The sequence below is a fragment of the Arvicanthis niloticus genome, chromosome 12, assembly GCF_011762505.2.
Source record: "Arvicanthis niloticus isolate mArvNil1 chromosome 12, mArvNil1.pat.X, whole genome shotgun sequence".
NCBI lineage: Eukaryota > Metazoa > Chordata > Mammalia > Rodentia > Muridae > Arvicanthis > Arvicanthis niloticus.
In genome coordinates, this window is record NC_047669.1 from 109,212 (window position 1) to 253,390 (window position 144,179).

The 144,179-nt window shown below is 37.7% G+C and overlaps 1 protein-coding gene across 1 annotated transcript; it reads left to right on the forward strand.

Moving 5' to 3' along the window:
* The first annotated feature begins 38,144 nt into the window (after positions 1–38,144).
* On the forward strand, positions 38,145–100,596 carry LOC117717516 (protection of telomeres protein 1-like). The gene is made up of 16 exons (XM_034514737.2): positions 38,145–38,620; positions 46,620–46,666; positions 49,727–49,841; positions 51,790–51,920; positions 54,848–55,138; positions 65,578–65,733; positions 72,433–72,602; positions 79,485–79,564; positions 80,725–80,787; positions 83,599–83,755; positions 86,001–86,206; positions 86,861–86,996; positions 88,912–89,000; positions 90,735–90,826; positions 99,115–99,220; positions 100,418–100,596. Exons 2-16 carry the CDS (start codon positions 46,658–46,660, stop codon positions 100,528–100,530), a joined length of 1,914 nt encoding a protein of 637 aa, XP_034370628.1. The 5' UTR covers positions 38,145–38,620; positions 46,620–46,657; the 3' UTR covers positions 100,531–100,596.
* Positions 100,597–144,179: the final 43,583 nt, after the last annotated feature.

Sequence of the window (144,179 nt, forward strand, 5' to 3'; positions counted from 1 at the left end):
TGTGCTGCTAAAATATGAAAAACAGTAAACAACACCTCCAGGCCTACAAATGTCAGCCCTGTCATAGTAATAGAATGCTGTCACTATGGTAATGATTCTTTGATCATAGTTTTTTGTGGTCAGGGTACAGAAAAGCTGAATCCTAAACATTACGCTTTTTCATAGACTTCTCCTCTTATATCAGGAAGAGTGACCAAATCCACCTGGACTAGATGGGCCTAATTCTCTCTCAGTGTTGTCACATTTTCACCAAATTACAGACTCTGTTTCGGTTTTAGTTGTAACTGAAAAATGTGATCAGATCCCACTTATTAATTGTTGTTTCTTGTGCCTGCACCATCAATGTTCTTTTCAGAAAGGTTTTGTTTTCATTTTTGTGCCAACAAGTTCAAGGCTACTTCCTACTCTCTCTTCTATATTGTAGGAAGCCGTGGTCAGTGGTTATACATTTGCCATTCCAAGATGGCACTGGCCTCGTGTCTTTCCAGTAGTAAACAATTATCTGTGCAGCTGCAAAGGCAGAAAGCCCGCCAAGTCACTGGCCAATCCCGAGGTGTAATATTGGGTGATGAGTGAACAGTCAATCAGAAGTGAACACGTCACTCTAGGATGTATCTAAATGGTGCCTCTTCTGGCTCTTTCCGTCTTTCCACTTTACTGTTACAAGAAGTAAATCCTCGTCTGCAGTGATACCCGATTATTGTCTCTCATGTCCTTATTCGCGGGCGAAAAGAGGCTCGGGAGGTGTGCGGAACATCTGGCGCCGAGAACCCGTGAATTTCAAGGCGCTGCGGAAGACCACCTAAGTTTTGGAGCTGGTTAACAAACTGCAGGAGTCGAGGTACATCTCTGAAAGGTATGCTTGGGGTGGAAACCTTCGTTGTGACCGAATTTTCATTCACTGCCGCTGCTGCAGTAGCTGGCCTCTTGCTCGTGTGGTTTTTGCTTTTAGCCTACTTGTGTTGTGAGGATCTAGCCTGAAGCACAGCTAGTAGGGCAAGTCAAGGGGTTTCAAAAAAGGTCTGCTCCAAGCTATCAGAACCAGGGTGTGGGAGCCGGCATCAAGCCATAGAGCTTGGAAAAGAGAAACAGACAAGGAAGTCTGGACAACAGAGGCAAGCCAAAGAGCTTTGTTATAGGAAAGAATATTCAGGAGGAATAGGGGCTGCTGCAGGGCCTATTAAAGCTAAGAAACCTTCACCAGCGGGTGGAGAGAGGTCGGAGGAAAAAAGGATCCTCCATTATGACAGAATCTTTGGGGAAGCGTCTGCGCTCTGCTATGTATGGCGGCTTGCAGCCCGGCAGAGCAAGGGAGCGTGGCGCGAAAGGCAGACAGAGGAGGGAGATAGTCTGCCCTGGAAATCGCGGCGGGCACACAGGGAGTGTCCCGCAAGCTCAGAGCAAACAATGCCAGTGATAGAAGAGATGATTTTTGAAAATGCCACAGCTGAATGCCGTGCAGCCATTGTCCCTCGTAAGAACAAGAGGCTACAAGATTGGCTAAGGGCTTGCTGTGGCCCGGGAAGGGAGGCTGTTTGTGCTTATTCCACAGGTGAAAACAATTCAATTTGGGCCCTACGTGGCTGGTGCAGATTGTGAAGAATGAAGCTAGGTTGCAAGATTACAGCTCTGAGTCTCCTGATACTGAAGTTCCATTTGGCGATAAGTATACCACTGTGGGCCATAGTCAGATCTTGAACTGTTCTCTTGCCAGTATATTCAAATGCTGAAGTACTGCCTTTTGATTAAAGCTATTGAATGTTACTTGGTTGCCCTGGCCTCAGGCGCATCTGCCAAAAGCCTGGGTCATAAATGCTACAAGTTTCCCATTAGATTTTACACTTTGTTTTCTGGCAGCAAAACTTTATAACATAAAGGTAATCCACTCGGTACATCGTTAAAGATTGGTTTTTTAATTTGCCTATTTTTATAGAGAAAAGATACAACACGTGTCTTTTAAGGTTTACAGTTTAAATTTAAGGTGTAAGACCCCCCCGCAAGGGGACCCTCACCCAAGTCCGGACCTGCACGCCCCAAGGACACACGAGAGACCTTCTTGATGCAATTGCAGAGGAGGTTTAATGACGAGGGCCCTCGGGCTGGAACATATCTCACACAGGAGATAGAGGTTCCGGCCCTGGACCCAGGGAACTTGGGATATTTATCGGTAGGGGTTGGGGAGAGCGGGAAAATTTGGCGAGGTTACATATGATTGGATATTTCAAACATCAGCAACTTGCAGAACTGGCAGAACTTGCAGAAACTCGGACCTCCCAGAAAAGGGAGGGAGAGAAAAGTAAACACCAGATAGCCCATTACTCACTTGGGCTTGTTTGGACTTGTCTGGGCATGCCCTTGTATGCCTTTATTTTTTGTCACCCTGCCCCTGCAGGGGCTTAATATTTTTATTATGACTATATTTAACAAATTGTTGGTGGTCTTTGCTGACCATGAATTTTTGTTATTGTTACAATGCTGCTTTCAAATTTTGTTCTCACAAAGGTTTTAAGTTAAAAATCAAAACCACACAATTCGGCATAGCCAAGCCTCAGAGAGCAGGCAGAGGGAGGTTAAGTACATTTACATTTGAATTAAGAAAATACAGACTTAGCTGCAGAAGCCCAGGTGCTAGCATTCCCTTTTGTTCTGAGTCTTTAGACCTGGCCCTAGAAATGTGCTTAAGGGAATTCGTCTTTTGTCCTCATTGTTTCTTGTGAGAGGAGGGGTAAACCTAAGAACCAAAGACTTTACAACAGTCTGTGGGCTAAAAGTTATGTTTATGCTACAGAAATTAAAATTATGCCTGCTTCCCTCCATGAGTATAGCTGTGCCTGCTGATAGAGTATGGTTCAGGTTGTTTTAATTCCTTTGTATTCAGAGTTGTTAAAAATGAGATGCTTTGGATTCCTCTAATATTGTAGCAATTATTAGAGATTAAGGTTGGCTTTTATCTGATATATTCATTGGACAAAAAAGATTGGTTATTAAATTAATCCAAAATAAAGTTCAAATTTAAGATTTATACAGCCTAACTTGCCTACTCCAGCTGCCATTTCAGTAAATGCTTATATAAAAGATGTTTTTATATTATCCCTTTACATTTCTGGTAAAGATAAAAGGTTTACAGGTAGTAAATTTATTCATAATTTTTAAGAGCCCATGATGCGATATTTGTTAAAAATAATTGCTTCAGAAAATGGTTAATTGTTTTACATTATATATATATAAATATTGTTGCTGCTTTAATACAAAAAATTAAGAGGCTAAATCTTTTAGTGTGTATTATTCATTGTGTGATACTTTATTAGCAGATTTCTCTAAAGAAATTTTTTCTGCAAGCCATTGCTCCAATATAACAAGCTTTAAAAATTTTTAGAGTACTTGTTACTCCAAAAAAGGATTCAAAGACAGTGTCTTTCAATATTTGAGACAGGTTGGGGCTAGAGAAATGGCTCAGCCGTTAAAAGCTAGATTTTTAAAATATAAAGGCTGAACTGCCAGCAACCACATGGTGGCTCACAACCATTTGTGGTGGGGATCTAACGCCATCTTCTGGCTTGTGAATGTACATGCAAAAGGAAAATGGTTTACTTTTAATCTTGATTTGCTCTTAGTGATTTTTAAAAGTTGTTAAGAGATATTATTTGGCTAAAACCTCATCTTAAGCTTACCATAGGAGGATTTAAACCTCTGTTTGATATTTTCAAAGGGATGCAAGTCCTAAATTAAATCATATGTGTATTTTCTTGAGTTTATCCTGCTTCAACACAATTAAATTATGTGTTGTAGCCATTGTTTAAAATGTTAAAAAGGGGTATATCTGCCTTTGTCTTGTTGAATGGTGTGCTTCATGAAGTGCAGAATGTTTCGGCTACACGATTTAATATCTCTAGCCATTTGAATAACATTAAAATTAATAAGGTGTTTAGGAATACATCTGCACAACCGGTGTTGGTGTATGTAGACCCTCCATTTTTCTTTATGTTATCCAACTTTCAGAATAATTCTGATATCTTGGATTGTAAGAATGTTACATGCTTTTAGCACAATGCTGGAATGGATCATTAGACCTAGCCTTGGTTGTGCATGTGCCTACCTTTGTGCCCATCCCAGTACATCATTATGGAGACTTAAAAGAGACTTTGGTCAATCAGAGAGTTGATTGGCTCCAAGCCCATGTGGAGCAGCTCACGGATGTGGTTCAAATAAGCTGCGTGTCAGCAACCCCACATCTAGGTATTACACCTCTGAGATTTGTGAATGAAACATTTATTCAAAGCCATAATCTTTCTGCTTATTTAAAGGAGAATTGGACTGGGGAGCTAGACCTGGTGCAGCAGCAATTGCAAATCCGGATTTCGAGCCTTGTTGGAACATGAGTGGAACCTGCTACCCCTGGAGATTTTACCTCTTAAATTTTTTCTGCCTTTTTCTTTCTTTCTTAAATGGGTGGGAATAGGCCTGCTTGGTGCCGCCCTATGTTGTGGATTAGTGTTCATGTATGGTTGGTCTGTAAGCTCAGAGCCCAGCAAAAACATGACAAGGCCGCTTTAGTCCAAGCACTCGCAGCCTTGGAGCAGGCATCTCTCCCTGAAATTTGACTATCTAGGCTAAGAAAGTAGCCGATGACTGAGACCCCGAGTCGATGCACCCCAAGGGTTCAGCCCATTGCACTGGGTCGATGAGAGGTCTAAGTCCAGCCAGCCCTTGCCTAAATAGCTGTGGTACCTGATTAGTAGGTTGACAGCCCTTGCACTCCTGGGAGCTATACTCCATTGCACAGGGATGGGTGTCAATTCCTCTTTATATCTCCTTAGCCCTTGCACCCAGAGGACTTGTTTCCATTGCACCTGGAAGGGTAAGGGAGAATCTTTGGGCTATAAGCTCTTGATCGTTTATTCCCCCAAGATGGAGTTTGCTTGATCGGGCTTGAGTTTGAATCTTGATTGGTACTGTGTTTAATAGACAAAAGGCTGTTTCATATTAATAATTTAAACAGGGAGAGATGTAGGAAGCCGTGGTCAGTGGTTATACGTTTGCCATTCCAAGATGGCGCTGGCCTCGTGTCTTCCCAGTAGTAAACAATTATCTGTGCAGCTGCAAAGGCAGAAAGCCCACCAAGTCACTGGCCAATCCCAAGGCGTAATATTGGGTGATGAGTGAACAGTCAATCAGAAGTGAACATGTCACTCTAGGATGTATCTAAGTGGTGCCTCTTCTGGCTCTTTCCATCTTTCCACTTTACTGTTACAAGAAGTAAATCCTCGTCTGCAGTGATACCCGATTATTGTCTCTCATGTCCTTATTCGCGGGCGAAAAGGGGCTGAGGAGGTGCGCGGAACACTATATGGTTCACTGCATCTGATTTTATGTTGAGGCCATTGATGCCATGTATACTGAATTTTGTGCAGGGTGATAATTATGTGACTATTTCATTCTTCTAAATGTAGATAACAAGTTTGGCTACCCATGTGTACATTTTGTTTCTCATCTTTTACAGGTGTTGTTGCTTGAGGGATAATGGAAAGCCACGAGTGATTATTTTTCAACCTACTTGCATATGAAACTGCTAATGCATCTTGACAGACTGACATCTATCCTTTTCAAAAGAAAGGAGATATTAATGATTGCACCTGCATTAGTGTTGATATTTTACCTTCATATACTGATGTTAGCTCTGGCTGTAACAGTCCAAAAGTAGAAGGTACCTCAATTATATTAAAAATTTGCTGCTACCAATCTCTGAAGAGCTAAAAAGATTTGTTTCTTATTGCTTTTATTATATGTTATTTGTATGATACTCTTCTTTCTGCTGAAAATAATGCAAGATAAGACTTGTATGAAAAAAGAAAAATTGGATTAAGCCTTTAAATTTTATTCCTTATGACTGAAAAATAATAATTTTTGTTAAATTCTTTACATGACATTAAAATGAGAGTTGTTGTATATCTCTTAAAAATTGATGATCATTTTCTTTCTAGTAAACCTGTTGCCTCTTCATTAAAACATGCTATCCTGCCATTTTATCCCTTAACAGTCCAAAGTTTCAGTTGATACCTTCTGCAAAAACAGTATTTGTGAATGCCACAAAAGTTGGAAGGGGTAACCTACTGGCATTTGGAGAAGCTTCACTGATGTTTATTTACTAAATGTGTCTATACATCAAATGTAATTACACATGATTTTCTCTCTTCTTATTCCTTACTGTAGAATAAAGCTCTTTTACAAAAGCAAATATACATAAACACATATTCATACATACATTCATACATGCATATTCATACATGCATATACTTTTGTCAGGCTACCTATCACATTTTCATTAACTTACGTAGTTACACACACACACCCCTATATTTGTATATGTACACACACAGACAGGTATATGTATATGTTTATATTTGTATATATACACATACATATTTGATGGATGTAGCAGAAATCCAAGTTCCAGCACAGAAAGAACTAAATCATTCTTGGTGAAAAATAAGCTCCAACACTCATTGCATAGAGAAGGAAAAAGCTGTTCTGTTCTGTTCTGTTCTGTTCTATTATTAAATGAATGATATCCAAGTGTTTAAGGAAAAAACCCTGTCCTTGTCAGTATGAAGAAGCCCTGCTATTAAGAACAAGTCTTTCCCATAATAGAAGCCTGCCTGCTTTCTTGGTTCTCTCTATTCTGCTCTTTCTTTTCTCTCTTCTCTTCTGTCTGTTATCATTGTTCCTAGTTCTTGTACTTTTTCAAAATACATGATGGCATGGTATTCTAAACATCTTTTTTCAAAACATCACAAGTTCAAACATAAATTCAAATCATAAATTGGATAAGAACTAACAACAGAGATGTTTGCATGTGTTTCCATTAAAACTAATTACCTAACTACATATTGTCATTAGCTCCATAGGTCTACCAAGATCTAAAAACTGTAATTCTTATGACTAAGTTAAGAGGAAAATCATCTACCTATTGTCTCATTAGCATTGAAGTTTTATATAGATAAACACAGTCAATATTTTATCTTCTGCCCTTTTACCTACAATAAATCATTCATTCCCTTTTATTACTTTTAGTTATAAAATAATTATTTTACAGCAAAAAAACAAATGTTTTCCTTAATTGAAAATCTTTTTCATGCCTGCTTTCTACCCTAGTACAAATAGCCCATGACACATAGGGTTTACAGAGCTCTAATTACAGTTTTTCTTATAGAGGGTTTCAAATCACTTGTAGAAATCATCTATATTGCTTCATACCATTGCTACAAAAGACTACATCTTCATTAATCTGCATCAAATCTGCCCAATAGGGTAGGCTAATGCCCAGGAATTATTATATTAATTTAGTAATGACAGGAAAGGCAAATCAATCAACCTTGAGACAAAGTTTCTTGGGGACTTTCCTTCCAGAGCTCACCCATGACACATCATGGAAAAATGTTAGACTAGCTCAGGAAGTTGTTCACTAGCCTTAGCCTTTCCTAGATGGCTTCTGACATTTCATTCTTTGGACCCCTTTGGGTCCCAGGTAGTTGATTCAGTATGGTTTTTTTCTGGCGTTCTTGACCTCCCTGATTTCTTCAGTCCATCGGCCCTCTATAGAATCCCTGAATCTCTGCCCAGTGTTTTGTTGTAAATATCCTCATTTCTTCCTACCAGTTGCTGGGTGAAGCATCTCAGAAAAGAATCATGCCAAGCAGCTTTCTTGGATGTACTGCAGAACATTAGTAGTGTGAGGAGTAGACTCTTTCTCATGGCATGGGTGTCAGGCTGGGCCAGTCAGTGGTTGGCTATCCCTTTCATCTATGCTCCATCTTTATCTCCACATATCTTGTGGTCAGGAGAATCCCGGGTTTACTCTTTTGAGGCTGGGCTGTGTCACAATCCCTCCATTGGAACTTTTTCTGGCCACAAGAGATGGCCATTTCAGGCTTCATTGCCCTTTCTGTTAGGAGTCTCAGTCACTGTCACCCTCAAAGATTCCTACTAGCTTCCATTGTCCTAGGTTTATAGCTTATCCAGGAGATGCCTCCCTCCACATACTCCAGTTCTCTCCCTATTCTCTGTCTCTCCCTGCATCACCCCCCCCCACACTTTAGATCTTTTTCACTCCACAATCTTTCTCTCTTCACTTCCTATATCTATTTTATTTCCTTTTCTCAGTGAGATTCAAACATCAGACCCATGGGTACTCTTTGTTAATTAGCTTCTTTTGGTCTGTAGATTTTAGCATGGTTATCCTGAACTTTATGGCTACTATGCACTTAAGTGAGTATGTACTACATTTGTCTTGCTGAGCTTGGATTAACTCACTCAGGATGATCTACTCTAGGTCTATATCCTCCTAGCATAAGTTCTCACTTATGCCACTGATCTTCAACATTCTGATAGGAGTAAGATAGAATTATAAAGTAGTTTTGATTTGCTTTTCCCTGAAGGTTAAGACTGTTGAAATATTTCTTTAAGTGTTTCTACGTAAGTTTTCTACATTGAGAATTCTCTGTTTAGATCTCTGCCAGCTGTTAAAAAATAGAGTTTCTTAAGTTCTTTATATATTTTAGATCTGAGTCTTCTATCTTATATGAAATTGGCATATATATATATATATATATCCATTTTTTAGGTTACCACATTGTCCAACTGATGCTGTCCTTTGTCTTATAGAAGCATTTAAGTTTTATAAGGTCTCACTTCTTAATTTTTGTCCTGTAGTGTCTCCCCTATCAGTGTTCTGTTTAGGAAGTCTCTTGTGTCAATGATGTCAAGGCTACTTTCTACTTTCTCTTTTACCTGTCTCAGTGTATCTGGTTTTATGTTGAGGTCTTTGCATTATTTGAATTTCAGTTTTGTACAATGTGATAATTGTGTAACTATTTTCATTCATGTACACATACACAATCACTTTGGTCAGCAATATGGATATTTTTGTTTCTTATATTTTGCAGTCTGTTGTGGCCTGATGGTTAATGGAGAGGTAGGAATGTTAATTTCTAAGCTATTTGAGTATGAGAACACCAGCCTGCAATCTATCTATCTCCAAGGGCAGAAGTTGCTTCAATTATCCTAAAATTTCCTGCTATAAATATTAGGGCAGCAAAGAAAATGTTTTCTATTGCTTTTTATTTTCTTATTGTATATTTTATTTATTTACATTTCAAATGTTATCCACTATCCTGCTTTCTCTCTGCAAACCCCCTATCTCATCCCCCCCCTTACTCTAGTTCAATTAGAGTGCTCCTCCAACCACCCACCTACTCCCACCTCACTGCCTAACATTCCTCTATACTGGGGCATCATAGTACCACCGGCTTCCCCTCCCATTGATCCCAGATAAGGCCCCTTCAGCTCCTTCAGTTCTTCCCCCAACTTCTCCATTGGGTTCCCTGTGCTTAGTCTAATGGCTGGCTGCAAGCATCTGCATCTGTATTGCAGATCTGGCAGAGCCTCTCAGGAGACAGCTGTATCAGCTGCACTTCCCACCTGTCAACAAGTACTTCTTGGATTCAGCAATAGTGTCTGGGTTTGGTGTCACCATTTAGGGTGGATCCCCAGGTGGGGCAGTCTCTGGATGGCCTTTCCTTCAGTCTCCATTCTGTCCCTGTATTTCTTTTAGACAGGAGAAATTCTGGGTTAACATTTTAGAGATGGGGTTGTCCCCATCCCTCAACCAGAGGGCATGTCTCACCTCTGGATATGATCTAGACAAGTTCTCCCTCCCCTTTGTGGGGTATTTCAGCTAATGTCATTCCTGCGGGGTCTTGGCAGGCTCTTGGTTTCCTTGCATCCGGGACTTTCTTGTTGCTACCCCAGTTCCCCATTTCCCCAGTTCCCCAATTGTCACACACCTCTGTTCAATTTCCTGAACATCTATTGCTTTTATTATATATTAAATGCATAGTAGGCTTCTTTTTAATTAAAATAATGCAAAGCTAGATATGTTTACAAGTGGAAAAGTTAGATTAACCCTTTACATTTTTATTCCTTATGATTAAAAAATAGATTTAAAATTTGTGCTAAACACTTCAGATGGCTTTAATATTAGATCTGTTGTGTGTCCCTTTCAAATTGATGATCATTTAACTTCCAGTGAACTTGCTGACTCTGCATCAAGATGTGAGATGCTAGTACCTAAAATCCCAGGTTTCAGCACAAGTAGTGTTTATAGATGCCACAAAAGACAGTAGGAGCACCCTGGCTTCTGGACATGCTTCACTGATTTTACTCACCTAGACATGTCTGCATGACAAATGGAATTACACATGATTTACATTGCTTTACAGTGTTATCATCAATCACCTGTAGCATGTAATTTGTCTACCACACTTCCGGCTTGTGTTTCCAGCTGGACACACACACTCACTGGTGCACTCACCCAGGAGCCAACCCGGATTGATGGATGAAACACACACACATACACATACACATACACATACACATACACATATTAACATATTTTAATATGCTTTTAGCTCAATGGCTAGGCACATCTAAGACGCTTGCAGCTATTGTGCTTTTACCTTCACTCCTAGCTCAACACCTCTAAATCTTCCTTCAGCTTAGTTGCATTTCTAATCTCCCACCTGCTACCCCAGGCCCAGTCAGGGAAGTGGCCAATGACTATACCACATAAAATATAACATGGCTGGTAGATCTTTCTTCCTCTGAAGCATGGTGAATCCTCATTTCTCCTCTTGTGTCTCTTACCCAACTTACAGGAACCTGAAAATCTCACCTCTTCCACCCAGCCATTGGCTGCTAGCATCTTTATTGATCAATCAAGAATAAATAAAGGAACAAGACCTTCAGACTTTACATTCAGATTCCAGATCAGAGCTCAGAATCACCCCTATGTCTCACATTTTCTGTCCAATTAAAAAAATCCTCTCTCAGATGTAAGTTGAACAAAACTGTAACAATCATGTCAATTACAAACCATGATATACAATTAATATCCAGTCTATCATATTTGTCAAATAAATAAAGGACTCTAGCATCATTCCTAACTAAAAGACCTAAAATTCTACCCCTGAATTATGTTTATATTTTAGCCTGTAACATCATCTGAAATCCATGCCTTCTACTTTATAATGTCTCTCTCAATGCTAAACAATACGAGTTTGATTATGAGACTATAACTACCATTCAATCCCTTCAGTAACCTGAGAACAAATTAAATATTCCCTGAGATTATAGGAAGCACTAGAGCTTCCAAAACTTAAACAATTATAGAGACAGATGACTAAATGAACAGCCCCTAATTTCTTATAACATAATAGGAGCACCTGTATTCAGACTTCCAGCCCAGAACCATCTGCAAACCTTTTGTGAATCAGAAAATATGAAAGACCAGCTTATTCTGTCTTGGCAGAGCTTTGTTTTTGACTATCCCACCTATGTTTGTCCTTCTTGAACAGTATATTGTCTGTAAATGATACAAGCAATTTCTGCCACTGGCTACATTGCCACTTATTCAACCTCACCTGGAGGTAAAGATGCTCAAGTCTTCTTTGAAGTGAAATGAGGAAACTGTCAGGAGCAGACATGTGTCATGGTCAAATGATTCTTAATAATGAGATGACATTAAATGCGAAATTCTGTGGATTTCTGATGTATTTGAAAACTATCTAAGGAAAGTATCTCTGAACTGTTAAACTTTAACTACTCTTAGACATTTCTATTTGAGTAAACTGAAAACACTTTTTTCACTTTTTTATTGGATATTTTATTTACATTTCAGATGCCATCCCCATTCCCCATTTCCCCTCCCTAGAAAAACCCTATTCCATGCTCCCTTCTCCTTTTTGCTTTTATACATTTTTTTTAATGTTAATCAAAGGCTTTATAAGTTTGGTAATGCTCAATATCAATCAGAAGTGTAACCTAATACCCAACCTAGATATATCAACTATCTTTGACTGGCAGAGACATGTGAACATCTGCCTCCATGTCTGCCTCCCTCTCTCTTTCTCTCTCCTCTCCTTACTCCTCCTCTCCTTCTCCTCCTCCTCTCCTTCTCCTCCTCCTCTCCTTACTCCTCCTCTTCATACTCCTCTCACCTTAGCTCCTCCTACATATCACCCTTCCTGTTAAAATAAAACTTTTCTCTCAAAATACAGTTAGAGCATAACTATACCAATTTATGTCAGTAAGGTGCAAGATAGACCTAATACCCAGGCCATCATTTTGTTGACTAACCAGAACCTCTGTCATCTCTCCTAAATAAAAGACTTAGTTCTTCACCCCTCTCCCGGATCTGAGACCTGGACCAGACCTCTGCCCGGTCTACTGTTGTGTGGTCCTGGAGTCTTCCGGAGACATTCTGGAGGCTCCAAGGATCGGATCCCACAGACATCATTAGGTAGGATGACCCACATACTGCCCTAAGCCCATAGCTGGGTGTTGTGAGCACTCAGATTCCAGCAGATACCCCCCTCCCCACCCCTGCGGGATAACACTCCCCTTCCACCCCTCTCCCGGATCTGAGGCCTGGACCAGACCTCTGCCTGGTCTGCTGTTGTGTGGACCCCAGATTCCACCTGAGACATACTGGAAGGTCCACTCAACCCAGAGCCACAGAGGAACAACTGAACTCAACTCATCAGACAACATATCCTGAGATATCCTAGAGGAGACACTGCACCCAGAACAGCAGACACCTAGCTGGACTACTACCTTGGAGGCACCATATCTTGAGGCATCCTAGAGGTACCACTGTAATCAGTGCAGCTGGAAAAGACCACAGAGACATCTGGACCCCTAGGAGATCAGACACAAGTGAGTTACCGGAAAGGCAGGCTTCAGTCAGAGACAGCAAGTACAGGCAGTACTAGAGTTAACCAGATGGCAAAAGGCAAGAGCAAGAATGTAAGCAACAGAAACCCAAGTTACATGGCATCATCAGAACCCAGTTCCCCCATCATAGCAAGCCCTGAACACCCCATCACATCAGAAAAGCAGGATTCAGAATTAAAATCACTTCTCATGATGATGATAGAGGGCTTTAAGAAAGACATAAATAACACTCTCAAAGAATTTAAGGAGAACACTGGTAGACAGAAAGAAACCCTTAAAGAGGAAACACAAAAATCCCTTAAGGAATTGCAAGAAAATGCAGCCAAATGGGAGAAGGAATTAAACAAAACCATGCAAGATCTAAAAATGGAAGTAGAAACAATAAAGAAATCACAAAGGGAGACTATGCTGGAGAGAGAAAACCTAAAAAAAAAAAAAAAAAAAAAGATCAGGAGTCATAGACACAAGTGTCACCAACAGAATACAAGAGATGGAAGAGAGAATCTCATGTGCAGAAGATACCATAAAAAACATTGACACAACTGTCAAAGAAAATGCAAAATACAAAAAGCTACTAACCCAAAATATACAAGAAATCCAAGACACAATGAGAAGGCCAAACCTAAGGATAATAGGTATAGATGAGGGGGAAGACTCCCAACTTAAAGGACCAGTAAATATCCTCAACAAAATTATAGAGGAAAACTTCCCTAACCTACAGAAAGAGATGTCCATAAATATACAAGAAGCCTACAGAACTCCAAATAGTTTAGACCAGAAAAGAAATACTTCCTGCCACATAATAGTCAAAACATCAAATGTACAAAACAAAGATAAAATACTAAAAGCAGTAAGGGAAAAAGGCAAAGTAACATATAAAGGCAGTCCTATAAGAATTACACCAGACTTCTCACCAGAGACCATAAAAGCCAGAAGATCCTGGTCCGATATCATACAGACCCTAAGAGAACACAAATGCCAGCCCAGACTATTATACCCAGCAAAACTCTCAATCATTATTGATGGAGAAACCAAAATATTTCATGACAAATCCAAATTTACACAGTATCTGAACACAAATCCAGCACTTCGCAGGATAATTGGTGGAAAACTCCAACACAAGGAGGGAAACTACAACCTAGAAAAAGCAAGAAAGTAATCTTCCAAAAGCCTTAAAAGAAGGTAGCTACACAAACATATCTCCACTGCCAATAACAAAAATAACAGGAAACAACATTCATATCTCCTTAATATCTCTTAATATCAATGGACTCAATTCTCCAATAAAAAGACATAGACTATCAGACTGGATACGTAAGCAGGACCCAGCATTTTGCTGCATTCAGGAAATGCACCTTTGTGAAAAAGACAGACACTACCTCAGAGTAAAAGGTTGGAAAACAATCTTCCAAGCAAATGGTCCCAAGAAACAAGCAGGAGTAGCAATTCTAATATCAAATAAAATCAGTTTTCAACCAGAAGTAATCAAAAAAGATAAAGAAGGACACTTCATATTCTTCAAAGGAAAAATATACAAAGAGGAACTCGCAATTCTCAACATCTATGCCCCAAATGCAAGGGCACCCACATACATAAAAGAAACTTTACTAAAGCTTAAAGCATACATTGCACCTCACACAATAATAGTGGGAGATTTCAACACCCCACTCTCAGCTATGGACAGATCATGGAAACAGAAACTAAACCGAGACACAGTGAAACTAACAGAAGATATGAACCAATTGGACTTAACTGACATCTATAGAACATTTCATCCTAAAACAAAAGAATATACCTTCTTCTCAGCACCTCATGGTACCTTCTCCAAAATAGACCATATAATTGGTCACAAAAGAGGCCTCAACAGATACAAAAAGATTGAAATAATCCCTAGTACCTTAGCAGACCACCATGGACTAAGACTCATCTTTGACATGGACAAAAACAACAGAAAGCCCACATACACGTGGAAACTGAACAACGCTCTACTCAATGATAACTTGGTCAAGGAAGAAAAAAAGAAAAAATTAAAGACTTTTTAGATTTAAATGAAAATAAGGACACATCATATCAAAATTTGTGGGACTCCATGAAAGCAGTACTAAGAGGAAAAATCATAGCTCTAAGTGACCACAAAAAGAAAATGGGAAGAACATACGTTAATAAATTGACAGCACACCTGAAAGCGTTAGAACAAAAAGAAGCTAATATACCCAAGAGGAGTAGACGGCAGGAAATAATCAAACTCAGGGCTGAAATCAACCAAGCTGAAACAAAAAAACTATACAAAATATCAACAAAACCAGAAGCTGGTTCTTTGAGAAAATCAACAAGATAGACAAACCCTTAGCCAGACTAACCAAAGGTCGCAGAGACAGTATTCAAGTTAATAAAATCAGGACTGAAAAGGGAGACATAGCAACAGAAACAGAGGAAATTTTAAAAATCATCAGATCCTACTACAAAGGCCTATACTCAACAAAATTGGAAAATCTGGATGAAATGGACAATTTTCTAGATAGATACCAGGTACCAAAGTTAAACGACGAGCAGATAAACCATATAAACAGTTGCATAACTCCTAAAGAAGTAGAAACAGTCATTAAAAATCTTCCCACTAAAAAATGTCCGGGGCCAGATGGTTTCAGTGCAGAATTCTTTCAGAACTTCAAGGAAGACCTAATAGCAACCCTCTTCAAGCTATTCCATTGAATAGAAACAGAAGGAACACTACCCAATTCGTTCTATGAAGCTACCATTACACTCATACCTAAAGCACAGAAAGACCCAACAAAGAAAGAGAACTATAGACCAGTCTCTCTTATGAATATTTAAAACCACATGGTCATCTCACTAAACGCTGAGAAAGCATTTGACAAAATTCAATATCCCTTCATGTTAAAAGTCTTGGAAAGATCAGGAATTCAAAGTGCATACCAAAACATAGTAAAAGCAATATACAGCAAGACAGTAGCCAACATCAAAGTAAATGGAGTGAAACTTGAAGCAATCCCACTAAGATCAGGGAATAGACAAGGCTGCCCACTCTCACCTTACCTATTCAATACAGTATTGGAAATCCTAGCTAGAGCTAGAGAAAAGATTTAAGTGGATGGTTTTCAACTGACATTCATTCTAAAGACAAGGAAAAAGCCAGGTTCAGAAATATGTGTTTTAGTTAGTATAGATGACAGAGGTTCTGGTTAGTATACAAAATGATGGACTGGGTATTAGGACAATCTTGTACCTCACGGGTACAAATTGGCATAATTATACTCTAATTGTATTTTGAGAGAAAAGTTTCATTTTAACAGGAAGGGTGATATGTAGGAGGAGCTAAGGTGGGAGGAGTACTGAGAGGAAAAGAATTAGTAAGAAGAGGAGGAGAAGAAGGAGAGGAGAAGCTAGGTGATGTAAGAGAGAAAGGGGGGGAGACAGGGAGGCATATGTTCATGTATCTCCACCAGTTAAAGATAGTTTATACATCTAGGTTGGGTAGTGGGTTACACCTCTGATTGAGCAATACCAAACTTATAAAGCCTATGATTAACATGTTAAAAAATGTATAGATGCAAAAAGGGAAAGGGAGCATAGGAGAGGGGTTTTCTATGGGGGGAATGGGGAAAGGGGATGGCATCTGAAGTGTAAATAAAATATCTAATAAAAAAATGGAAAAAAAAATACCAAGCCATCACTCATTCAAAAAAAAAAAAAAAAAAAAAAAAAAAAAAAAAAAAAAGGCTTAGTTCTGAACCTGGCTTTTTTTTTCTTGGCTTTAGAATGAATGTCACCTGAAAACCATCATCTCAAAACTTTTCTCTCAAAGTAAATGGCAAGGATTGGCTATGAGACTATAAGTTTTCAACCCCATCAGAAATCCAGAATGACTGAGTTAACTAAAATTATGGGAAGCACAAAGCATAGCTTCTAAAACTTAGCCAATTTATGAAGACTGCTGGACACCTGGACAGTCCCTATACCACATAACTTTGTAGCATCCAATCTTCGGCCTTCTGGCCCAGGATCATCTGACAGACCTACTGATGCAGAATTATTAACTGCCGATTACTCTGTCTTGGCAGATATAATCATTCAACTATTCTGCAATTGTGTCCTTTTCTGGACAGTAATTTGTCTATAGGAGGAAAGAGGCAATTCTTGCCTAGTGGCTGTCTCACCACAATTGGAATAATTCCAAAGATGCTCAATTTCTTTTTAGAATCCAAGACAGGAAGCTGCCAGGAGCTCAGAGGTCTCTAATCAAAATGAACATTTATACAGAAATGTTTGTAATGTCAATTCTGTGGATTTCTGATGTTTTGAAAACCAACTATCTATGTAAGGCAATATGAACTGTTGTCTGTTAACTCCTCTCAGCTATTTCTAAATAAAATATAGAAAACACCCTAACAATAAACTCAAAGCCATGAATTTGCTATAGGCCCTTAACTGACAGTCTAACCATCTCAAATAAGTTTTAAAAAGTTAAAGAAGGACTGGGTCTAAGCCTTGTATTCCTAAATGTGTTATACAGGCACATTGCCTATGATAGTAACAATATTCATCTCACTTTTATATCAATAAGAAGCTCGTACCAATGAAAACCTTAAATTTGAAATCAAAGTAAATTTTGTATCATTTAAGAAATTATAACTTCATCTTGATAACAGTTACACATATTTCTACCAGTAGGTTATGGCTATGCAATAAATCCTAGCTAATCCTCCCTCTTCCACCAAAACCACTATTTTTCCCTAGAAAGACAGCCCAATATTAACCACCTCAGTCCCCAAGCCCAGGGAATAGTAGCTACGACTCTTCATTAACTTCTTCAAGCTGATTATGGGTGTTGAGATATTAGAAGAGGGGGTGTGTGGGGGAGAGTAAATTGATAAGCCTCTGACACTATGTCTTTAGTGCATCTAGCTGGAATTCCAGGACATCAGAGATTCGAGAAGGTCTGTTCAGCTTGCCTGATGAGTAGACACACCAAGGCTATGTATTCTGCAATGTACAACTCTCAAAACAAATTTTAGTATCAAGATATTTGTTTGTTTGAATTCTGGAATCTAGTCTTCTTTTGGCCTGCCTCTGTCATGTCTGGATCCATGAGTCAGTTGGAGCCATGAGTCCCTCCCTTTGTGTTCTCAGGATAGATATTTTAGAATGGCTACTTTAGCTTATTTTTTAGGACCATTTGCTTGAAAAATTGTTTTCCAGCCTTTTACTCTAAGATAGAGTCTGTCTTTGCACTGAGGTGGCTTTCCAGTATGCAGCAAAATGCTGGGTCCTGTTTATGTATCCAGTCCATTAGCCTATGTCTTTTAATTGGGGGAATTGACTCCATTGATGTTAGCAGATGTTAAGGAACATTGATTGTTGTTTCCTGTTATTTTTGTTATTAGAGGCGAAGTTATCTTTGTGTGGCTATCTTCTTTTGGATTTGTTGGAAGAGGGTTACTTTCTTGCTCTTTCTAGGGTATAATTTCCCTCCTTGTATTGGAGCTTTCCTGCTATTATCCCTTGTAATGCTGGGTTTGTGGAAATATATTGTATAAATTTGGTTTTGTCATGGAATATATTGGCTTCTCCATCTATGGTAACTGAGAGTTTTGCTGGTATAGTACCTGGGCTGGCATTTGTGTTCTCTTAGGGTCTGTATGACATCTGTCCAGAATTTTACAGCTTTCATAGTATCTGGTGAGAAGTTTGGTATAATTCTGATAGGTCTGCCTTTATATGTTACTTGATCTTTTTCCCTTACTGCATTTACTATTCTTTCTTTGTTTCGTGCACTTGGTGTTTTTATTATTATGTGATGGGAGGTATTTCTTTTCTGGTCTAGTCTATTTGGCATTCTATAGGCTTCTTGTATGTTTAAGGGCATCTCGTTCTTTAGATTAGGGAAGTTTTCTTCTATAATTTTGTTGAAGATATTTATTGGCCCTTTAAGTTGGGAATTTTCACTCTCATCTACACCTATTATCCTTAGGTTTGGTCTCCTCATTGTGTCCTGGATTTCCTAGATATTTTGTGTTAAGAACTTTTGCATTTTGCATTTCCTTTGACAGTTGTGTGAATATTTTCTATGGTATCTTCTGCACCTGAGGTTCTCTCTTCTATCTTTTGTATTCTGTTGGTGATGCTTGTGTCTATGACTCCTGATTTCTTTCCTAGGTTTCCTGTCTCCATGGTAGTCTCCCTTTGTGACTTCTTGATTGTTTCTACTTCCATTTTTATGCCTTGGATAGTTTTTTCAATTCCCTCTCCTGTTTTGCTGTGTTCTCTTGTAATTCTTTAAAAGATTTTTGTGTTTCTACTTTAAGGGCTTCTACCTGTTTACCTGTGTTCTCCTCAAATTCTTTGAGAGTATTATTTATGTCCTTCTTAAAGTCCTCTATTGTTGTGACCCGAGCTACCCCACATTTGGGGTCAGAAATGTTGAGAACTGCACTACCCCACGTTTGGGGGCCAAAATATCTCGGACCATTCTGTCAATGTTGGAACCCATACTGCCAAAGCCTTGGGGGCTAAGTTGTTAAAGCCTGCACTGCCCCAAGCTGCTCGGGTCTGCGGGTTAGGGTTCAGCAAGAGAGAGAGAGTGAGGATGGACTAGAGGAATGGAGACCAGACAGAGTGTGATTCAATTCCGTTTATTCTTCAGTCTTTCTTCTTCTCTTCAAGTCTCAAGTCTTGAGTTCCTAGTCACTAGTTCTTAGTCCCTAGTGCCTCCAATTTCCAAGTGCTAAGTGCCTAATGTCTAATTCCACATTCTTCCTCCAAGTGCCAAGTGCCTAATACCTTATAAGTCTTCTTCCTCAATGCCTAATTCCTACTCTAATTTGTACTGAACTCTTCCGTCTGCCTCTTGCCTTTTATATGTCTCACTTCTAAGCCACGCCTCTAAGTCACGCCTTTAAGTCATGCCCTTAGGCCTTGTCTCTGAATCTGATCTCTAAGTCACACCCTTAAGTCACACACCTTTAAGTCTCACATACCCAAGGGAAGATCCTGAGTATCTAAAATAAGATGTTATCAGAGTGTGCTCAGCTGTTATAGGCTAATGTAATGAAATCTCTTATCAGGGCATATGGCTCAAGATGGCTGCAAGGATGATAGCTGCCTTCTGTCGGCTCCCACAGGTCCCTCTTTTTTTTTTTTTTCAAAAATTGTGAAAAAATTTTTTTTCAAAAGAGAAGGTTGGGAAAACTTATGGAAACCGTGCCTGTCTTAGGTTGGAACAAATGACCCCAGCCTCCCTTTCCTATCTTTGGATACTCAACAGCCATCGGTTGAGCTCCTGTCTTAGGATAGTGAGGCCTCCCTTTTTAGGGGCAAGGGTCTTGAAGTGTTCTTTTACCCATCATTGACTATCTGGCTTATTGCATAAGTTAGGGGATAATTCTCGTTTGTCTTGATGACAGAGGTTTTACAATCCCCTACTTCTAGCCTGTAATAATGGACCTGTATGGGTTTCATTTGAATAGTGTCTATCTGTTGTCATACAGAAGCCATCAGTTTGTTGAACAGCATGGACCAGAGAGACAAGAGACGTAACAATGCCTGAACAGTTGGTATAACAGCAACACCCTTTTTTAAAGGCAACACAGAACTCCCTCTATCTGAGGAGTAAAAAGTATAAGCCTCTTCTATTGTGTTTACAAATGTGTTATAGCAGAATCTAAATCTATAGAAATACAGAACTGGTCATAGTTTTGATCTTAACAAAACAAATAAGGAAATCCTTGTTTCTGCTCTAGTCTATCTCAAACCCAAAAAACAACTATAGTAACTGTGGTAGTGGGTTTTCTCCTGGATCTAAAAAATGTTCCCACTAAATCATAAGTTGGGGAACTAAGAGTCCAATAGAACCACCATGGAGGTATGTGTGGTGATGTCTCCTTCCACATTGTGGACTTCCCAAGTCAGGTTTGCTGGTTGATCTGTTCCAGTCTGAAGGTAATTGAGAAGCATCTTTATGTCTCCTGTAAAGAAATATTATGATTCTCAGGAGGTTTACTCTTCCCTGGATTTGTTATTGTTGTCTATTTGTTTACTCAGTCTTTCTGGGAGCCAGTTTGCAGCATCTGCAGTTTGGGAATATATGCAGACAGAACCTCTTCCCCAGATAAGCACTGGATCTGGCCCATTCCAGGCTCCAGTTAATGAGTCTTTCCAGAGGACTGTTGCAAAATTCTTTTTGGCATCAGGATGCCAGAATCTATCTACAGCAGATTTTCCTTCAGAATCCAAAGTTAAAAAATGTAAAATAAAGAGTGTGTGATGAAGGATATTTCTGGGGGATCCCTTAGTAGGGTACCATTACTCCTTTTTAATTTTTTCAAATTGACATTTAATGGTTTGATGCACCCTTTTTACCATACCTTGGCCCTGTAGATTATATGGAATACCAGTTTTATGTAGTATTCCCAATTTTTCACAGAATTGGTGGAAACTAGAGCTTGTATAACCTGGGCCATTGTCAGTCTTTATCTGTTTAGGCACACCCAATATAGCAATTGTAGCAAGCATATGAGTGATCGCGTGCTTGCTTGTTTCTCCAGATTGTAATGTTGCATAAATAAAATCACTGTATGTATCTACACATACATGTATATATTTTTGTTTGCCAAATTCATTATAATGAGTAACATCCATTTGCCAGATACTGTTTGATATCAGTCCCTTTGGATTTATGCCCAAATGAGGAACTGGTAAAAGTGTAACCCATGATTGACATTGTTTAACAATTTGTTTAGCTTGTTCTCTGGTAATTTTAAACATAATTTTTAAAGTTTTAGAATTAATGTGATGTAACTCATGAGCCTTTATGGCCTGATCCAAGTTAGATGGCAGATTGTTTCGAGCCCCTCCGTGTCCCCTTCGCCCGCGAAAAAGACACGTGAGACAGTGTTCAGGTGGTTACTACAGTGAGGCTTTACTTCTTGTATAAGCAGAAGCGGAAAGACGGAAAGACCGGAAAAGGCACTGCTTATATACATCCTAGAGTGACGTGTTCACTTCTGATTGGCGGTTCACTCATTACCCATAATACGCCCCGGGATGGGCAGTGACTTTGGCGCGCTTTTTGCCTTTTGTACCTGCGCAGTCAGTTGTTTACTTGTGGAGATATGGGATGTCAGCGCCATCTTGCAATGGCAGAATGTATCACCGCTAACCGCGGCTTCCTACATCTCCTCCTGTTTAAATTAATAATATGGAACAGCCTTTTGCCTATCAAGTGCCGCACCAACTCAGTGAGGGAAAGCAGAGGCCTGATCCCCTCTGCAAAATGAGATATTGTAATGGGTTTACTTCCCATACCCATCTCGATGCCTTTTGACGGGGAAAGGGAGCCTCCACCCTGGGGTGCCACCAGGGGAGGTTTCTTGGCATCAAACCTTTGTGCAATCAGGCATACTTTTGGGAAATCTATCCACACTCATGGAGCATTCCCTGTTGAGTACCCACTCGCAACACCTCTAGATATTCAGGTACCACAGTTATTCAGGTAAGGGCTGGCTGAACTTAGACCTCTCATCGACCCAGTGCAATGGGCTGAACCCTTGGGGTGCATCGACTGGGGGTCTCAGTCATCGGCTACTTTCTTAACCTAGATAGCCAAATTTCAGGGGGAGATGCTTGCTCAAGGCTATGAGTGCTTGGGTGATAGCAGCCTTGTCACGTTTTTGTTGGGCTCTGAGCTTACAGACCAACCATCATGAACACTAATCCACAGCATAGGGCTGCACCAAACAGGCCTATCCCCACCCTTTAAGAAAGAAAGAAAAGGCAGAGGTAAGCCAAGAAGTAAAATCGCCAGGGGTAATGGCTCGTGTTCCATTAAGGCTCGAAATCCGGATCTGCAATTGCTGCTGCATCTGGTCCAACTCCCCAGTCCAATTCCTTTTTAAATAAGCAGAAAGATTATGGCTTTGAATAAATGCATCATTCACAAATCTCAGAGGTGTAATACCTAGATGTGGGGTTGCTGACACGCAGCTCATTTGAACCACATCCATGAGCTGCTCCACATGGGCTTGGAGCAAATCAACTCTCTGATTGACCAACAGGATGCCTGATATGCATCCACTTTCTGTAGAATGGTCAAAACCTCAGAGGCCTTTTCTGAAATTTGATTAACAACAGTGGCTACTGTAACTTTATTAACCATGTCTGTGCCAGCTGTCACAGCTGCAGCTGCAGAGATGGTAATAGCAGTGATAATGGCTGCAGTAATGACAAAGTCTCTTTTATGTCTCAATAATGATGTAGTAGGGAAAGTTTCAGGATCAGCTTCTACTGGGATGGGCACAAAGGTAGGCACGTGCACAACCAAGGCTAGGTCTAGTGATCCATTCCAGCATTGTGCCAAAAGGCATGTAACATTCTTACAATCCAAGATATCAGAATTATTCTGAAAGTTGGATAACGTAAAGAAAAATGGGGGGTCCACACACACCAACACCAGTTGTGCAGATGCATTCCTAAACACCTTATTAATTTTAATGTTATTCAAATGGCTAGAGATATTAGATCGTGTAGCTGAAACATTTTGTACTTCATGAAATATACCATTCAACAAGACAAAGGCAGATACACCTTTTTTTAACATTCTAAACAGTGGCTACAACACATAATTTAATTGTGTTGAAGAGGGTAAACTCAAGAAAATACACATATGATTTAATTACATATACTGTCTTCTCAATAGATGAGGCATCTGTAAATATAGTAAATATAGCAAACATCTTTTCTATGGTCTGCATGCATAGTAAACTTTAGGAAATATAAAGGCATGTATAGAGAAAAACTATAACATATGGTTGTCAAATTTGTCTAAAATGTTTGTCATGTAATAGGCCAAATATCACTATTTTTCAATAATCAATTTAATTGCTATTTGGAATAAAGGAATAAACCTTTTATCCAAAACGTTTTTAGGATTTTATCATATAATCTTGTATAAATCCACATTAATGGTTTCTTTTATCAAAGGGCTGTTGTGGAAATATAAGTAGTAACAACACAAACAGCCAACAATTTATCATAGTCTATATAATTTATCTGTTGATAACTAACAGCTTACTTTATTTTCAGCAAAGCTATCTATCTTTTATTAGTTAATTGTCAAGGGGAATTAGGACTTGCATCCCTTTGAAAATATCAAACAGAGGTTTAAATCCTCCTATGGTAAGCTTAAGATGAGGTTTTAGCCAATTAATATCTCTAAACAACTTTTAAAAATCACTAAGAGCAAATCAAGATTAAAAGTAAACCATTTTCTTTTGCATGTACACTCACAAGCCAGAAGATGGAGTTAGATCCCCACCACAAATGGTTGTGAGCCACCATGTGGTTGCTGGGAGTTCAGCCTTTATATTTTAAATTACAAGTCTAGCCTTTAACGGCTGAGCCATCTCTCTAACCCTAACTATCTATTTTTATTAGAGTTTTCTGTGTCACAATCTGATTAAGATATAACTGAGGTCTCAAATATTGAAAGACACCGTCTTTGAATCCTTTCTGGAGCAACAAGTACTCTAAAAAAATTTTGAAAGCTCATTATATTGGAGCAAAGGCTTGAAGAAAACGCTTCTTTAGAGAAATCCACTAATAAAGTATCACACAATGAATAATATACACTAAAAGATTTAACCTCTTAATTTTTTGTATTAAAGCAACAACAATAGTTATATATATATATATATATAATGTAAAACAATTAACCATTTTCTGAAGCAATTATTTCTAACAAATATCGCTTCATGGGCTCTTAAAAATTATGAATAAATTTACTGCCTGTAAACCAGAAATATAAAAGGATGGTATAAAAACATCTTTTATATCTATAATAATTCTATAAGCATTTACTGAAATGGCAGCTGGAGTAGGCAAGTTAGGCTGTATAAATCTTAAATTTGAACTTTATTTTGGATGAATTTAATAACCAATCTTTTTTTAGTCCAATGAATATATCAGATAAAAGCCAACCTTATTCTCTAATAATTGTTACATACATTAGAGGAATCCAAAGCATCTCATTTTTAACAGCTTTGAATATAAAGGAATTAGAACAATTTGAACAATATTTTATCAGCAGGTACAGTTATACTCATGGAGGGAAGTAGGCATAATTTTAATGTCTCCAGCATAATCATAACTTTTAGCCCACAGACTGCTGTAAAGTCTTTGGGTCTTAGATTTATCCCTCTTCTCAAAAGAAACAATGAAGACAAAAGACGAATTCCGGTAAACACACCTCTAGGACCTGGCAGTGAAGACCCAGAACAAAAGGGATGCTTAGCACCTGGGCTTCTGCAGCTCAGTCTGCATTGTCTTAATTCAAATGTAAATGCGATTAACCTCCCTCCGGCCTGTTCTCTGAGACTTGGCTAGGCCTGAATTGTGTGATTTTGATTTTAACTTTAACTTTAAACCTTAAATTTAAACTGTAAACTTTAAAAGACACGTGTTGTATCTTTTCTCTATAAACATAGGCAAATCAAAAATTTTCAAACTCTCAGTTGAACTACCAACTGTAGCCAATGGAATATTGGCAGTTTAACTATGTTTTTAAGCCTCTTTTGTAATATTAGAGTATAACCATATTTTTGAGAAACAAAACCAATCTTTAACGATGTAAGCAATCTATTTTCTCTAAAATCAACACCAAGTAGATTACCTTTATGCTATAAAGTTTTGTTGCCGCAAAACAAAGTGTAAAATTTAATGGAAAACTTGTAGCATTATATAACTCAGGCTGCTGGCAGGTGCGCCGTGAATACGGGGCAACCAAGTAACACTCAATAGCTGTAAACAAAGGCAGCACAGCAGAATTTGAATGTACTGGCATGGGAACAGGCCAAGATCTAACTATGGCCCATAGTGGAATACTTATCCCCAAATCGAACATCAGTATCAGGGGAATCAGAGCCATAATCTTGCAATGTAGCTTCATTCTTCACAATCTGCACCAGCCTCGTAGGGACCCAAATTGGATTGTCTTCACCTGTGGAATAAGCACAAACAGCTCCCCTCCCTGGGCCGCAACAGGCTCTCAGCCAGTCTTGTAGCCCCTTGTTCCTACGAGGGACAATGGCTGCACGGCATTCAGCTGCGGCATTTTCAAAGATCATCTGTTCTATCACTGGCATTGCTTGTTCCCCAAAGATTCTGCCATAAAGGAGGGTCCTTTTGTCATCCACTCTCTTTCCAGCAGCTGGTGGAGGGTCCTTAACCTTAATAGGCTCTGCAGTAGCCCTTGTTTCTTTTGAGTACTCCTTTCTTTCTCCAGGCTCTTTGGCCTTATCTGTTTCTCCAGGCTCTTTGGCCTGATCTCCAGGCTCTTTGGCCTGATCTCCAGGCTCTTTGGCCTGATGCCGGCTAACATGCTCTGGTTCTGGTATGCTAGGGTGGCCCTCTCCTGAAACCTCTTGACTTGCACTAATAGCTGAAAGCAAAAGCAACGCGAGCAAGAGGTTAGCTAGTGGAGCGGTGGCGGTGAGTGAAAGTCCGCTCGCAACGAAGGCTTCCACCCCAGGCATATCTCCCAGAGACGTACCCCATTCCTGTAGTTTTTTAACCCGCCCCAAAATTGGGGGGGTCTCCGCTGTGCCTTGAAATTCCCGGGTTTCAACGCCAGATGTTCTGAGCCCCTCCATGTCCCCTTTGCCCGCGAAAAAGACACGTGAGACAGTGTTTGGGTGGTTACTACACCGAGGCTTTACTTCTTGTATAAGCAGAAGCGGAAAGACAGAAAGACCGGAAAAGGTACTGCTTATATACACCCTAGAGTGACGTGTTCACTTCTGATTGGTTGTTCACTCATTACCCATAATACGCCCCGGGATGGGCAGTGACTTTGGTGCGCTTTTTGCCTTTTGCACCTGCGCAGTCAGTTGTTTACTTGTGGAGACACAGGATATCAGCGCCATCTTGCAATGGCAGAATGTATCACCACTAACCGTGGCTTCCTACAGCAGATCTGATAAAGTCACTGCAGCTACACTAGTAGCTAGATCTGCCTTTGTGTTTTCCTCAGAGAGAGGACCTGGTAACCCAGTGTGGTCTTTCAGGTGTCCTATAAAGAATTTACACCGTCTCCTCAAAATTAATTGTTGGCACTGTTAAAACAAATTGGCTGCTCCTGAGGAATTCTTTATTTGCACAGCAGTTTCTAGCAGAGGGATAGATTGAGCTATATATGAGCTATCTGTATAAATATTAATGGTTTGATTTGGAAATGCTTGAAACACAGCAATAACTGCATATAATTCAACCAATTGAGCTGACACAGATAATGTAGCAAAGGAGACTACTTGATCTTGAAAGGCATAAGCAACTCTTCCTGATGAGGAACCATCAGTAAAAACTAGCAATGCTCCCTTGATAGGTGCATGCGCAGTATGAAATGGAAAACCAAATTCATTGTGATTACAAAACTGAATCAATTTATCTGATGGATAATGATGATCTATCTGACCAGCAAATGAGGCACATGCAATAGGCCAGACTCTGCATAAGCCAATCAACCTGATGCCTTGTATAGGGTTGTACTATTACATCAGGATCCTTTCCAAAATATTTTTGGCTATTATCTCTGCCCAACATAATCATATCAGTTACAGCAACATAGTATGGATAAAGAACCTTCTTAGGGGATGAGGGAAGATGGACCCATAATATGGGTGCAGTTTTCAAAAAACCTGCAGTAGGAGTTAGTTTAGTGTTAAAAATAAGAAAATAAAAAGGCTTAGAATAATTTATATGAGTTACAAATTGGTATGAAATAGCATTCTCAACCTTCTGTAAAGCTTTTCTACCCTCCTCTGTTAGAGCCCTGTGAGACTTAGGGTAAGGATCTCCTTTGAAAATCTCAAACAGAGGCTTCAATTCTCCTGTGGTGAGTTTCAAATATGGTCGTAGCCAATTAATGTCTCCCAATATTTTTTGGAAATCACTAAGTGCCTTAAGGGAATCAGTCCTCAAGGTGGTCTTACTATTAATAATACGTGGACTATCAATCTGAAATCCTAAATAAGTATATGGATATTGTAATTGTACTTTTTCTGGTGCTATTTGTAATCCTGCAACCTGAAAAGCTGTGATAAGATCATCAAAGCACTGGAGTACCTGTTTTCCATTTTTCCCTGCTATTAAAATATCATCCATGAAATGAATCATGTAGATTTGCTTCCACATGGTTCTAACACCCTCTATGGCTGAAGCCACAAACTTTTGGCACAAGGTAGGACTGTTAGCCATACCCTGAGGCAAGACCTTCCATTGATATCTCTTCATAGGTTCTCTAAAATTTATAGCGGGAACACTGAAAGCAAAGCACTTTCTATCATTAGAAGGGATTTTAAATCTGAATCTTGCTTTCCTAGTAATACGGGGAATTCAGGACTTTCTTGTGTGGGAGAACTAGGTTCTGATGATGCCAAGTACCCTCAGTTGTTGATGCTTATGTTCTTGCACTTGCCTTTTGCCATCTGTATCTCCTTAGTGCTACCTGCCCTGTCTCTGACTGGAGCCTGTCTTTCCTATTATCTTGGTTGTATCAGAACTGTGTGGGGTGGGTGTGTAAAGTGAAAATTTATGAAGATCATTTTGTAAAATATATTCTGACTTTTTCTTTACCTCTAGACCTGAGCAAAATAATGGAGGTTCACTAGTTCCAGAAAGAGGAACTGAATATAAGATTTTAGGCCTTCACTGCCCTGGGATACATTCCAGGAGGAGAACATTATCCCTGAGTCAGAGGAGACTTGCTGGATTAACATTCCTCAAGCCTCAGGGAAGAGAACCCACCTGTGGGTGGGGAAGGCCCAAAGCAGGAAGACACATTCCTGACTACAAAGAAAGATGTAAGTCATCTGGGTGGTCCCAGGAACTGGCTGACCACAAGATGAATGGTTGGGTGAGGTTACATCTTTATAAAAGATAAGTGTACTTTATGTTATGTTTCCTTGTAACCCCCCTTGAGGTCTTCCCAGTGTTCCAGAAAGCTGTAATTTAAGTCTAACTAGATGCTCTGCTAACCTAGATAAGCTTCTGCCTGCAGGAACTGCCCTCCACCCCCATCATCTCGTACAGCCTGCTGATGTTCAAAAATTGTACAGCAACCAATCATGTGTAACCTCACGAAAGTTCCTCCCTTTCCCCACCCTGTGCTATAAAAAGCCCCTCAGCTTTCTGGTCTTTTGTCAGTTCAACTCCTGCATAAGTGAATGAATTGACCTTGGCTGGCCAACTCTCTCTAATAAACCTCTGCTGATTGCATCCAGGTATGGTGTCTTGTGATTTTTGGGTGGCCATGATTTCCCAAGACTTGAGTAAGGGTCTCCTGAGTTTGGGGGTCTTCAGGTGTAACTACTGGGGTAAAAGCTGGAGCCCAAAATCTGCTCAGTGCTCAGGTGCAGATAGGATACTGCCCAGGTTAGAGCTCTGGGAGCCCTGCTTCCTCTGGGTTCTTAGATATTGGGGGTAGTGCTGCCACCCAAGATCTGCTTAGTGCTCTGGCCAAGACCAGAAGGAACCAGTGCTTAGATATTGCTAGATATTGCTTAGATATTGGGGGCAGAGATGCTGTCTGAGATCTGCTCAGTTCCTGGGCCCAGACTGGAAGGAACCAGTGCTCTGGGCCGGGAGTAACTTCCTAGGTCCTTGTGGGTCCCAGTTACTCCCTGTTTGGGGTAGGCGTTGCTGTCTGCTTACCTAAGATACTGCCCAAGTTAGAGCACCTGGGAGCCCTGCCTTCCTATGGGTCCTTAGAGATTTCAGGCAGAGCTGCCACCCAAGATCTGTTCAGTGCTCTGGCCCAGACTGGAAGGCCTGAAAAGACTTTTTATCATTAAATCAGAATCTAACATAACTATGGATTTGCTATCTGGCCCTTAACAGTTTATAAAGCAGCTATTAGAGGCCCTGAATCAAACCATCCCATCTATTTCCTTCCTGCTCAAAATTATGACCACTTCTTTTGTAAGGCCCCCACGAATGGAGGACCTCACCCAGGCCTCAGGAAATCGCTGCCACCCCAATAACTGCAAGACACCAAACTTGATGTAATCAGCAAAAGGCATATTTTAATCAGTATACTGAGGTCAAGACCTGTAGCCCATGCAGGGGCAATGGGGTCTGACCCCAGGGCTTTGGAGACAGAAAGAATTTAAAGCCCAAAACCACAACTCAGGGGGGGAACAACAACCCAGGGGGAGTAAGGGAGGGCTATTGGAGAGCACCTGTGGAAAGTCCCAGCCCATTATTCAGTTTGTGACAGGGTACAAGGAACAGGCTATTCTCTAAGAGCCTATACGTAATCAGTCAAGTTCCTGGTATCCAGGATGTATGGGCACACTGAGAACTCCCAACTCAAACTCTCCTGGTATCCAGGGTGCACAACTCAAACTCTCCTGGTATCCAGGGTGCACAGGAACACTAACTTGAACTCTCAGCTCAAACCCTATTCAATCTATCTTACGGTCAGTTTTTAGTTTCTGGTACCCATAGCACTTGGTCACGCTATCTTGAACTCCCAGCTCTGAACTCTATTTAATCTATCATCTATTTTGTCTTGTGGATAGCTAGTTTCCTAGGACCCAGAATGCAGAACAAGCTGATCTGCACTCTTGACTCCATCTGTGGAAGGTTTAAAAATTTTTAACTCTTTCACTTTGATTATGCCTTAACATGACAACCTATCTATAATTGTAAAATAAATTTTACCAGACATCCAAACCTGTTGAATTGTGCTAATGAATCTCCATAGCTTCTTCTAGAACCTGTTCTCCTTTCCTATCAACAGAAATACAGATCATTTCCTCCAAAATAGCATGTCCTTGGTCCAATAAGTGAAATTCATTGAATGTTTAGCTTGACTTCTTTCCCAGAGCAATTTTAATATAACCACCAAACTCATAATCACATTAATTTTGATGAATAAAACAATTCAAAGCAAATAAACTAATCTAAACAAATACTGATGAGACAATGATTTTACTGTCCCTACCATGACCTTCATGAGATCAGTCCCTAAATTATTTACATAATGTAAACTTAAATTCCCTTCTGCATACTATATAAGCCTATTTATAGGCTCCAACTTTTATACTACGCTTACAGTCTCAAATACCATGTTGACCATGTTCAAAGATCCTGAGAAATTTTCCTGGCATTCAGGGAACCAATCAGACTGTTTACACAGCAGGAGTTCCTAGCATCTCTAAGCAGCAGTTCTCCTGAGCAGCAACTATGTTCCTTTGCTTTAATTTCATGGACTGTTAGGCTTTCTTCAGTTTCTCACCAAAGAGATCTACATAAATCAGATCAGATATAAACAAAGCAGTGTGCTATGTGACATACTATGACATACTGCAGCTTCCATGATGTGTTGTTTTTGTTTGTTTGTTGAGTTTTATTTTTATTGTTTTTTCATTTTCTTTAGGGGAGGACATTACAAATAGTGAGGCAGATCAAAGTGGTGGAAAAAATGAGTTGGATTGGAGTGTATGACATGAAATTCACAAAAATAAAAAGTTTTAAAAAGATGGTATATTAGTCAGGGTTCTCTAGAGTCACAGAACATATCGAATGTCTTTCTGTATTGAGGGAATTTATTATGATGACTTACAGGCTGTAGTCCAACTCCCCAACAATGGTCAGATATGAATTATAAGAATTTAGTAGTTGCTCAGTCCCACAGGGCTACTTGTTTTAGCTGGTCTTCTGTAGAAATAGAGTCCAACAGATGGGCTGGCAAGTGAATGCAAGCATTGAAGAAGATAGAATCTTCCTTCTTCCAATGTCCTTATGTAGGTCTCCAGCAGAAGGTGCAGGCTAGATTAAAGATATATATATACTACCTTTTCTGGGCCTAAGCTTTTCATAGCCACTATGTCTCAAGATCTTCATGCCAGTATCCAGATCTGAAACTTGTGTCTTCCAGCCTCAAGATCTGGATCACAGGTGAGCTCTTTAATTCTGGATTGTAGTTCATTCCAGATATCGTCAAGTTGGCAACCAGAAATAGCCATTACAGATGGTTATGACAGAATTCAACATAATCTGTCACCTCAGAAATGGCATAGAGAAAATACTCAGATGATTCTTGGCTCACCAATCTAGCTTAACTGATTAGCTTCAGTTTCAGTGATTGATACTGTCATTCAAATGGTCTATGAAGAAATGGAAATGGGAATAAGCCAAGCTTCTTTTGGTGCACAGCTTGAATTCTAGCACACAAGAGGCAGAAGCATGCAGATCCCTGAGTCTTCAAAGTGAGTTCCAGAAAAACAAGGGATACTCAGAGAAAACCTGTATAAAAAAAGTAATTCAAGGAGGCAAAATTCTAATTATTAGTGATCTTACATTCTAGATCTACATAAACCAGGGAACATAAAAATACATTTTGTGTGTGAGTGCTATGTATTTGTGTGGTGTCTCTGAAAATATAGTTGTATCTGCACACAACCCAATGGTTAGATCGATATGTCAAATATCTTTCTCTATGAGCCTTATTGACATGAGATAGGACTCTCACTGAATGACAAGTTTGCTTTTTTGCTAGGCTAGCTAGCAATTGAGCTCCTGCAAACCACCTATTCCCCCAGCCTCTCACAACTGATATCAACACTGGGGAAACTGGTATACACAGCCCTCCCTAGCTTTTTATATGAGTGCTGGGGACTCAACCTCATATCCTCAAGCTTACAAAGCAAGTGGTCTTAAACATTGAATATTTTTTCAGTATCACAACCATAATAAACAAATTATTCAGTACGACTTCAAAGCACTTTATTTTGTGAATGGGAACTACTAAGTGGGGTTTAAATAATTGAACAAAATTATTTGAAATCTACATGCAAATTAAACCTACTAGAATACCAGAAGACATTTTGGTTTATCCACTTATTCAATATGGTTCAAAATTAAAGTAGAAAAAAGTTCTTTTTATTAGTTTGTTCTTAAAAATATGTGCCCTCCATTGCTTGAACAATCCCTCCATCTCTGCTCTATCTTTGTCCCGGCACATCTTGGGTGAAAAGGACACATTTTGGGTAAAAAGTTGTGTGGGTTGAGACTCTATTAGGAGTCCTGCCTAGCTATAGGAAGTAGCTACATCAGTATTCCTATCGCCCAGTGCCAGGAATATCAACTAGAGTCGCTCCATAGACACCATGGCATCCCCCACCCCCATCAAAAGTTCTGACATGTCCTAGAGACTGTTCACTCACCAACCTACAATTTATGTTTTCTCTCCCTTACTCTCCCTATAACTGAGCCTCAACTCACCCTCCACTACCCCATTCCCCTCCCCAACCCCTCTTTCCCTGTTTTCTTTCTCCATTCAATTCCAATATCTATTTTATTTACCCTTCTGCAGAAGATGCTGTAGGGTTAGTGGATTCCTGCATCTGCTTCCGAAACAATGCTCTGCCTTTTGGGGAGGCAGGACACAGGAAGTTTGACCACACTAACCCCATGCTGTTGCTGGCCAATGCTGTGATGTAGGGAACACCGCAGAAGAGCTGAGAATGGAGTGGTGGTGGTGGGGGCTGTGGCTGGATCTAGCCCGTGGCCGAGAAAGATGGGGGGGCTAGGGGAGCTCTGGCTGGTGCCACACATATGAGTCCTTGGCTGGATTGGGCTTGCCTTGGCTTGGTTGCTACTGTAGCTGGTATCACAGAGAGGCCTTCTATGGGAGATTAGACAGCAGCTCTATAGGCAAAGACCTCCATGGCTCCCACTACAGATCCCAGTGAAAAGAGACAGTCCATGGTTTTAAGGCATTTATTGTCATGGTGGAAAGTGGATGAGTAAAACTATACCCGCCTTCTCAGGGCAGTCTTGAGATTAAATACCTTTTGCAGGGAGGAATGCCTGAGAAGGAGAGTTTATTGGCTAAGGCCTCCAGGCCTTTAGTTACATCATTAAAATGAAGATCTGTCTTGAGACTACCGGATGACAGGTCACATCCTCTACCTGTGGAGGGGCTTGGGTCATTGCCCTTATATGCCCTTAATGGTCATGAATCTATGGAGGGCTGCAGCTTTGTGCCAGGAGTCTGATGTCTGGGAAGCAGGTGAAATGCCTGCCATCCCTTTAGGGTCACCTGGGTTTCTAGCCTTAGCTCTATCAGAAACCGTGCTGCCATACATGTCTTACAAGATGCAACTATCCTTCAGTGGGGCCTCCTTGTCTTGTGGCTTCTTTGGACCTGTGAATTATAACATGATTATCCTGTACTTTATGTCTAATATCCTAACTTATAAGTGACTACATACCATGTATGCCGTTTGGGTCTGACTTACTTCACTCAGAATATTTTCTAGTTCTATCCATTTGCCCACGAAATTCATGATGTCTTTGTTTTTAATAGCTGAGTATCATTCCATTGTGTAAATGATGACTGGCTCAAATTGAAACAAATCCCATGGGCAAGAACCAATCCCTGACACTATTAATGATACTCTGTTATGCTTGCAGACATGAGCCTAGTGTACATGTCCTCTGAGAGCCTTCAGCCAATGGAAAGAGATGCGAAGACCCACAGTTGAACATTAGGTGGAGCTCATCAAGTTTCATGGAAGAGTTGGAGAAGAAATTGAGTGACCCAAAGGATAGGAACTTGACAGGAAGAACAATAGAGTCAGCTAATCTGAACCCTTGTGGGTACAAAGAACAAGCATGGGCTGGAAGCTATGTCCCCTACAAATACAAATGTACAGCTTGTTCTTCATGTAGGTCCCCCAACAGCTGGAGCAGGGACAATCCCTAAATCTGTTACCCACCTGCCTATGAATTCTATTTCCCTAACTGGACTGCCATGTGTGGCCTTAATGGGAGCATATACACCTAGTCTTACAGTGATTTGATGGAGTTGTGGTGGAGGGGATGTGATACCCAGAAGAAGGCTCCCTCTTCCCACAGGAAAAGGAGAGGAAGGAAAGGAGTTAAGATCTGTGAGAGGTGGTTCTGGAAGGAAGGGGGCTGATATAGGGATGTAAAGTGAATAAATAAATAAATAAAAATAATATTTAACCTTTAGGAAACTGAAGCAGAATTGTTATAAGTTTGAGGTCAGCCTCAGCTGCATAGTAAATTTGAGATCAGTCTCCTTTAAATAGCAAGATCCTTTCTAAAACATAAATAAAATCACTATCTATTAAAATTATATTCTAACCTTGGAGATGCAACCTTAATGTGTAATTTCAAAAATGAAATATGGACCTACAAACATGGATCAGCAGCTTAGAGAATCTATTGCACTTGCAGATGAGCAAATTTCAGTTCATATCACTAGTAGTTGTTGGGAAAAGGGGCTGGGGATCCCATGGTTCCTCCCACCATGCTGTGGGTCCCCAGCTGGGAACACTCTGGGTTCCTCCAGCTGGAAGTTGGGCCTGGCTGCTCATTAACTAAAAGCCTCTCCCTGGCTCCTCACGGTTCCTCATAGCGGTGCGGCCCCAACACACGAGGAAGCCCTTGGGTTTCCAAAACTGGTTTATTCACATGGCGGATGGTGGATGGATCTGGATGCATATCCCCATAAACCCAGGATCGACCTGAGTTAAAAGGGGAGGGGAGAAGGGGAGAAGGGCTGGGGAGGAATGTTTAATGGCTCCACCTCTGGCCTTCAGGTACCTCATTAGTATGTAAATCTCTCTAGGGCCTGTTCCCGCCCTCCACCTGTGTATGTGACTGAAGGGTGAAGGTGGAATGGAGATTAGACCTTGTGTTAGGCCCAACAAGTAGTTGGCTTAAAATTTCTGTAACCTCATTTCTAGGAGAACTGATACCCTTCTCTATCCTCTGTAGACATCTATATACATATGCATATATGCAGATATAATACATATATAAACAAAATTTTTAATTGTACATAGCATACACAATGCTGAAATCAATATTAATCACGAGTCACTAATATAGTAAAATTATTTTTAGCTTCATTTTAAATTTTCTTTTGGACTGTAAGTAGTAAGGGCAGAGGGGAGATAGAAGTCATGGGGAGATATTTGAGATTGGGGTGCATAATATAAAATTCACATAGAATCCATAAAAAGTTAAAAATTAAATAGAAAGAAGAAAATTGGTAAGAAAGACATTTTGGGAAGTTACATGTGGACAGATCTCAAATAAATGATCATGTGTTTGCATTTGGAAGAAGTTGTGCAGGTTGGTTATCTGCTAACAACTACATTTAGAGGAACCTGGAAAGGAAACGAAAACTTGACATCTCTTCATTTCTTCATTTCATCATTTAAGTAGCATCATCAGAGCTATGGATAATGGAAATAAAAATCACTCTATTTCTGTTTGGTTGACATTATAATGGGTATGTATAGTGTGCTTTTCAGATAACCTTTTAGAAAAACAAATGTCTGTATCAGTCTACAAAAAAATTCTATTTGGAATTGTTTAATGTTGAACCAATAAACAACTTCAATTGAAAGTATGAGTCATCCACATCCTTGTCATACCAGGAACCACTTTGCATACTGACAAAGAACAAACATTTAGAGATTCTGTCTATTGAAATATGTTTCATGGCTTCAGAAGATAGTTTTAGGATGAAGTGCTTGTCATGAACGAGTTAGGACAACATTATAAATCCCCAGAACCCCTACAAGTAAAGATTTGTTCATCTTTAAAATATTATGCCAGTTAAACAATGTAGACAAACACCCCAACCCTTGCACTCCAGTTACTGACATGTAGTGAGGAACAATAGTCCTTGCCAGAAAGAGTATAAGATGAGGATAAACAACATACATACGGTGTCTTCTGAACTCAGCAAACATCTATACAGAGATATAAGTATGCTCAGTCACATATAAAGAATCACTGATACATGCATACATACATATATACACATTTACACACTCTATACATATACAAGACACATAAATATATATATTTCTGTGTGGTCCCACATATAGTTGTTCAGCACATCATTGGTAAGTCATCTGAATTTTCTGTTGTCAGGTATGCAAGTAACTAGTAAAGATAACAAATCTAGATATGAATTCATGAAAGTTCACATATCAGACTGTAAGGAAATGTACCATAGTAAAATGATACATGGTGTGTCTTCCTAAAAATTTATGTTAGTTATAACTAAACTGAATTAAACTGAAGGGCATTTTGGTGCATTGAGAACTGAAACTTTATTAATGGAAATATTGCCACGAGGAAAAAATACTTATGTGAAAGATTCTTATGTTCTTGTGCCTATGTAAGGGGAACAATCAAAAGGCACAATCCTTGAAGCAGATAAACTTCACAGTGTATGAGATCAGCTCAATGTGTGAACTTGATGTGTACATAACATAGTACTGTTAGTGAAAGTTTAAGCCTTAAAATTACCTAATGTGTACTCTTTTATATCACCACCTATAATTCACTGAACAACCATATATTTTGCTTCTTTCATATTAACACAAAACTCACTGATAAGTGTCAGGGGCAACCTTGCTTATACAGTGAAGGCCTAAAATCAGCAATAGGCCTAAGTCGGCCTGCTAACACAAAGTCTTGGGTCTCTGTAGAAAAACACTGAAACAGATAGCTGTAAGATATTATAAACAGGCAGCTTTGCACATTTTTAATCCCAAGAGATAGGCATGCAGATCAATGAGTTCAAGGCCATCTACAGAGCAAGATTCAGGACAGTCAAGGAGTTGGGAAACAGAAAGCTGGTGATAATGTAATAGAACAGGAGCCATGTTTCATCCCCCGCAGGCAGCAGAGGTTGGCAGCTTTGGCCACATAGCTCTGGTTTGAGAGTCAAGAGGAGAAAGAGACTAAGGGGACAATTGATGTTGGTTAGCTGGAACTAAGAAATTGTGATTAAGAGAGACCAGCATCACTGAGGTGAAATCTTCTGGGGAGATTTCTATATTCTGAAATTAATCATTACAAACTTTGTAAGCTCATGACAATTCTTAATCACTCAAAAATATAGGGAAGGAAGAAAATTCTTCAGGCTAACAAAGGGTTCTTGATATTTTTCAACTTGCCAGAAACTAGTGCTAGTTTTAAGAAAAAGTGCGACCGCAGCTCAGAACAGACCACTCCAGACCATGCGGTTCCAAGGGGGAGGAGGTTTATTCAGGGGATAGGGCAAAGGTGGGGAGAGGAAGGTGGAAGAGATAAGAGAAAAGAGAAGTAGAGGCGGGCCATGACCACGTGGAGAGAGAGGAAGGTGGGGGAGGGGACAGAGAGGCAAGAGGGTAAGAGAGAGGGAGAGAGGGTAAGAGTAAGAGAGTGAGGAGGGGGCAAGTAGCCCCTTTTATAGTGGATCAGGCCTACCTGGCTGTTGCCAGGTAACTGGGGAGGTGGAGTTTAGACAGAATACTAACAACTAGCACAATAGCCCTAAACTGCGATTAAAAATAACGTTATCTTCATCTGTTTACATCCTGTAAAAAGTGCATTTGGGTGCTTAACATAGAAGGTGAACAAAGGGTTTTGCCTCAGAGCCATTCATTCAACTGAACAGAATTTGGAGTCTCTCTTGGAATAGGGCTCCAATTGGCTACAGGATTTAGAACTCTTTCAAGCCAGTTCACTGTCCTTTGAGCAGTTTTCCCCAACCCCACAGAAAAATCCATTAGAGGCGTGGAAAGAGAAGCCGAGGGCTTCCTACGTGACGAACTGGGAGGAGATTGGCCGAGGCCCCGCCTGCCTGTCCCTTTAGTTAAAGGAAGCGCCTACAACAAGCTGGCAATGTGATTGGAGTGCGCATGCGTGTGTTGCCGGGCTCCGGAAGTCGCGTTTGAGCAGGCTGAAAACAGTTACCTGGATTTTCAGTGTTTCGTGGGTGAGTGAACGCTCGGATTTTGGAATTCTTGGTGTGGTCGCCGGTGGTCCGGCCCTGGATCATGAAGGGTTGTTTACAACCACATCTGGGGTAGTTGTGGAGAAGGTGCACTGTGGTGGCGGCAGCAGTAACCCTAAGTGTCCAGCATCCTACTTCCTCCGGTGCAGATCAGCGGTGTGGGGACCGCGGTCCCCACGAATTAAAGTAGCAACGTTAGTGAGTTGGCCTGACAAGTTTCAGAAAAAAAGCTTAAACCTGTTGCACAATTAGCAGAGATCCACCGGCTTTTGTGGCAGAGTGATAGGATTAAAGGAATGAGCTACTTTGCCCTGCTACATATCTTAAAAGGAGCTTTTAGAAGTTCTTTGATATTCAAACGAACTTTTAGACGTACTTTGATACAAAACCTAAGTGAAGAAACGTTTCAGCTCCTTAGACGTGTACTGTGGGTTTGTAATTACAATAAAGCTATAAAAGTGATATGTTCTAAAACCTCCACTCCAACATATCAGCTTGAAATTTCTATTTCTATTGGAATTTTCTTTGGACATCATTATGAAGCAGAATTTTTATGCCTCTTGAATTAATAAAGGAAGTCAAATTGGTACCGGAATTCCAGCCACTGAATAAATTACAGATAATTAAATTTCAGATCTCTGCAGCCAGTATGTGATTATAGTAAGATGCATATCCAGGTAATTTTGTTAATTGAGATGCATTTTCCTCCTAAAATCTATGCACATATTTTATGTTAAGTATCTTTGTGAGATCTCTTAGGATAGGATTTTTTTCCCATTACAACTGAGACTGAATATTTCAATGTTATTCATGTTTTTCCAGCTTCACTTAGCTAGCATTTATTGTTTTGTGATGCACTGAAATAAGTTTCTGAGGTGCAAAGATAAATTGATCTAGCCACCATACTCAAGGTGATCTCTAATTTTAATAAATAATAAACAGTAGCATTTTGATATGTGAACATAAGTGAATTTTTGTTTCGCATATGTTAGATTCTGGGAGATGAAGTGGGACTTTCAGGGTAACTATTTTTACTTACCTTTCTTTGGAGTGAGAGCATTTATATGTATGCTGAGGAATTTGGATGTTATAGTAACAATGTGGGAGTCTCATGATAGATATGAGCAGGAGAAAGACATGACTTTGAGTTTAAACCATTCTGCTTCCTGCACAAAGAATATATATATAGATATGATAGAGATATGGTATTGTATATGTAGTGGAAGAAAAGCAATTTGACAGTGGCAGTAACATAGATAAGAGTTAATAACTGATTGGCATTTGTGGTAGAAGAGATGGTGGGGGTAAGCTGATAGGAAAAAAATAGAAATATAATGCTAATAACAACAGAAGAGCATTCATTGAGCTTTTTCTTTATGGCAGGTGGCTTTTTAGGTGTTCTGTGTTTAATTATTACAAATATTTACGACATGGATGCTTTATGCCTTGCCTATGTATTTGAAAATATTGCATTTCAGAAGGGTTAAATGATTTTTCTGAGATCAGATAGGTAGTAAGTGGTAGAGGTGATATTTAAATCTAGATAGTTTGTTTTAGAGGAGATAAAATCAAGGACTAGAAGGCCTTGGAGACACTACACTATATGGGCAATGAGTACAAGTAGCTTAATTGTTTGTAATTTCTAGCCATGCTGGCAAGATGAGAGGAAATACACATTTAAGCCATGAGTTCAGGTTGGGACATATAGGTAAGATCTTTGGTGTGGGGCCATCTTGACTTGCCCTAACTGTAGGCTTGGGCCTTGCTCCTGTGTTCCTTTCTAAGTAAGAGTAGGAAGATGGGTTTTGTTTTGTTTGTTTCTGTTCTTTTTTTCAGCCACACTGGGTTTGCATCAAATTCATAGGCTTGTTTCACTTCTCATATTGTGAGGCTTTGTTCTGAATGAAAGGTAGAGAAAGATCCTCACAGGGTTCCTGCCTTTGCTCCAATAATTGCTGCTGCTTTCATCTCCTAATCTTAATGTTTTCAGGTCTGTGAAGAAGAATATGTTACCAGCTTTTGGGTAACACATGTATGTTTATAAAGCCTGTTCTCGGCCCTAATCAATAAAAATCTTCCTTAAAATTTGTATTAGTTGCAAACACTTTTTTTTTTGTTTGTTTGTTTTTTTTTTTTTTTGGTTTTTAGAGACAGAGCTTCTCTGTGTAGCCTGGGCTGTCCTGTAACTCACTGTGTAGACCAGGCTGTCCTCCAATTCAGAAATCTGCCTGCCTCCACCTCCCAAGTGCTGGGATTTAAGGCGTGGGCCACCACCTCCCGGCCTTGCAAACACTTTTTGTATTAGATGACAAGACTCTTTTCTCACTGAGGAATCCCTTTCCTCGTTTTGTTTGTTTATTACCCTGGAACTCCTCTAGTGGATCAAAGAAAAAACTGAAACTTTGTAAGTTGTCCAGCTGTTTGCTATCTGATGTCTTGGATCATGTCCAGGATCTGCCTACCACCATACCTGCCTAAGCTTGGAATGTAATATAGAAGAGTATGAATGTAAGATCTACTTTTAATGAGTTTTTTAATAAATAAAACAGATTCATATGGTTGTTTATGAAGAGTCCATGGTGTGTGTGAGACAGAAAGTTTTAATATGAGAGCCAAAAGAAAAGTTGAAAGGCACCGTGATAAAACACTGTTGTGTTTATACATTTGACTAGGTAATTGTTTCTTGAAGTTGACAAACTGGGGCAGAGACTAAATTGTACTTTTTGTTGTGTATTGAATTGACCTTATTGTCCTAGTTTATGACTTTTTCATTTTACATTTAGAATTTTTTTCTTAAATTATAATTTGTTTCTAAAAGTAATCTTTGTTTTGCTGAGAGATTGTATTACAGGATGAAAAAAGGCTCGGGAAAATAGTGAACTTCACTTTTTTCTGTATCTTTAATAAGGCTTAAATCAAGTTATGAATCCTACTTATTTTTATTCCTCAGATTTTCTCAGATGACTTAATAGTTACTAGAACATGGTATACTGAATTCCTAAAAGTATGGTCCAAGTGAAATTCAGAGAAAGGTTCTCTAAAGATTAATAAAGGGAATAGAATAGCCTCATAATCGGACACAGCCCATAGTATAGTAAGAGTATATTAAGGAGTACTGTGGCAGTGCAAGTTTTTAAAGGCAAATGAGTATGCTTGCTGAAGATGGCCATAATCCTCAGCCATAGATATTACCAGCAAGTGTATCATCAGTGCAGGCTTGCACAGATAGAGATTATATTTGTGTGTGTGCACGTGTGTGCATGTGTGTGTGTGTGTGTGTATGCATGCATACAGTTGGCTTTATGTAGGGGTGAGGCTATAGCAGAGACCTTTGGGACAGTAATTATCAGGTAGTCAGTCATATGTGAGAACCATTTCTCAGAACCTCCAAGTGGCTTATGTATTTTGTTAGGGTTGATGCTACTCCAGTACTATTCTGAAAACTTTCTCAAAAGATAAAACATTTCAATTCTTTCAGTTCTATTCAAACTTTTGCATGAAGTGTGTGTGTGTGTATGTGTGTGTGTGTGTGTGTATATATATATATATATATATATATATATATATATAATTGTAAAAGTAGCCATCCTTACTATTTTTATCTCCATTTTAGGGAAAACTCTCAGTTATTTTTTTTAATATTTGGAAGTAAAGCAGCTATTTTGAAGATTAGACCTTAAGGTATTAGGTGTATGTGTGCTACATTTTTGCATAGCTTTTTACTTGTTCTGTAGAAGTAGGTAACTTTTTATATGTATATTTTACAGGATATATGAGTGATTTTAATAGATTCATTTTAATAAATTTATTTGTTGTAGAGTAGACAATGCCTATATAAGGAAAAGCTGTTTTTTCATATCCAGAGCTTTGCTGTAGTGTCTTCCTTGGCCTCCTCTTTTACTTAATAGGCAAAAAAAACAAACAAACAAACAAACAAAAAAAACAAACAAACAAACAAAAAAAACCATTTTGAAAGAATCTCGAAGTTGGCCCAGGATAATACCCAAAGATCAAGTTCTCAACACAAAGGTTTATTTGCACCAGAGGGACAAAGGGCAGGTAATAAGAGACAAAAGATTGGGTATAGAGGATAAAGGTTAAGAGAAAAGATACAAAGGGGAAGGGAGGAAGGGAAATTTGTCCCAAGGGACAAAGGGACTGCCACTGGATAGGGAGGAGACAGATGTAGTCTCTTTGTAAATGGCAGTTTATAAAAATAAAAGGGGACATTTTCTGTTAAGATGAGGTCGTTTGTTAGGTTAATTAGGGTAGCCCCCCCCCCCCCCAAAAAAAATGGGCTTTTGATTGCTAGTCTTCCAACATTTTGGTAGCTGGAAATCAGTAGAGATCCTCCTCAGGGGGAGGAAGTGGCCAAATATGGGAATAGTCCATGGTCTCTAGCTTCTGGAATGTAATCTAACAGTTTAACAAGGTACATGGAGTGGAAGAGAAGGGGAAAAGGCAAAAGCATTTACTGACCTTTTTGCCATGTCTGAACTTGTGTTCCCCATGCTCTGGTGTGCAAGAGTCCTTCTCCTTTCCTCTCACATTCAGGCTGTCAGAGTAGCTAACTGTGTTTTCTGTTTGTACTTTACTTAACGTGACTTAATCATCTTAGTAACTTTGTTAAACGTTTACCTTCATTATATAACTTTTTGCATAGATGTCCTCATGTAGAAAGAATTCTTTCTTTATTGTTGCTCAAATAATCCTGTCAAGCAAGGATTATTTGAGCATGTTGGGCATTTAGACACTACTAGTCCATTTTATTTAAGGCCTATAATTGCTTTGGGTGGTCTGGAACAGTGAGTGGGAATCAGAATATGAACCACAGCTGTTATAACCAGCAGTGGAATAGAGAATTGTATTAGTACTAGGGAAGCAGTGGTGAACCAGACTTAATTATTGCTTCCTGGAGTTTGTACCATAAAGGAGAGGAGAAATGAAATAATAATGTAAGATACAAATATAGTCTTGCTAATAATCAAATTAAGATTATAAACTATAAAGACATATTCAAAATAAATTTTATGAGGAAATTTAATATATCTGTAATATCCATTAAGGAAGATTGATTGGTCGAAAATTGAAACTTCTCCCTGTTTTGGGATTTCTAGCAGTAAGATTAGGTAAATGACTATTAAATAGATTGTAAAGTTCAGGCAGGTTGAGAAAGCAAGTAAATAGAAGGTATAGTTGTTCACTTCAACTATTTGATCTTAGAGAAATTGTTCATTAATTTAGAAATCAAAAAGTACAAATGAGTATAGTATAATGTAGGACAAACATTGGTATTTCTGGCCATACAAGTTTATTTTGAAATGAATTTTATCAGATAGGCAAACTTTGTATACGAGGAAATGATCAAGTCACCATGAGAATTTTTACAAAGGAAACACAAACTTGTAATTAGTATCTATTCTAGAAAAGATATTATAAAGGTAACTTTTCAAGTTACAGGCTCCCAAGGATAATGAATGTCCTCATAATCCACAGACTAATTACTTTTCTTTGAATTTTATAATATTTCATGTCAGACAGTGAAGATGTAACTTAGAATGCCACCTTCACCTGAAAGCCTTCATCACCAGCAGACACAGTTTGCGTGCAGAAGGATGAGATGCCCCTTTGTTTGAGAAAATGCTAACCATAGTAAATAGATAGTTCTGGAAGTGGCCAACGGGCCCAATGCACAGAAGACTTCTACATCGTACATAGAAAAAGCAGAAATGGACTGAAGCCCAGGAATTTATATATATCTTAAGAATTTGATGCTAAAATTAGATGAATAAGGTCAATAATATAATTCAACAGATAAAAGCCTGAGTGTTTAAGTTCATGGAAGACAAGAATTAAAAGATGAAAGAAAATTAAAGGAGGATGACTTTATTACAGCTAAAAACAAAGGTGGAAGTTAACTCTGCTTCTCCTGGTGTAAAACTACTGAGTTCTTATGTAGATGTCTTGGATCAATACTTAGGTCTGATGTGCTGTATACTGACACATATATTAGAGATTTTGCACTACTAATGAAGTGCACTATCTCTATTCTAGATGTAGTTTTATTTACGTTATCTTTTTTGCTATTGTGATGTCATCTGTTGCCTTGTCATGTGCATTCACTCATGTATCTCATTTATGTAATGGAGGCAATGATTTTTGAAGTCGCACTAAATACATTTGTCCAAGCAATATTGTGAGTGCTTTTTTGATCATGGAAGGGACATTACACTGTAGCAGCTATACTATATCAGTAGGTGATGGAGACTCTTTAAGTAGGTTGTAGTCTGAATCATGTATTCAGTAAGTATTAAATAAGCTTAGATGATCCAGGCTCTAGTTTATAGACATGCATACTATTTATTTTAAAAATGAATATGCAACCCATGATGTTCATTATACATACTTCTGATTGATGAAAAATAACTTTCTCATGTGGAGCACCATTGAAGTGTCTGGATTTGTAGTCTTGTCAGTAGTAAGTAGAGGTAATACGCATTGCATAGTTTTGATGGCATTTAAAGATTTTAAACTAACTTTATGTAATCGTTCACCTTTATTACCTTGTCATGTTTTAGTTTTAATGAGGCAATGTAGTTGGATAGAATACTGTTTCTGTAAGTCTGTGGGTGAAATGCTCATTGTAACTGGGTTATTTGAGTTGAATGTAGAATTGGAAATGTTCTCAATGAATTGAATTTGTCAAAATAAACCAACAATAGACTGATTAGCAGCAAATAAAAGTGTTAACAGTGTACAAGAGCTGTAAAAATGACACAGTCAAAGAAGGTATAGAGTTTGAGACTTGAATACCCTCTTCCCTTCTTCAGAATTACTTACTACCCCATTAAAATTGTCCAGAGCAAATAAAACAAACAACTAGGGAAAAAAATTCATCGAAGGGGTAGATAACACAAAGTTCCTATGTGCTTAGATGTAATGTTGGGTCGTTAGTTTCTTCCTCTGTGCTGTGAGTCTGATCTTGTTTAATGAAGTTACTATTAGAGGATAAATGTAGGCTTCTGTCTTTGGCCCATCTTTTCTCTAAGTAGGTTAAGGAACCTCAAACAAAACCCTCTGTATCTGATATTCCCTAAATGTTCTCTGTTTGATGGCCAAAGCAGAATATATTAGAACAGCAGAATATATAAAACAGTTGAATGCTTTAAATTAAACAAACAAGCAAACAACCTAAACAACAACAATAACAACAACTGGATTTCTGCTTTGCAAATGCCTCTCTATATAAATGAGAGTCTTAAACCTGCAGTCGTGATCTATTATTTACAAAAATTCATTGTGTGTGATATGGGCACTAAGTGAACCTTGTAGAATGTGCTTAACAATCTAAGGTGGCGAGTGTTTGTGCAACTGCCATCCTATATGAAGCTTTTTGTCTGAAATGACCTTCTATCATTTTTATTACTGAGGCTTATAAGTGCATAGATAGACACGCAGACCTCATGTTACTGACTACAGTTATGTCTACTTCTAGGTACTTTGATATGAACTTAAGTTCATTTTAAATAATGAATTGATTCTTTTAGGGAAAATGGATTTTTCTCTTACCATTCATTGTGAATGCATTTCCTTCTTCCTTTTTTCTTTCTTCCCTACCAAACCTTTAAACTGCTTCTTTGGTAAAGGCTTTGATAAGACTTAGTTGAGCCCCCAGATCAACTTGATGGTTTTAATATCACCAAAGGCCTTATATGTCCTGTAGTGGCCTTTTTTGATATTAAAACATAATGAATTATGGTGAAGATAGGCCAAATTTATAGGCAAATTATGTGCATGAATATGTTTGAATTGGGGTGAGGGCCTAAGCAGCTGAGTATAGGCCTGTAAAAGCAGGAGGAGAGTGCAGTTGTAAGCGCTATCATAGGGAATTTGAATATTGGTAAATGCATAGTTGACTATAAGTCAAAAAGTATTTGGGGGTAACATGCATACAAATAAACCTTTTCTGTTTTGTTTTCAGGGTTTCGGTAAATCTGTAAAGGGATTCTCCACAGAGTAATGTCTTTGGTAAGGTGATATTTAATTTCATTTAGAATATACAGTGACATGAACCCATACACTTACCCACCTGCTTCATAACTTCATCTATTTTATAGTTTGATTTCAAATTAGCCTACTTTTTATTTAACCTTTTCTATAGTGACAATAAAATATATAGCTGATATTTTATTGTTTTATAAGATAATGTTGTATTATAATTATATATTTACCTAATATTTGATTATTTTATCTCTTCATTATCTATAGTATCTCCTCATAATCTCTACAGACACAAGAAAATGGAAGACAAATGTCTTTATGAAGACATTGCAGTTTTTATTAGTTTAAACCACAGGCAAATTAATTTCTTCTGTTTTTTTGTCAGCTTATATTACAATCAGTTTTTATGCTCTGAATTGTGGTTTAAGATTATATTCATAAAACTCTTTATACTTGTGGTACTTTCTTTTAGAACCATTTTTTTTTTTTTTTATAAAAGTTTGGTGTCCAATGCAGCAGACAGAAAACTCCCATACTCACAGCTGAGTGAACCTGAAAAGAAAGCAATGTGTTGATAAATTTAATACAATAGTGTCTACATTTATTACTTATTTATTTGCATTTCTGTATATGTATATGGCTGCTTCAGTTTTTGTGTACTACTTTTGTGCAGGTACCCACAGAGGCCAGAAGGCATTGAATCTCTTGGAACTAAAGTTATAGATGTTTTGTGAGCCACTTAGTATGGGTGCTAGAAAACAAACTTTGGTCCTCTGCAAGTAAGAGGTCTTTAACCACTGTGTGTAGACAGGAAGTACATGTGGATGCCAACAACTAGTGGTCAGGTGTCTTCCTGTCTCTCTCTCCACCATATATTCAGACACATGCTGTCTCATCAAACTGAGAGCTTGCTAATTCTAGTTCAGCTAGTCAGTTTGCTCCCCGGGTCATCTGTCTCTTGTTTTCAGAGCATTGTTAAGTGTGAGGGAGCTGCAAACCCACCTAGTATTGACCCGGGTACTTTATTCTCAGACATTTATGGCTATTGCTTCACCTGCTGACCATCTCCTCAGCCCTGCAAGATGGATTTTCATATTTTAGGCATATATTATCTTACTTTTTATCCACTCCTGTAAATTATATTTCACTGAATATATTGTTTACTGCTGGGATTTTTGTTTATTTATGAGGTCGGGTTGTGGTCATTATATTTTTTAGTTGGTTCTGGGCATTAAACCTAGGCTCTTGCAAATGATAGTCAACACTGTCTCTGGGTTAACTCTTTAGTTCCTAGTCCTTGCATACATACGTCCTCACTCTATAACAAGCTTTGCCTTAAGTCTTCAAGACATAATAAAAGTTTTTCATGTCTTTGCAAAATATAGATAGGGGATGCATATACTGACTGGTTTTTGAAGATGTTATCACATTATCTTTAGTGTATTATCATACTTTATAATAAGAAGCCTACAGCTTTCTCATGAATATGTTTTAGTGTATCTAAAAATGATTTTGTAGACCTCTATGATCTAATGCTGCAGAGACTGGTCATGTTTGACAATTATTTAAAAACAAAAACAAAACAAAAAAGCTCTTAGCTTAACTGTGCTGGCACATGCTGTGGTCCTAGCATGCCAGTACTCAAGAGAATGAGGCAGTAGAATCACATACTGGGTCTCTCAAGGAGACTCTGCCTCAAACCAGAAAACAAAATCTTATTTCGTAGCTACACTAGTCATATTTAAATTTTGTATTTGACATTCTGTTTGCAAGGTTCTACTGGACAGGAATATTTTTTTTCTTTTACTACTAATCATAAAGCAATAAAACGCCTCAGTAAGCACTGTTACAAAAGAGAATATGAGGTTATGTTATCAGCCTAGGACATAGTAGGCTGCTATAAAAAGTATATGCCTTTTGTTATAGATACTAGATACAGCTTATTGCATCACCTCAATCAAGGATACAGATCCCTGATGTAAAGTTATGTCCAAGTGCCTTTAAGTACTGTTTGCTTTGTGGATTTTGTTTCGTTTCCATTTTACCACCTACCAGGGATACACATTCACTTATCATTCCCCTTTTCCAGCCCTGTTAATTCTTCCCTAAAAATGTTTGTCTCTTAAATTCAAAATGGTTTCAGTGCCTCCTACCCTCTATAGACTACTCTTAGGGACATCACATTGAACTGTCATCAAGGAAAACAAATAGACTACTTGATTACTTGGAAATATGAGTCAATTTATATATAATGTTTACAGATAATTTTTATTGAAGACTACATTAACCTAACTTGTAAGAGAATTGAGTATATATAAAAATCAATGTATTGATTTATATTGAAAATAGTAACTTACCTATTAAATGGGTAGTGACTAATTCTCATGGAATGACAAATTAATGATTGAAAAAATGTTTTTGTTGTTTATTTGTTTGCGCGTTTGAGTAAGCAGTTAGGTAGATAGATACTGGTTTATATCCCTAAGCTCTGCTAGGTCTCCCATTCATCACAGTATTAGGGACATACTTGTTAAGTTAGAATACTGGGTCCATTTTCAGAGCTTAGGCCCAGATCTTTTTTTCTGTTTCTTTTGCTGAGCTTCATCATAATTGATGGGTCCTTGAGAGCACAGAGCTTTAGTCATCCCTGTGGGCTTCCAGAGATGTTCTCACATTTACCTATCTCCGTCAGGAAGATTCTTTAGAGCTGTAACATTGATGATACACATAGTTGAAAGAATTTCCTTCCAGTTTTGCTTCCGCTTGTATGCTAGCTTCTGAATTTTGATGGATTTTTTTGTACTTTATTATTAAAGAAATATAATTAGTATTTAAGCTGTTATAGGCTGATGTATTGATTTCAGAAGATGAACAGAATTGTTTCAAGAAAGCTAGTTGATGTCAATACTATAATCATCTGAAGTTGTACATTGTTATCTTTTGTCACTACCCCTTTCCCCATGAAGTCATTTTCTTAGGATAAAAATGTTAAAGTGAAATATTTCAAGCTTGGTAATTTACAGGTATTATCATAATATTGAAAAATATAAAGTGCCTACTAAATTAGCTTATTCTTTCATTCTTTAGGCCTCAGTAGCACCTTATACATACACATCCCTAAATCTACTTAAGGAAGGCACTTTTGTCAATGTCTGTGGTGTTGTGAAGTTCTTTAAGCCTCCGTACTTAAGCAAAGGAACAGGTAAGTATTAAGAGGGAAGTTGTTTTATGAACAAGAGCTTCATTGCTGGACTCAGGACCACAACTGCTTTTGTGAACTGCGTCTTAGAACGATTTCATTCCTGATTTTCAGATGCCAAGCAATACTGAAAGTCTTTGGTCATTTTAATTCATGACACAAATGTAGTCGTTGGATTTCTGAGTTTTGTTCAACGAAATACAAATAAAATTTTTGGAAAGGTGACATGAAAACATAAGTATAAATTTTTTGTATGAAGGTAAATATGTTACAAAATACTGAAAATTCCAATACTGTAACAGTTGCACATCAGTCACTCTCAAGTCTGGCACAGAAACGAAATACAGAAATTAAAAAAAAAACCCAGCTAACTATAGCATGCATTAATGGATACATGTGTAGAGTGTCTTAAGATTAAGATGATAAGGTCTGCTGGGAGAGGAAGTGAAAGAGGTTTTTTTTTTTTGTTTTTTTGTTTGTTTTTTCCAGACAGGGTTTCTCTGTATAGCCCTGGCTGTCCTGGAACTCTGTAGACCAGGCTGGCCTCAAACTCAGAAAACCGCCTGCCTCTGCCTCACAAGTGCTGGGATTAAAGGCGTGCGCCACCACCGCCCGGCGAAAGAGTATTTTTTTTAAAGATCTATTTATTTATTTTATGTGAATACATCCATGTCTTTAGATGCACTAGAAGAGGGCATCAGATCCTATTACAGATGGTTGTGAGCCACCATGTGGTTGCTGGGAATTGAACTCAGGACCTCTGGAAGAGCGGTCAGTGAGTGTTCTTAACCTCTGAGCCATTTCTCCAGCCCAGAAAGAGTATTGTTGTGTGATGAAATACTTCACCTGCTGACCATCTCTTCAGCCTTTGCATCATCTTCTCCCTCCAGTTCCTGCCCTGACTTCCATCAGTGAGACTGTAAGCTATGTGGTAAAATAAACTCTTCCTCAAGTTGCTTTTGACCATGGTGTTTCATCACAGCAATAGATCCCCAACTAAAACATTCCCTACCCCGATTTCTTTAATTTTTCAGTGTTCTTTAGAGGAGGCCATATGTTCCAATACATTTTTTGATAAGTATGTTTTAAGTGTCAACATCCCTTTATTCTTCCTTTAAACTTCAGAATCTGTAAATCATTACAAAGTATTGAACAAAATAAAAACCAAGGAAAATCAAATGGTTTTGAATTTCTCTGACTGTTTGGTACTATTGCTCCACAAATGGGCCTATTAATTCTTTTCTCATTTATTACAAAACTACTGGACTGTCTCCTGCTAATTTCTTGTTTTAGGAGATGGATTTTGGCCCTGGCCATCTTGGTCAGATTTATGCTGAACCTCACTTTCTCCTCCTATTGTATAAGTATCCTAGATGCAGTTTCCTTTCTGTGGCTTCACCTGTAAATTCTGAAGCCCAGATTCTGGGTAAGGGTTCTGAGAGGTAGGGTCTTAATCCTGCCTTTGCTTCCTACTCAGGCCTGTGCTTTGATTTTCTGCAAGCTGATGGGTAGATCTTAGCAATGACATCATAGGTGCACTACATGTGGCTGTCAGTATTTTTAGGAAGGGAATATTTTAGATCAGATCTTATTTTACTGTGGAAAATATTATTTCTTTAGAACTTCATTGCTTTGTTTTCCTTATTGACTGTTATTCATTCATTTAAAAATATCTACACTAATTTACTTTGGGGGTTATTTGATGAGGATGGATTTCTTTCTACCTCCTTGATTTTAAAGTGATTAAAGTTATTACTTCTCCAGAAAATCAGTGTAGAATATTTATATTTATTTCCTTTTATATTTTAAGGTTGATTTTTACAGTTTGTTGTATCTTTATTAAAAGAAAATAATAGGGAAGAGTAATACTTCTTTGGCATTCTTAAATAAGCATATTCTTATTTTATAAGCACTTTCAATTACCTTAATTTGTGTTATTTTTTTTCCCCAGATTATTGTTCTGTTGTAACAATTGTGGACCAGACAAATGTGAAGTTAACGTGCATGCTCTTTAGTAGAAACTACAATGCCCTTCCCAGCATTTATAAAGTTGGAGACATTATTTGCATCCGTGGGCTGAAGGTGTGCTTTGTACATTCTATAGTAAACATTCACTAGAGACATCTACTTGTAGTACTTATATGGCTTGTTACAGAGAGACATTAAACATTGAGACAAATGTAAATGGTATTAGGCATCAGTTATTTAAATGAATCACCTGCCTTCTTTCCCAAGATGTGCTTCCGAAACTGTGATGGGTTCCTGTTTGTCTTCTCACTTCCAAATTTAATTGATTGTATCAAGTTTCCACATAGAATTTGTCAAGGATGAAAGCGTAGATCCTTGTCTCTTTTTGATTTAATTTTATTTAAGTGTGGGTCTTACTGTTGCTCTAGCTGACTTCAGACCCCTGAAACATGAGCTGTGTAGTTCTGATAAGCTGAGGAGGAGAAGATTAAAATTCACTTCAGCTAAAAGAACATGAGGAGTCTGTTTTTTACCCATAGGTACTTGCCTGAAAGCTATGCTGTTCATCATTCAAGGATTGTAAAATGAGGGAACTAGAGAGATGCAAGAGTTGGGTTATTGCAGAGCCAGCTTAGTGAGGCTAAAATAACTTTATACCTCATTAACAATTACTTTTTAAAAAAATTTTATGACAAATTATTATCAAATGCACCTTATAAAAAGAAAAGTTCAGTTTGGCTCAGTCTCATGGTAAAGATGTTGTTGGCATTATTCCTCACATGGCTGCCAGAGCAGGAGGCAGAGAAAAAAAGAATAGAACTAGAGGTGACAGATGCCTAGCTCCAACACCTAGGGCCATGTTCCAGAGCAGCCACAAGCATTACTACCATGGGAGCCCTTTTTCCTGTAGGAACACTTCTCCTGTACGTCTGTCAAAACCTACAGACTCCATAAAGTAGGCTGTTTGCAGGGTGAATTTCACTGGAAAGAAAGGGCTTTGTGAAAACCTTGAGTGTCATACCAATTCACCCTAAGAAAGTGTAATTTAAGTTTTTGTTCATTTCAGGAGCTCAGCTAGTGACATGTCAAAATGAACAAAACTCTGCCCATCATGGGAAGGTAACATAATTCAGAACCATTCCAGTGAAATACTACAGTGACTAATCAAGAAGAAAAAAATTATTAAACATGAATAGAAGAGCTTAGAAGAAGATAGTTTTTAAAAGCAAGTGAACTTTGCAAACAGATTTCATAGGGGGCCAGATATGAGTCTATTAAACAATAACTTCCTAGTAGATATTGTAATTTTTTCTTAAAAATTAAGCAAAGTACTTTCAGCAAATTAAAAAAAAAAATAGCTAAAAAGAATAAAAAGAAACTAATAGAAAAAGAGAAATATAATCTGTAAAAGAAGCAAGTAGAAATTCAATATGTAACAGGAACAGCAAATGAAAAGTATACTGGATTGGTTAATAAGGATTAGACATTGAAGATAAATTCAAAGACATTACCAGGTATGAAGAACAAGTACTAAATAAAAATAAATAGACCGCAATGGACTCTTGGGACAATATCTAGTAATGTAATCTGTAATTTAAGATACCCAGAGAGGAGAAATGAATGGGGATACATAGGTGAGAGAGCATACACATGCACACCTTCCCCCCACACACACATATGGCACACATGTGTCCACATGCGTATATATATCCAGTCTTGAAAAGTCAAAGCATTGGGGAACCATATACTATATGGAGTACAGTAGCAATGATTTTTGATAATTAATTTACCTCTATTTTAATGTCTCAAAATATTCTTCGGTAACTAACATGGAGGCGTTTCAACTAGAAGGTTGTTTAGGGTTGACAAACTATTTGAGAATGAATAAATATGAATATATATATATGTATATGTAGTATAGAATATATAATATGTATATTCTAGTAATTTCACTAAGATAAATTATTATTTTAAACATGAACAGTTATGTAAGATGATGGGGCAAAAACTGCTGTTGTGTAGTAGAGTGTGTGAAGGGCAGGGGGTTGGAAAGCAGGAAGTTTCTGGTAAAAAAAAAAAATACAGTGCTTCAATGCCGACTGAGACACAGGAGCCATTTTTACCCAAAGAAGTAAATGAAACTTTAAGAATTCCAAAGGAAGAAAGAACAAGGGACAATAGGAAGTAGTTGTTAAAAAGCCGAGTCAAGGATATAAGGGAGATTGCTCTGGGCAGAGCTCCTGTACCAATGATGTTTTTATAGTGAATGTGTCCTGATTACCAGGAAAGCATAAAAATAAAAAAACAAGCATTATGTGCTGCCTACAAAGAGTACTTTGAATATGAAGACACAAATTATAACTAAAATGATAGGAAATAAATTAGCAAGCAACAAGAAAATGAAATAATATCGTATTATCAGACATGAAGTACTACCAGAGATTTGTGAAGAAAAAGGGAGTATTTTATTTGAACAAGAACTAGTTCATGGAAAAAATACTAACACCACATATTTTATAGTTGTGCATTTAATAAAGGAGCCTTAGGACTCAATGCAGCAAAAGTTGTTTGGACATGGTCCAGCATGCTCAGTCAAGGATGAGTTAGCCTCTACTGCATGTGCTTGCTTTACACATTTGTGGATTCTATTTTCACTATACCACATAAATAACTGTCATAACATACGTTAGTTAAAGTCATACTTTAATAAATTAAACACATAAATGTAACAATGCAAGTTTGGTAGAATCAGGGTAACTGTTATCTCCTGTTTAAGTTTTTGTATTTTAAAATTTGTTCCTTGTGTACCCTGATACAGTATCAGTTGGTTGTATTGTTTCTTGAGTTAATTCAGTCAGGAATAATAAGGTTTCCCTCTGCTTCTCTCTCTCTCTCTCTCTCTCTCTCTCTCTCTCTCTCTCTCTCTCTCTCTCTCTCTCTCACACACACACACACACACAAAAACCTTTTAACATCTGAAGGTTTTGGTTTCTGAGTTATATATATATTTTTTTGATTTCTACTTTTTCTCACATTCTTAGATCCAAGCATATAAAAATAAGCTTCAGGGAATCAGCAAGATTGGTTCTGCATCTTTGACATTTGATGGCACCGTAGGGGCTCCTGTCATACCTCGTACTTTAAGCAAGACCTTTAACTTCACTGCTCTGGACCACAATATGGTAGAAGCCTTGCGGACTTGGGCATCCACACACATTTCAACTTCTGCCAACTTACTGCAGCTTTGTGATACTCAACCCATGAAGTATTATGACCTGACTTGTCAGCTCCTGGGCAAAGCAGAAGTGGATGGAGTGTCGTTTCTTCTAAAGGTATATTTTAAATATTTCAAACTATACCTTAGTGCCACCTATGTGTCGATATAAGGAGCCTGCAGCACTTGACTAGAGCCTTTCCAGACTATTTTATATAGAGGTAAAGTTCTCCATGCTGTTTTTGAGAAGCCCCCTATTGATGCTGCTCTACTACATTTTCTGTTCTTTTCCTCCTGAACAAACAGTGTTGTCAGATGTGTGTTTTACAAACTTTGTGACATGCTGAATGTATTTCTTATTCTCTTTAGTGCAACGCCTGTGTATTTCTGCTGCTTTATGAAAGTCAGCTATGAGCCACTGCCTGGCTTATGGGGATGCATAAAACACTGAGATATTTCTTGTCACACGTGTTTTTAAGTCACCTAGAAAACAGTCACATAATTGCTCAGGAGTGACCTTTAGAAAGTAGTTAATAAATCATATTCCTTGTTAAAGGATGTTTTAGGCAGCACCACATTGACCGAGAGCCTATGCTTAATTCTCTGTCATCTGTAATAATCAAAGAAGTAATGGAGTATCATGGTGCTTAGACAAGACTCGTGACTTTGCTGGAACATTTCAAAGGAACACTGAAAAATAGAAATCACTGGATAAAATACCTGGAAATCACTGTGTAGACTAGGCTGGCTTCAAACTCACCAAGATCTGCCTACATCTCTCTTCCTGGTGCTAGGAATTAAGGTGTGTGCTAATACTCCTGGCCCCAGACATGATTTTTTAATTAAAATTTATAAGAAGAGGAATGCAGAGATTATTCTTTCTAAATTATACTTGGTTAGTATGCAAAATAATGTTTCTTTTTTCCAGCCTTAGTACAATACTAATTTTGCCCACTTCTTTAGTTGTTGTGATGTATCCATTTCAGTTTTTCTCAGCAGCCATGTGTTCTAGAATCATTTCTGTTAAAAGACACTGATCGTACACAATCTAGGAGACAAAAGGGTTTATCTGGTTTAAACTTCTAGATCACAATCCTGAGGCAAGTCAGGGCAGATACTGAAGCAGGATCTTCAAGCTTGCTATGCCACACTGAATTACCTCTAAATTTTAATGAAGAATTTATGTACAACTAAGGAAATACAGCAGAAAACATGGAGGCTGCTGTTACCTGTTTGTTGGCTTAAAAACTGGCTTCAGCCAGCTTTCTTACTTGGTTCAGGAATGCCTACCTAAACATAATGTTACCCACTGTGAACTTGCCCCTCTTTTGTCCATCAACAATCAAAACCCTGCTGCAGATAGTGTAGTATTCCCCACAAATAGGAACATGGAGCTGTCTGATCTTTGTAGATAAGACTGAGGCTCTCTTCTCAGATGAATCTGGGCTGTGTCAAGTTGACAGTTAAAATTAATTAGAAGAACACGTTTACTAATGGTTTAAGAACTATTTTTTAACTACACATATGTACATGGGAATGGCCACATTTATGCAGGTGCCTGCAGAAGCAAGAAGAGTGTGTCTCATCCTCTACTGGTCGAGTTAACAAGCAGTTAGATGCTTGACATGTGGTTGAAACCAAACTTATGGCTTCTACAAGAAGAATATGCATTGTCAACTACTGAGTCACCTCTCCAGTGTTCAGTCATATTTTTTTAATTTTTATTTTATATTTTATTTACATTTCAGATGCCATCCCCTTTCCCCATTTCCCCTCCCTAGAAAACCCCAATCTCATTCCCCCTTTTCCTTTTTGCTTTTATACAATTTTTTAAAAATGTTAATCAAAGGCTTTATAAGTTTGGTAATGCTCAATCAGAAGTGTAACCCAATACCCAACCTAGATATATAAACTATCTTTGACTGGTGGAGACACGTGAACATCTACCTCCATGCTCCCCCCTCTCTTTCTCTCTCTTTCTTTCTCTCATCACCTAGCTTCTCCTCTCCTTCATCTTCTCCTCTCCTTACTCCATCTCTTCCTCTCGGTACTCCTTCCCCCTTAGCTCCTCCTACATATCACCCTTCCTGTTAAAATGAAACTTTTCTCTCAAAATACAACTAGAGCATAATTATTCCTAATTGTACCAGTGAGGTACCAGATAGTCCTAATACCCAGTCCATCATTCTGTTGACTAACCAGGACCTCTGTCATCTCTCCTAACTAAAACACTTAGTTTTGAACCTGGCTTTTTTCTTGGCTTAAGAATGAATGTCAGCTGAAAAGCATCCACTCAGATCTTTTCTCTCAAAGTAAATAGCAAGGATTGGCTATGAGACTATAGGTCTTCAACCCCATCAGAAATCCAGAATGACTTGAGTTAACTGAAATTATGGGAAGCACTAAGCATAGCTTCTAAAACTTAGACAATTTATAGAGACCGCTGAACACCTGGAAAGCCCCTATACTACCGAATGTTGGAGCATCAAATCTTCAGCCTTCTGGCCCAGAATCATCTGACAGACCTTAGTGATGCAGAATTATTAAGAGCTGATTACTCTGTCTAGGCAGATATAATCAGTCGACTATTCTGCAAGTGCGTCCTTTTCTGGACAGTAATTTGTAGATGGAAAGAGGCAATTCTTGCCTAGTGGCTGTCACCGCACAACTGGAGTAACTCCAAGGATGCTCAATTTCTTCTTAGAATCCACGACAGGAAGTTGTCAGGAGCAGACAGGTCTCTAATCAAAATGAACATTAATATAGAAATATTTGTAATGTCAATTCTATGGACTTCTGATGTTTTGAAAACCAACTATCCATGTAAGGTAACCTGGACTGTTGTCTGTTAACTCCTCTCAGCTATTTCTAAATAAAATATGGAAAACACTCTAACAATAAACTCAAAGCCATGAATTTGCTATAGTCCCTTAACTCACAGTCTAACCATCCCAAATCAGTTAAAAAAGTTAAAGAAGGACTGGGTCTAAGCCTTGTATTCCTAAATGTGTTATACAGGCACAATGCCCATGAGAGTATCAATATTCATCTCCCTTTTATATCAATAAGAAGCTTGTACCAATGAAAACCTTAAATTTGAAATCAAAGTAAATTTTGTACCATTTAAGAAATTATAGCTTCATCTTGATATTAATTATACAGATTTCTATCAATAGTTTATGGCTATGCAATAAGTCCTAGCTAATCCTGCCTGTTCCAACAAAACTACTACTTTTCCCTAGAAAGACAGACCATTATTAACCACCTTAGTCCCCAAGCCCAGGGAATAGGGGCGCTGACTCTTCTTTAACTTCTTCAAGCTGATTACAGGCATTGAGATATTAAAAGAGGGGTCGGGGGAAGAGTAAATTGATAAGCCTCTGATGCTGTGACTTCACTGCATCCAGATGGAATTCTAGGACATCGGAGGTTTGGGCAAGTCTGCTCAGTATGCTTGATGAGTAGATAGATACACCAAGTCTGTGTATTCTGCAATATACAATTCTCAGAACAAGTTTTAGTATCAAGAAAAAAATTTTTTTTTCCTAGAGGGCTGCCGTTTTTTAAAAGATGTTGGTTCTAACAACTTTTCTTTTTTTTCCCCCTTTTCAAAATTGGTTGCAATATTTACATTTCAAATTTTATCTCCTTATCCCATGTCCCCCACCACCCAGGAACCCCTTATCCCATCTCCCCTGCTTGTGTTTCTATAAGTGTGTGATTTTCCAGTTTCTATGATGCTGTTTCCATTAACATGAACTGCCTTCTAATTTTCTAAATCCTACCCCTCCCAACTACACCCTCCCTACACTCTTATCCCCCTCCTCCCCACCCCCCCCCCCGTGTTCATTTTTTATGGGACCAAGAAACTCCTCTCCCACCTATGCCCAACAAGGCCATCCTTCCATACATATACCGCTGGAGTCTTGGGTCCCTCCCTATGTGCTCCCAGGCTGGTGGTTTAGACCCTGGGGGGCTCTGGTTGTTTGGTATTGTTGCTTTCCTTCTGGGGTCCCAAACCCTTTCTGCTCCTTCAGTCTTCTCTCTAAGTTCTTCATTGGGAAACCTTTGATCATATCAGTGGTTAACTGTGAGCATTGTCCTCTGAGTGTATTAGTCTTTGGCAGACCTGTAAGGAGACAGCTATATAATGTTCTTGACAGCATGCACTTCAGGCCATCCACATCAGTGTCTAGCTTAGGTGACTGTACATGGGATGAATACCCAGGTGGAATGGTCTCCTGATGGCTCCTCCTTCAGTTTCTGTCCCATGTTTTGTTTCCATATTTGCTCCCTTGAGTGTTTTTGTTACTCGTTCTAAGTAGACCTGAGGCATCCCCTCTTGGTCTTCCTTCTTCATGAGCTTCATGTGGTCTGCCGGCTGACTCTTCTCTAATCCAAGCTTTTGGCCTAACATCTGCTTAACAGTGAGTAAATACCACGTGTGTTCTTTTGTGATTGGGTTAACTCACTCAGGATGATAATTTCTAGATCCATCCATTTACCTAAAAGTTTCTCGAATTCATTATTTTTAATAGCTGAGTAATGCTCCATTGTGTATATGTACCACATTTTTTACATCCATTCCTTTGTTGAGGAACATCTTGGTTCTTTCCAGCTTCTGGCTGTTATAAAAAAGGCTGCTATGAACATAGTGGAGCATATGTCCTTATTATATGTTGGAGCATCTTCTGGGTATATGCCCAGGAATGCTATAGCTGGATCCTCAGGTAATGCTATGTCCAGTTTTCTGAGGAACCACCAGATTGATTTTCAGAGTGGTTGTACCAGCTTGCAATCCCACCAAAAATTGAGGGGTGTTCCTCTTTCTCTACATCCTCGCCAGTATCTACTATCACCTGAGTTTTTGATCTTAGCCATTCTGATTGGTGTGAGGTGATATCTCAGGGTTGTTTTGATTTGCATTTCCATGATGACTAAGGATGTTGAGCATTTCTTAAGGTGCTTCTCAGCCATTTGAGTTTCCTCAGTTGAGAATTCTTTGTTTAGCTCTGTACCCCATGTTTTAATAGGGTTATTTGGTTGTCTGGAGTCTAATTTCTTGAGTTCTTTGTATATCTTGGATATTAGCCCTCTATAGGATGTAGGATTGGTTAAGATCTTTTCCCAATCTGTTGGTTGCCATTTTGTCTTATTGACAGTGTCCTTTGCCTTTCAGAAGCTTTGCAGTTTTATGAGGTCCCATTTGTCAATTCTTGATCTTAGAGCATAAGCCATTGGTGTTCTGTTCAGGAACTTTTCCCCTGTTCCTAGGTATTTGAGGGTCTTTCCCACCTTCTCTTCTATTAGTTTTAGTGTATCTGGTTTTAAGTGAAGGTCTTTTATCCACTTGGATTTGAGCTTTGTACAGGGAGATATGAATGGATTGATTTGCATCCTTCTACATGTTGACCTCCAGTTGAACCAGCACCATTTGCTGAAAATGCTGTCCTTTTTCCACTGGATGGTTTTAGCTCCTTTGTTAAATATCAAGTGACCATAGGTGTGTGGGCTCATTTCTGGATCTTCAATTTTATTCCATTGATCTTCCTGCCTGTCTCTGTACCAACACCATGCAGTCTTTATTACTAGTGCCCTGTAGTATAGTTTGAGGTCAGGGACATTGATTCCCCCAGAAGTTCTTTTGTTGTTGAGAATAGTTCTTGCTATCCTGGGTTTTTTGTTGTTCCAAATAAATTTGCAAATTGCTTTTTCTATCTCTATGAAGAATTGATTTGGAATTTTGATGCAGATTGCATTGAATCTATAGATTGCTTTTGGCAAGATGGCCATTTTTTACTAAATTAATCCTGCTGAACTAGGAGCATGGGAGATCTTTCCATTTTCTGAGATCTTCTTCTGTTTCTTTCTTCAGAGACTTGAAGTTCTTGTCATACAGATCTTTCACTTGCTTAGTTAGATTCACTGCAAGATACTTTATATTATTTGTAACTATTGTGAAGGGTGTTATTTCCCTAATTTCTTTCTCATCCTGTTTATTTTTTGAGTATAGGAAGGCTACTGATTTGTTTGACTTTATTTTATATCCAGCCACTTTACTGAAGTTGTTTATTAGGTTTAGGAGTTCTCTGGTGGAAGTTTTAGGGTCACTTAAGTATACTATCATATTATCTGCAAATAGTGAAATTTTGACTACTTCTTTTCCTATTTGTATCCCTTTGACTTCCTTTTGTTGACTAATTGCTCTACCTAGGACTTCCAGTACTATATTGAATAGGTAGGGTGAGAGTGGGCAGCCTTGTCTGGTCCCTGATCTTAGTGGGATTGCTTCAAGTTTCTCTCCATTTAGTTTGATGTTGGCTACTGGCTTGCTGTATATTGCTTTTACTATGTTTAGGTATGGACCATGAATTCCTAATCTTTCCAAGAATTTTAACATGAAGGAATGTTGAATTTGTCAAATCCTTTCTCAGCATCTAATGAGATGATCATGTGGTTTTTTTCATTGAGTTTATTTATGTAGTGGATTAAATTGATGGATTTCTGAATATTGAACCATCCCTGCATTCCTGGGATAAAGCCTACTTGATCATGATGGATGATTGCTTTGATGTGTTGTTGGATTCGGTTTGCAAGAATTTTATTGAGTATTTTTGCATATTCTTAAGACAGATTGGTCTGTAGTTCTCTTTCTTTGTTGGGTCTTTGTGAGGCTTAGGTATGAGTGTAATTGTAGCTTCATAGAACGAATTGGGTATTGTTTCTTCTGTTCCTATTCTGTGAAATAGTTTGAAGAGAATTGGTATTAGGTCTTCCTTGAAGTTCTGATAGAATTCTGCACTAAAACGATGTGGCCCCGAATTTTTTTTTGGTGGGGAGATTTTTAATGACTGCTTCTATTTCTTTAGGAGTTATGTGACTGTTTAGGTGGTTTATCTGCTCCTCGTTTAACTTTGGTACCTGGTATCTATCTAGAAAATTGTCCATTTCATCCAGATTTTCCAATTTTGTTGAGTATAGGCCTTTGTAGTAGGATCTGATGATTTTTTTTTAATTTCCTCTGTTTCTGTTTTTATGTCTCCCTTTTCAGTTCTGATTTTATTAATTTGAGTACTGTCTCTGCGCCCTTTGGTTAGTCTGGCTAAGGGTTTGTCTATCTTGTTGATTTTTCTCAAAGAACCAGCTCCTGGTTTTGTTGATATTTTGTATAGTTCTTTCTGTTTCAACTTGGTTGATTTCAGCCCTGAGTTTGATTATTTCCTGCCGTCTACTCCTCTTGGGTATATTAGCTTCTTTTTGTTCTAAGGCTTTCAGGTGTGCTGTCAAGTTATTTATGTATGCTCTTTCCATTTTCTTTTTGTGGTCACTTAGAGCTATGATTTTTCCTCTTAGTACTGCTTTCATGGAGTCCCACAAATTTTGATATGATGTGTCCTCATTTTTATTTCAATCTAAAAAGTCTTTAATTTCTTTCTTTATTTCTTCCTTGACCAAGTTATCATTGAGTAGAGCATTTTTCAGTTTCCACGTGTATGCGAGCTTTCTGTTGTTTTTGTCCATGTAAAAGACGAGTCTTAGTCCATGGTGGTCTGATAGGGTACAAGGGATTATTTCAGTCTTTTTGTATCTGTTGAGGCCTGTTTTGTGGCCAATTATATGGTCTATTCTATTATATGGTCAGGTACCATGAGGTGCTGAGAAGAAGGTATATTGTTTTGTTTTAGGATGAAATGTTCTATAGATGTCAGTTAAGTCCAATTGGTTCATAACTTCTGTTAGTTTCATTGTGTCTCAGTTTAGTTTCTGTTTCCGTGATCTGTCCATAGCTGAGAGTGGGGTGTTGAAATATCCCACTATTGTTGTGTGAGGTGCAATGTATGCTTTAAGGTTTAGTAAAGTTTCTTTTATGTATGTGGGTGCCCTTGCATTTGGAGCATAGATGTTCAGAATTGCAAGTTCCTCTTGGTATATTTTTCCTTTGATGAATATGAAGTGTCCTTCTTTATCTTTTTTGATTACTTTTAGTTGAAAAACAATTTTATTTGATATTAGAATTGCTACTCCAGCTTGTTTTTTGGGGCCATTTGCTTGGAAGATTGTTTTCCAACCTTTTACTCTGAGGTAGTGTCTTTCGTTTTCACAAATGTACATTTCCTGTATGCAGCAAAATGTTGGGTCCTGTTTATGTATCCAATCTGATAATCTATGTCTTTTTATTGTAGAGTTGAGTCCATTGATATTAAGAGATATTAAGGAAAAATGAATGTTGTTTCCTGTTATTTTTGGTATTTGCAGTGGAATTATGTTTGTATACCTACCTTCTTTTAGCGTTGTTGGAAGATTACTTTCTTGCTTTTTCTAGGTTGTAGTTTCCCTCCTTTTGTTGGAGTTTTCCACCAATTATCCTTTGAAGGGCTGGATTTGTGGTAAGATATTGTGTAAATTTGGATTTGTCATGGAATATTTTGGTTTCTCCATCAATATTGATTGAGAGTTTTGCTGGGTATAGTAGTCTCGCTGGCATTTGTATTCTCTTAGGGCCTGTATGATATCAGTCCAGGATCTTCTGGCTTTTATAGTCTCTGGTGAGAAATCTGGTATAATTCTTATAGGTCTGCCGTTATATGTTACTTTGCCTTTTTCCCTTACTGCTTTTAGTATTTTTTCTTTGTTTTGTATATTTGATGTTTTGATTATTATGTGACAGGAGGTATTTCTTTTTTGGTCTATTCTATTTGGGGTTCTGTAGGCTTCTTGTATATTTAAGGACATCTCTTTCTTTAGGTTAGGGAAGTTTTCCTCTATAATTTTGTTGAAGATATTTACTGGTCCTTTAAGTTAGGAGTCTTCCCCCTCATCTATACCTATTATCCTTAGGTTTGGTCTTCTTATTGTGTCCTGGATTTCCTGGATGTTTTGTGTTAGGAGCTTTTTATATTTCACATTTTCTTTGACCGTTGTGTCTGTGTTTTCCAGGGTATCTTCTGCGCATGTGATTCTCTCTTCTATCTCTTGTATTCTGTTGGTGATGCTTGTGTCTATGACTCCTGATCTTTTTCCTAGGTTTTCTATCTCCAGGGTAGTCTCCCTTTGAGATTTCTTTATTGTTTGTACTTCAATTTTTAGATCCTGGACGGTTTTGCGTAATTTCTTCACCTGTTTGGTTGTGTTTTCTTGCATTTCTTCAAGGGCTTCTACCGTTTTACCTGAGTTCTCCTCAAATTCTTTGAAAGTGTTGTTTATGTCCTTTTTAAAGTCCTCCGTCATCATTATGAGAAGTGATTTTAATTCTGAATCCTGCTTTTCTGGTGTGATGTGGTGTTCAGGCCTTGCTATGGTGGGGGAACTGGTTTCTGGTGATGCCAAGTAACTTTGGTTTCTGTTGTTTACATTCTTATGCTTGCCTTTCGCCATTTGGTTAGCTATAGTGCTACTCGAACTCACTGGTTCTGACTGGAGTCTGCCTTTCCAGTTATCTTGGTTGTGTCAGAACTCCTCGAGGTCCGGATGACTCTATGATCCTGAGCTCCAGCTAGCTGCTCTGGGTACAGTGGCTCTTCTAGGATATTTCAGGATATGGTGTCTCCATGGTAGTAGACCAGATAGGTATTTGCTGCTCTGAATGTAGTTGTTCCTCTAGGATGCTTCAGGATATGGAATCCCCTGCTCTGCAGCTCTGTGGGCCGTGTCCTCTCTAGGATGCCTGCAGCTCTGTGGTCCTTGACTGCTCTTGGGTACCTCTGCAGCTCTGTGGTCCGTGACCTCCCTAGGGTGCCTCTGGACTCAGTTTTCAGAGGGGAGCAGATCGGCTGGGAGACTCCTCCAGTCACTGGTATGGGGGGGGGGGGAGGGAAAAAGTGGTTCTCCTCAGGGGCAGGGTCTCGATGCCAGGTGCCCTCTGGGGGCTCCCTACTGCCAGTTGTGCTTCTAAGGCCTAGGGCAGTGTGTGGGTTCTCCTACCTGCTGCTCTGTGGTCCGTGCCCTCCCTAGGGTGCCTCCGGACTCAGTTTCCAGAGGGGAGCAGATCAGCTGGGAGACTGGGAGACCAGCCACAGGTATCTGGGAGACCAGCCACAGGTATCTGGGCCAGGGTTCAGTCATCTTTAAATATAGCATCTGCGCACTTTTTGTCTGTTAATTCATTTATACCGTGTAGGTATTGATAAATGCTTTTCAGTTGTAAGCTGTTCAGTCATGTTCTGTTTTTTTGTTATTCAGTTTGAAATAGACGCAGTCTCATGGATTTAGTGTTTTTACTTGGTTTCATATCTTTGTTTTTGGTAGTAACCTGAAGTTATACATATGTGGAGTTGAGTGTGGTTGTGTAGTAGAATGACATGTTTGAGCACAGAGTAGAAAACTTGTCAGTCTACTCCAGGTTAATATTTTGCTTGGTATCATACAGTGTTTTGTTTATCTTCACCTCTTTCTATATTTTTTTATATAAGCAACAGTATATATTTAGTTATTTCACAATCACAGAATGATGGACTTCAAAGTTTAAAGTATTAAAGATATCAGTGTACATTTATTCATTTTAAAACTTGTCTGTTTTTGCCTAAAGATTTTAAGTTTTGTTTTACCACTCTATGGCAGGTATGGGATGGCACCAGGATGAAGATTCCCTCTTGGAGAGTCTGCATACAAGAGGTTGCTTTTGAAGGTGACTTAAGTCACATTCTGCGCCTACAGAATCTGGTGGTGGACATTGTCGTGTATGATAATCATGTCCACGTGGCAAAATCCCTAAAGGTGATGTGTACTAAAAAGATGCATGCTGATTCCTTTCTATGTCCTTTTTAGTTGTACATTTTGTTCATATAATTATGTTTGTGGATATTATTTAGGATCTAGTAATCAACTTCAAACAAATTTACTTGTTTTCAACTTTTTTTAAAGGTAGTTGGCTTTTATTTTTCAACAAATATATATATATATATATATATATATATATATATATATATATATATGACTTTCATATAAATAAAAAAAGGGTAAAATGAGTTGCAGTGTTAACTGAGCCAACACTCAGCATCTATGTACAAAAGACACAAATAGAGTGAAGTAGATATCTCAGTGAGTAAAGGCACTGGCCATACAAACCTGGAGCCCAAGTAAGAACCAAATGTTCATATTTTCAACTTGAGTGCTTCTACAGTAAGACAGGAGGTGGAGAGAAGAGACTATTCTAGAGCTCTCTGGCCAGCTGACAGGAAAGGAAGACTGCTTCCAAACTAAAATATAAGTGAACCTAGTTCTAAATTATCTTCTGACTTTCACAAATGTACCATGGTATCTACATAGTCATATTCATCCATACTCACACAGTAATTCACACAAGCACACAAGAGCATATATGAAAGTGCACATACATTTAACTTATATACCCACACTAATTAATACAACCACCTTAAAATTTAAAAAGAATAGATAAATTGGTTTGAAGCCACAGTGTTGTTACCTTATGTATTAAATCTGTTAATTCTATCATACTTTACATCATCAATTGCTCTGGATAACACAGAAGGTCAATATTTAGAGATACCTGATAATATTTTTCTAAGAATTCTGAGTCAAATAGAAATCTGGATTTGAAATTAACCTTTGTATAATAATTTGGAATTTCATTTAAAAACTCTTTAAATTTTATAGTATTCTTTTTTTTTTTTTTTTAAAGAATTTATTTATTTATTTTGTGTAAGTACACTGTAGCTGTCTTCAGACACCCATATGAGGGCATCAGATCTCATTATGGATGGTTATGAGCCACCATGTGGTTGCTGGGATTTGAGCTCATGACCTCTGGAAGAGCAGTCAGTGCTCTTAACCACTGAGCCATCTCACCAGCCCAATTTTATAGTATTCGTAAGAGGGAATTTTGAAAGATTTTTAAGAATTTAAGTTATAAAGGTAAATCATTAGCAATATTTTTCTTTTTTTTTTTAATTTTATTTTTTTAATTTTTTTTTCTTTTTTAAAATTCTTTATTGGATATTTTATTTACATTTCAGATGCCATCCCCTTTCCCATACCCCCTTCTCCTTTTTGCTTTTATACAATTTTTTTAATGTCAACCAAAGGCTTTATGAGTTTGGTAATGCTCAATATCAATCAGAAGTGTAACCTAATACCCAATCTAGATACATCAACTAAATTTGACTGGCGGAGACATGTGAATATCCGCCTCTATGTCTGGCCCTCTTTCTTTTTCTCTCTCTCTCTTTTTTTTTTTTTTTAATTAGATATTTTATTTACACTTCAGATGGCATCCCCTATCCCCATTCCCCCCAACCCCCCTTGGGAAACCCCTGTCCCATGCCCTCTTTTCCTTTTTGCATTTATACATTTTTTTTTTTTTTAAAAAAATGTTAATCATAGGCTTTATAAGTTTAGAATTGTTCAATCAGAGGTGTAACCCACTGACCGACCTAGATATAACAACTATCTTTGACTGGTGGAGATACATGAATATCTGCCTCCCTGTCTCCCCCCTCTTTCTCTCTTTCATCACCTAGCTTCTCCTCTCCTTCTTCTTCTCTTCTTCTTACTCCTTTTCTTCCTCTCAGTACTCCTCCTACCTTAGCTCCTCCTACACATCACCCTTCCTGTTAAAATGAAACTTTTCTCTCAAACTACAATTAGAGCATAATTATGCCAATTTGTACCAGTGAGGTACAGGATAGTCCTAATACCCAGTCCATCCTTTTGTTGACTAACCAGCTCCTCTGTCATCTATTCTAACTAGAACATTTAGTTCTGAACCTGGCTTTAGGATGAATGTCAGCTGATGACCATCCACTCAAATCTTTTCTCTTAAGGTCAATAGCTATATGTTTTCAACCCCATCAGAAATCCAGAATGACTGAGTTAACTATAATTGTGGGAAGCACAAATTGTAGTTTCTAAAACTTAGCCAATTTATAGAGACCTCTGACCACCTGGACACTCGCTCTACTTCAGAACGTTGGAGCATCTGTTCTTCTGCCATTCAAGTTTCCTCTGTTGAGAATTCTTTGTTTAGCTCTGTACCCCATGTTTTAATAGGGTTATTTGGTTGTCTGGAGTCTAATTTCTTGAATTCTTTGTATATATTGGATATTAGCCCTCTATTGGATGCAGGATCGGTAAAGATCTTTTCCCGATCTGTTGGTTATCATTTTGTCCTATTGACAGTGTCCTTTGCTTTACAGAAGCTTTGCAATTTTATGAGGCCCCATTTGTCAATTCTTGATCTTAGAGCATAAGCCATTGGTGTTCTATTCAAGAACTTTTCCCTTGTGCCCAAGTATTCCAAACTTTCTTTTGTTAGTTTCAGTGTATCTGGTTCTATGTGAAGGTCCTTTATCTATTTGTACTTGAGATAACAAGGAGATAAGAAAGGATCAACTTGCATTCTTCTACATGCTGATCTTCAGTTGAACCAGCACCATTTGTTGAAAATGATGTCCTTTTCCCACTGAACGGTTTTAGCTCCTTTGTGAAAGATCAGGTGACAAAGATCAAGTGACAGACATCAAGTGTGGGGGTTCATTTCTGAGTATTCAATTCTATTCCATTGATCTTCCTTCCTGTCTCCCTACCAATACCATGCAGATTTTATCACTATTGCTCTGTAGTACAGCTTGAGGTCAGGGATGGTGATTCCCCCAGGAGTTCTTTTATTGTTGAGAATAGTTTTTGCTATCCTAGGTTTTTTGTTATTCCAAATGAATTTGAGAATTTCTCTTTCTAATTCTGTGAAGAATTGAGTTGGAATTTTAATGGGGATTGCAATGAATCTGTAGATTGCTTTTGGCAAGATGGCCACTTTTACTATATTAATCCTGCCAATCCACAAGCATGGGAGATCTTTCCATCTTCTGAGATTTTCTTCGATTTCTTTCTTCAGAGACTTGAAATTCTTGTCATACAGATTTTTCAGTTGCTTGGTTAGATTCACAGTAAGGTATTTTATATTATTTGTGACTATTTTGAAGGGTGTCATTTGCCTAATTTCTTTCTCAGCCTATCTATCTTTTGAGTAGAGGAAGGCTACTGATATTTTTGAGTGAATTTTATATCCAGCCACTTTGCTGAAGTTGTTTATCAGGTTTAGGAGTTCTGTGGTGGAAGTTTTAAGGTCAGTTAAGTATATCATATCATCTGCAAATAGTAACATTTTAACTTCTTTCTTTCCAATTTGTATCCCCTTGACCTACTTTTGTTGTCTAATTGCTCTGGCTAGGACTTCCAGTACCTATTCAATATATTCAATAATATTGAATAGGTAGGAAGAATGTGGGCAGCCTTGTCTAAACCCTGATTTTAGTGGGATTATTTCAATTTTCTCTCCATTTAGTTTTATGTTGGCTACTGGTTTGCTGTATATTGCTTTTTTTTTCTTTGTTTTTTTGTTTTTTTTTGTTTGTTTGTTTGTTTTTTTTTGTTTTTTGTTTTTTCCGAGACAGGGTTTCTCTGTGTAGCCCTGGCTGTCCTGGAACTTACTCTGTAGACCAGACTGGCCTCAAACTCAGAAATCCTCCTGCCTCTGCCTCTCAAGTGCTGAGATTATATGCATGCACCACCACTGCCCAGCTATATAGGCTGTATATTGCTTTTAATATGTTTATGTATGGGCCTTGAATTCCTGAACTTTTTAAGACTTTTACCATGAAGGGATGTTGAATTTTGTCAAATGCTTTCTTAGCATCTAGTGAGCTGATCATGTGTTTTTTTTTCCTTGAGTTTGTTTATATAGTGGATTATGTTCATGGATTTCCATATATTGAACCATCCCTGCATTCCTGGGATAAAGCCTATTTGATCATGATAGATGATTGTTTTGATGTGTTCTTGGATTCTGTTTTTGAAAATTTTATTGAGTATTTTTGCATCGATATTCATAAGAGAGATTGGTCTGAAGTTCTCTTTCCTTGTTGTGTCTTTGTGTGGTTTAGATATGAGCACAATTCTGGCTTTATAGAACAAACTGGGTAGTGTTCCTTCTGCTTATATTTTGTGGAATATTTTGAAGAGAATTGGTATTAGCTCTTTTTTGAAGGTCTGATAGAATTCTGCACTAAAACCATCTTGTCCTGGGCTTTTTTTTGCTAGGGATACTTTTAATGACTGCTGCTATTTCTGTAGGGATTATGGGACTTTTTAGATGGTTTGTCTGCTTCTGATTTAACTTTGGTACCTGGTATCTGTCTAGAATTGTCCATTTCATCCAGAGTTTTCAGTTTTGTTGAGTATTGGCTTTTATAGTAAGATCTGATGATTTTTTTGAATTTACTCTGATTTCTGTTGTTATGTCTTTCTTTTCAGTTCTAGTTTTATTAATTTGGATACTGTCTCTGTGCCCTCAGGTTAGTCTGGCTAAAGGTTTATCTATGGTTGTTAATTTTCTTTAAGAACCAGCTCCTGGTTTTGTTGATACTTTGTACAGTTCTTTTTGTTTCTACTTGGTTGATTTCAACCCTGAGTTTGATTTCTTCCTGCTGTATACTCTTAGATGTATTTGCTTCTTTTTGTTCTAGAGCTTTCAGGTGTGCTGTCAAGTTGCTAGTGTACACTCTCTCCAGTTTCTTTGTGTAGGCATCTAAAGCTATGTGTTTTCCTTTTAGCACTGCTTTCATTGTATCCCATAAGCTTTGGTATGACGAGCCTTCATTTTCATTAAATTCTAAAAAGTCTTGAATTTCTTTCTTAATTTTTTCCTTGACCAAGTTATCATTGAGTAGAGTTTCCATGTGTATGTGGGGTTTCCATTGTTTTTGTTATTATTTTTTTTTATTATTATTTTTGTTATTATTGTAGACCAGCCTTAGTCCATGATGATTTGATAGGATGCAAGGGATTATTTCAATCTTTTTGTATCTGTTGAGGCCTGTTTTGTGACCAATTATATGGTCTATTTTGGAGAAGGTACCATGAGGTGCTGAGAAAAAGGTATATTCTTTTATTTTAGCATGAAATGTTCTATATGTATCTGTTACTTCCATTTAGTTCATAACTTCTATTAGTTTTACTATGTCTCTGTTTAGTTAATGTTTTCATGATCTGTCCATTGCTGAGAATTGGGCATTGATGTCCCTCAGTATTATTCTGTGAGGTGCAATTTGTGCTTTGAGCTTTAGTAAGGTTTCTTTTATGAATGTGGGTGCCCTTGCATTTGGAGCATAGATATTCAGAATTGAGAGTTCATCTTGGTAGTTTTTTTTTTTTTTTTTTTTTTTTTTTTTTTTTGGTGAGTATAAGTGTCCTTCTTTATCGAGTTTCTCATCCTAGCTTCCTTGAAGCCAGGCTTCCACTAGCAGTCTTCAGATGAAGATGTTGAACTCTCAGCTTCGCTTATATCATGTCTGCCTGGATGCTGCTGTGTTTCCACTTTGGTGATAAACTGAACCTCTGAACCTGTAAGCCAGCCCCAATTAAATGTTGTCCTTATAAGAGTTGTCTTGGTCATGGTGTGTATTCACAGCAGTAAAACCCTAACTAACACAGAGTTTGGTTCCAGGAGTGGAGTATTGCTGTGCTAGGCCTAACCATGCTTTTGTTTGGAAGAATGTGTATTTAGATACTTTAGATTTCAAAAGCCTTGGAATGCTTTAAGTAGAGCTTAATGAGCTATCCTAGAAGGAATATGGAAGTCTTTATTGCTGTGAGTGATTTGAATTATGTTAATCTGGCCCAAGAGTGGAGAGGAATTTCAGTATGTGACCTAGAGATTTTTTTTTTGTGGTTTTTTGTTGAATAGTGTGGCTGCTTTTCCCCCTTATATGAAGAGTCTACCTTAAGAAAGAGATTTATATTAATTGCATTAACAAAGGATCTCTCAAACACCCATCATAGTGTTTTCTGGTTAATTCTCATGAAGACCATTTTGAATAATAAGCTTAGAAAGGAAAAATATAAAATACATGGTTTGAGTATTAAAGGTGAAGGAAGTGAAATGGACTTGAATTCTGTGTTCAAGATATTACATTGAATTAAGGGAGTGGTTACCTTGGGGCAAGATTCCACCCAGCTAAGTTTAGGTCTAGGCATGGTAGAACAAGCCTTTAATTCCAGGAGGCAAAGACAAGCAGAATTTCGAGTTCAAGAGCAGCCTAGAACAGAGCAAGTTCTAGGTGAAGAGAAACTTAAATTCAGGTATAGTGGACCACATATTTAATCCCAGTGCTCAGGAGACAGGCATGCAGATCTCTGAGTTCAAAGTCAGTCTACAGATCAAGTTCCAGGATAGCCAGGCTTAAGCAGTGAAGGATTTGGAAAGCAGAAAGCTATTGATAATGTAATAGAACAGGGGGCTTTGTTCCAGCTCTTGTAAACAGCAGAACTCGGCAGCTTTGATCATGTGGCTCTGGCTGGTTAAGGTTACTACTACCTCCTATTGGTTATAAACCTTTCAAGAATCAGAAATTTTTATTAGATCCCTTTTCTGAAATCATCTTTTAAAATATCTTTCAGATAGGAAGCTTCCTTAGAATCTACAATCTTTATACCAAACTTCAGCCAGTTAATTCAGAGTCCACAACTTCTTTGGTAAGACTCCAGTTTCATCTTCATGGAGGAACCAGCTATGGACGTGGGATCAGAGTCTTACCAGAAAGTAACTCTGACGTGGATCAGCTGAAAAAGTGAGTATTTTATATCCCTGCTTAAAAAATGTAAATGTGATAATCATTAGGTTAGTGTACAAGGTAGCATACTGGGATGTGTGAGGTATTTGTCTTTTCTTGTTTCTCCTCTTTGCCTTGCTGAGAGTATAACTGGGACTCTAGTACCTGCTAGGCAGCCTAGACCATGAATCTACTGAGCCCAATCTAGGCAGACAGGACCACATGAATATATCTCTGTAGACTTGTCTCCATGCCATCCCCCCTGTCTGTTTTCAGTGAGTACCATGCACAGAGAAAGGTACACCATGTGGATTCTACAAAAAAAATATCCCATGGATCTTCAAAGAGAAAACATGCCATTCTATAAACTAAACTAAAAATCACTGTCAAGTTACTTCAATTGCTTTTAACATGAAGTTTCTATTTTATTAGCTCAATATAATTGTAATTCACAATGTGTCAGCATATTATTTCACTTTTCTAGTCTTCTTTCTTAATTAAAATTTTTTCCATACAATATATTTTGATAATATTATTTACTCTCAGACCCCTCCTACTTTCTTACCTACCCAACTAAAATCTAAAAGTCACGAATCAAAACAAGAAATCAAAACAAAAAAATACAAGAAGAAAATAAATGCTATAGAAAATAACAAAACAAATTATACCAATAAATAAATAAATAAATAAATAAATAAATAAATAAATAAATAAATAAATGTAAATGGAGTTTCTTTTACATGGACTAGCTACGCCTGGCCCAGGGTCCTGTCCTAGAGTGCAGTTGACATACCTAGTTACACTCTGTTGTAGAAAACTTGTTTTTTTCTTCCTCAACAGGTATCAGTTATAAATAGCTTTTTGGTTCCATCTGAGATTTTCTGTCAACTTTCTCTTCTCATTGCTGAGATTTTGTCTAGTTTAAACATGTGCAGGTCTTATATGTGCTGTCATATATAGTCTGTGAGGTGATGTGTGCACCAGTCTTGTTGTTTCTGTTCCCTTGGAGTCACTCGCCACCTCTGGCTCTTACAGTCTTTCTGCTTCCTCTCTTGCATGTAATCTGAGCCTTGACATGAGGGGTTTGATTTAGGCCTGACTACTCCAAAGTTTGTTAGTTAACTCTGCACATTGTCAAGTTGTGGTCTTTTTATGAATAATCATCTACTGTAAGAAGAAGGTTCCCTGATGGGCTTGTGTGATGTTCTGCTCTGGGTATAAACATATAAAAATAACTTTATTGCTAGGTTTCTTTAACGGAATCATCATAGTTTTTTCCATAGGGCCTATGATCTATGTAGTCTTTGGTTCTTGGGCACTTTATCAGTGTAATGGATGGGCCATCATCTTATAGAATAGACACTAAATACAATTTTTAAAAATAGATAGTTATCCCTATAACATTTGTGCTAAAAATGCACCAACTTATGTTGTTGGCAGGTGTCTGTTGTATGTTGTCTTGACCTCATATTGAGTTGTTCAGTTTCAATGAGTTTATAAGCATTTTTTTTGTTTCTATTGTTTATATTCAACTTTCATCCATACTGGTCAGATTAGATACGGGGTATTATTTCATTTTTTTGAAAATGCTGAGACTTGGTTTTTGTTGTAACATGTGGTTAGTTTTGGAGAAAGTTCCATGGACTGCTTAAGACAAAGTGTGTTCTTTAGTGTTGGGATGCAATGTTTTGTAAAATGCATTTGTTTTATCACATTATTTGAGTCCAATATTTTTTGTTTACTTTTTATATAAATTACTTGTCTATTGTGAAGAATGAGGTATTGAAGTTACCCATTATTAGAGTGTGAAGGTCAATGTGTTACTTCAGCTATAGTAGTGTTTCTTTTATGAACTTGAGTGCCCTTATGCTTAATGCATAAATGTTTAGAATTGCAGTGTCCTCTTGGTGGATTTTTTTCCTGTGAGTATGAAAGTTTCTTCCTTTATCTTCTGCTTACTTTTACTTTGAAGTCTATATTGTCACATACTTTCTTAGTTTCTTTTGCTTGGAGTACCTTTTCCCATTCTTTTGTTTGAAGTGATAATCTACCCTTGACATTAAGTGTGTTTTTTGGATTCAGAAACAAATGGATCCTGTTTTTTAATCTAGTCGGTTAGTCTGTGGCATTTTATTGAGGAAAGTTAATATGGAGTTATTAATAAGCAGGATTTGTTAATTCTTGCTTTTTTTTTTTTTTTTGTGGTTGTGATGTGGGGTCACCCTTGGTTTAGAGTAATTCCTGAAATTATTTATTCCTTGTAACGTTTTGAACATAGTTAGCCTTCTCTTCTGACTAAAATTTTTGTTCTAGTCTCTTCCATTGTCAGGGATTATGGCATAGAAATTGCTTAAACTTGTTTTTATTGTGGAATGTCTTTCTCTATCTATTGTGATTGATAGTTTCACTGAGTACAGTAGTCTGTGCTGATATCCTTGATCCAGGTCCTGCCTTTTAGAATCTTTATTGAAAAGTCTGTTGTTGTTCTAGTAGCTCTGCCTTTATGTGATTCTTGATCTTTTTCCCTTCTAGTCTTTAATATTTTTTTTCATTCTGTTCATTTAGAATTTTAATTATTCTGTATCACAGGGAGTTTCTTTTCAGGTCATATCTATGTGAACTATATGCTTTTTATACTTCTACAGACATCTCTTACTTTAAATTGGGAAATTTTCTGTTAATATTTTGTTGAAAAAATTATGTCTTATTCATATATTCCTAATATTCATGGATTTGGTCTTTTCATTATGTTCTGGCTTGGTGGATGTTTTGTGCCTGGGTTTTCTTCTTTTGACTGATCTACCCATTTTTTAAAGAATGAAATTTCTCTCTTTTCTATGTCTCGTATTGAGTTGTTGAGGCTTACCTGAGAGATTTTTGTTCTACATCCCTAGCTTTTTTTTTTTTTTTTCCAGTTTTGTTTCAGTTAGGGTTTTCTTTAGTGATTATCTCTGTTAAATTCTACTTTTATGTCTTAAATTATTATCATTATTTCAGCTGTATTTTCACATTCTACTTTAGGGCATTTATTCATATCATCTTAGTGGTCTTTGAATGTATTCATGATTGCTATTTTAAGGTCCTTGTTTTATGCTTTGGCTAAATTACTTTTCTCAGAGCAGTAAGGTTGCTGCCTTCTGGAGAAAGATTATTATATCGGCTGTTCATATTTATGTTTTTACATTGTGACGTAGGCATCTAGAGTTATATTTGAGATGTTTCTTGGTATAGATATCTAGTTTTATCTTTGTTGTGTAGGTGTTCTGTTCTTTGGTCTCTTTTGCCCAATCTAACTCAGCTTCTAGAACTGAGACAAATTGTAAAGACAGCTGCCTGCCCATACCGCTCCAGTAAGTCAGGAAGTTGGAGCATCAGTTTTCAGCCTTCTGGCGGAGGATCATCTGACAGACCTTTGAAAAACAGGAATTATTAAGGACTAACTTATTCTTTCTCAGCAGAACTAAGCTGTCCTAACCTCCAACTTGTGTCCTCTCAAGAATGGTACAGGTCTGTAGGAAAGTTAGGCAATTTCTGCCCAGTGGCCACCTAGCCACCTCACCTGGAAGTAGAGACTCTCAATTTCTTCTTTGAATCCACAAAAGGGGAACTTCCAGGAGCAGAATTGTCTCAACAACAAAGGAATAAATAACATTAAATGTCACATTCTGTGGACTTCTAACATTTTTGAAAATCAACTTTCTATGGATAGTAATCTTAACTGTTGTCTGTTAAGTACCCTCAGCTATTTCTAATTAAATTATCTGAAAACACCCTAAAAATAAACTCAGAACCATGGATTTGCTGTTTGGCCCTTAACTCACAGGCTTAAACATCTCAGATCAGTTTGTAATGACATAGAAGGAGTGAGTCCAAGCCTTGTACTTTTAAAATTTTTGTATCAATAGAAGAAATTTATACCAATGATAATCTTGATTCTGTATCAAAATAAATTCTGTACCAAAATAAGAAATTATGACTTCATAACTATTATAAAGATTTCTACCAAATGCAATTATGGTTACACAATCAATTCTAGCTATTTCCTCTCTGTTCTAATTATGACCATTTCAACTTTCCTCAAAAAGACAACTAGAATAACCACCTCTCGTCCCCCAAGTCCAGAGAACTCGAGCAATGACTCTTCATAACTTCTTCAAGCTGAATATGGGCGTTGAGATATCTTTGAAAGGGAGGAGGAGAGGGAAATGGGGGAGTTGGTTGCCTTTAAGAAAGGCCACACCAATGTTTTAGTCTCTGACGTCTTGTGTCCTGACTGGATCTAGCTGAAAGCCCAAGAGATCAGGAGTTCAAAGCAGGTCAGTTCAGCATGTCTGCTGATGAGACTCACCAAGGCTGTATATACTGTAATATACAAATCATCAAGATACTAAAACTTGTTTTTGTTTGATTCTCTGGAATCTAGTCCTCTGGGGGTCTCCCTTCATCATATCTGATCCATAGAATTCTGGAAGGTGTATAGACACTAATCACGTTACCTAAAATCACAAAGAACAAACCTTTTTCCCAAATCATCATATCCTTGGGCCAGTAACCAGAAAAACCTTTATTTTGACCTCTCTCCCAGAGGAATAATATAACCACAAAACTCAAAATCACACCCATTTTGAAAATTAAAACAATCTAAAAGAAATGAAGTAAACTTAAATCCTGTATGTGTCTATTCTTAGGCTTTTTCTATTTTGCCCTGCCAGGAAACTAACCCAAAATTCCTGTGGAGTCCAAGTTCAAAGAATATGAATTATCCTGCAGACCTTATAATACCATCTTTAAAACAATTGACTCAAACTTCTGTCTCTACCTACTTATAAGCAGGGAACTTGTCAAACCAGGATTTTAACCCAAATTTCCTGTGGAGCCCTCATTAGAAAGAGTATGAATATCCTGTAAGACATAATAAAGCAATATCTTTATACCATCTGTAAAGCAATCAATTCAAACTTTCACTAATATCTGCCTATAGGACATAATTAGTTTTTACTTGTTAAGTTCTCTGCCTAGAGCAGCCATCCTGTTATATGATCTAACTGTTGTTCTCTCTACCTGGAGCTATAGTCTGTTGGTCTATGTCTTTTTATTGGAGAATTGTTAAGAGATAGTAAGGAAAAGTGATGGTTGCTTCCTGTTATTTTTGATGTTATTTTTATGTTTGTGTGGCTATCTTCTTTAGGGGTTGTTGAAAGAAGATTGCTGACTGGCATTTTCTACAGTGTTGTTTACCTCCTTGTGTTGGTGTTTTCCATCTATTATCCTTTGTAGGGCTTGATTTGTGGAAAGATATTGTATAAATTTGGTTTTGTCATGGAATATCTTGTTTATTCCATCTGTGGTGATTGAGAGTTTTGCTGGGTATAGTAGCCTGGGCTGGCTTTTGTGTTCTCTTAGTGTTTGTATGGCATCTGCCCAGGATCTTCTAGCTTTTATAGTCTCTGGTGAGAAGTCTGGTGAAATTCTGAAAGGTCTGCCTTTATATGTTACTTGACTTTTTCCCCTTACTGCTTTTAATATCCTTTCTTTGTTTTTGTGCATTCAGTGTTTTGACTATTATGTAATGGGAGGAATTTCTTTTCTGATCCAGTCTATTTGGAGTTCTGTAGACTCTTGTGTGTTTATGGGCATCTCTTTTGTTAGGTTAGGGAAGTTTTCTTCTATAATTTTGTTGAAGATATGTACTGGCCCTTTAAGTTTGGAATCTTCACTCTCTTCTATACCTATTATCCTTAAGTTTGGTCTTCTCATTGTATCCTGGATTTACTGGATGTTGTTGGGTTAGGAGATTTTTGCATTCTCTTTGACTTTTTTTTGTCAATGTTTTCTATGGTATCTGATGCACCTGAGATTCTCTCTTCTATCTCTTATATTCTGTTGGTGATGCTTGCATGTATGACTCCTAATCTCTTTTCTAGGTTTTCTATCTACAGGGTTATCTCCCTTTGTGATTTCTTTATTGTTTCTATTTCCATTTTTAGATTCTGGATGGTTTTGTTCAACCTGTTTGGTTATGTTTTCCTGTATTTCTTTAAGGGAATTTTGTATTTCCTCTTTAAGGGTTTCTACTTATTTACCTGTGTTCTCCTGTATTTCTTTAAGGGAATTATTTATACCCTTCTTAAAGTCCTCTATCATCATGATATGTGATTTTAAATCAGAGTCCTGGTTTTCTGGTGTGTTGGGATATCCAGGGCTCTCTGTGGTGGGAAAACTGGTTTCTGATGATACCAAGTAGCCTTGGTTAGTGTTGCTTATGTTCTTGTGCTTGCCTCTCGCCATCTGGTTATCTCTGTTGTTAGCTAGTCTTGCTGTCTCTGACTGTCCCTCCTTCAAGCCTGTGTGTCAGTACTCCTTGGAGACCATTTCTCTTTGGGAGGAGTTCGGGTATGGAGAGCTGTGACACAGGGTCAGCTCATGGTTGCAGACAGAAACTGGATGGATCCAGTCCCTTCCTGTTCCTTGGTTCTTGTGTCCTGAGGATTCTGGGCATCCCTCTGAGCAGAAACTTGTGCTCACAGGCATGTCCACATTCCTAGGAGACCAGCTCTCTCCCCGGCGATATTTGGGTATGGAGTGTTGTGGCACAGGAACAGCTCCGGGTACACACAGAAACCCAAGTGGCAGTATTCTAATTGCAAATGTTAGCGTTACATCCCCAGGCTTTTTGTTTGATTGTCTTTAAAGTTTGCCTCTGACTGAATCTTCCACTCTTACTTTTCTTTTTTTACTTTTTTTTATTTTGAGGGCATTAGAGTTTTTGGATAATCTAGTAAAAGCTGCAGGCCACTGACTAAATGGTAACAATTTTATAATTTTATGAACTGTATTTAGAGGGTTCAGCTGAACTACTGACTTTGTTATGCAACTTGACTTCATATTTTTCAATTTTAGAGCTTTAGAATCTGTAGATTTGGAAGCTATTCAGACCTCAGATGATACAGACAATGTGGAGAATTGTTTATCATCTTCAAGTAAGGACAATTTATAACATTGACATTTTACTTCATCATAATTTCATGAGCACAATTTTAATGTTTTTTTCCATGTTTTTTAAAAAATTCATACGTGTGTATATAGGTTGTGCATGTGTATTTTTATTAAAGTAACACCATAAACATCGGTCTTGCCCTATCCAAAACTAAGATTGCTTGACTTTTAAATATATAGTCACATTTTCAAATTAGAGTGACAATGATTACTTGGTTATGAACTTTGTGTAATGTTTCATATTCATTGAAAAAATGAATTTTTGAATGTTTGAATTTTCTAGGCCACTACTTTGCTTATCAGTTTCTAAAAGGATCAAATATTCCTTTATCTTAAGCAGACCATAGTTTTTGCTTATGCATTCTTGGACAAATAAGTCATCTAAATCTCTCAAAGGTATTCTTATAGAACTCAATGGAATTGTGTGTATGCTTTAGTATGTACTGTGTTCTGAGATTTATCTATGATAGAGTATGTGTCAGTAGCTCATAAGGCTGAGTGATACTGAGGGATGAATGAATTTCTAGTTAGAACACATGTTTCCTTTAATTGCTTAGAAGACTTCAATGTCTATCAAAACATCAGGTGAGTTTAAATATGAGCTTAATTTTAGCCTTTTTGTGTACCACTTACTCGTGTACTGTGAAGTACATACCTTTCATTATTAATTTTCAGTAGTGGCAAAACCATTTCTTAAAAACAAACAAAAAAATCATACTGTATTGTTTCCTGTCTTTTATCAACAGTCCCAGCATGGGTTGGTTTTAAGCTCTTGATGCTCTGTTAGTTTTTCAGTATTTAATCAGTACCATAGTTTCTTGATTACTATATCATGAAGCCATTTAGTATAAATGCACTAATGTTCTTGTCTTTCATGATCTTATTCAATATGCTAAATTCCTTACATTTCCCGTTAAAGAAAGGAGAGATGTTACCTATCAAATTTAGTGACTAACCCTGTGTAACTTTGGTTAGCCTTATGATGAATCTGCAAATAAACTGGGAGAAAAAGCCATTGGAGTATTTATTTAGCCTTTCTTCAGTATCTCTAGATAGACTTCTATAGTTTCAGTTTTACATTAAGTTTCTGAATCATATTTTGCAGAGCTATATGTATTATGTGATTCCTTTTTTCTTCCTGTAGGCTCTGAATCAGACTTAGTTTCCCTGTGTGAGGTGGAAAGATGTCAACATCTCTATGCTACAAGTAAGACCTTTTCCAGTGTAGTCACCAACATATAGATACCTGTCTGTGCATTTCTGGGCCAATCCCATCATACTCATCAGTGTCAGTAGATCCTCCTGGGGACTCAATGTTTGTATTTAGCTTTTATTCTCATGCCTCATCCTACAGTGGTGTAAGATAGAACTCATACATATGCATTTCTCTATATGTATTTAAGTTAACATACTATTAAAATTTATAAAATTCATGGCATCAGGTGTATTGTTAGCTTAATGGTATAACTTCTCTGATACTAATTTTAATAAAATTATGTACTATGTTAACATTGTACACATAAGAAACTCTCTATCCTATTCTTCTAAAGTTTAATATTAACAGTGATAATAAATACCTTTCAGCTATATCCTTGTTATTTTAATTGAGTTGATAAAAAGCTTTTTATGTGAAAAACACTGTGATCAAAATTTTATTAAATAGTTACTAAATATGGACTGCTGTATGGAAGGAGTTGCTCCTGTTGGAGAAAGGAGATGTAAATATGGAACTGAAGACTAAAGTCTCAGGTTTTATTGGAATAAAAGATGACTTCTTCTGAGATTTTAGATATTGTATACAAATTCTTGCAGGTTTACCATGCAGAGGCAGTGACCTGTAGGAGCAGTAAGCATACATAGTGCACATACAGATCTTGGCTTATGGAAATATTTAAGGTATCTCTGGAGAAAAAAAAGGAGATTTCACAGTTAGGACAAGAGAATTAAAGATAAATCAAGAGCATTCTAGATTTCTAGACATTGAAGACATTCTTGGCTAATAGAGAATATCACATCTGGGACAATGTGATGATAATCATCAAAGCAGTGTTAATGATGCGTTAGAATTCATTGAGGAAAGCCAGAATATATGAACTCTGCTTGCTAATGAGGAACTAAAATGAACTGAATAGAAAACTCTGTAGGGCAGAATGACTAATAAATGTAAAAGCAAAAATAATATAACACCATTTTGCCATCATGCTGGTAATTATGGTTTTGATTGTGAATCATGAATCAGATTCCAAAGCTTTGATAACACATTTACTTTTCTTTTAATAACACATTTACTTTCTGCTAGTTACAAGAGTAAGAAATTGTCCGAATAGAGTTAAGTTGAACATCCTTTAATCACCTGCACTGGCTCCGCTCCCCAGAGGAACAGGTGTGTTCTCATAGACTTTTTATTGCATGTATTGAGAAGTATGGTGTTACATATGAAGTCTCTATGCCAAAAATGCATGAGCAACATCTCAGAGTGAAAAAATTTGAGCCACACCTAAATGAATGTGTACTCAGCAAAATAAGTAGGTACACTTTTCAAGTCAGTGTCATAAGGCAAACATATAAGTAGACTAAAGAAAATTTGATGTTAACATCTGGATACATGAAAGATAAATAATGCATTGTTTAGGATTATCACAGATAGTCAAAAGACATTTGGAGAGAGTTAAGTATCTGGTAATCCCATAATAGGGTTAAGGCTGTTAATTATTTGAAACGGGCACTGTAACAATGTGAAAGAAATAAATTGTATTCATGAAATATTGATGTGTTTTGGGGGAATCAGGTCATAATTTTCTGGAGGCTGTTCCCATTAATGTAGTAACACCTGATTCATTGGGAGACAGAGATAAGGGTACGTCCAAAGCATAGAGTAAATGTGCCAGTATAAAACTGTTACTGAATTGTTTTAAAGTATATTCAGGAGGTCGTTACATTATCACAGTTTTTCTTGACATTTGAAAGTAATACAAAGTGTAAAACTTCTAACGTATTACCCTAGAAAGTGAAGTGAAGCAAGTGTTTCATTTTATTTTAGATTTGTCAGGTGTGCCCAGCAGGTAAGTATTTCACTGTAAATGCTCAGCAATTTACAACTCAAAGGAGATGTCTGTGAGGGTTTTGTTGCATTAAAGCTGTGATCAGAACCTATTTACCTGGATGTCTGAACCTTGCTTGGCTTAAATTCTGGGTTTTTTTGTTTAAATTCTGTTTTCTAAAAGAGGGGAGTGTCACCCTAGAATATTCAAAACACTACATAACACCTGCATTACTAAGCTATTTAGAGTAAACTGATTCCACCCACCTGAAATCTTCCAATTTTCTATTTTCCAGTCATTTCCTCTGATCTCATGCTTCTCTGCAGTTGTGATTCTAAGTTCTTTCTCTCTTCCATATTCCCCGTCATCTCCCCTTTCTGCCTACAACATAAATCCCTTCTCTTTCAAGCTCTATGCATCACTGTGATAATTGGGTTCCCCTAGTAACCCTTTCCATTCTGAGGTTCTAACTCCTGAAAAAAGGAAAGTTCAATACAGTCTTGAGTTTGAAATATCCAGGTCAAGAGCCCATGTGACACGTGATATTTAACAAATGTGTTTTGTCAACATCTCTTAATCAAATTCCAGTTAGAAAATAAGTTGTTTCCTGGCACCGGTTGTCTAAGAAATTGGCATTTTTTTATACAGGTATCATTCATTTTCTTTCTGACGTAAACACCACTGTTTTTCCCTAAGTTAGAATTTCCCGAGATATTCTACTAGTCCTATATAGAAGTACTTACATACCCATTATATAATTAAAATATCCCTTGCCTCAGTAACTTAGCACCAGGGTGTCTGTTATGTGCGTGGCTCTGCGTTCATGGGCCTAGATGCACATGGGCCTAGAAATATTGTGACCATAGCTGAGGTAAATTTGATTTTATGGTATATATTTGCTTTAGGGAAATTTATGCTGAGCAGACCTAAGACCCCATACTTTATTTACTCTGACTTAATGTAAAAATTCTTTACAGCACTCACTAATTACCATTATTTAGAGAAGACATCATTGTGTGCCATTTTGAAACAAAGAGCTCCTCAACTATATCGAATCAGAGCAAAGCTAAGATCGTACAAGCCCAGAAGACTTTTACAGTCTGTTAAACTTCTTTGTCCTAAATGTCATTTATTGTAAGTATTTTCCAAAATTAAACAAAAATTTCATGTCATATTGTTTGTATATATGCATACCCATATGTGTGTTTATGTGTGTGTGTTTGTAGTTTTAAGTCTTGAGAAATGAATAAATTATGATTTAATTTATAGTATTCTTAAAAATGCTAATGAAATGGAAAATACTTAAATCTTTTTGAATTGTTCTTAGTAATAGTAAGTAAAAATAGGTACTTTCAGACTTTAAGTCTAATGTTTAGTAGGTATGGTAGACACCAGTCAAAAGTTCTTGTTACACTGCACAACTTTAATGCTTTAATTCCAAACACCAGTTATTTTGTAAGTACATAAATATATAGAACTTTTTTATTCTTATTAACATATATTTGTTTCCAAACATGTTTACATAGAGAGTTTTAAGTCCTGATTTCTGTTTCAATACAATGTACCATAGTCCCTCAAAATACAGAAAGGCATTTTGGAAATTACATGTAGTACACAATCACCCACTTGGTATAGCGTCCATCAGGCGTTTACTCTGTTGTGTTATCACATACATATCTACATATTTGTGTATTTGCTTATTGTTTGATAATATCTGTCTTGGGCAATTTACATATTTTTTCACCTCACAAAATTTGAAACTATAGTGATTGAGAAGAAAGTTAATCATTAAATCCTTTTAATAAAAACTAAGATAGCTGGGCCACAGCAAGCATTTTCCAGTAACTCAACAAAATCTCCAACTCAAAGGGAAAGAGGAGTGGCATTCACTATGTGTTCTCTAGACCTTTTAGGAAACATGTGCACATGTACAAGAAGAGTGATATTATAGACACGGGCATTGTTCAAAAAGGAGTATCCCATAAATGTTACCGTGGCAAAACTGGAAAAGTCTAAGATGTCACTCAACTTGCTGTAGGAAGGCATCATTGTAAACAAGCAGATTAATGTCAAGATTTTGGCCAAAAGGATCAATGTGGGGATTGAGCACATCAAGCACTCAAACAGCTGAGACAGCTTCCTGATGTGGGTGAAGGAAAATGTTCAGAGGAAAGAGGACATCAAAGAGATGCTCACCTGGGATCATCTGAAGTGCCAGCCTGCACTACCCAGAGAAGTACACTTTAGCAGGACGAATGGAAGGACCCTGAGCTGCTAGAGCACGTTCCATAATGATTTCATGACCTAATATACAAAAGGAAATGCAGGGTCTAGATTGCCAAAGAAACAAACAATACATTGAGGAATGTGTTTTCTATCCATGGGATCATAACTCGGAGTGTTAGGAAGATTTTAGATAATTTGTAAAACAATACCAGATTATTTTTCATTTAATACCACAGTATTATATTGTTCTTCAAGAATACAGCTATGCTATGATTTCCTTCTAGACAAATAATTATCTTAGCAAGTATAAGAGATTACCTAAACTTGCAGGCCCAGTTGGTGACAGAATCAGGATAAGCAATTCAGCCTTTTAATTTCAAGCCCTGGTGTTTTTATTGTATAGTTGTTTATCTGACTACTGTGAATTACCAACTGTTATAGATAAGTGAAGCTAATAATGCTTTAAAGTCGTTTCCCTGTGATAGTGAGGTTAATTGGGTTGAAGACATGGCTACTTGTGAAGGACAACAAGTTGGGACTGGGAAGAACTGTAGGTCGTCTTGGACTCTACACTTGGCATGGGCCAGAGTGGTGCATCAACAGGTGAAGACACCTGCTGCCAAGCCTGAGGACCTGTGTAAAGTCCTTGTGACCAACATTGTAGGAGATTGTCCTTTCTCTTCTACACATGTACCATGGCACGTATGAACCCACACAGAATCTCTATGATTATGGTATGTATTTACCTACGCATAAAATGTTAAACATCTATTTAATGAAATGTATTCAATCTGGAAAATGAAGTATCTCCTTAATTTAGGAAAGGTTAGCTGGTTTAATCTGCATATAAAATAGGGTTTAAATTCATTCTAGATTATTTGTGTTTATGTGTGACTGTTTTGCCTACATGTATGTATATGTACCATATGTTTATCTGGTGCCCACAAAGTTCAGAACTAAAGTTACAAATGGTTCTTAGTCATCATGTAGGTGCTGGGAAATGAACTCAGTTGTCTGCAGGAGAAGCAAGTGCTTGTAACCACTGAGCCATCTCTTCAGCCGCTAAACTAGTTTTCTTTTGGGGTAATTTATTACATTGGAATTGTGAATATACCTACATTGTTTGCTGAAATTTTGCTACCAATCATTTTAGGCAAGAAGTTCCATGTGAAGAAGATGTGGATAAAATTTTGCAAGATGCTACAGTCACACCTCCAGACTGCAAGCTGCAAGATACACCATTATATGATTCAAAAGTCTGGACCACGGAAGGCCAAGGGAGACGGCAGGTTGCTGTCCATTTTGTAAAAAATAATGGCATCCTTCCTCACTCAAGTGAATGTCTAGTTTTGATAGAAGGTAAAACACTTGGTATTCGGTGTTTTAAATATTATTTTGCACATGTTCTCCTATTATTGTTGACTCCTATTATTGTGCACTTCCTACTTATGAAGTAAATGTACTGTTAATTAAGCTTCTCAAGACAGTATACTAGATTCCAATATATATGAGCACACACACCTATTTGAATTGCATTTTCAAATTATGCATTAAATTCACATTTTTTATTTCAATATTTTGTTAAATTCTTGTCTGTAATAAAATCAACTCAGTGGATCTATTACATTGGCCAGTTGCTTATGTGAAGCTGCCAGTCTCAGCCTCTGGGTTTCATTGTTGAGTCATAATACTCGGACGAAAATTCTCAACTAAAGATACCTGAGTCAGAGAAAGGAGCCATGAAAAGGCATGTTAACAACTCTGAGATTGGAATTGTGCTATTTATTTCTGTATTTTTTGCATCTAATTATTATGTAACTTTATATTTTTCTTTGTCATACAAAGTTCAAATTTTCTTTGAAATTTGTAACTCTGTTCTGGATTTTTTTTTTTTTTTTCCTGTAGCACGTGCTGTGTCCCACATGATACATCCTGTATCTTGTTCTGATTCTTTGTGTGCTGGTAGAGAATTTCTTTCTTTCTTTCTTTCTTTTTTTTTTTCTTTTTTAACAGGAGGAAGGTTCTGTGAAATCTCTAAACTGTCAAGCATGTTTCACAGTGTGATCCCTGTGAGGTCTGGCCCTGAGGACCTGGAGCTCCTAGATCTTGCAGCACCATTCCTCATACGAGGAAGAGTGTGTCACTATGGGTGTGTGTTCCTTTGGGGTATCTAGGCAATGAAACTGTGTCTCTTTTCCTTACCCTCTTTTGCTTAGCTGCTGTTGCTTACCCTCTTCTATGCTCAGTTGATACTTAATTGTGCCAGTTCCTACTTATACAAAGTCTTCAAGCTATAATGATTGTGGTACAAATTTTTATAGGTTCAGCAAACTGCTCTTTGTGGTTTGAGAATCTTGAGTTTTGATCTTTTCTAATCTGTAGATAATGAGGGTCCACAGGGAAGGCATCTGGAGAGGTGGCCTGAGGTCATGGGAGCAGGAAAGCTGTCCCTGCCCCTCGCTGACTACAGCAGTACAGCACTACTACTGAGAGTGGGCCTAGCATCTTTCTTAGGCAGCACAGTAGATCTGAACATGCTGGCATGGTTATGGGTTAGGGGGATGGGGCAAGATCATGAAAGCTGGAGAGCTGGTTCTGCTCCTTGCTGGCTGTGCCCTTGGGTGAGCTAGCCAGGGAAGTGATGGAGAGCTGTGTTATAGAAAAATTTAACCCAATCCAGGGATTCTACCCCACCTTGATCATTCAATTCCTCAGATAAAACACACACACACACACACACACACACACACACACACACACACACACACATCTTTATAGTTATAGTAATCCAATCAGCACTAGAGCTGGGCAGATGTCTATCTGTTATGCTATTAGAATCTACTTTCCTATTGATAACCCTGAGTTATTACTTACTATATTTCATCTGGGCTGCTCTTAATTGGCCAGCCAATTGGCCAGCCCTCATGGCCATATTTTCATGACTCAGCTAACCTATGATGGCTTCTCCTTCCTTCTCACCTTTTTCTCCCCTTGATTCTCCAATCCTAAACCTGCCTATTTATCTTCTGCCCAGCTATTGGCTGTCAGCATCTTTATTCACCAATCAGAAATAGCTTGGGGGCAAAGTCACATAGCTCACTTGGGTCTATCTGCGAACTCTCTCATCCATGTAGCAATGATATCTTGGGGGTCCAAACTTAGCATTACAATACACAGCAAAATATCAAACCTCAACAGAGCTCACCTTGGTGAACTGGAGAGCTGACCAACTTAGCTACCACCACCCATGCCTAAAATCAGGGCTTTTATTTGGTCCACTCCAATATCTACCCCATATATGAAATGCTGGAGCACATGAAAGGGCGAGCCCTACAGATCAGTATGATACAGGGCAACAACTGCATATCTGTGAGGAGTCCTGGTGAGGATCCAGTACTCATTGTTTGAGTAGGCCTCAAAACAGCAATGACATATTGCAGTGAACATTTGCAAGTAAACAATTGTGAACAAAAGGGTATACTGTGTGACACACAACAGCTTCCACAATGAGAATTTTCTTTGGGGGGTTGGTTGCAAGGATAGGTATGACAGAACTAGGAGATGCTGGGGGTTGGGGTACATGATATGGAAAACACAAAGAATCAATAAAAAAGTTAAATATTAATAAAATTTAATAAGTTAATATTAAAAAATGTTGAACATATGGGTATAGTAAACTTTAATAAGTGATTTTTTTTTATATTTTTGCATCTGAATAAAATAATACTTTGAATTATTTTAATTATTTTTAAAGTACAGTACAGTACTTCTCTGCCAGCAAGGCCACACCTCTTAATCATTCCTAAATAGTTTTAACAATTGGAGAACAAACATTCTAATATATGAGCCTATAAGGGCCATTTTCATAAACTACCACACCCATTATATCTTTTGTCACTTTTATGTAGTAAGTTAATCATAATTCTTTTGAAACAAGCACATTACAGTATAAACAGTGAGGTGCCTTCTATTTAATAGCTGACTTTCTAAAACTGTCTATAAGATGTAATAATTAACTGAATTTTATTGTATTTAAATACCAGTTTTTTTTCTTGTTCCTTTAGATGTAAACAGTGCTCAAACTTGAAGCCCATACAAAACCTAAGTGCCATTCCTAATAAAAGACTGTGGATTCCTTCCTCTGTGGCAGAAGGTAAGCTAGATTTTTGGTATCCTAAAATTTTAATTCTCTCACCTCCCTGATTTATATTTCAATATTTTTGAATACTTACGGCAAATTTTGCTTAGCTTTTCTTAACTGACACCTATTTGCAACAATTGTTAAATAAAGACTGAATATTTAAAATACTTGCTATCACTTCCAAGCACTGTAATTATAATCATATTTCGATACTTGACTGCTTGTTTTCATTTTAACTATTGATCACAAATACAGATCCTGAGAAAATCTTTATCATTTATACTTAATGTTAAAACAGGTGTTGAGACAGCTGTTGCTGCCCTCCGAGTCTTCAGCTAGCACAAAGAAGTCTCTGTTGTACACACGATTAATTACTTAGCCTTTGTTTTTAGCTTCCAGGAGAAGGGTGCATTGTAAGGCCTGTACTTAGAGCTTTTCCTCTTAACTTTTAGATTATCCTTAATTGTGAAGCTAGGTCTTCCTACTAGTATGGGCCTACTAGTAGTGTTCTGCCTACTAGAATTATATATTATATTTGATATCCATTCTCTTTTCCACAAAAACAAATACTCTGTAGATCTCACAATATTGTTTCTCCATTGAGTCTATCTTTTCAAGCCAAATACTCTACCATTTTTTTTACTTTCCCATATTTATAAATTTTGCTTTTGTCTGCCCTGTAAATGCCTGTTTTGCCAACGTTTTTCTCAGAGTTTGTCCTTCATAGCCATTGACAGCTGTAGGTTTAGTTTGAACAACTCAAAATACACTGAGAATTCTTATTTTCATGAAACTGTATATTCAGCTTATTTCCGCTAGACTGAATTTTTGTTTTCTAAACATGTATATGTGTGATTCTTGTGATATTTTTTGTTTTATGGTACAACTGTATCTCACTTTGGGCAAGCAGGATCCCATGTTGCTTTGTACGAGCTTCTTTTGTTGAGATGGGCAATTCCTTTTTCTGTACTCCATTCTTTTAAGTTTCCGCCTCCTTAGGGTTGCTTCAGTGTAACTCTTGAGGCCTTGTGAAACTACATTCCTGTCTTTCTGCTTTTGCATACTACATTTGTTCCTGTGCTCCAACATATTGTTTTGTCTTGCCTCCTTAATTAATCTTCCTAGTGGAATATGGGCTATGCATACAGAAGGTAATAAAATGTTTCATACATTCATGCAGTATTTTCAACTCCTGAAAAAAGGTGTTTGCCTTAACTGCAAATTCCCATATGTTTGGTATCTCCAACTCATTCATTCTTCCTCATCCTATCAAGTTATGGAACCCCAGATTTTGTCATGGTTTTCTTTCAACCAGATTACATCTCTGTTGTTGTTGTTGATGATGATGATGATAATAATAATAGTAATAAGGAATACTTTACTCATAATACAAACAATAGTAAACTTTGTGTTGCTTTCAATAATATTCTATGATTTTCATTTTATTTTTTATATAAGTAACGTACAATGAGTTGTATTAATCATTTGTTGTAGTTTCTACCAAGTATTAGGATACAATTCCTTATGTCATGAGACCTCTCCTGAATAAATATGGTGGAGTATTCCAAAGTGATTCTGTTACTTGGCAGCTTTCATAAATTGATCCTGGAGAAGAAAGCTTTCTTTTTCTTATAAATACTCTCAGTAAACAGTATCTACTCATATACACTGTAATAAACCACTTTTGCTTTTATCTAATAGAAAGTCTAACAACCTGGAATAATGTGCTTTTTCCCTCCTCACTAGTTCTGGGCATTGTACCTCTACAGTATGTGTTTGTTATGACTTTCACTTTTGATGATGGAACTGGAGTATTAGATGTCTACCTCAAGGATTCTGTAAGTAACAGATCTTGTTAAAAAAAAAAAAAAAAAAAAAAACACACACACAACAACAAAAAACAAAACAAAAAAATTTAACTGAAATTTACATCATCTTTAATATTCATCTTAGCTTTACTTCATTGTAACTTATCCATTTTAAGCCTAAAACTCGGTTTATCTTTATTTTGTTCTTTTTAAAAGGACTTAAAATAACTTAAAATGTAAGAATGAAATACAGCACATAAATCCTAACTTATGTTTTTGCCTACAACTTTTGATTTTTCTATAATAAATTAAATTTTATTGGATACTTTCTGTATTTACATATCCATTTTTCTGGTTCCCCTTCCCTCCCAAAACTCCCCATCCCATCCATCTTTCCCCTGCTTCTATGTGGCTGTTCCCCAACTCCAGTCTTCCCGCCCTGGCATGCCCCTACACTGGGGCATCTAGCCTTCATAGTACCAAGGGCTTCTCCTCACTTTGAGGCCATCCTCTGCTACATATGCAACTAGAGCCATGGTTCCCTCCATGTATACTCTTTGGTTGGTTGTTTAGTTGTTTAGTCCCTGGGAGCTCTGGGGGTGGGGGGGTCTGGTTGGTTGATATTGTTGTTCTTCCTATGGGGTTGCAAACCCCATCAGCTCCTTCAGTCCTTTCTCTAAGGTCCCCGTGCTCAGTCCAGTAGTTGGCTGCAAGCATCCAGCTCTGTATTAGTCAGGCTCTGGTAGAGACTTTCAGGAGACAGCTATAGCAGGCTCCTGTCAGCAAGCACTTCTTGGCATCCACAATAGTGTATGGGTTTGGTGACTATATATATGGATGAATCCCCAGGTTGGGCAGGCTCTGGATGACCTTTGCTTCAGTCTCTGCTCCACACTTTGTCTCCATATTTCCTCTCTCTAGTGTTGTATTCCCCCTTTGTCTTAGTCAGGGCTTTTATTCCTGCATAAAACATCATGACCAAGAAGTAAGTTGAGGGGGAAAGGGTTTATTCAGCTTAAATATTTCACATTGCTGTTCACCATCAAAAGAAGTCAGGACTGGAACTCAAGCAGGTCAAGAAGCAGGAGCTGGTGCAGAGGCTGTGGAGGGTTGTTACTTACTGGCTTACTTCCCCTAGCTTGCGCAGCTTGCTTTCTTATAGAACCTAAGACTACCAGCCCAGGGATGGCACCACTCACAATAGGCCCTCCCATTCTTGATCACTAATTGAGAATATTCTGTAGAGCTGGATCTCATGGTGGCGTTTCTTTAAAAGATGTTTCTTTCTCTGTGATAACTCCAGCCTGTATCAAGTTGACACACATACACACACACACACACACACACTCACACACACACACACACACACACACACACACACAAAAAAAAAACAAAAAAAAAAACAGCCAGTACACCCTTCTAAGAAGGACCAAAGCATCTACACTTTAGTTTTCCTTCTTCTTGAGCTTCATATGGTCTGTGAGTTGTATCTTGGGTATTCCAAGCTTTTGGGCTAATATCTACTTATCAGTGAGTACATACCATGTGTGTTCTTTTGTGATTGGGTTACCTCACTCAGGATGATATTTTCTAGTTTTATCCATTTGCCAAAGAATTTTGTGAAGTTATTGTTTTCAATAGCTGAGTAGTACTGCACTGTGTAAATGTACCACATTTTCTGTATCCATTCCTCTGTTGAAGAACACCTGGCTTCTTTCCAGTTTCTAGCTATTATAAATAAGGCTGCTATAAACATAGTAGAGCATGTGTCCTTGTTATATGTTGGAGCATCTTTTGGATATATGCCCAGGAGTGCTATACCTCACTCCTCAGGTAACACTATGTCTAATTTTCTATGGAACCCCAAGATAGATTTCCAGAGTAGTTGTACCAGCTTGCAATACCACCAACAATGGAGGAGTGTTCCTCTTTCTCTACATCCTCACCAGCATCTGCTGTCACCTGAGTTTTTGATCTTAGCTATACTGAATGTTATGAGGTGAAATCTCAGGGTTGTTTTGATTTGTATTTCCCTAATGACTGCAGATGTTGAACATTTCTTTAGGTGCTTCTGAGCCATTCAGTATTCCTCAGTTGAGAATTCATTTTTAGCTCTGTACGCCATTGTTAATAGGGTTATTTGATTCTCTGGAGTCTAACTTCTTGAGTTCTTTGTATATATTGGATATTAGTTCTTTATTGGTGTAGGATTGGTAAAGATCTTGTCTCAATCTGTTGGTTGCCATTTTGTCCTATTGACAATGTCCTTTGCCTTACAGAAGCATTGCAATTTTATGAGGTTCCATTTGTCTATTGTTTATCTTAGAGCATATGCCATTGGTATTCTGTTCAGGACAATTTCCCCTGTGCTCAAGTGTTCGAGGCTCTTCCCCACCTTGTTTCCTATTAATTTCATTGTATCTAGATTTATGTGAAGGTCCTTTATCCACTTGGACTTGAGCTTTGTACAAGGGGATAAGAATGGATCAATTTGCATTCTTCTACATGCTGATCTCCAGTTGAACCAGCACCATTTGTTGAAAATGCTGTCTTTTTTCCACTGGATGGTTTTACCTCTTTAGTCAAAGATTAAGTGACCATAGGTGTGTGAGTTAATTTCTGGGTCTTCAATTCTATTCCACTAATCTTCCTGCCTGTCTCTGCTTGTACTTAATACCATGCAGTTTTTATCACTATTGCTCTGTAATACAGCTTGAGGTCAGGGATAGTGATTCCCCCAGAAGTTCTTTTATTGTTGAGAATAGTTTTTGCTATCTTGGGTTTCTTGTTATTCCAAATGAATTTGAAAATTGTTCTTTCTAACTTTATGAAGAATTGTGTTTGAATTTTGATTGGGATTGCATTGAATCTGTAGATTGCTTCAGTCCTGCCAATCCATGAGCATGGAATATCTTTCCATCCCCTGAGACTTTCTTCTATTTCTTTCTTCAGAGACTTAACGTTCTTATTATACAGATCTTTCACTTGCTTGTTTAGATTTACACCAAGGTATTTTATATTATTTGTGACTATAGTGAAGGGTATCATTTCCCTAATTTTTTTCTCAGCCTGTCTGTCTTTTGAGAAGAGGAAAACCACTGATTTGTTTGAGTGAATTTTATATCCAGCCGCTTTGCTGAAGTTGTTTCTCAGGTTTAGGAGTTCTCTGGTGGAAGTTTTGGAATCAGTTAAGTATACTATCATATCATCTGCAAATAGTAATATTTTAACTTCTTCCTTTCCAATTTGTATTCCCTTGACTTCCTCTTGTTGACTAATTGCTATGGCTAGGAATTTGAGTACTATATTGAATAAGTAGAGAGAGAGTGAGCAGCCTTGTCTACTCCCTGGTTTTAGTGGGATTGCTTCAAGTTTCTTTCCATTAAGTTTGATGTTGGCTACTGGTTTGCTGTATATTGCTTTTACTAATGTTTAGGTATGGGCCTTGAATTTCTGATCTTTCCAAGACTTTTACCATGATGGGATGTAGAATTTTGTCAAATGCTTTCTTAGCATCCAATGAGATGATCACGTGTTTTTTTTTTTTTCCTTTGAGTTTGTTTATATTAGTGGATTCCTTTGATGACTTTCAGTATATTGAACCATCCCTGCATCCCTGGGATGAAACCTACTTGATCATGATGCACGATTGTTTTGAGAACTTTATTGACTATTTGTGTGTGTGTGTATATATATGTATGTATATATATATATATATATATATATATATATATATATATATATATATGTTGGTCTGAAATCTGAAGTTCTCTTTCTTTGTTGTGTCTGTGTGGTTTAGGTATAAGCATAATTGTGGGTTCATAGAACGAATTGGGAAGTGTTCATTCTGTTTTTATTATGTGGAATAGTTTGAAGAGTATTGGTATTAGCTCTTTTTTGAAGGTCTGATAGAATTCTGCACTAAAACCGTCCAGTCCCGGGCGTTTTTTGGTAGGGATAATTTTAATGACTGCTGCTATTTCTGTAGTGGTTATGGGATTGTTTAGATGGTTTAACTGAACCTGATTCAACTTTGGTACCTGGTATCTGTCTAGAAATTTGTCCATTTCATCCAGATTTTCTGTTTTTTGTTGAGTATTCGCTTTTGTAGTAAGATCTGATGATTTTTTGAATTTCCTCAGTTTGTGTTGTTATGTCTCCCTTTTCAATTCTGATTTTATTAATTTGGATACTGTCTCTGTGCCCTCTGGTTAATCTAGCTAAAAGTTTATCTATCTTGTTGATCTCCTCAAAGAACAAGCTCCTGGTTTTGTTGATTCTTTGTGTAGTTCATCTTTTTCTACTTAGTTGATTTCAGCCCTAAGTTTGATTATTCCCTCCTGCCTACTCCTTTTGCGTGTATTTGCTTCTTTTTGTTCTAGAGCTTTCAGAAATGCTGTCAAGCTGCTAGTGTATGCTCTCTCCAGTTTATTTTTTTTTCTTTTTCTATTTTTATTTTTTTCAACACTTAGAGCTATGAGTTTTTCTCTTAGCACTGCTTTCATTGTGTCCCATAAGTTTTGATATGTTGTGCAGTCATTTTCCTTAAATTTTAAGTCTTTAATTTCTTTCTTTATTTCTTCCTTGTCCAAGTTATCATTGAGTAGAGAGTTGTTCAGCTTCCATGTGTATGTGGGCTTTCTGTTGTTTTTGTTGTTATTGAAGACCACCCATGGTGATCTGATGGGATGCATGTGATTATTTCCATCTTCTTGTATCTGTTGAGGCCTGATTTGTGACCAATTATATGGCTAATTTTGGAGAAGGTACCGTAAAGTGCTGAGAAGAAGGTGTATTCTTTTGTTTTAGAATGAAATTTCTATAGATACCTGTTAAATCCATTTGGTTCATAACTTCTGTTAGTTTCACTACATCTCTGTTTAGATTCTCTTTCCATGATCTGTCCATTGCTGAGAGTGGGGTGTTGAAGTCTCCCACTATTATTGTGTGAGGTGTAATGTGTGCTTTGAGTTTTATTAAAGTTTCTTTTATGAATGTGGGTATCCTTTCATTTGGAGCATAGATGTTCAGAATTGAGAGTTCATTTTGGTAGATTTTTCCTTCGATGATTATGAAGTGTCCTTCTGTATCTTTTTTGTTATCTTTTGGTTGAAAGCCTAATTTATTCAATATTAAAATGGCTACTTGAGCCTGTTTCTTGGGACATTTACTTGGAAAATTGTTTTCCAACCTTTTTCTTTTAGGTAGTGTCTGTGTTTGTTACGGAGGTGCATTTTCTGTATGCAGCAAAAATGCTGGGTCCTGTTTACATATCCAGTGTGTTAGTCTGTGTCTTTCTATTGGGGAGTTGAGTCCAGTGATGTTAAGAAACTTTATGAATCAATGATTGTTGCTTCCCTTTATTTTTGTTGTTAGAGGTGGAATTATGTTTGTGTGGCTATCTTCTTTTGGGTTTGTTGAAAGATTACTTTCTTGCATTTCCTGGGGTGTAGTTTCCTTCCTTGTGTTGTTTTCCATCTATTATCCTTTGTAGGGCTGGATTTGTGGAAAGATACTGTGTAAATGTGTTTTAGTCATGGGGTATCTTGGTTTCTCTGTCTATGTTAATTGAGAATTTTGCTGGGTATAGTATCCTGGGCTGGCATTTGTGTTCTCTTTGGATTTATGTAACATCTGCCCAGGGTTTTATAGTCTCTGTTAAGAAGTCTGGTGTAATTCTGATAGGTCTGCCTTTATATGTTACATGACCTTCTACTCTTACTGTTTTTAATATTTTTTTGTTGTTGTTTTTTTGCATTTGGTGTTTTGATTATTATGTGATGTGAGAAATTTCTTTTCTCATCCAGTCTATTTGGAGTTTTATAGGCTTCTTGTTTGTTCATGGGCATCTCTTTCTTTAGGTTAGGGAAATTTTCTTCTATAATTTTGTTGAAGATACTTACTAGCCCTTTAAGTTGGGAATCTTTACGCTCTTCTATACCTATTATCCTTAAGTTTGGTCTTCTCATTGTGTCCTGAACTTCCTGGATATTTTGGGTTAGGAGCTTTTTTATTTTGCATATTCTTTTACTGTTGTGTCAATGTTTTCTATGGTATCTGATGCACCTGAGATTCTCTCTTCTATCTCTTGTATTCTGTTGGTGATGCTTGCATGTATGACTCCTGATCTCTTTCCTCAGTTTTCTATCTCCAGGGTAGTCTCCCTTTGTGATTTCTTTATTGTTTCTATTTCCATTTTTAGATTCTGAATGGTTCTGTTCAATTCCTTCACCTTTTGTTTGTTTTCCTGTAATTTTTAAAGGGATTTTTGTGTTTTCTCTTTAAAGGCTTCTACCTGTTTACTTGTTTTCTCCTGTATTTCTTTGAGGGAATTCTTTATGTCCCTCTTAAAGTCCTCTATCATCATCATGACATGTGATTTGAAATTCAAATCTTACTTTTCTAGTGTGATGGGGTATGTAGGACTTGCAATTGTGTGAGAACTGGGTTCTGATGATGTCAAGTAACCTTAGTTTCTGTTGCTTATGTTCTTGTGCTTGCCTCTCACAGTCTGGTTATCTCTAGTGATACCTGCCCTTTGTGTCTCTGACTGGAGCCTGTCTCTCCTGTGATCCTCATTGTGTCTGAACTCCTCAGAGTCTAGCTTTCTTTGTGATCATGTGATTCTGGGATCCTGAAATCCTGAGATCCTGGGTGTGTCAGAGCTCCTGGGAGTCAAGCTTTCTTTCGGATCCTGAAATCCTGATGTGACCAAGCTCCTGAGATCCTGTTGTGTCAGAGTTCCTGGGAATCAAGCTTTTTCTGGGTGTTGCAGGGTTTAGTAGGGAGACAGAGCCCTGAGGTTGCTCAGTGCACAGGTCCAAGCTGGAAGGAACCCTTTCCTATGTCTGGTCAGGGGTTTGTGTTTCCCTGCTTCCTATGTGAATCCCAGTTACCCTGGGTGTTAGGAAAGATGTTGTTGTGACTTCAACTGTGATCTTGAGTGTGTCAGAGTTCCAGTGCTCCTGGGTGTGCCTGATCTCCGGGGAGTTGAGGTTCCTCTGTGATCCTGCTTGTTTCAGAGCACCTGGCTGTTGGGCTCCCTCTGGGTGTTTTAACAGTGGGTGCAGAGCCAGCACTCCAGATCTTCTCTAGGTGCAGTTTCTAACTGAAATGAACTCTTGCTACTGGCTGTGTGAGGGGTTTCTGTGTCCCTGGATCCTGGAGGACCCAGTTACTCCAAGTGTTGGGGCAGATGTTGTGGCCTTCCCTGTGATCCTTGCCATTTCAGAGCACCTGGGAGTCAGCTCCCTCCGGGTGTTGTAGGAGTGGGTGCAGAGCCAGTGCCTAAGGTCTGCTCAGAGCATAGGCTCAGACAGAAAGGAACCCGTGCTGGGTGTGGGTTCCTATGTCCCTGGAATCAAGAGGCTCCCAGGACCCAACAAGGATGACTTCAGCCAAAATACACAACAAAGGGGAGAGAGAACCTTTAGAGACCGGCATGGCCTCCAGTTGAGGGATGGGACCACCTGCCCATCTCAAAATTTTTAACCCAGAAGTTTTCCTGTCCAAAGGAAAGATGGAAACAAAAAATGAAACAGAATGAAGGAAAGGCCATCCAGAGACCTCTCCATCTTGGATCCATCCCATCTCCAGACACCAAATGCCCATACTATTGCTTATGCCAAGAAGTACTTGCTGACAGGAGCCTGGTATGGCTATTCCCTGAGAGTTTCTACCAGCACCTGACCAACACAGATGCAGACATTCACAGCCAACCACCAGACTGAGCCAGAGGACCCCAATAGAAGAGCTAGGGGAAGAAGTGAAGAAGCCGAAGGGGATTGCAACCCCATAGAAAGAACAAGATCAACTAACTGGACCACACAGAGCTCCCAGAGATTAAGCAACCAACTAAAGAGTATTCATGGAGGGATTCATGGCTCCAGATACATAAGTAGCAGAGGATGGCCTTATCTGACATCAGTGGGAGAGGAGGCCCTTAGTCCTGTAGAGATTTGCTGCCCTGGCATAGGGAGATACTAGAGTGGAGAAGTGGGAGTGGGTGTGTTGGGGAGCACCCTCATAGAGGCAAAGGGGATGGAGGAGGGGGGCCATGGGATAGGGAGGGGTTATGGAAGAGTAACCAGGAAGGGGAAATCATTTGAAATGTAAACGAATAAAATGATTAATTGGAGGCGGGGGGATGAGAATTAAAGAAGAGGATTGGCTTTGGTTTAGACCAGTATTCCAGTTTATGAGTTCTGTAACCTTAACAGAGAAATGTCTATATAGGTCATTTTAGCAAATTGGTTGCTGAAATTCTGTGCATGGAAGCTTCTCAGATAATGAATATCCCTTTGTTGTCATCAATTTAGGGGAAGTTTTTCCAGATCCCAGCATCAGAAGTCCTCATTGATGATGACCTTCAGAAAAATCTGGAAAGGATTATGAATGTCATTTGTCCTCCAGGAATAAAAATAGGTAGGCAGTATTTCAAAGATGCTTCTTTCTCTTACTTGACAATGCATCTAGTGTGTATCTAATCCAAAGACTATGGGAGGGTGGAAGAAAGCCAACTGAGTCCTTGGGAATTGCTAAGTGTGAACAATATCTATCAATGTCTTGATGAGATAGCAGCAGAAATAAAATAAATATGAGTAACAAGGTTTACTATATTTTGAAATATATTTAAAGCATAGCAGTTTTGGTTACAACATATTTTACTCAACATTGAAGCTGCAATTATGCCAAGCACTATTTACTAGAAATATGTCCTCAAATAAACTGCCTTAATAATGTTTGACTCAGTGGATTTCCTCTGGTACTAATGAGCTTCAAAGTTTTCTATACTTATTTTGCAAAGTTTATGAACTTTAGCCATTTTTTGCACAAACACTGCTTCATCCACTGGCTCCTGCCCTGGAAAAAGCGTACACAGTGTAGCCACTGCCGCTAAGTCCTTTTGTGGCCAGCATTTCTTTTCTGTTAGAATCTGGAGAAGTAAATTATGTTAAGATGTTTGATTGTTCTAGTAATTGTTCACAGTAACAAATCTCCCCTTTACCTCCTTCACTGTTGCTGATGGGACTGTTAGCAGTTGCTCCTGATTAGGATTTCTTCCTCCACAATAGGTCTCTACAATGTAACGTCAGTTCCCAAGAGATGGGAAATTTTGTTTTTCTGGAGCGAAGTTTAATTGAGATATATACATTTGTTTTCGATTTTAATTTGTCTTACATATTGGACTTAGTATACATAGATTTCCAAAACTAAAAGGTTCTGGGCCTGGTATCTTTTCAAATATACAGATATATGGCCAAGCTTGATTGCTGTAACAATTGCCTTGTAAACCTCCTAGGGCCTTCTGTTGATGTTAGAAATGAGTATACCCTGCTCCTTGTCAATCATGATGGTTGGCATTATTGCCGCCAGATGGGCAGGTCACAGGTAAGGCTTAAAATTATTTGATCTTAAGTTCAGGTCCCACCTCTATCTAATTAGTCAAGGAAAAAACAGAGGAGGCCCCTAAGCAGTCACCTCAAGAAACGAAGCAAAACACTGTCAAGTGTTTTATAAACTTTTAATCACATCTGAGGTTGGGAAAAAATTCTAATTAATCAGCATTACTAGTTTTATGCTTGATTTAATGGCTGAATGACATGCCCTCTTGGTCTGTAGATGCATACCCATGGCTGGAGTGCCTCATCAAGTCCTACAATGTCACAAGTGGAATGGAGCATCAAATATGTTACCAGATATTTGATACCATGGTTGCAGAAGACATCATCTAGTGTTACTGCTCCGTGTAATGGTGGCATGGGGGGGGGTAATAAAAATTATGACGGTAACTCTAAAAAGGTACTTCTGTGTTGTTGAATTATCCATTCCCATTATCACTGTAGCTCTAAATTCTCTTATACAGAAAGACATTGTATTGTTATTTATACCTTCTTGTGAATATGTTGTTGAAATGTCTTTTTCTCAACATGTCCAGGGTAACAGCTAGATTATAAAATAAAGCCACATTTTGTGTAGAGAAACCCAAGTTTTCATTTCCTTTTCATGGAATCTCCATTGTTACCAGACACTGTAGGTCTGTTTTCTGTACAAGACACTTGTTTCTGTGCTGTTCCCTCACCATTCTTAGTTGGGTTTATATTCCTGTCCGAGTTTTATATAAGTAGTTGATGATAATGTGAGTATAGATAAGAACACATTCTATTGTTGAGTCTCTTGGCTCAGTGGTGGGTATTTTTCTTTCATCTTCTCCCATTTTACTTCATTTTGTACAGAGGAATTGCTCTGCTATAAGAAATCTTCCTGTGCATTCACATGAGTATCTTGTGACCTGAGTTGCCCTTGAACAAATTTTTGTCTTGAGTGAGTCAACAATGCAGTATTTAATGAGGCAAAATTGTTTTGTTTGATGCTTATGTTGCCCATTTAGGATGAGTCTAACACTTTGAACCAGATGCTGTATTTGATTTCTGCTTCTCTCTAGCTTTAAGTTATTTAGCTTTAGAGACTAGGTTATTGCTGTGATAGGCCCAACTATGCTTTTGTTTAAAAGAATGTGAATTTTGGGACTTCAGATTTGGAAATCAGTGGAATGCCTTAAGTGGTACTTAGTGGGCCATCTTAGTAGGAATATAGAAGATTTTTTTCTTTTTTGCTGAGGGTGATTTGAAGGTCAGCCTACAGAACAAGTTCTAGGACAATCAAGCTTGTACAAGTTTTCACTCCCAACGGCAATGAAGGAGTGTTCCCCTTGCACTACATACATGCCAACATGAGCTTTTACTTGAGTTTTTGATGGTAGCCATACTGAAGGGTGTAAGATGGAATCTTAGAACCATTTTGATTTGCATTTCCCTGATGACTATTGGTGTTGAACAGTGCTTTAAGTGCTTCTGGGCTATTAGAGATTCATCTGTCCAAATTTCTGTTTTGCTCTAGACCCCATTTTTTAATTGAGTTATTTGGTTTGTTAATGTCTAATTTCTTGATTCTTTGTATCAAACATCTGTCAGGTTGGTAAAGGACTTTCCCCATTGTGTAGACTGTCATTTTGTCCTATTGATGGTGTCTTTTGCCTTACAAAAGTTTTTCACCTTCATGAGGTCCTGTTTATTAACTGTTGATTTTAGTTTCTGAGCTGTTGGTGTTCTGTTTAGGAAGTTGGTTTTTGGGGCTTATGTGTTCAAGGCTATTCCTCACTTTCTCTTCTATCAGATTTAGTGTATATGGTTTTAATTTGAACTCTTTGATCCACTTGGAATTGAGTTTTGTACTGGGTGATAGATAATATATCTATTTGCATGCTTCCACAAGCAAGCCTCATCTTGGACCAACACCATTTGTTGAAGATGCTTTCTTTTTTTCCCCATTGAATTGTTTTAGCCTCTTTGTCAAGTATCAAGTGTTAATAGATGTGTGGGTTTAACCGGGTCATCGATTCCATGCTGCCAATCAATCTCTCTGTCTGTATGCCAGTACCGTGGGTATTATTATTGTTGTTGTTGTTGTTATTATTACTGTTACTGTTTCTTTACGGTACAGCGTGAAATCAGGGATAGTGATAACTTCAGAAGTTCTCTTATTGTACAGGGTTGCTTTAGCTTTCCTGGGTTTTTTGTTTTTCTATATGAAGTTGTATATTGTTCTTTCAAAGTCTGAAAAAAATTGTGTTGGGATATTGATAGAAATTGAATTGAACCTGTAGATTGTTCCTTGAAAGATAGCCATATTACTATGTTAGTCCTGTAGATCCATGAGCATGGGAGATCTTTCTTCTGATATCTTCTTCATTTTCTTTCCAAAGACTTGATGTTCTTGTCTTGCTTGGTTAAAGTTACACTAAGATATTTTATATTATTTGTGGCTATTGTGAATAGTTTGTAGCTATTCAGGGTATTGTTTCCCTGAATTCTTTTTTTATTATTAAATTATTTTATTTATTTACATAGTTTCCCTGAATTTTTGCTCAGCCTGTTTATTATTCAAGCAAAGGAGGGCTGTTGATTCTTTATCTTTTGAGTCCATTTTGTATCAAGCTACTTTGCTGAAAATGTTTATCAGCTGGAAGAGTTCTCTGGTAGAATCTTTGGAGCCATTTATGTATACTATCATATTATTTATAAATATCAATACTTTGACTTTTTGCTTTACAATTTGTATCCTCTTGATTCCCTTTAGTTAGTTGTCTTATTGCTCTACCTAACATGTCAATATACATGGAGTGGGCCACTTGTCCCTGATTTTAGTGGAATGACTTCAAGTTTCTCTCCATTCAGTTTGCGTTTGGTATCTTCTTGTATATTGCCTTTATTGTGGTTAGGTATGGGCCCTGTAAACTCAACAAGACTTTTCTCATGAGAGAGTGTTGGACTTTGTCAACTTCTTTTTCAACATCTAATGAGATGATCATGTGGTTTTCTTTCAGTTTGTTTATATGGTGGATTATGTTGAAGGATTTTCATATATTGAACCATTCTTGCATCTTTGGGATGGAGTCTACTTGATCATGGTGGATGATGTCTTTGATGTGTTCTTAGATTTGCTTTTCAAGTATTTTATTGAATATTAGTTCTAGCAGATCTTTGAAGTAGAAATAACACTACATTTTTCTGTAAAAAGGAAAATAAACAACCATTTCCTAATTTTGTATTTACACCATTTGTGCTTGCTAGTATTTTTGTTTTGTTTTATTCAACACAAAATAAAGTTTTCTGTACGAATTTTATGAATTTAATGGTGAAAATGCCTACATAAGATTCAGCATTTTCTTTCCGAGTCTGTCTGTCTCTGTATGTCTCTCTGACTCTGTCTTTCTCTCTTGTTTTTTATCTTATTTTACTTTCTGGGATAGGGTTTTTCTCTGTAGCCCCAGCTCTCCTTGAACTTGCTCTGTACACCAGGCTGGTTTTGAATTCAAAGCTTCACCTACCTCCACCTCACTAGTGCTAGGATTAAAAGCATGTGTCACCAAGTGCAACTGTAGTTTTGTAATTAATGATTGATTATTGAGGGCCTAACAGGGGTTGTCTTTTCAAGGCCTAAGGTTTATACTAAAGCAAACTAAGCAAGTCATTTGGAGTATTTTAGTAAAAAGCACTCCGTCATGACCTCAGGTCCTACTTCCAAATTCCAACCTTTACCTGCTCCAGTTTCCCTCAGTGATGGATGGTCCCTGGAAGTGTAATATGAAATAATTCTTTTTCTTCCCTATTTTCTTTGATCTTGATGTTTTATTATGGCAAAAGTGACCTTAATTGGAGCATCAGTATTACCCTGAACAAAGTGGGAAAGACAAGAAACTTATACTCTTAAAATCTAAAGGATCTCAATATATCTCAAAATATTCTATAGAATGTAAAATGAAAAAATATTCCCAAACTTTGTATAAACAGCATTACACTAATCCTTAAAACAGACAAAGGCACAACAAAAATGGAATTTATAAACCAACATACCTGATTAAAATGAATGTAAAGTTTTTATATATAGTAATTGGAAAATGAATTTATGAACACAGCAAAAAAGACTTTGGAAATTTTTCTTTAATATTGTCTCAGCTAGAAATGACAGAATATACACACAACCATAATCCCTCAATAATATAGTTTCATAAATAATCCTTGAAAACTGGCAACACCAGTATACATAGTAGTGTGGAAGGGGGAATATGGAGAGACTACCCTTAGACAATGAGCTACAAGGAAGTAATATCTAATGAAAGAGAGAAAGCCTACCTCAGAGATGAAACTGCTGACTAGATGTCTAATACAGAGTGGCTAACTCTGAAAGCATATGTACAGAAGCAACAAAAATAGACTCACCGTGTTTCATTTATCAGTTTCTCCATACATACATACATACATACATATATAACAATAATAAAGAAAAAGAGGCTAATATTTTGAGAGTTGCAAAGTCATGGGAGAGATGGATGAGGGGAAGAGTTATAAGGAAGAAAGGGAATTAGAGAGTGAAGAAGTTATATTGTAATTAAAATTAAAAGAAATTAAAAATGAATGAAAACAGCCTAATGTAGATGAGAGTGAAAGGGAATACTTACTATTGGTGAGAGTACAAACTGGTGCAGCTGCTATGGAAACCAGCATGGAATAGCTTCAAAGCACTATAATGGATATCCCATCTCATATCACTTTTGGGTATATAACCAAAGGACTCTCTATTTCTGTTATACTGCCAGTAGAAATGGGACAAAATAAACAATCAAAGATAACAAAATCAGAAGGTTTGACATAAGTTGGTCAGGAACAAGCAACCTACTCATATATGTTTAATTTTTTTAAATTTGATTTTCTATTGGATATTTTATTTACATTTCAAATGTTATCCATTTTCCCCATTCCCCCCCCCACCCAGAAACCCCCTATCCCATCTCCCCTCCTTCTGCTTCTATGAGGATGTGCCCCCACCCATCCACCCACTCCCACCTCCCTGCCCTCAAATTTTCAGCCTTCACGGGACCAAGGGCTTCCTCTTCCACCTATGCCTGAGAAGGCCATCCTCCCCTACATATATAGCTGGAGCCATGGGTCGCTCCCTATGTGCTCCCAGGCTGGTGGTTTAGACCCTGGGAGTTTTGGTTGGTTGGTATTGTTGCTCTTTCCATGGGGCCGGAAACCCCTTCAGCTCCTTCAGTCTTCTCTCTAACTTCTCCATTGGGAACTTCATGATCAGTTCAATGGTTAGCTGTGAACATCCACCTCTGTATATGTCAGGCTCTGGCAGACCTCTAAAAAGACAGCTATTTCAGGCTCCTGTCAGCCTGTACTTCCTGACATCTACATCAGCTTCTGCCTTTGGTGACTGTACATGGGATGGATACCCAGGTGGAGCATTCTCCAGATGGCCTCTGCTTCAGTTTCTGTCCCATGCTTTATCTCCATATTCGCTCCCGTGAGTATTTTGTTACTTCTTCTAAGAAGGACCAGAGCACTCACACTTTTGTCTTCCTTCTTCATGAGCTTCATGTGGTCTATGAGTTGTATCTTGGGTATTACGAGCTTTTGGGCTAATACCACTTATCAGTAAGTGCATACCATGTGTGTTCTTTTGTGATTGCATTACCTCACTCAGGATGATATTTTTCTAGTTCCATCCATTTGCCTAAGAATTTCATGAATTCATTGTTTTTAATAGCTGAGTAGTACTGAGGACCCAGCTATACCACTCCTGGGCATATACCCAAAAGATGCTCTAACATATAACAAGGACACATGCTCCACTATGTTCATAGCAGCCTTATTTATAATAACCAGAAGCTGGAAGGAACCCAGATGTCCTTCAACAGAGGAATAGATACAGAAAATGTGGTACAGTTACACAATAGAGTACTACTCTTGGATGTTCTATAATTAAAATTTTTAGAAAGGAACAAGAAGAGTAGGACTGAAAATGAAACACTGCCTCTCTCTGAGTTGTTTTTTTTTTTAATTTTAGCTTTTTGGCTTTTTTTTTTTTCCTTTGCCTGTTTATTTTACAAAGAATAGAAAGAAAGAAGACATGAAGTTGGTGGGGAGGTATTAAGGTGAAGAGGATCTGGAAGTAATTGAGGCATGGGAAATAGTATGATGAAAATATATCAGTGTAAAGAGGACACTGTGGCATATTGTTAGTTCGTTTGCAGTTTATGTAGATGCCTCCTTATTTCTTGGATAACCTCTACATGATGCAATCTGATGGCTTACAATGGTTGCCCCCCAAACAAATTTGAATAATTTTTGCCTATGGTGGCTGCAGCATGCTTTAGGTGGAATAGGGGCACCCTGGTGCCACAACATCTATTTTTTTTTGAAAATATCATAGGTCTCAGTTCTATATGAAGGCTTTGCATAGCCATTCCAAGGGCGAGGCTTTGCTTTCCTGTGATAAAGAAGAGGGTCTTTGAAGACCAGATGTGCTCAGTTCTGTTGCTTCTATGTAACATCATTTCATCTGATAAAAGTATTGCATCTCTTGATAATCCAAAGTTGATAGCCTCATTAAGAGGTTTTGCCACTAATCAATTGGAAAACAATCAGAAAATTTGCAGTCATGGCTTAAAGGTTCTTTGATGGAACCAGTTCAGTTGTGGCTCTAACTTAAGACTTCCCTCTCTAGTCAAAATATATCCCAAATATTTTACTTTCTAATGAGTACTCTAGGCCTTTGTTTAAGAGGTGAGGTTCCCTCAAGCTAGATGTCTTAGGACTCTGCTCATTGTTGAAGGCACTTTTGTCTCAAATTCTTCCAGGAGACCTAAATAATGAAATGTTGTCTCCACATTTCAGACTTGGTTCTTTAGACTTAGCAGGTCGCTGGTACCATTTCCTGCATAGTTCTTCACTGTACCTGTAACAGTGCTAGAGGCAGAGCTTTGAGTGTGGAGTTTCCTGGTTCCTGTGCTTTATTATAATGACTGGTACAGAGACAAATGGATGGTACTGGTTAAAAGAAAGTAGAGTTTCGTGTGTGTGTGTGTGTGTGTGTGTGTGTGTGTGTGTGTGTGTTTGTGTGTTTGTGTGTGTGTGTGTGTGTGTTTGTGTGTTTGTGTGTGTGTGTGTATGTGTGTGTGTGTACGTGTGTGTATATGTCACCCCACACATACACACACAAACTTCACAAACCTGGCCTGTAAGAAAGCAAAAGGAACTTATAGTGTTTGAAACAACATAGTAGGGGGTCAGTTACATAGCACCCATGTTGTTGAAATTATTTAATCCCAATCCAGGGTTTCTACCTTGCTTTAGATCATTTAGTTCCTGGATTAAAAAAACACACACAAACTACTTTTATATTTCTAATAAGCCTGAAACAGGATAAGAGCTGAGCATCTTTCTACCCTCTATGCTGTTAAAATCTACTTTCCTACTGATAACCCTGAGTTATTACTTAATACTTACTCTCATCCGGGATGTTCTTCATTCCATTTGGCTAACCCTCAGGGCCATGTTCTCCTAACTCCTAACCCGAGGCAGCATCTCATTCCCCATCCTGTACCTTCTCTTGCACCTTCTTGTTGCTGCAGTTCTCTTCTGACCCTCAGCCTGGGAAACTTAAACCCCATCTATGTCCCTTCTGCCCAGATATTGGCTGTTGGCATCTTTACAGAAATAACTTGAAGTCAAGGTCTACATGAGGACTCTCTTGTCTCTGGGACAACCTGGTCCTGGGGGCCTGCACTCACCATTTCAACGGATAACAAAAGACCAAACCTCAACAACCCACTCTTTCCAATTTTTTATTACGATGCTTTTTCCAAGATGCTACCTGGATAAATAAATCCAAATTGGCTAAAGGCACTGAATCTTTCCACTGAGGCCACATTTCACATGTGAATTTCTGTGATCTCTTCCACTCCGATCCCCAGCTACCTCACTGACCACATTGCAACAATGAGCCCTTTCTAGAAATAGCCTTAACCATCTTTCTACCTTTTACATCATTTCTGCTTCCTCCTCAGCCGTGTTTCCTGGGCTTTCGAGGGTACGATACTACTGTCTCACTGAGGGCTGAGGCTCAAACACTTAGTATCTTGGGAAAGTGTTAATTTCTCTGTTTAACGTAATTCTATGGAAAAAGCAGCTTCTATGACCAAGGCTGAGTAGCATTTATCTGTGGATTTATAAACAGTAATTTAGGAAGCAGTTTAATGTTCTGTACTTCAAGTTCTCAGTTTACAGTTTTAAAGTTCAAAAAGCAGTTTGATCCATAGATACATTGTCTCTTTACAATTTTTAGGGGTTGTTTTAACAACTCTTTTATCCCCCAATATAGCAAAGTAAATGTAAATACTATTGATATTACTGGGACTAAACATAGGGCCTCATTTGTCAAATGAATGTCACTATCAGTTTGAATCCTGCAAAGTTATCCCACCTGTCACTGACTACTGATGACTGCTGCTTAAGGGTCCTGTTTGAAGGGATAGTAATAGAGAGCTTATGGCTCTTTACAAAGGAGGAAGATTTGAATCCCTTACTCGTGAACATAGAGGCTCTGGAATTCACCTACCAATCCACTTCTGGGCACATTGTTAAATATTGATAGGTGATCAGGCAGGACTCATCAATCATTCAAGGCCATAGCCAGTATCAAGCCTATTTTTCCTATTCTGTGGAGGAAATGTCATAATACATTTACATGAATATCCACATTCTGTACTCTAGCCTGTATTATCCTTGTGTCCACAATTTGACAGCACCTTCAAATTCTGTGGACAAATCACGCCCATATTTGTAAAGTTATCAATCCCACTAGAAAAGTGCCCCTAAAGGTGCTAACAGATATTTGGGGAACCCTGGTATCTTTACCAGATGATGCTAGGGAAGTTGAAGTCCTTTGTTTCTTGGGGTTCTTAGTAACATAAGATAATTTAAAACTGGACTCAACCAGAAGCTCAAGGAAAATTTTATTATATATAAAACAAGTACCGGGGAAGGCAAACTGTAAATCTCAGTAGCTGTGTGGAAGAAAAGTGGAGAAAATCAAGCCACATGACTTAAACAAGGGTAATAAACAGACACATGGCAGATAACAAGCCACATGTCAAGAAGACACATTAGGGAAAATGTGAAGCAAAATATTTTTAGGGAAAAAAAGCATGCTTAGAAAAAGAGAAGAAAAAATATATTTCTAGGTAATTCAGAAAAATTTGGTTATACTTAGAAAGCAACATAGCTATACTCCAACAGACTGCACTACAAAATAGGAATTTGGGGAAAGAAAAGTATATGATAAAAAGAATAATTATTTTGGTTATCTCTTCAGCACAGCTTAGCGTAGACCCATGTTTCTTGGGTTAGTCATGAAAGTCTAAGGGTATTCTGTCATCCAGAGAACTCCCTGTCAGAAGTAGAATGTTATATCTCCACCCAGACTAGAGATAATATTCTTTTCACCAGGAGTTTGTTCCTTAATGAATCTTTATTTCTACTGTAACTTAGGGATATGTATAGTAAAATGGAAGAATTATTTAGATTAGTATATGTACATATATGTTTAACTTTTATTCATTTTCTTCTATGACAATTTTATGCATACTTGAAGGGCATTCTTGTTACTCTCATGCTCACCCTTTTCTATTTTTCTGCTATTACTGTCAACCCCTATCCTCGTTATAAGTCCCGTTAACACAATCATGTCTTTCTATTATTCCTTGTGGACTAAATGACTTTAACCAGAGTTTCCAGAATGACAATGGTCTAAGGCTATCCATTGGAGCTTGCTCAGCTACCTGTGAGTACACAAAGACAGTGAAAGCCAATTTTCTGCAAGCTGCCATTAACCCACTAATGAGCAGAGTAGAATATGGCCTATGAATAATACCTCATTGATTCTTCTTTACACTATGATAGATGCAGGCACATTGAACCTGTCAACACTAAAACATATGCTGCCATATACAAACTTAATTCTCAAGACCTATGCAATTGATAAACTATAAAAAATCTCACACTAATGTAACTATTTGCCACAAGTTGTGCGGTTTCATTTATAGATATCTTTGACTGCATGTGCCAAGACCCGTCTCTGTTACTATAACTTACATTGTTAATCTGTTTAAAGGACTTTAGTCATGCTGTCTTAAAATTCCCTTATTGAGTTCATCTAATGAGATGATAGTTTCAAACTCCGTATTTCCAAATTTGGTTATATTATCTGGTCCTAAATTTGAAAAACGAGAATATTTCTACTCATACTGTAATTCTCTTTGAGTTATAGAAAGAGGGCCTGAGCATGTGAGATAATAATTTTAAATGCTCTAAGCAGAAGGGCAAAGCCTTTTTTCTAACATTTTGTCTGGCCCACATATTGACATTCTCTTGAAATAGTCAAGTCATAAACACATAGGCTTAGTGTTTTAATATTTATCATTTATATTTTTAGCTAATACGCTTCAGAGACTTATTCCCTCCCCAGTTTTTCCTTGATGATTTTTAATACTTTCTACAAAGATAGGGATGAAATGGTTATTGCATTTTACACTTTTTCTTAGCTTTTTAGCATGCTCACCATGGTGAATTTACATACACTTTCTCACATAACATCAGGATTGATAGCTGCCAGGAAATCACACAGGTGTGCTTTTCATTTTTTTCATGTTATCCCTCATTATCTGTTAGTAGGAATGATTAGTAATTTATTTAGAAACTCAATATTCAATATTACCTCCATTAAATTGGGAAAATATGATGCTATTGACATCTATCTTGGTTTCATATTTCAAGTCTGAATTTATACCTTCTTGCATCTCTCTTCCAGCCTGGTTTGTTATAGATTCCCACACACTGCCTGAAGATGATTGGATGGTTGTGGCTGGTGAGGGAGCCTCACATCTAAGAAGTAGAGTTCAATGATGATGGTTAGCATACTTTAATTTAGGAAGGAGATGATTCTAAGTGAATCTTCATTCAACTTAAAATAGCAAAATTGCAAAGGTTTAGACAATAAGTTCCACTTTCTTGCAATAACGATTTTGCAACAATGCATTCTGTGAACCTTTTTGTCAGTGAGAGTGGATAATTGCACAGTATATTTTACTTGCGCAGTTAACTCCATTTACTCTTTGGTTAGTCATTGAGTGTGATAAGATTATTTTTTGAGTGTTTGCTTCAATTGCCCCTTTTTCTCTTAGTGTGGTTTTAATTTATTGAATCGATAAAATATTTGATATTTCATCATTTATATTCATCTTTCTCTATTTTTATTATTTTAGGTTCTTTCCTGGGTCTTTATTGATTGTCGATTTCTGCCTTCTTAGTATAAGCGACAGATTCCTTAAGATACTATCTGGAAAAATAGCTTCATTTTTGAGAATTTTATTAGTATGTATTTAAATAATAATTTAAGTTTTTCCATTTGCTTGCTATCAATAGGCATTATATAAAATACATCATTCTATGTTTTTCTTGTGTGCAGTGCTTCTGCTCTGACAGATTTAGACCTAATCCTCTTCCTTACTGTGAAGGTTGACATTCACCTTTTGTTTCACTCACTCAGCTTGATAAGTGGATGGGGCCTGAATAGATAGTTTATACTTGTCACATTTCTTTGGGATTTTAAACACCCCTTCCATGCCATTTCAAGATTTGAGGAGTCATTAGCTATAATTTCCTCAGATATGTTACCTATGCATTTAATGTATGTTCCAGTAATAGCCTTAACCTCCAGAGTTGAAATGTTTGGGCTGATTGTCTTTTCTCATAGTTTTTGAAAACCATTGTCATGACAGACAAGTCTATATTTATGATTAAAGAAATACAATAATTCCTTAAATTTAACTTCTCCCTGATCTATTTTATTTGGGATGTTTTATATTATGTTTTTATGTTATTTCAGATATTCTGCTCTAAAAAATTCATCATGGTTTATTGAATATTTGTATGTATAGTGGGTTTCCTTCAGTAGTCTTGATATTTCTTAATGTAATTCATTAATAATATTATTGTGACCGAGGGCTTAGAATTCAGGTTTTGGCTCACCATTTAGCAATCCAGTCGCTTCAATATCTTTGGGATGCACAAACATTTGTGAGGAAGTCATGTTTCCTTGGTGCTATTTTATGGCTTTTGTGGGTCTATGTTGCAATTTGAACATCTTCTGCAGTGTCTAAATCTTATAATTTTAGATGGTGCTCTGTCATTTGAAGCCTGCTCTTGAGTATAAGTCATTTCATCTCACCAGCTAATAGACGGAGAGATCAAATGACAGTGATCATAATACTTTATAAAAAGTAGTATCTTTTTTTTTAGGGTGTTCAGGGATTCCAAGGAGAAGCAAAGAATTTGAAGTATGTTAAATATAAAATTATGGGCAATTAATTTTAAAAATTATGGTCAAATGATTTTAAAAGCACAAAAGAAAAATAAAAGAGAGTTTGTCACATGAAAGGACATGAAATAATAAAAAGATCATAAATTGTGAACAAGATAGAAATGCAAGCATTTCCACCTTCCTGAGAGAAAAAGTAGAGACATCTCCCATTTTTTCTCAGTTCATCATATTGTGGTTTACTTTTGTAAATCATATTCTCCTGAGGTATAAGTGATGTGACCAAAAAGGCCAGTTGATTACCCTCCACCCCAATTCACATGGGACCCCCAACATGGTCCATGCCCCCCAAATCCAATTCACATTTATGGCTGTTCAAAAATCCTCCCAGCATTCTTTTTGTTAGACCAAAATACAGAATGTATTTTGTATGAGCTTCCTGTTACTTATTTCAGCAAACTGAAATATAGACTATGTGACTGTCTACACCCCTCACCCCAAGCCTGTGAGTCTTAGTGGCAATGGTGACTGCCTAGAAAATGATAGAGCCATGGCCACATTTCTCATAAATATCTCTAGGGTCCTTGTAGTATGAGCAATATTAAAACTAAGTTAATTTATATTAAAGGTGAAGGTGGGGCCAAAGAGCAATATGGGGTACTGCATTAGTATTCTATAGAAGAAAACAATATATTAAAGAGAAACGTACAAAAGTATCTTATAGGGAATGGCTAGCAGTGACTGCTTGCACACTGGAGTGACTGAAAACATGGTGGCTGTATAATAATGAGTTTGAAGGCCTTGACAGTTCCAATCTGGTTCTAAAAACTTAGGGGATTCCTAGAGAGCCAGTGTTCTTTATTCCATCCTTGAAGGCCAAGGAATCTGATGTCAGTATCAACAACAGAATGGTAGAACTTTAGCAAGACTCAAGAGGGGTAGATGCACTTGAAAGTACAATGGCAAGAAGGGAGGTGAAGAAAAGCAAACAAAAAGCCAAGTTTTTCCTCAGCTGTCCTTTCATCTAAATGCCAGTAGCATTTATTGTCTCAATTACTCCATCAATAAATTCCATTATAGGAGTTTTCAGTACCTTACTTCTTACTTGATTACAATTGCAATGAAGTTAGTAATGAAGATTAATCTATGCAGGTAACCCAGCCATAGAGGAGTTTACCGAACCCCTCAATTCAAATTTTTATAACCTCTCCTCAATTCTCAGAGACTGGGCTATCATTTTGACCTGAAAGCACTCCACTTTCCTCTGAAATGCAGTTCACAACTTCTATTTACATTTATGCTCAAGGCTGTGATACCAGTACTATTAATTTCCTGGACCCATACTTGGTTGATTCATTTCCTCTTAGTTACTTAGTTAAGATTACTATTATTGTGATAAAACACCATGACCAAAAGAAACTATGGGAGAAAAGGGTTTATTTCATTTATAATTCCATATTGTAATCCATCACTGAAGAAAGAAAGGACAAGAACTGAAAACAGGACTAGAACCTGCAGACAGAAGCTGATGCAAAGGCCATGGGGGGGATGCTGTTTACTAGCTTGCTCTTCATATCTTTCTCAGCCTGCTTTTCTTTCTTTTTATTTATTTATTTATTTATTTATTTATTTATTCATTCATTCATATTTTTATGTGGGTGTATGCATGTATGCATGTGTGTGTTATTATATATAGATATGCCATGTTTGTTTATCCAATGTTTATTTTAATATGTGTTGTGAATGCATGTACATGCGCATGTGTGTATGTGTTTTTTGTGGTGTGTGTGTGTGTGTGTGTGTGTGTGTGTGTGTGTGTGTGTTTTGTGTCCCCTACCTGGACTGACTGGTTGGGCCGCAGTGAGAGAGGAGGTGCTTAGTACTGTGGGAATAGATGTCCCAGGATGAGGAGGCACCCAAGATGGACTTTTCTTTCTCAGAATAGAAGAGGAGTTAGTGGTAGGTGGGGCTTGCAAGGGTGAGACAGGGAGGAGAGAAGGAAGGGTGGGGTATAACTGGGGTATAATGTGAATTGCAAAATTAAATTCTGGAAAAAATAAAATAAATAAATATTAGATAAATACATAAACATACAATATAAGCCTGCTTTTTATCAAAGCCAGGATCAGCATCCCAGGGATATCAACACTTACAATGGGTTGAGTCCTCCCCCATTGTTAGCTACTTAAGAAATGCCCTACAGGCTTGTCTACAATCCAGTATTATGGGGACATTTCCTTAATTGAAATTCCCTCCTCTCAGGTGACTTAGCTTATGTCAAGTTGATATAAAACTATCCGGCACACTTAGCAAAGATGCATGGCTTTGAGAGCTTATTAATCTAAAATGCAGGAATTCCTATTTTCAGATAAAAGATTTGATTCTCTGTCTTCTATTCAACAGTAATTAAGTTGGAGGGTCTTTCCTAGCCCAGAGTTCATCCTAAGTCATAGTCCATCCTAACTCAACATTCATTCTTTAGTGTTATTCTGTGGTCTCACATCTCCCTTCTTAACACTTTGAATTCACAGTCATATTTTCCCTCCCCTTGAATGTTTTACCATACTTTATAGTGAAGTTGTGCTCTGCCCATCCTACATTGTCTACTACCTGAAGACCTAAGATTTAGTACTTTGGTTTTGTTTGAATTTGCTTGAATGTGTGATTTTATTATTTAAAATTCATGTTCACTTGCTTGAGGCATTAGTGTGCAGTGTTATGTGAGTTTCATCACTGCATTTCTATACAAGCTCATAATGCATTTGAATCATTTCTCTTTCACTTGGTTTACCCTCCAGCTTTTTCCCCGCCATGTGACTAACAGTCCACCAGTATCATTTCCACTGGCAAATTTGTATTTTAATATTTCTGAATTTCACATTGACTTACTCTCAAGTGGTTATTCTCCCTCAAATACTTCCAAGGTAACTCACATGTCTTTATAGCCATTACTTGATGGTCTGTTTTCTTTATGTCTTTCTTTCCACTTTAGGCTGGGAAGTAGAAAGAGACTGCAGTCATTCATTTGTTCCATTGCCTTATCGCTCTTACTGGTAGTAACCAGGGTGTGGGCTCATGTGATGTCTCTTACATCCACAATAAAAGCAGCAGCATGTAGACAGTACAAAATGCTGCAACAAAGTGTCATTTTTCACAAAATTGAGATTCCTACTGCTTCTTCCATCAACATCAATCACAAAGTTTCTTCAGGATACTGACTGCTCTTTAGACTCCATCTGTTTGTATATATCTATTACTGTAGATTTTTAGCTATTCTTTCAAATAATATGATTTGATTGATTGATTGAATTAAGAAATTCCTAAAGTATTAATGAGAAACAAATTTCGATGTGTCTTGAAAGAAATATGTTAAGAGGATTATCCACTTACCTCAGTGTGCATGACCCCATTTCATGTAGTAGAATTCTGGACTGATTTTTAAATTAACTTATTTATCTTTTCATTTTACCACTGAATGTCACCCCCTCTTCCTAGTATCCTCTTGTGGTAGTTGCATATACCACTTTGTGCTCCCTGAAGGTTCCATGCTCCCTGCCACCTACCCAGGAACTCCTTGGGTCCTTGAAGGAAAGACATACACAAATTAACTTATTTTTGAAATGCCTTGGTTATCTCAAAGGCTGGGCAGTTCTAATCCTCTGCCCCGCTATCATGGATTTCCCTTTGGTACTCATCTCTAAATCTATTATTGATCTTTGCTTCCCTGTTCCTTCTGCGTGGCCCCCTAGTCTTTGTTGCCTACGATGCTACTGGGCAGACCTTCCCAGGCCCTGTATTTCTTCTCACCTACATTTAGAATGATTTTCCTTCTGCAGCTCTAAATCTGATCTGTCTGACCCTGAAACCTGGTGATTCTTCTTTCCTCTCTTTGAGTTCCTAGCCCACGTAATCTAAAAGTTCTGCCCCCGCTCCCCACCTTTCCCAGCCATTGGCTATTGGCTCTTTACTGATCAATCAAAAACCAATTGGGGACAAGGACCTTTTGCATTTGCATACACAGATTCTCAATTAATTCAAAACATTAGAACCAATTCCCAATATTATTCCTCACACAGCTCTTCCCCCTCCCCTTCTTGGAGAAAGTGAAACCCCCATGTCTACCTCCACCCCACCTCCCTCACATCAAATCACTACATGACTAGACACATCCTCTCCCACTGAGGCCAGACAAAGTGGCCCATTTAGAGAAATGGGATCTATAGTCAGGGCAAGGGATTCAGGGACAGTCCCTGATACAGTTCTTGTGGTACTCCATGAAGACCAAGCTACACATTTGCTACATAAATGGGGAAGCATAAGTCCAGCCCATGCTTGCTCTTTGGTTTGTGTTTGACTATGACATATGTCACGCCATTGATCACCATGGTTGATTCTGCTCATCTGGTTTCTCTGTCACTGCTCCTTGTGTGTCCCTTCCAAACCTCCATGCTCATTTTAAAAAGATGACCTTTCTCAAAGAGAGGAACCAGTCTTCAATCCAACCAACCTCTCAAGGCCCATTTAATTCTTTGTGTGTGTATGTGTGTGTGTGTGTGTTTATTTGTTTGTTTGTTTGTTTGTTTGTTTTAAAGTAGAAAAAGACAACTTGCTAGTGGTATTTCTTCTGTACAATATCATGACCCCAGATGATTCTAGTAGTATATATTCCATGCCAGGGTGGACTTCATTCCCTTACTTGTGTACCAAAATAAATTTATCCTCCCTGCAGTTTGTCTATGCCAGATATGTGGACACAGTTATGGGAAAAACAAGTGTTGCAGCTGACACATCATCATTTCACATCAATCCATTCTGTCTGGTAGAACATCAACTGGTAGCCTAGGAACAGATGAAGAGTTGTGTGTGGGGCATGTACTTCACCACTTTGCTTCTGATTTACTAGGACCCATATGAACCTCACTTTTTAAGATACTATTTTTGTGCTACCCAGGGGCTGGTCCATTTGGTGGTGTTCTTGGTTCCTATCATAACTTAAAAGGAAACTTTCACAATGTGTAGAGTACCAGAGCACTTGATGTCCTACAGATGAGGGAGGAGAATGTCCTCAAATTCCTTGTTGCAGGAACCAACTAGGTGCCACCAACCTTGACTTTCAGATGAAGCAGTTCATCTACAGAAGGAAAAGTGATGGAATCTAAATCATAAATCTGAGGTGAGACTGTTAAAATCTGTTGCTTGCAGTTCCTACTATTGTTGCCATTGAGAACACTGCTGAATGTCAGTGTCACCTCCTACAGAAACACTTCAGCTATTGAGTTTTCTGAAGTATGCTGCTGCCACTACTACTGCTGAGAAGACTGTAACCAAGGAGGAATTTCAGGGTGAATGAATTGACAATTGACGGTTGCTCAGCCAGAGGTAGCTGACTAGACTGAGGGTGTGCAGGTGACCTCTGTACCCATCCAACAGCTCTGCAATGAAGACTGCAGTGCTCAGACAGTTACCAAGGACTGGCCAGCACCTCCCATAATACAGGCCACTGAGTGCATTGAAGCCACAAATAAGTGGTCTTGAGTTCCTCTGTAGACACCTGAACAAATTAAAAAAGGGAAAAAGAAAAGAAAGATAATTATCAATTCAAGGACTATAAACAGAGGCCTATTTAATAAATTAATGAAGCAGAGATTTAGCAAATTTTAGCAGACCATCTTTGGCGTATAACTCTTGCAAGAAGCAGTGCTGGGAGTGATTTTTCTTTCTAATTGTACATAGAATATTTTATACAACATTAAATAAAAGTACTGAGAATATATCCCATTTTATGTACTTATGATACATATGTATACATCTACATGTAACAAAAATTAAAAGCAGTTCATAAATTTCAAAGAGAGCAATGGTCACACTGTGAGAGCATAGAATATTAATGTTATACTATACAGAACCACATACCAACTCACTCTCTAATTCTGCTATTCCACTTAGCTCCTCTTTCTTGCCTACAATCTTCTTTCAAACACTGATGGCTTACTTTTTGCTTGCTTACTTGAATTGATCCAGGATTATCTCTGTGACTATGTGTTTAGAAATAGGCACCGGAATGTGGTAGGCACCTAGGCAGATACTAAATGGTAGGCAATGATTGCATCTTACTCAAGAGTGTTGGAGTTTGGTCTTTTTTTATGTACTATAATGGTAAATACTGGACCCCAAGGCCTGGTTGCCTCCATGGATGAGAGAATCTGCACTTACCCCAAGTTCCTTAATTTAAAACTATTGGTTAAATAAAGATGCCTACAGCCTATAACTGGGCAAAAGAGAGGTAGGCAGGATTTTGGTTCCCAGGCATGGTGTCTGAGGAGGACCAGAAGGAGAAGGGAGAATGTGGAGAGATAAGATGAAATGCGGTAGGTGAGTCACAAAAACATGGCCATGAGGACTGGCCAGTTGGATTTAAGAGAAGCCAAGATGGAACATGGCAAGTTATAGCTCAGGCTATTGTTAAGGAAGTAGGCCATAATAGTATAGATGGTAGATGTCTACCCAGCTCTGGTGCTGATGAAGGTTTATCGTAAATATAGTCTGTGTCTTTTACCTGAGAACTGAATGATCTAAGGTGAAGTGGAATCCCCAGATTAGATTAAATATTTATTATAACACAAGAGTCTACTTGTAGCCAATATTTATTTGTGTTTAGTTCCTCATGGACTCAGAGTTATGTTAGTATATTGCAGGCAGCAATGGATCTTGTGACGTTATGGCTATTATCTGTCTTGCCCTGAATCAACATTTTACAACTATATCTGTCATCTATTTTTTATATATTTTTTTCTGCTCCCTAATTTACAAGAATCCCTGTGCCTTAGATATGTTGATATAAATGTCCACTTTAGGACTGAACATTCTGCCATTGCTTACTGTATTCACTTTGCACAAATTTAAACATCCATATCCATATTAGTTCACTGAAAAATGGAGGCTTCCTTGGTTAAGACTAAGGTTAGAAAGGCTAAAGAGATGATTTAGAAATTCAAAATACTTATTCAAGTATTCTCTGTGTTATTGTTTCTTGGTTTGTTTGTTTCTGTTGCTGCTGCTGCTATTCTGTACTTGTACTATCAGGTATGAACTCCTTCTTATGGAATGGGCCTAAAATTCAATCAGAGAGCAATTTATTATGCCCTTATAACTAACACTCATGGCACTATTGAGACTCTTTGTTCCTGGGATTCACTTGGCTGGATCAAGGCTCAGCTAGCTTGGTTGAATTGGTAGCCTCCATGGCCATCTCTGAGAAGTCCTCAGTGGGAGATTAGGCAGGAGAAGTGGCAATGGCTCATTAGTTAAAGGCGCCTTCTCCACAGTTCTCCATGTCATGGCCCCAAAGACATGAGGAAGTCTGTGGTTTTAAAGGGTTTATTGTCTTGGCAGAAAGTAGATCTGGCTGCATCACCCCCACCCCCACCCCCAGAAACTCAGGGCAGACCTGAGTTAAATAGGGAGGGAGGAGGGTCTGGGAAGGAATGCTTAATTGGCTATGCCCCCTGGACTTTAGGTATCTCATTAGTATATAGATCTCTTGAGGCCCTGAGGCCTGTAGTCACACCCTCTACCTGTGCTAGGTGACACAAACCTCCCTTTGAGAGGGGCTGTAGGGCGGGCATTGCCCTATGTGCCTGAAAGGTGTGGATCAATGGAGGTCTTTGGCCGTGTGTCAGGAGCCTGGGGTCTGGGAGCATAGTGAAATGTATTTCATCCCTTGCAGGGCCTCTAGCCATCTCTAGTCAGTGCTCCACTAGAAAGCAAGCTATTCTTTCACGGTCCCACAACTCCTTCTCTTTTTTTTTTTTAAAGGAGGGGCATCACTGGAGTAACTGTGTCATTTGTAGTGAAAATATTGGATGAGGAAGTCAAAAAAACACTAAGTATGCTGTAGGGGGTCGCACAATCAAGTTGCAGGGTAAGGAGAGTCAAGGGTGGGGGTTGGGAAGGCAAGGTATCATTTAACCAATTAATTACAGTTTGTACAGTTTGAGGGTAATAACATCTGACTAACCTGGATAGACATTATGTTTTCCTTACTAATATTATAATTTTAATCACAATGCCCATACTGAGACGCCAGAAGCATAAATGATAGGCGTGAAAAGGCTTAAGGACTCTTTTGCTCAGAATTTGTAAAAAGCATTTACCTACATAATAAATATTAACCTATTCAAATTCTCCAAAAGTCTACCATTCTGTTAATGTAGTTACCTACTGGTTATATATGGACTAGTGATTAGCTTGAACAAACATTCCTAGTTGACTAGCTTGAACACCTGGGAAAGATGTCAAAGGCATCAAACATTTTTTGCCACCTGCCTTTGACTGTATTATTTAAGATACTGAGAGTAACACAATAAAATGTAAGTTTTTGTATTTCAAACAATCATAGATTCCTTCAAAAAATAAAGAACTGTTAGTATAATGGCTTTGGTCATTTAAATCATCACACAGTGCTATTTCCACAGGTTTATATATTTTAATACTTGGTTGTCAATTGAGAGAATTGTTTGGGAAGGATTAGGAAATTTGGCTTTGTTAGAAGTATATAACTAGGGGAAGACTTTGAGGTTTCAAAGTAATGATGAAATTTCAAGTGTTCTTTCTTTGCCAACTTGTTGTAGATCAACATGTGAGCTTCTAACTGTTCCTTCCCTCTAACTCCAACCCTCTGAAATCATATACAAAAGTAATCACTTTCTTTTAAAAGTTGCCTTATCCATGCTGTTTAATCAGATCAATAGAAGAATAATTAGGCTTGTGTGGACACCAGGTTTAGCCAAAGACATCCTGGAGGCTTCACTGATCCCAGAGCTGTAGGTAGGAAGACCCACACACTGCCCTACACCCATAGCTGTGTGCCTGGAGAGCTCAGATTCCATCAGATACCCAACCCCCACCCATGCAGAATAGCATTCCCCTTCAGCCCCTCTCCTGGATCTGAGGCCTGGAGGAGACCTCTGCCCAGTCTGCTCTTGTGTGGACACCGGATTCTGCTGGAGGCATTCTGGAAGGTCCACTCAATCCAGAGTGGCAGAGGTACCACTGAACCCAGAGCAGCAGAGGAACAACTGAACTCAGAGTGACAGACAACATATCCTAAGATATTCTAGAGGAGCCACTGTACTCAGAACAGTGGACACCTTATCCTGAGACATCCTAGAGGAGACACTGCACCCAGAACAGCGGACACTTAGCTGGTCTGCTACCTTGGAGACACCTTATCCTGACGCATCCTAGAGGTACCACTGTACTCAGAGCAGCTGGAGAAGATCACAAAGACATCTGAACCCCAAGGAGATCAGACACAAGCAAGATAACTAGAAAGGCAAGATTCAGTTAGAGACAGCGAGTACAGGTAGCACTAGAGTTAACCAGATAGTGAAAGGCAAGTGAAAGAACATGAGCAACAGAATCCAAAGTTACATGGCATCATCACCACCCAGTTACCCCTTCATAGCAAGCCCTGAACACCCCATCACACGGGAAAAGCAGGATTCAGATGATGATGATAGAGGACTTTAATAAGGACATAAATAAAACTCTTAAAGAATTTAAGGAGAACAGAGGTAGACAGATAGAAGCCCTTAAAAAGGAAACACAAAAATCCTTTAATGAATTGCAAGAAAACACAACCAAACAAGTGAAGGAATTAAACAAAACCATCCAAGATATAAAAATGAAAGTAGATACAATAAAGAAATCACAAAGGGAGACTTCCCTGGAGATAGGAAACCTAGGAAAAAGATCAGGAGTCATAGACACAAGTATCACCAACAGAATACAGGAGATAAAAGAGAGAATATCATGTGCAGAAGATACCATGGAAAACATTGACACAACTGTCAAAAAATGCAAAATACAAAAAGCTACTAACCCAAAACATACAGGAAATCCAAGACACAATGAAAAAGCCAAACCTAAGGATAATAGGTATAGATGAGGGGGAAGACTCCCAACTTAAAGGACCAGTAAATATCTTCAACAAAATTATAGAGGGAAACTTCCCTAACCTAAGGAAAGAGATGTCCATAAATGTGCAATGAGCCTACAGAACTCCAAATAGTTTAGACCAGAAAAGAAATACCTCACACCACATAATAGTCAAAACATCAAATATACAAAAAGAAAAATAATAAAAGCAGTAAGGGAAAAGGTAAAGTAACATATAAAGGCAGACCTATAAGAATTACACCAGACTTCTCACCAGAGACCATAAAAGCCAGAAGATCCTGGACTGATACCATATGGACCCTAAGAGAACACAAATGAAAGCCCAGACTACTATACCCAGCAAAACTCTCAATCAATATTGATGGAGAAACCAAAATATTCCATGAAAAACCAAATTTAAACAATATCTTACCACAAATCCAGCACTTCAAAGGATAATTGGGGGAAAACTCCAAAACAAGGAGGGATACTATAGCCTAGAAAAATGAAGAAAGTAATCGTCCAACAACCCCAAAAGAAGATAACTACACAAACATAATTCAACCTCCAATAACAAAAATAACAGGAAACAACATTGATTTTGCCTTAATATCAATGGACTCAACTCTCCAATAAAAAGACATAGACTATCAGACTGGATACATAAACAAGACCCAGCATTTTGCTGCATAAAGGAAACGCACCTCTGTGAAAAATACAGACATTACCTCACAGTAAAAGGATGGAAAACAATCTTCCAAGCAAATGGTCCCAAGAAACAAGCCAGAGTAGCGATCCAAATATCAAATAAAATTGTTTTTCAACCAAAAGTAATCAAAAAAGATAAAGAAGGACACTTCATATTCATCAAAGGAAAAATGTATCAAGAAGAACTCACAGTTCTGAACATCTATGCCACAAATGCAAGGGCACCCACATATATAAAAGAAACTTTACTGAAGCTTAAAGCATGCATTACACCTCACACAATAATGGTGGGAGATTTCAACACCCCACTCTCAACAATGGACAGATCATGGAAACAAAAACTAAACCGAGACACAATGAAATTAACAGAAGTTATGAACCAATTGGACTTAACTGACATCTGTAGAACATTTCATCCTAAAGCAAAGGAATATACCTTTTTCTCAGCACCTCATGGTACCTTCTCTGAAATAGACCATATAATTAGTCACAAAACTGGCCTCAGCAGATACAAAAAGATTGAAATAATTCCGTGTACCCTATCAGATCCTTATGGACTAAGACTCATCTTTGACATGGACAAAAACAATGGAAAGCCCTCATACACGTGGAAACTGAACAATACTCTACTCAATGATGAATTGGTCAATGAAGAAATAAAGAAATTAAAGACTTTTTAGAATTTAATGAACATGAGGATACATCATACCAAAACTTGTGGGACTCCATGAAAGCAGTACTAAGGAAAACTCATAGTGCCCACAAAAAGAAACTGGAAAGAGCATACACTAACAACTTGACAGCACACCTGAGAGATCTAGAAGAAAAAGAAGCAAATATACCCAAGAGGAGTAGATGGCAGGAAATCAAACTCAGGGCTGAAATCATCTAAGTAGAAACAGAAAGAACTGTACAAAATATCAACAAAACCAGGAGATGGTTCTTTGAGAAAATCAACAAGACAGATAAACCCTTAGCCAGACTAAACAAAGGGCACAGAGACAATATCCAAATTAATAAAATCAGAACTGAAAAGGGAGACATAACAACAGAAATTGAGGAAATAAAAAAAAATCATCAAATCCTACTACAAAGGCTTATACTCAACAAAATTGGAAAGTCTGGATGAAATGGACAATTTTCTAGACAGGTAGCAGATACCAAAATTAAATCAGGAGCAGATAAACGATCTAAACAGTCCTATGAACCCTAAAGAAATAGAAGAAGTCATTAAAAGTCCACCCGCCAAAAAAATCCGGGGCCAATTGGTTTTAGTGCAGAATTCTATCAGACCTTCAAGGAAGACCTAATGCCAATACTCTTCAAGCTATTCCATCAAATAGAAACAGAAGGAACACTATGCAATTCGTTCTATGAAGCTACCATTACTCTCATACTTAAACCACAGAAAGACCCAACAAAGAAAGAGAACTACAGACTAATCTCTTTTATGAATATTGATGGAAAAATACTCAATAAAATTCTCACAAACTGAATCCTACAACACATCAAAACAATTATCCATCATGATCAAGTAGGCTTTATCCCAGGAATGCAGGGATGGTTCAATATTCAGAAATCCATCAATGTAATCCACTACATAAATAAACTCAAAGAAAAAAACCACAGGATCATCTCACTAGATGCTGGGAAAGCATTTGACAAAATTCATCATCCCTTCATGTTAAAAGTCTTGGAAAGATCAGGAATTAAAGGTCCATACCCAAACATAGTAAAAGCAATATACAGCAAGCCAGTAGTAAACATCAAATGAAATGGAGAGAAACTTGAAGCAATCCCACTGAGATCAGGGACTAGACAAGGCCACCCACTCTCACCTTACCTACTTAATATAGTACTGGAAGTCCTAGCTAGAGTGATTAGACAACAAAAGGAAGTCAAAGGGATACAAATAGGAAAGGAAAAAATCAAAATTTCACTATTTGCAGATGATATGACAGTATACTTAACTGACCCTAAAACTTCCACCAGAGAACTCCTAAACCTGATAAACAACTTTAGCAATATGGCTGGATATAAAATCAACTCAAACAAAACAGTAGCCTTCCTCTGCTCAAAGGATAAACAGGCTGAGAAAGAAGTTAGGGAAATGATACCCTTCACAATAGCCACAAATAAAATAAAATATTTTGGAGTGAATCTAAGTAAGCAAGTTAAATATCTGTATGACAAGAACTTCAATTCTCTGAAGAAATAAACTGAAGGAGATCTCAGAAGATGCAAGGACCTCCCATGCTCTTGGATTGGCAGGTTTAACTTAGTAAAAATGGCCATCCTGTCAAAAGCAATCTATAGATTCAATGCAATAACCATCAAAATTCCAAATCAATTCTTCATAGAGATAAAAAAAGCAATTTACAAATTCATTTTGAATAACAAAAAATCTAGGATAGCTAGAACTATTCTCAACAATAAAAGAACGTCTGGAGGAATCACCATCCCTGACTTCAAATTGTAGTACAGTGCAGTAGTGATAAAAACTGCATGGTATTGGTACAAAGACAGGCAGGAAGGTCAATGGAATAGAATTGAAGATCCAGAAGTGAATACACATACCTATGGTCACTTGATCTTTGACAAGGAAGCTAAAACCATCCAGTGGAAAAAGGTCAGCATTTTCAACCAATGGTGCTGGGTCAACTGGAGGTCAACATGTAGAAGAATGCAAATTAATCTATTTTTATCCACTTATACAAAGCTCAACTCCAAGTGGATAAAGGACCTTCACATAAAGCCAGATACACTGAAACTAATAGAAGAGAAGTTGGGGAAGACCCTTGAATACCTAGGCACAGGGGAAAAGTTCCTGAACAGAACACCAATGGCTTATTCTCTAAAATCAAGAATCAACAAATGGGACCTCATCAAATTTCAAAGCTTCTGTACGGCAAAGAACACTGTCAATAAGACAAAATGGCAACCAACAAATTGGGAAAAGATCATTACCAATCCTACATCCGATAGAGGGCTAATATCGAATATATACAAAAAACTCAAGAAATTAGACGCCAGACAACAAAATAACCCCATTAAAAATGGGGTACAGAGCTAAATAAAGAATTCTCAACTGAGAAAACACAAATGGCCGAGAAGCACCTTAAGAAATGCTCAACATCCTTAGTCATCAGGGAAATGCAAATCAAAACAACACTGAGATACCACCTCACACCAGTAAGAATGGCTAAGATCAAAAATTCAGGTGATAGTAGATGCTGGCAAGGATGTAGAGAAAGAGGAACACTCCTCCATTGTTCATGGGGTTGCAAGCTGGTACAACCACTCTGGAAGTCAATCTGGCAGTTCCTCAGAAAATTGGACATAGCACTACCTGAGGACCCAGCTATACCACTCCTGAGCATATACCCAGAAGATGCTCCAACATATAATAAGGACATATGCTCCACTATGTTCATAGCAGCCTTATTTATAATATCCAGAAGCTGGAAAGAACCCAGATGCCCTTCAACAGAGGAATGGATACAGAAAATATTGTACATTTTCACAAGGGAATATTACTCAGCTATTAGAAATAATGAATTTGAGAAATTTTAGGTAAATGGATGGAACTAGAAAATATCATCCTGAGTGAGGTAACCCAATCACAAAAAAACACACATGGTATTTACTCACTGATAAGCAGATATTAGCCCAAAAGTTTGAAACAACAAAGATTCAACTAACAGACCACATGAAGCTCATGAAGAAGGAAGAACAAGTGTAGATGCCTAGGTCTTTCTTAGAAGGAGCATCAAAATACCCAAGGGAGCAAATATGGAGACAAAGTGTGCGACAGAATCTGAAGGAGAGGTTTTATGGAGACCATTCCACCTGGGTATTCATCCCATGTGCAGTCACCAAAACTAGATGCTGATATGGATGACAGGAAGTGAATGCTGACAGCAGCCTGATAAGGCTGTCTTTTAAGAAGTCTCCCAGAGGTACAACCACTTTGGAAGTCAGTCTGGCGGTTCCTCAGAAAATTGGACATAGCACTACCTGAGGACCCAGCTATACCACTTCTGGGTATATACCCAGAAAATGCCTCAACAAATAACAAAGACATATGCTCCACTATGTTCATAGCAGCCCTATTTATAATAGCCAGAAGCTGGAAAGAACCCAGATGCCCTTCAACAGAGGAATGGATACAAAAACTGTGGTACATTTACACAATGGAATATTACTCAGCTATTAAAAATAATGAATTCGAGAAATTCTTAGGTAAATGGATGGATCTAGAAAATATCATCCTGAGTGAGGTAACCCAATCACAAAAGAACACACATGGTATTTACTCACTGATAAGCGGAGATTAGCCCAAAAGTTTGAAACAACAAAGATTCAACTACCAGAAGACACGAAGCTCATGAAGAAGAAAGAACAAGTGAGGATGCCTAGGTCTTTCTTAGAAGGAGTAACTAAATAACCAAGGGAGCAAATATGGAGACACAGTGTGGGTCAGAATCATAAGGGGGGGTTGTAGGGAGACCATTGTGTCTGGGTATTCATTCCATAGGCAGTCACCAAAAATAGACGCTGATAGGGATGTCAGGATGGGAAAGCTGACAGCAGCCTGATAAGGCTGTCTCCTTAGAGGTCTCTCAGAGTCGGACATACCCAGAGACAGATACCCACAGCTATCCATTAATCTGATCAAAGTTCCCAATGGAGGAGCTAGAGAGTAAATTGAGGGAACCGTGAACCATACGGGCTGGTGGCCCTGTGAGGAGAGCAAGAATACCAACCAGCCAGAGTTCCCCAGGGTCTAAACCACCAGCCCAGGTGCACATAGGGAGAGACACATGACTCCAGCTGTATATGTAGGGGAGGATGGCCTTGTTGGGCATAGGTGGGAGACAAGATCATTGGTACCCTGAAGGCTGAGCACTGAGGGGGGGGGGAATCTGAGGGTGGGGAGGGAGGCTGGGGGTAGGTGGGTAACACCTTCATAGAGGCAGGAGGAGGGGGGATGGGATAAGGGGTTCCTGGGTGGTGGGGTAAATATGGTAAGGGGATAAAATTTGAAATGTAAATATTATATCCAATAAAAGAGGGGAAAAATAGAAAAGCGGTTAGAACCAACATTCTTAATAAAATGTCAGCCCTCTTTAAAAAAAAAACTATCTTGATACTAAAATTTGTTTTGAGAATTGTATATTGCAGAATGATCAGCCTTGGTGTATCTACTCAACAAGCAAGCTGGGCAGACCTGCTCAAACCTCTGAGGTCCGTGAATTCCATCTGGAGGCAGCGAAGACACAGCATCAGAGGATTGTCAACTTGCTCTCCCCCCCCCCCCACTCCTCTTCTAATATCTCAACGCCCATAATCAGCTTGAAGAAGCTAATGATGAGTCAGCGCCCCTATTCCCTGGGCATGGGGACTAAGGTGGTAAATGTTGGGCTTCTCCCTAGGGAAAAGTAGTGGTTTTGTCGGAATAGAGAGGATTAGCTAGGGTTTATTGCATAGCCATAACCTATTAGTAGAAATCTGTATAATTAATATCAAGATGAAGATATAAATTCTTAAATGGCACCAATTTACTTTGTTTACAAATTTTAAGGTTTTCATTGGCATGAGCTTCTTAGTGATATAAGAGTGAGATGAATATTGTTACTCTCATAGGCATTGTACCAGTATAACACACTTAGGAATACAAAGCTTAGACCCAGTCCTTCTTTAACTTTTTTAACTGATTTGAGATGGTCAGCCTGTGAGTTAAGGGACTATAGCAAATTCATGACTTGGAGTTTATTATAAGGGTGTTCTCTATGTTTTATTTAGAAATAGCTGAGTGGAGTTAACAGGCAACAGTCCAGATTACCTTACATGGATAGCTGGTTTTCAAAACATCAGAAATCCTTAGAATTGACATGACAAACATTTCAGTATTAATGTTCATTTTCATTAGAGACCTGTCTGCTCCGGACAGCTTCCTATGTTAAATTCTAAGAAGAAATTGAGCATCCTTGGAGTTACTCCAGTTGTGGTGAGACAGCCACTAGGCAAGAATTGCCACTTTCCTTCTACAGACAAATTACTGTCCAGAAAAGGACACACTTGCAGAATAGTCGACTGATTATATCTGCCTAGACAGAGTAATCAGCCCTTAATAATTCTGCAGCACTAAGGTCTGTCAGATGATCCTGGGCCAGAAGGCAGAAGAACAGATGCTCCAACGTTTTGAAGTAGAGCGAGTGTCCAGGTGTTCAGAGGTCTCTATAAATTGGCTAAGTTTTAGAAGCTATGCTTTGTGCTTCCCACAATTATAGTCAACTCAGTCATTCTGGATTTCTGATGGGGTTGAAAACTTATAGCTATTTACTTTGAGAGAAAAGATCTGAGTGTATGGTCATCAGCTGACATTCATCCTAAAGCCAAGGAAAAAGCCAGGTTCAGAACTAAGTGTTTTAGTTAGGATAGATGACAGAGGTGCTGGTTAGTCAACAAAAGGATGGACTGGGTATTAGGACTATCTTGTACCTCACTGGTACAAATAGGCATAATTATGCTCTAATTGTATTTTGAGAGAAAAGTTTCCTTTTAACAGGAAGGGTGATGTGTAGGAGGAGCTAAGGTGGGAGGAGTACTGAGAGGAAGAAAAGGAGTAAGAAGAGGAGAAGAAGAAGGAGAGGAGAAACTAGGTGATGAAAGAGAGATAGAGGGGGGAGACAGGGAAGCAGATGTTCATGTATCTCCACCAGTCAAAGATAGTTGATATATCTAGGTTGGGTAGTGGGTTACACCTCTGATTGAACAATACCAAACTTATAAAGCCTATGGTTAACATTTCTTAAAAAAATGTATAAATGCAAAATGAAAAGGGGGCATGGGATAGGGGCTTTCTAAGGGGGGGGGGAATGGGGAAACAGGATGGTATCTGAAGTGTAAATGAAAGATCTAATAAAAAAAAATAAGTCAAGAGAGTAGGGGCTGAGAACCACCGTCAACAAATTTTAAATGTGTTTTATCTATTTGCATTCATCATCTATAAATCAACTATCTATGTACTTATGTATGTATGCATGCAATGTGTGCAGCATGTATGTACATATGTATGTATTAAAAAAATTTAAAAAAAAGAAAAAAAGTTTTGGGGGGCTGGAGAGATGGCTCAGTGGTTAAGAGCACTGACTGCTCTTCCAGAGGTCCTGAGTTCAATTCCCAGCAACCACATGGTGGTTCACAACCATCTGCAATTAGATCTGACACCCTCTCTGGCTTGCCTGAAGACAACTACAGTGTACTCATATATGTAAAATAAATAAAATGTATGTATTATCAAAAAAAAAAAAAAAAAAAAGAAGTCTCCCAGAGTCTGACATACCCAGAGGCAGATACTCACAGCTAACCATTAATCTGTTCAAGGGTTCCCAATGGAGAAGTTAAAGAGAAAACTGAAGGAGCCGAACGGGTTGGTGGCCCCATAAGGAGAGCAACAATACCAACCAGCTAGTACTCCCCAGGGTCTAAACCACCAGCCTAGGAGCACATATGGAGGGACACATGACTCTATCTGTATATGTAGGGGAGGATGGCCTTGTTGGGCATAGGTGGGAGAGGAGATCATTGGTCCCATGAAGGATGAACACTGAGTTGGGGGGGCGGAATCTGAGGGTGGGAAGGGGGAAGTGGGGGTAGGTGGCTGTACACCCTTATAGAAGCAGAAGGAGGGGGGATGGGATAAGGGGTTCCTGGGTGGTGGGGGATGGGGTAATGGGAAAAAATCGAAATGTAAATATTATATCCAATAAAAGAGGGGGAAAAAAGAAAAGCGGTTAGAACCAACATGTTTAATAAAATGTCTGCCCTCTTAAAATATTATCTTGATACTAAAATTTGTTTTGAGAATTGTATATTGCAGAATACACAGCTTTGGTATATCTACTCATCAAGCAAGCTGAGCAGACCTGCTCAAACCTCTGAGGTCCTGTAATTCCCATCTGGATGCAGTGAAGACCCAGCATCAGAGGCTTATCAATTTACTCTTTCCCCCACCCCTCTTCTAATATCTCAATGCCCATAATCAGCTTGAAGAAGTTAATGAAGAGTCAGCGCCCCTATTCCCTGGGCTTGGGGACTAAGGTGGTAAATATTGGGCTGTCTTTCTAGGGAAAAGTAGTGGTTTTGTGGGAATAGGGAAGATTAGCTAGGATTTTTTGCATAGCCATAACCTATTGATAGAAATCTGTACAATTATTATCAAGATGAAGTTATAACTTCTTAAATGGCACAAATTTACTTTGATTACAAATTTAAGATTTTTATTGGTACGAGCTTCTTATTGATATAAAAGGCAGGTGAATATTGAGACTCTCATAGGCATTGTGCCTGTATAACACATTTAGGAATACAAGGCTTAGACCCAGTCCTTCTTTAACTTTTTTAACACATTTGAGATGTTTAGCCTGTGAGTTAAGTAAGGGCCTATAGCAAATTCATGACTTGGATTTTATTGTTAGGGTGTTTTCTATGTTTTATTTAGAAATAGCTGAGAGGAGTTAACAGACAACAGTCCAGATTACTTTACATAGATAGTTGGTTTTCAAAATGTCAGAAGTCCACAGAATTGACATTACGAACATTTCTGTAGTAATGTTCATTTTGATTAGAGTCCTCTCTGCTCCTGGCAGCTTCCTATATTGAATTCTAAAAAGAAATTGAGCATCTTTGGAGTTACTCCAGTTGTGGTGAGACAGCCACTAGACAAGAATTGCCTCTTTCCATCTACACACAAATTACTGTCCAGAAAAGGACACACTTGCAGAATAGTTGACTGATTATATCTGCCTAGACAGAGTAATCAGCCCTTAATAATTCTGCAGCACTAAGGTCTGTCAGATGATCCTGGGCCAGAAGGCGGAAGAACAGATGCTCCAACGTTTTGTAGTAGAGGGAGTGTCCAGGTGTTCCGAGGTCTCTATAAATTGGCTAAGTTTTAGAAGCTATGCTTTGTGCTTCCCACAATTTTAGTTAACTCAGTCATTCTGGATTTCTGACAGGGATGAAAACTTATAATCTCATAGCCAATCCTTGCTATTTACTTTGAGAGAAAAGATTTAAGTGGATGCTTTTCAGTTGACATTCATTCTAAAGACAAGGAAAAAGCCAGGTTCAGAAATATGTGTTTTAGTTAGTATAGATGACAGAGGTTCTGGTTAGTCAACAAAATGATGTACTCTGTATTAGGACTATCTTGTACCTTACTGGTACAAATTGGCATAATTATGCTCTAATTGTATTTTGAGAGAACAGTTTTATTTTAACAGGAAGGGTGATATGTAGGAAGAGCTAAGGTGAGAGGAGTACTGTGAGGAAGACAAGGAGTAAGGATAGGAGAAGAAGGAGAGGAGAAGCTAGGTAATGAGAAAGAGAAAGAGAGAGAAAGAGGGGGAGACAGGGAGGCAGATATTCATGTGTCTCCACCAGTCAAAGTTAGGTGATATATCTTGGTTGGGTATTGGGTTACACTTCTGATTGAGCATTACCAAACTTATAAAGCCTTTGATTAACACTTTTTTTAAAAAATGTATAAATGCAAAAAGGAAAAGGGGGCATGGGATAGTGGTTTTTCAGGGCAGGGGATGGGGAAGGGAATGGCATCTGAAATGTAAATAAAATATCAAAAAAAGAATAATTAGGACAAACTATTACTCAGTTGTGTAGCAGTGAATTATTAATACACTCTGAGCTTCCAGCAGATGATTATACTTTTCATCACCCACCATAGTTCTCTGGATTCACAAATAAAATGACATGTAACTTTTATATTTTGATATGCCCTAACTAGCTCAATGGCTGGACACTTCCAAACCTCCCTGCAGCTACCACACACTTCCCTCCACTATTCCTGAGATAACATTTTCTCAACCTTTAGTTTGCCTTTTTTACCGTTTTCTTCTGGGTAGTCCTCCTATGGGGCCACTTTCCCTTTACATCTACATTTTGGCCATCTCACCCTCCTGTTCCTTTACTGCATGTGGTCCATCCTATGCCACTCTCATGATGGAATCTTTTTTCCTTCCCTAGTTCCTTGTCAGGAAAATCTAAAATTCCTGCCTCTGTATCCATTCCCAGCCATTGTCCATTGGCAACTATATTTCCCTATCAGAGCCAACTGGCAGGCTTCCTTTAGCCTACATGCAAGACACTTCAAGCAGGATCTTTAGGTAACACAATTAAGTATGAGGACACAAGTGGCTATAGCCGCCTCCACCCCCAACCACTAAACAAGCCTTTTCTTTCCAGTATACAATGAAGTTAATTATAATTGTCATGTAAACTATGAGGTATGATATACACTAAAAGTCTTCAGTCCAGTAATTTTGTCAATTTAGATAAAGTACTCTACTATCTATCCTAACTTAAAAGTTTACAATTCTATACCTGAATTAGGTTCTGATTTTAACCTGTATTAACATCTGAAAACCATTTTTTAATCATCATTATCTTCTTCAATGTTAAGTAAGTTTTATTATGAAATGGTAACTAGTCTTCAACTCAATTAGAAATCCAAGAAAGAATTAAATTATTACCTGGATATATAGGAAGCACAAAAAACATAGCTTCCAAAATTTAGCCAAATTGTAAAGACAACCTACTACCTGGTCAGTCCACTATTTCTCCGTAACTGGAGCAACTTTTTTGGAGGTTTTAATGCTTAATTTTTTCCTTTGAACCATGAAAGGGTACTGTCAGCAGCAGACATTTCTCTAACCAAATAATCTTTAATAATGACTTAATATTAAATGTCATGTTCTGTGGATTTCTGATGTTTTTGAAGATTGTATATAAAGTGTATCTGAGCTGTTAAAACTTGACTATTCCTAGCTATTTCTATTTGAATATTGTAGAAGCACTTTAATATAATATAAATATAGTTTAATATAACCATGAGTTACCTGGTCCTTAACTTGACTTACTTAATAATTCTAAACTGTTTATAATAGCAGTTATTTGAAGGACTGGTCTAAGCTATGTATGCTTAAGTGAGTTGCATAGACAAATGCCTATTTAAGAGTAACAATATTAGTTTTAATTGTTGTAGTGATATAAGAAATTTATACCAATGAAAACCTTAAATCTATGTCAATCTATAAATTCTGTTCCAATCTAAAAGTATATGTTTAACTTGTATGAATTTTAAAGATTTGCACCAATGTAAAATTGTGACTATATAACGCTTTGCTTAGGAATAAATTTAGTTATCCATTCCAGCTATTTTCTCCTTGTTTACGATTATGGACCATTTCCAATTTATCCCTTAAAATTACAACATATCTATAATTTATAAAATAACCAAAATCAGATACCCAAACATAAGGGATTAGGATGATGATTCTCCACAGCTTCTTCCTGCTGAATAAGAGTGATAGAAAAATTTTAAAAGATTTTAAAATGCATAAATACCATTAAACTTATAATCATCTTTATTTGGATAATTAAAACAACTAAAGCAATTAAAACAATCTAAACAAATATTATTATCTGTTGAAATTGTGCTACCCAACCATCTCCAGCATAGACCTACATGAGATCAAGACCTAAATTATTTATTCATCTGTATACTTAACTTTTTCTTTCTGTGGAGATAAGTATCTTTGTGGGTACATATGTCCCCTTTCTCTTTATATAACTTGAATTAACATAAGCTTTTATTATCTGTCTGAAATAAGTTTTTTCTACTTATCCCCTGCTTTTGACCAACAATTTAAGATCAAAAGCCTCAAAATATTTATCTATATATTTAATTTCAATTAAATTCCCTTCTAGCCGGGCAGTGGTGGTGCACGCCTTTAATCCCAGCACTTGGGAGGCAGAGGCAGGTGGATTTCTGAGTTCAAGGCTAGTCTGGTCTACAGAGTGAGTTCCAGGACAGCCAGGACTACACAGAGAAACCTTGCCTCGAAAAACCAAAATAAATAAACAAATAAATAAATAAATAAATAAATAAATTCCCTTCTACTTACTGTATAAATCTATTTCCAGGCTTGATATTTATGCAATCCCAGAAATCTCATGTAGACTATGTTAAAAGATCCTGAGAGCTGCCCTGACAGACTTTTAAATTTTTCTTTTAATGCATTTTTCTCACTCATCCTCCCTTCTATCTCTGTATCTCTGTTTCCTATGTTTGTGATCAAAGGTCTGGACTTCTTTATGTATACTTAAAAACATTTAAACAATTACCATTATACTGCCTTCTATCCTTAAAAGTAATTAAATCAAACTCCATTCACCACTCTTCTTTATGTATCTGGTTGTGGGAGGCAGGCAGCTTCTTCTTCTTCTTCTTCTTCTTCTTCTTCTTCTTCTTCTTCTTCTTCTTCTTCTTCTTCTTCTCTCTCTCTCTCTCTCTCTCTCTCTCTCTCTCTCTCTCTCTCTCTCTCTCTCTCTCTCCCTCTCTCTCTCTCCCTTCTTTCAGCCTGTCTTTTTGCACCGCAGGGGCTCCAAGCTCCTCTGAGTTCAAACTCTTTGTATTAGTTCTTAACTGCAGAAAGAAATCCCCATGTGGCTCATGCGAAACCTGTAGCCTGCTAAGAAGCCAATTCTCCCCAGCTCCTAATGTTCCACCATGGTGTGTGCATATTCCATCTGAGAATCTCTAAATAATTTTTATTAGTACTAGCTCAGCACATTGTGTACCATCTGTAGTGGTGAATTTTTAATCCACCCTGAGCTTCCAGCAGATGATCATACTTTTTGTCACCTGCCAGAGTTCTCTGAATTCATGAATAAAATGACACATACATGTAACTTTTATATTTTGATATGCCTTCACTAGCTCAATGGCTGGACACTTCCAAACCTCCCTGCAGCTACCACACACTTCCCTCCACTATTTCTGAATTAACATTTTCTCAATCTATATTTTGCCTAGCCTTTGTTGCCCTGTTTTCTTTTGGGCAGGCCTCCCATGTGGTTGCTTTCCCATTGCACCTATATTTTAGCCATCTCACCCTCCTGTTCCTTCATGGAGCATTGTCTGTCCTACACCCCTCTCATGGTGGAAACCCCTTCTTCCCTTCATCCCTTGTCTGGGAAATATAAAATTCCTGCTTTTGTCTCCCTGCTCAACCATTGGCTAGTGCAACTGTATTTCCAAGTTAGAGCTAACAGGGAGGTGACTTCCTTTAGCCTACATGTGGAACACGGCAAGCAGAATGTTTGGGCACTACAATTAGCATGCGAACACAAGCTGCTTCACAGCTAGAAGATTTTTTTAATCTATGATTTTTTTTCCATAGTGAATAACTGTGGGGAGCTGACAGAAGGCAGCTATCATCCTTGCAGAAAATTTGAGCCATATACCCTGACAAGAGACTTGCTTTCAACAGCCTACAACAGCTGAGCACACTCTGATAACATCGTGTTTTATATACCCAGGATTTTCCCTTGGGTGTGTGTGACTTAAAGGTGTGACTTAAGAAGTGAGACTTATAAAAGGCGAGAGACAGACAGAAGAGGGGACTGGAAAACTTGGAACTTGGAGGCACTAGGGACTAGGAACTCGAGACTTGGGACTTGGACTAGGAACAAGAAACTTGGAAAGAGAGGGTGTCTGCCCTCACTCTCTCTCTCTTGCGGACCAGAGCAGCAGCTCGGGCCAGGACAAATAACAGTCATAGGTCTTGGAGGTGCTATACACACTAATGAGGGAGAAAAATAAATCATAAGTCTTACCAAGTTGTGAACTTTTTAAGACACAGAAACAATGATCACCAAGCAGCTCAATGCTTATGGGTACTATAAGTGGCACATATGTCATGAAAATAACCAATCACTTTTTGTTTGGATTTAAGATCCAATCGACAATTTGAAGTTTTTGGTATTATATATACATCTTATTTATTTATTTATTTATTTATTTATTTATTTATATTTAAAGATGGTGGGGATAAGTGCAGGTGAGTGAAGATGCTAATGGGGGCTGTTGACTTCAGATCCCCTGGAGTTAGAATGACACGTGATTATGGGCTCACATGTTTTCTATTGATTAAACAACTTGGGTCCTCTACAAAAACAGTACATGCTTCTAAGTATTGAAATGTCTCTAGAGCACCCTGTCAAAGATTTTTATACAGAATAAAATATCTTCAATGAAGACTTTGTAAATTCTGTGTCTTGAAATATTTAAAGTCAAAACATGTAAAGAAAAGTCATGAAATGTAAGCAAATTAGGTATTCTCAATTACACTTAACCAAAGCACTATCTAGAACTAAAATAGATAGACACTAAATCAACTATTTTAAATCCAAATTAAGGAACAAAATGATTGTGTATATATTGGTTAAAGAAATGAAATGAAAAATTGAAAATAGAAACTAAAAATCTGCTAGTTCAGAAACTGGAAAAAATTTTATGGTGACTAGGAACAAAGTAAGAGTTAATGTAAAAGAGTAAGACATAGTCTGGAAGGAATCCATAGACAGAATATACTGATCCACAACTACACACAAAATATTGCATATATTTTGCAGCAAATGAAGAAAATTTGGGACATGAAAGAATAAAATAATGAATAAGGCAAAACTAGGTGTTAAATTGGGAACAAAGGTTTTTTTTTGCTTTAGAAATGCCATAAAACCCCCAAGAAATGGTGACCTAATTTATTTAATAAACGTTCAGTCTAGTACTAATGGAAATATACAGAAAATGTGAAATGAATAGGGTAATGATGTCATAATAGAATATTTAAAAATAAAATTCAATATGTAATTCTTAGGTAAGACTGCAAAACTGGGTAGCAAAATTGGAAAGGGCTCATTTGTGCTAAATCGAATGTGTGTCAGATATAAACTATGAGTAGATAAAGGACATTACCAGAGAAAATTTTTAACATTTGTTAGCTATTAAAATAAATGTTATTTCAATATGATGACATAACTCTTTTTGTTTGCTTTTATTTTTGAGGCAGTATTTCTGTGTGTAGCTTGCTGTCTTGGAACTCACTCAGTAGAATTATAGCTCTGTACACTACTCATAAGCTCAGACATTCACCTGCCTCTGTCACCCTTGTGCTAGAACTATTGTAATGTGTCATCATGTCTGACCCATCTTAAATGAAGAAAATTTATATTTTAAAAATGGACCAAAAAAAATGAGGTGTTGTAAACTAGATTGATAAGTATTTTTAGCTGAGGTGTTTACCATTCAACATTTTATGGATGCAACTAGAAAATGATTAGAAGAATGAGAATAAATACACAAGAAGGTGAAGTAATATTTTATAAAAGGTAATATTTTCTTATAGAAGGTAATATTTGCCTTCTATAAGAATGAGTTTAAAAGATTTTTGTGGCCAACTGTTGCTACCTTATATAAACTGTATATTTATTATCTATATCACTGCCTTGGTGTAGTGAGCTGTGAAAGAATACCAACAAACTCCATAATTAGTAAAGTGTTTTTCTTATCATACCTCTTGATGATGACAAGCCTACAATTAAGTTAGAAGTAGATGGAATGTCTGATAAGAGACCCATTTCAGGCTCAGAATGGTATATATATATATATATATATATATATATATATATATATATATATATATATGAATGAAATCAGCTGGATTTTATGAAAAACAACATTTAATTTAAGGAATGCTTATGAATTTGAAGATTCTTATGGATCTCTAATGATGTCAAGTTTACTGGACTTTCACAAAGAGGAAAGGCCTTTAAATAGGAATTTAAGGGGAATAACATTAAGTTTACAATATTTAATCGATAATAAGACTGTTGGGTACTACATTTATAATAATCATAATTTCTTATTTTCAGTTTGCCTTCCAAAATGTAACAGTATGATCTGTCACTGTATTTTGCTATGGATGAGATAAACAGTAACCCCTACCTTTTACCCAATGTGTTTCTGGAAATTGCATATTTTAAAGTCAAATGCCTAAGATTTAGATTTCTACCTGAAATTACTTCTTTGTTCTAGCCTAATGTCAGAATCCTGCCTGAAGCCTACTTTCTTGTCCTTGGCCAATGTCATATTCCTGCCAAGCAGCCCATTTTCTTGTCCTTGGCCCATGTCAGATTCTTGCCAAGCAGCCTCTTGCTTGGCTATATTCGCCTCTCCCCCATTTTTATTTCATTAACAAGACTGAGTCTTGTCTTAGGTTGTTCTGACAAGAATGCCTTCCTGACCCATCATGGAATATGCATTATTAAAAGCAATGTACTTCTGTCTTAGGTTGGTAAGGCTCTATGCAGAATCTTACCCATCCTTGGGTTGCCAGCCTGTTAAATGAATAACTCTGTCTGGGGGTCCATTTTCATGTTTAAGCCATGTACTTTGCTGCCAACATGGTGATGTTGCTGAAGAAAAGCTTTAACAAATGGGCAGGAATAAAAGTATTCCCAGAACAAAATGGGCTAGTATGATCAAGCTATATATGCCCTTTTTGAAACTTGACCAAAATAGAAATACTGACCTCAGTCCATGGGTAATTTTATCAGCAGTATCTACTGCATCAACACTCAGCAGAGCAGCATTTTTTAAATTTATAAGCTCTTTATGTAACGTTAAAACATCCCAAGAGGTGTTAGAATTGTGCCAAATACACTGCATGTGTCATTAAACTTCTTCCTAATTATAATGACTACCACTGTAAATTGTAGAACTAACATGAATCCAATGATATTTGGCATGACACTCAAGATGGCTCCTTAGCCTTAAATTCTGAACCTCCTTCCAGTAATTTGAATAGGATAAAGAACATCAATCCATTCTTCCAAATGCCTATCTAAATTTTCTGGCATATTCAGCACATTAGTAGCAGTTTTTGCGAAATGATTAACAAAAGTAGCTGTTTTAATTTCTTGTGTCAAAGCAATTGCAAAACGGTGCTGCTAGCAATTAATATAATTAAAGCTGTTATACCAGCAATAATCAAGCCCACTACCCTCTTGCTTCTGCTTAATCTTAGGCTAGAACAAAGAAGTAATTTCAGGCAGAAACCTAAATATTAGGCTAGAACAAAAAAGTAATTTCAAACAGGAATCTAAATTTTAGGCTAGAACAAGGAAGTAGGCTTCAGACATGAAAATGACCTTGGGCTACAACAGAGAATTAGGCTCACATTCTTGGGTCATCCTGATAAGCCTTTAGAAACAGTTTTCACTGGAGTGTTCACATAATTAGGTTTAATGCCTTTCTTTTTTGACTATTTGTGTTTATTGTCTTGCTTGTTCCTTGACTGTTTGCATCTATTGTATTGCTTGACCTTCAACCTAGAACTGACCTTAATACATGCATGTAATCAAAATGGTATAAAAGCATAAAGGAGGAGGGAGGATGGGATATGGGGTTCTAGGAAGGAGAAATGGGGAAAGGGGATAACATCTGTATTGTAAATAAATAAAATATCCAATAAAAATTTAAAAATAAAGGCAAATGCAACAGTTATTAAACATTATTCACTAATCTAAATATAATGACAAAATATTACCATACTCTTCCTAATTACATCTGTGATCCTGGTTAATGTGAGATAGCACTTCCAGGTATGTCCACTCTGGATATCATCTGCACAAGTGGCAACAATTCTTCAGCTCAACTTCATTCCACAGCTAAGATAGGTTTTCTTTGTTTTTTTTTTTTTTTGTTTGTTTGTTTGTTTGTTTTTGTAGAAGAGTTTGGATACTGCCTGTTAACTGCCATTATCAAACAGATTGGGTATTGATCTATATTTTTCCTTGATTTATATTTTTCAGAGTCTTGATGTAGTTTGAAGAATTATTTAAAATAGAAAAAGGGATAGTTATAGAAAATAAAACTAGAAGATTTAAATTGGACAGTATGTAACAGTTTAGACATGAACTGCAATATTACCACTTCCAACTGTTCCTTAATACAAATAACAAGGAAATGGAGTCTGTTTAGCCTTTGTGAATGTGATTCCACAGAGCATGCAGTTATTCACAAGAGCTGAGCTATATTACATTAATAATTACATTATTAACAAAGGTTGTTATAATTTATGGAGAAATGAATACTGCTTTACAAGTAAGCTTTAAACATTAGAAATATTTAGGCAGCCAAGAAAAAAGCCAGGTTCAAAACTAAGTGTTTTAGTTAGGAGAGATGACAGAGGTTATGATTAGTCAACAAAATGATAGATTGGGTATTAGGACTATCTTGTACCTCACTGGTACAATTAAGAATAATTATGCTCTAATTGGATTTTGAGAGAAAAGTTTTATTTTAACAGGAAGGGGTAAAGCTAGGTGATGAGAGAGAAAAAGAGAGGGTGGGCATGAAGGCGGATGTTTGCGTGTCTTCACCAGTCAAAGATGGTTTATATGTCTGGGTTGGATATTGGGTTACACTTCTGATTGAGCATTACCAAACTTATTATGCCTTTGATTAACATTTAAAAGAAATGTACGGCTGGACAGTGGTGGCGCATGCCTTTAATCCCAGCACTTGGGAGGCAGAGGCAGGCAGATTTCTGAGTTCAAGGCCAGCCTGGTCTACAGAGTGAGTTCCAGGACAGCCAGGGCTATACAGAGAAACCCTGTCTCGAAAAACCAAAATAAAATAAAATAAAATAAAATAAAGTAAAGTAAAATAAAATAAAAGTATGAGAGCAAAGGGGAGAAGGGGACGTGGGATGGGGGATTTCTAGGGAGGGGAAATGGGGAAGCGGGATGGCATCTGAAATGTAAATAAAATATTAAAAAAAGAAATATTGAGGCACACAGAAAGCTGGTTCACCCTAACTCACAATGGGATGGCATCACAAAGGAGAGAGACTTCAACCCTACTTTATTCTATGCAACTTTCAGGATTTCACAATACTGTGAAGATGTTTCAACTTTAAATATTTTTTCACAAAATGAGTCTTTCTAAGGACATATATTATTTTTCTTCTGAAAGACTAGAGAGGATGTACTCTAACAGTTCAATATTAAAATTTAACTGCAAAATACCAAATCATTGCATATCTAGCAACTCATTGGAATGATTACCATGGCACAGTTTTGACATGGCCATGAATGATGAGTGTTACAATATATACAATGCTGTATATTCTGTGGCCCATTCCCTCCATGAAATGAGCCTTCAAAAATAGATTTTCAGCAACTGAAAAATGTGAGGCGGTGGTGGCGCACGCCTTTAATCCCAGCACTTGGGAGGCAGAGACAGGCGGATTTCTGAGTTCGAGGCCAGCCTGGTCTACAGAGTGAGTTCCAGGACAGCCAGGGCTACACAGAGAAACCCTGTCTCGAAAAAACAAAAAACAAAAAAACAAAAACAAACAAAACAAAACAAAACAAAAAAAAGAAAAGAAAAATGTGAGTCAACTGATGTGGGAGGGCTTGGAAATAAAGTGTCTTCCATTGGTACTGTCAAAATGACCCACGTTTTAAAAATATTTTTAATTGAAACAATACTTTTCTCCTATTCTGTCCTTCAGTAAAAATTAAGGTATATACCCAATATTTTCTATAGTTGATAGCCTCTTTTCTTTCATTATTATTGTTATATATATATTGGTATTCAAAAATGTATAAATACAATTTATTAAGTTTATTTTTGTTGTTTGAATATGTATGGTCAGACAAGACAAACAATATTATTTTTTATTAATCGTTTTGTTTGTTTACATTTCAAATGATATCCCCCTTCCCAGTTACCCCTCCACAATCCCCCCATCCAATTCTCCTTTTCCCTCTCCCCCCTCCCATTTGAATTTATGAGGGTACTCCTCTACCCACGCATGCACTCCTGGCTCACTGCTCTAGCATCCCCCTACACTGGGGCATTAAGCCACTCGGGAACAAGGGCCTCCCCTTCCAATGATGTCAGATAAAGCCACCCTATGCTACATATGTATCTGGAACCATGGCTTCCTCAATGTATGCTCTTTGGTTGGTGGTTTAGTCCCTGGGAGCTCAGGGGGGTTCAGTTAGTTGATATTGTTCTTTCTATGGGGTTGCAATCCCCTTTAGATCCTTCAGTCCTTTTCATAGCTCTTGGGGTCCACAAGGTCAGTTAGCTATGGGTATCTGCATCTGAATTGTTCAGGTGCTGGTAGAATCTCTCAGGAAACAGACATACTAGGTTCCTGTCAGCAAACACTTCTTGGTACCATCAGTAGTGTGGGGGTTTGGTCTACAGATGAAGTCAATGATTTTGTCAAAGATAGTATGAATGACATATTTAATGTTTAAGAAACATTTTTCACAAAATTATTTGTATTATTTAAAAAGTCTTCAGGGGACTGGAGAGATAGCTCAGCATTTTAGAACACTAGCTGCTCTTCCAGAGGACCCTAGTTCAATTCTCAACAGCCAGATGGTAGCATATAGCTGTATGGAACATCAGTTTCATGGGATCTGGCACCATTACACATACATGCAGGCAGAACACATAATATAACATAAAATAAAATAATTTATATTTATATTAATGAATTATTCATAAAAGAAAAGTAAACTAATAACAGCACTTTTAAAAGTTTTTAGATAAAATTGATCTTACATTTTCCTCTCACAACTCCTCACCCATCATTCTATATGTCCTCTCTTTGTCTCTTGTCTCTCTACATCTGTCTATACATTTCTATATTGCTGTTGCTTTGTATTTCTCTCTTTGTCTCTATGTCACTCTGTTTCTGTGTGTGTATATTGCCATATATGAAAAAATGAAAATTAAAGCAAACATTTGCTTTTGGCAAGATGGCCATTTTTACTATATTAATCACAAGCATGGGAGATCTTTCCATCTTCTGAGATCTTCTTTGATTTTTTTCTTCAGAGACTTGAAGTTCTTGTCATACAGATCTTTTACTTGCTTGGTTAGATTCATAGCAAGGTATTTTATATTATTTATGACTATTGTGAAGGGTGTCATCTTCCTATTTTTTTTCAGCCTGTTTATCTTTCATGTAGAGGAAGGCTACTGATTTGTTTATGTTGATTTTATAACTAGCCACTTTGCTGAAGTTTTTTTAAATCAGGTTTAGGAGGTCTCTGG

Bases quoted from the DNA above. Each gene is read 5' to 3' on its own strand.
- LOC117717516 (XM_034514737.2), top strand. The intron at 72,603-79,484 runs GTGAGTATTTTA...TTTCAATTTTAG, and splicing joins GACGTGGATCAGCTGAAAAA to AGCTTTAGAATCTGTAGATT. The intron at 99,221-100,417 runs GTAGGCAGTATT...CTTGGTCTGTAG, and splicing joins TCCTCCAGGAATAAAAATAG to ATGCATACCCATGGCTGGAG.